Below are 144,179 nucleotides of genomic sequence, written 5' to 3'. Positions count from 1 at the left end.
GTTAAAAAGTTAAAGTATAAACCAGTTTATGGGCCAGCCCTGGTCTCACCACAATTACAGCAAAATAAAGAAAGTGTGTTTCCTTCGGAGGGGAGATGGCTAAAGCCCCATGAGGGATCTTTATTCCTACCATCATGTTTGCTGGTATGTTGCCATGGAAACTGTTCATGGTGATGGCCACTGCTGAGTGGGAGTTTAATGAAGGAGGGGGGTGCAATGGTTTCTCCCATACATTACAATGCAAGCATCATAACAACATCACAACGTTGAGATTCTCTACCAAGAGCTTGTGTGTGGTTGTATTCATGGTGGTAGTTCACGTTTAGGTGTGTTTGTTCATTGTGTGAATCATGTGACTGGTTCTTGTATGTGTGTGTGTGTGTGTGTGTGTGTGTGTGTGTGTGTGTGTGTGTGTGTGTGTGTGTGTGTGTGTGTGTGTGTGTGTGTGTGTGTGTGTGTGTGTGTGTGTGTGTGGACAGATCTTATCATTCAAAGCTGGACCCTTTGTTGATGAGAAGACGTCAGAAGGAGTGATTGATGGAGCTGTGAGTGATTCAGTAAGATGAAAGGATGGAGAGTCCTCGCTCGCCACACGCAAAAACATGCACACACACATGGCAGAGAGCGCACACACACGTGCACGATGACTGATATGGTTCAGACCTGTGACCAAATGCAGGTTGCGGTACCGATAATCCTGTCGTAAAAATAGCTTTTTCATTCTGATGTTATGAATTGAAAAGATAATTCACATAAAATTTCCTTAAATTTACATGGTTTTAAAACTTTCGGTTTTGTAACACAAAATTAATGTTTATATCTAGCAGAAAGTGAATAGCTAGATATGTGAATAGTAACCACAGCTGTCTCCTGTCCCCATCCACTTATATTGTATTGAAACATCAGCATGACAAACATTTTGTCCATTATCGTTATATTAGGCTCATTTTCCAGCTCCCCTAGAGTTAAACATTTAATTTTTACAGTTTTGGAATCCATTCAGCCGATCTCCGGGTCTGGCTGTACCACTTTTAGCTTAGCTAAGCATAATCCATTGAATCTGATTAGACCATTAGCATCGCACTCAAAAATAACCAAATAGTTTCGATATTTTTCCTATTTAAAATTTGAAAAGGAGGCGCAATGATATTACACAATGCCCAAAAATAGTCCCCTGCTATTGAAAGTTATTTATAATATCTTTGCACCTGCTGCAGCCATGGTACGGCAGCAAATTCCTTGATTATTACGCTAAAATGAAAGTATAGTTCCTAGCCATATCAGAACTTTTCATGTTCTGTCGGTCTTTGTACATGATGTAACTACAGAGGAGTCAAGTGTTAAATAGGGAAAATATATCGAAACTCTTTGGTCATTTTTGGGCGCGATGCTAACGGTCTAATCAAAATCAATGGATTGTGCTAAGCTATGCTAAAAGTGGTACCACCAGAGCTGGAAATCAGCTGAATGGATTTCAAAATGGTAAAAATCAAATGTTTAACTCTAGGGGAGCTGGAAAATGAGCATATTTTAAAAAAAAGTGTCCCTTTAAGAAGTTATCATTTTCTAACCCTCATTTTTTTCAAAACCTTTATGTTTTGTCACACAAAATTAGTTATGTAACAGCACGGTTTTGTCATAAATGAATGTGAATAGTAAACATTGCTGTTACCAGTCCACATCTACTTATACTTTCCACCAGCATAGGCATTTTGCTAAGCATTTCTTTTAATATTCTATGCAAGGTTTTGAATGAGGGGGAGTAAATGAAAACAGATTTGTAAATAATTTCTGGATTATGTTTTCAAGGTCAGTAATCTTGTCACAATGCACACACACAAATATATATATAAACACAACACACAAAGAGCAACCATACCATGCTCACCTGTCATACTGATACTGATTGATTATACAGCCCGAAAGTGAGTCTACCAACACCAAAGAGCGAGAATGCATTTGAATGGCTGAGGGCTTTACACGGTCTGTACTGACTCAGCATGCAGACAGAAACACACACACACACACACATAGCCCACCCTTGTCAGCTGAGAGCAGAGGGAACCGCAGACGACTGGAGGGTTTCTACACTGATGCTACTGCCACATTCTTTATTAGCTCAGTGTCAGCTGCATACAAGCAAACAAATGCAAACAATACACCCTATTCTCTGTCTCTCACTAGCTACTTGTGTGCACTGTAGGTACAATAAGCTGTATTTACATTTATGTATTTGGCAGAGGCTTTTATCCAAAGTGCATTACAAGGTATACATTTTATCAGCATGTGTGTTCCCTAGGGTCAAACCCAGGGACATTAGACATAAAGTTGTACTGGGGAACGTGCCTTCATTAACTAACTTCATCTATCACTTTTTCTTAAAAGCCTGCTGCGTGCAGAAGTGTTGTGCAGCACAACTGCTTAACCCACTCTTCCTACACTGCAACAAATACTAAAATTTTTTACATGTATGCATTTAAAATACTGAAGTTCTCGGCCATATCTAGTTACTGCCAACTGTTAAGTTATAGTGTCCTTTACTAGTGAATTAAACATTTCTTATCTGAAAGATAAGAAAGATTGCGTGTCTCAATCCATCACCTGGACTTCTGTGCGCTCGGCTGTGTGGGTTGCCAGATCCGCGTAACAAAACCAACTCAATGGTCTTTAAAAACGAGCCCAAATGCCCATTCACAGCCCAGATCCCAACTTTAATCCACTGAAAAAAATCAACTCACGAAAACAATTTAAAATAAGTCTTAATTCTTAACTATGCCTAAAGGCTGCAGACCTGGCAACACAGTTGCGCGCGGACACTGGGTCTCATTCACTATGCATGTGTATGTTTTCATCCATTGATCTGCTTGTCTGTCTATTTGTTGTCTGTCTCTCTATCGTCTATACCTTTTTTCTCCTAGTTTGTTAGCGTCTACCTGTTTACCGTCTGTATATGTGACCAGTCACGGAAAGTAGGGACACAAGTCGGATCTGGGCATTTTGAGTTATTCACAGATTCTGAAAGTGCAGTTTCTAAGCTTTCCAACTATGTGTAACACATGGAAATCTGATAAGATTTGGAGAAGTTGTGGCCATTTGAATATAGGAACTCAGAAATACTCAAACCGAGAAAATCGAGACGAAAGGGACTCTTCTTTTCAGCTGGGGGAGACAATAGGGCTCATTTACATCTCATTTAGCTAAGCCATGCCCCCTGTAAAACCCTTTTTGAGATGTTCTAGCATCATATGTAGTATTTTATGACCAAATGACAACCCGCAAAAATAAACATGACTCTTTTACCTTTGTGGGGATCACAAGTCGAATCCAGTCTGTTTCAGATTATCCAATGTCCATATTTGTCCACAAATGCGTATAATCCGTGAAATATAGATTGTTTACATCAGATTTCGCATGAATGTCTGGTAATACAATATAATATATAATCTGAAGACTATTTAAATCGTAACATGTAAGGGTATATGAGCTTACATTCCGTTAAACACATGAACCCATAGATATGTATATAAAGGCTAGATGGCTCAAGGCGGACTCAGCTGTGTCGTCACTTGGCGGCCATCTTAGGTCAGTGCTGCCATAGTGCTGCTCCCTGCTGCTGTGGACGGAAGGTGAGTGACATACGCCAACTAAAATGCTCGTAACTTGCTGAATTCTTGACGGATTTACAAACGGTTTGGTTTTTTACAAACGTTATTAACGTGGCTATAATTCTGGATGCTTTAACATGTTTCATGAATTTTTTTATTTATTTTTAGTATACGTATTCAGTGTCATAGGTACATCTTTGACGTTTATAACAAACCAATCCGTTTGAAAATCGGTAAAAAATTAAGCAAGTTATGGTCATTTAAAAGTACCTGCATCATTAAAACTCAATGCTACGAGTGAGCGAGCGCCCTGTCCTAAGATGGCCGCCAAAATGCGGACGTTCCACTCAATTGGCCATCAGCGCGGACGAGCCATCTAGCCTTTATATACATATCTATGCATGAACCCGCCTTCAAAGTTTGTATTTAAAATAGGGAAGTAGTATAATAGATCATCCAAACAGCGCCGTCGAAAACGTGACATCCTTTAGAGAGGTTACCAATGGCTCGCTCGTTCCTCCATCAGCCAATGACTTCATGGAAAATATTGATAGACAAAACATGTAGCCAATTATATGAAGAATACAACTATATCTGTGTAACTTCTGTGTGTTTGGACTCATGCTGCGCTGCAAGAAGATGACGTCAAAGTACCGCGAGAGAGAGTCGAAATTAAACTACTCCGTAAGATTTCTTGAAGAGCTCTCGCGGTACTTTGACGTCATCCGACTGCGGCGCCGCATAAAGTCAGTGACGCGGCTGACGTACGATGCGGCTGACTGTTATTTGTTCCGCCCCAGCTTCTTTTATTTTTCTTTTGTTTTGTGCGCCCGAGCTTTACAGTCTGGGGAGACGCAGGCTATAAGTTTGAAAAAAAAAAAAAACTTAGCAAACATGTCTGAGGAACAGGGCAGCGCGTCACTACAGTCACGTGACTTCACGCTCGAGCCGGAAGAGAAGACAATGCTGAATAAAGTCGTAATTCTGCTATTTTTGGACCAAACTGTATTTTCGATGCATCAACACAATCTTACTGACCCACTGATGTCACATGGACTACTTTGATGATGTTTTATTAACTTTCTGGACATGGAAACCATACATAGATTTTCAATGAAGGGGAAAGCTCTCGGACTAAATCTAACGATAAAACATCTTAAACTGTGTTCCGAAGATGAACGGAGGTCTTCCGAGTTTAGAACGACATAAGGGTGAGTCATTATTACATTATTTTCATTTTTGGGCGAACTATCCTTATTTAGTAGTCACGCTGTTCCCTTTGTGGGCGGAGGCGAAAACACAAGCTTATACAGTATGTAAATATACATGGGTTTCAGCTGGCGTCACTCTCTTGTCTTCCGCCATTTTGAGGACCTGAAGTGGTCGCAAAAGAACTAGAAGCTATGCCTTCAATATGTTGTGAGCATCAAAATCGCTATTTTTACAACACTAAGAAGGCTCGACAAAACATGATATTTTGCTCGAAGTATCGCCTGTGTCTCTACACGTGAACTCGAGCATTGAGAACATTGTTTGTGAACAAAGAGTTTACTAAAAAGAAGGTTTTGAACAACTGACTTTGGTTGATTTGGCTTCCGCTCGCCGCCATCTTACCAGTCAAGATGTATCGATCTGCGAATGGAACGTAAGGAGGGAGGAGAGTAAAGATGGATAGCTCCTAAAGCATAGTTCCATATAAATTCACAGATAATTCGTTGTTTTGTCGCAAGTGAAAAACAATATTGACCTTCTAGTTGAAAAAGGAGCCTCATATGAGATTCATTCATTCGCATTCAGAAATCGATTATTTCCGTCTGGCAGGGATGACGAGCAGACACCATAACAGCCAAAATCAGTTGTACAAAACTTTCTTTTTATTAAACTCTGTGTACACAAACAATGTTCTCAATGTTCGCGTTCATGAGTAGAGATCCAGGTGATACTTCGAGCAAAGTTTCATGTTGTGACGCGCCGCCTTAGTGTTGTAAAGTAGTGGTAGTTCGGTAGCAGCGAACAGCGGCTGGAAGAACGTATCGGGGATTGAGTAGGCATCACACCCAAACCAAGGTATATTTTTTTAAAGTCGCGTTTCTTTTCATGACAGTCGAGGTGCGACATGTTGTCTTTCGTAGCCATTTCCCGTATCCATGAGAATCATAGACAGTAAAAGATAAGAAATCCGTAAATCGTAGCAAGCCAGCCAATGCTTGTCAGTAGCCTACTGGTACTCGGTAGGTCCTCAAGATGGCGGCATAACGTAAAAAGTCACATGACTGAAACCCATGTATACACACAGACAATGACGCCCCCCGCTGCACGCTAGAATCTCCGGAAAAACAAGCCTATTTTAACCGCAAAATGTACGCTTTTAAATATACAAAAACTGCTATCTCAAACATGGAGAGGCTTCTTCGTGATCTCAACTAACAGATTCTGCAATAAAACGAAAATCACAAATTTCGAAAAAAAAACTTTGTTTCTCATTTTCTCGAAACTTGTGCTGCCGACTTGAGTCCCTGGTTTCCGTGACGGGTCACATATGTCTGTCTATCCGCCTCTCTGTCTACATCCATCTATATTTAGTTTAATTTTGGACAATTTGCCATCAGTTATTATACAAACTTTTGTCTTTTTTCCTTTCTTTTTATTATTATTACTATATATTTATATATATATATATATATATATATATATATATATATATATATATATATATATATATATATATATATATATATATATATATATATATATATATATATATATATATATATATATATATATATATATATTTATATATATATTACTATTATATAAATCATATTAAACATTATTGTAGCCTACTTATTTTTTCTACACATATACACATATAAATAAGATGACAAATCTTCACGCTTTCCTTTCCTTCGTCACTTTTTTAAATCTCTATATGAAAGCGTCTGCCTAATGTAATGTAAACGTCATGTAAATGTAATGAGAAGTCCACATGTCAATCACTTGATCTCCTGTCTGTTTTAATTTAGATAGATGTGCATTTCTGTCATATTAATTAAATGTCATATTTGTTAACGCATCCAATACTTATCTAATAAATAAAAAATAAAAAAAATAAATAAAAAAATTAACGCACACAATTCTTAGTGAATGAGATTCATTGATTTATCTGGCAGTTTTTGTGATCTTGGTTAAAGTATTTTGTTAAGTGAATTGGGTTACTAGTACGTTGCAATCCATACAGATTCAATTTTTTTGTGTGCCTCGCATCACAGTTTGGTATCAGCTTGGGTCGCTTGGAACCCCAACCGAGGCGATACTAAAAAAAGTATTGGGTACTACATACTGCACCTATGGAAAAGCCCCCAAAAGTAAGCTTACCCAACCCAAACCAAACCAAACCGTTGGGGTACGGTGCAATGAAGAAAGCGCCATATATGTGCTATATGAGCTACTATATATATTCTTACAGAACTGGTTTTGCCTTTCTTGGAATTATAACGAACATCTCAAGCCCCATTTATACCTGATACTCAGATCCGTCTAGGGTGACATCATCATCACATGTGGTCAGGTGAGACACATGGTGTCACCTGTAACTTCCTCTGATCATTTTACAAGGTTCTGACTATCTGATGTCATAATATGCAAAATAGTCAAAGTGAGCAATTTAAAGGGAAGATCACATCATTTGCGTAACTTTCTTTGAAGTTGTCCAGGATGACTCAAGACAGATTAGCATTTATACTACAAATGTGTTTTAAACTACATGAATATACTATATGGTTTAAAAAATTGGATCATAAAATGCTTTAGATCCTTGTATTCATCGCTGTCCTTGTAACAGATCCTAACCAAAGAATATTCATACATTGAAAACATTCGTAAGCTCAATTATATTAAACCATAAGGATCTTTTATAGAAAAAAATTATCTGTATATCACTTTTGAATCGCTTTGAGAAGATCCTTATTACTTTCAATCAACACTCTCTTAACACCTACTCATTAGTCCGGTCCAGATGTTCTACGTATTTGTTCTCTGTTTGCATACATTTTTTTCCTACACATGCATCACCAGCAGCCATCTGTCTCTCATAAGGGGACTCGTAGGTCCATCTCTCTTCTCCATCACACACACACAACACATGACACACACCCTGTCCCGAAGAATGCGGTAAGTGGAACAGGATAGCAACAGCTGGATACACGGGAGAGAGACAGTAAGACAGATAAACATGTGGAACGATAAACAGAGAATATACAAATCCTTTTAAGGCTTACAAACACAGAGAAGGTAAACAAAGCCAAGATGACCGGTTTATTAGCCTTTACTCCAATGTGGAAATTCACGCAAGCAGACTTTGATCAGTCTGGACACTTATTTACAAAAAAACTGATTGCTAGTCTGGTTTTGTTGTGACAAGTGTAAAAAAAACTTGCGATTCGTCCACACTCTGTCAGCTTAACGTAATTATGTTGTTTTGACACAACCAATCAATCCATCCAAATTTTCCAATTGTAACTTTTAAGCTACCTCCACCGAACTTGGCATAGTCCTTCATCCCATTCTGACTCAAGTTGCTTTGACTTTTCTATCAGATTGCGTTTATGGTTTACTTTAGCAAATATCTAGTTGAACTTTTATTGAAAAGTTCTGATCGAAACAATACTACAGCCTTCAGGCCACGTCAAATTCAGTAAAGTGCTTCGGCCTGTTTTGACTAACTGAGCTGTATTTTTATGTTGTATAACAGCACTTAGACATTTTAGTTTGTATCACTCCACTTGACCGTATTCACATCCCAGAAAGCCCAGCAAGCAATGTTGCATTTTAAAGACGTCTAATAGCCATCCAAACACAGCCCAGACGTCTAGGCTGTCAGAGAAAATTTAACAGACGTCTAACCATAGTCCAAAAATAAATGAATTTAAATAAATAAATAAATGAAACCCCTTGTAGTCACTGTTGAATTTGCTTACATGATCAAACATCTCGCAAAGTTATTTTTGCAAAAACGACATATAATCAAATTCAAGTTTATTTTGGCTAGAAGTGGGTTACTCATACGTTGCCAGACTATATGTGACCCTGGACAACAGAACCAGTCATAAGGGTCAATTTTTTTTTTCAGAAAAATGAATAAGCTTTCCATTGAAGTTTGGTTTGTTAGGATAGGATAATATTTGGCCGAGATACTATTTGAAAATCTGGAGTCTGAAGATGCAAAAAAAAATACTGACAAAATCACCTGGTCCAAATAAAGTCATTAGCAACTGAGAAAAAGTTTTGATATATTTAAAGTAGGAAATTTACAAAATATCTTCATCGAACATGATCTTTAAATAATATCCTAATGATTTTTGTCATAAAATAAAAATGGATAATTGTTGGCTATTGCTTCAAATAAAAAGTTTGGTTCCAAAACGCATTCAAAACAATCTATTTTGACTAATTTCGGTAAAAATATGTTTTCTATACCAAGAAAGTGACAAGACATAAAAAAAAAAAACATTAATGGTATTAATCAAAACATTTACTTTGTCATATAAGAACACAGCCATTGCTGCTGACATCCTTGGGAAGTCGTCGCTGAACTTTTAGACAGCAAACAAGCTGTAAAATGTGTTGGTCCTGCTCGATTTTGTTGACTTTGAGTAAAATAATGGAAAGTTTTTCATAAAATCCCCTGGGATTAATGTGTTAGCATGACAGAAGCTTGATGCTGTCGGGAGCGTTTTGGAAAAAAGGGAGAAAAGATGACAGAATCACACAGCGGATATAGGATTTGGGTAAAATTAAGAATTTAATGAAAAAAAAAATTAAAATACTGACCTGATACAATACTGATTTTGGTGGTAACTATTTTTTTTTTATGGTGTTTATCGGGTTTTGGAACCATATATACCCAAGCGACTTAGTTCAGGGTCACATATCAGGTCTATAGTTCACCTTGAGGATGAAATGACAGCTTTGATTGCTGTGTACAGTAGTATATGAGTGGTATGGACTATAAGCCCAAGTTTTCCTGACAGTTGGTGAATCTGTATTTTTCCTGCCCTGTCTGTCCATCTATCTATTTAACCCTTAACATTGTATATCCTAAAATATTAAATGCACAAAAAGTATAAAACCATCACAATTCAAGGATTCTTAAGTGTTTTTAGATTTCATCAACAAATCTTTGCATTTTCTAGTTTAATTCTAAAGGGTCTGCATTTCGTTAAACATATAAATCAAGATACGCGCTTCGCCAATGTGAAGTGTGGCACCAGCGGCAATGTGCTGTGCATAGACAGACGTCTGGGAAAGCTTATCTGGTCCAGTTTAAGAGATACTGTGTTTACAAGATGCTTTTGCCCCCACTGAGCATCGCATGGCCCTGCTGGGGTAGCATCTAGGCATAAACTAGACTGTACCAACATGTGTAAGTGGTTACAAAGATCAGCTACCACCAGATGAGCTTTACACGGGTAGTACTGATGCCAGAGGCAGACGCTTATGTACACACACACACAGACAGATGCCCCGTCACGAATGTTGACAGATTTGCACCCATTTTGTCTATATATTTTCTCGAGTAAACAAACTCCCTTTCCCTTGTCTGAGCAAACAATATGATATACTTGTTAGTGTATCAACACAGATAAGATAAAATATACAGCAGTGTAAACAAATACAAACAAACACAGTACTGTTTTTCACTTGATCCTTTTTGACATTAAACTGCTGTGGGACGTTGTGTCCGTAGAAAATGTAAAGACTAGAAGATCAGATTAGATTCATTTCTATACTGTATATTATCTTTTGCAGAGTACAGAGCCAATGAAATGCAGTTACTCGATTGATATCTGTGTCATGGTACAGAATACACTGTGTTTTACTGTAAAATGAATGTAATCTATAAGCAAAATGAGTTTGACCTTCTTACACACAGCTGAAAATATAGGGCTAAACATCACATGGACTACATTTATGATACCCTCATGATATTGTTACAGAATTTAACACTTGCATGTAAAATCATTGAAAGTATAAACCTCCTTAAAACATCTTCCTTTGTGTTCACGGAAGACAGAAAGTCATACATGCTCGTAACAATGTAAATAAACAATGTAACTAACGCCAAAGTTAGAAATTTTGGCTAAACTCTGTCTTTAACTGAAAAGAAACAAGGTATTTAAAAATAGTCACCTTTGTGATGTCATGTGCATTGTTTGCTGCTTCCTGTAGGGAGTGGATTTCCAGTCTAAGTTTACGATAAATTTATTTTTAGTTTCAGAGATAAGCGAAGAGGGAGGGGACAGAAGCAGAGGGCCAAGGTGTGTTGATGGAGCTGCAATTCTGACCATCCCCTGGGTACCATGTGGAGTTACAGTTACATGGACGCGGAGTGTGAGCGAGATCAAATATTCACTTGTGAAAAGTCCGCAGAGGCTCCAGCCTCCTCCCGTTAATATCGGCTTCCGTCTGGATTCTGTCAGCCAAACCAAGTGGGAGGAAATCGTCTGTCATCAGGCACGTACACATGTGTGCTCTCATATACAATCACGAGCACACACATACACACAAACTGTACGCGATGAAAGGAGAGGCATGTGGCGCGCAACGTCAATTTGAGAAATTCGCACTGTCAGAATTTTATATGCATGATATCATTCAGCTGTCAAATTTAGGTGGTGTGTCAATGCAGACAAGCCCCGCCCCTAACTGTCACTACAATATCATGAGGGTCATGATTTGGCTGGTTACTATTGCCAGTTAGCACCTAATGGTAGATGTCAAAACTGCAACAAAATTTTAGTAAAAATATGGCAACAGTGGCCATGTTTTCTGAAGAAATACATAAATAATTTGAATCAGAGGGCACTTAAAAACATGCAATAAACGTATTAACGCTCTAAAAGTTTTTTTTAACTCAGTGCTGAGCCAAAAAGCGACTAACCCAACCTGTTGGGCTGTAATTTTTTATGCTGGTTATTTAAACTTGGCACGATTTCCACCGTTCGCTCCCTTTGTTGGCCACCAGAGGCTTTGCTCTTTGTACTAAAAGAGATTACTGCCACACCTGTTTCCTATTACGTGGACTATGTCTTATTTCCTAGACTTAGTCAAAATGGCTGCTCCAGAGCCTCCTGGACTCTGCCTTGGCCAAGATGGTCATACCTTGGTCCTTTGCTTCGCTGACTCCTCCCTATTTTCTTGCTTCCCCCACGCCGGGTCCTCCGTGGTTCCTTGATCCGCCCTGATCCTTGGTCTGCTGGCTCCTCCCTCTGCCCTTGCTCCACCCTGGCACCTTGCTCCGCCAACATGGCCCTGGCTCCCTGCCCTACTGGCACCGCCCTGGCCCTCCACACTGCAAGTTCTACCCTGGCACCCTGCCCTGCTGGCGTCACCCTGGTCCCCCGCCCTGCCAGCTCCACCCTCGTCTCCAGGCTTTATCCTTTAACATGTGCCTGGCACTCCATTCCACCGCCCACCTGGACCTATACTTCCTACGAGTGTCTGGAAGCCGCTCTTAAGGTGTGGGGGGGTTTCCTTGTACTAAGACTGCCATACCTGTTTCCTATTACGTGGACTATGTCTTATTTCCTAGACTTAGCCAAGATGGCTGCTCCTCCTGGACTCTGCCTTGGCCAAGATGGACATACCCTGGTCCCTTGCTTCGCTGACTCCTCCCTATTTTCTTGCTCCCCCCACCTCCTCCCTGGTCCCTTGATACGCTGGGTCCTCCGTGGTTTCTTGATCCGCCCTGATCCTTGGCCTACTGGCTCCTCCCTCGGCCCTTGCTCCACCCTGGCACCTGGCTCCGCCAACATTGCCCTGGCTCCCTGCCCTACTGGCACCGACCTGGCCCTACGAGTGTCTGGAAGCCACTCTTAAAGGGCGGGTGGGACTCCTTGTACTAAGAGGCTGTAAGATGGCTATACCCTGGTCCCTTGCTCTGCCGGCTCCTCCCTGTTTTCTTGCTCCGCCGGCTCCTCCCTGGCCCCCGTGCTACGCCGGGTCCTTCCTGGTCCCTTGTTCCACCCTGATCCTTGGCCTGCTGGCTCCTACTTGGTCCCTTGCTTGACCCCAAGCACCTGGCTCCACCAACACCTCTAAATACCCGCCCTGCTGGCACCACCCTGGCTCTCCACCCTGCAAGTTCCGCCCTGGTCCCCCTCCTTGCCGGCTCAACCCTGGTCCCCCGCCCTGTCGGCTCCGCCCTGGTCTCTTGGCTATTTAATTTAACATGTGCCTGGCCCTCCGTTCCTTCACCTGGTCTGCCTTCGCTCCACCGCCCACATGAACCATCTACTTCCTAGGAGTGTCTGGAAGCTGCTTTTAAGCGGTGGGGGGCCTTGTACTAAGACTGCCACACCTGTTTCTTGTTACCTGGACTTTTAAACCATGTTCACACTCTCACTGCAAAGTATTGTTAGCTCATGCTACTCTGCCAAGAGCTTCCATGTTTTTTGTCTCATGTTCGTGTTTAGACCTTAGCCTTGATTATGTTTGTTGTCTGCCCTGATTTTAGCCTGGACTGGTGACTCTGATTTTTGGATTACCTTTGATGCATTGTTTGTCTGGATATTTAACCCATGCTTTTTTAAGTTATATTCTGTCAATAAACTGCATTAAGATCTAACCTTTCCTCAGCCGTCTTTTTTGGGGGTAAAAAATTAACATTTTCAGGGTTAATATAACCCAAAGGGTTAGGTTTGTCCCTTTTTGACCCATCACTGGCTCGAAATTTTTTATTACAATGAATGTGTTTCTATTTGGCAAAACAACATTACATTTTAGGGTTCATTTAGGCTGAAGAAAGTGCATGTTTTTGATGCCTTCAGCCAATCAGTGTTATTATGACATCTTTCTGTATTTATGACTGAGGTGCTTGGGGAAATTGAAGTGCTCATGAAGGTCACAAACTCCAGCTGACCAACTGCCATACAGATGGACGTGAATTCTAATGGATACTTTTTTTATTATATAGTCCTGCTTTTCACTTTAGGATGGAGAGTGCAGGATAAAAGGACACGTGTAGAGAAGAACTGTAACGGTAGGTTTGTAATGTTTTATATTCCTCTCTCATCCTTCCTTTTATCCATAACTCTCTTGCTTTTACCCACTACATACAAACATATATACACACATACAATGAGTATGTATGTGTTTGACAATAAATCAGATAAATCAATGCATTGGGGCTTTACCTGTCTGATAAATAGTCTCTTCACTTATGTCAGAAAAAATATGATGGATGACATAAGCCACCCCAAAGCATTGTCTACAAGACACATACCTGCCAAACTCACACAAAGCATGCTACTTACTACAGAAACTGCTCACGTTGCACATGTAATGCCATAAATGCACACTAAGGGTGCCAATCGAAATATTTTTGTATTAAAAACATTTCACTCAGTTATTTAGATTATTCTTATATATCATAATCTTCTAACAAACTAATGAATGATAAATTGTGTTTCTTTATAATATTACTTAATAAACAGGTTCATTTAACGGTCCTAATAAACACAAAACATCCAGTGGACATCACATGCATTACAACACACCTGATATGCCGCCTGCCCGCAGGAAACAGACTGCTGTGCTTTTATACGTCTCCACAACCTGAGAACACACACAAAGAATAAAGAGAAATAGTTAGAAATTTATCGCTTTGTTTTTGCATCTCTTAAAACGTAGAGCGGTGAGCAAAGCTGAGTGAGGTTTCCGTGGTCACACTCATATTGTCACAGAGACAAAACACAGTCAGCGCATGCTGGTCCGTCTGACGCCCACAGTTACTGGTTGAGCGAGCAAACACATCAGCGGAGAGACGGAAAGATGAGACGAGATGAAGAGATTATGCTGGACTGCCGTTGGCCTCTTGTTCATAATTTCAAGAAAACAAATCCTGAAGCGCACACTGAAGGCAGCCTGAATTGTCAATTGTAAAAATACATTTCTGCCATTTACTATTCTTGCCCTCATGACATTTAAAACTTTTGATTTTCCATCGTCTTTGGAATACAAAAGAGATATTATGAAGAATGTTTACGGCACACCACTCTTTCAATACAAATAAATTGGGACACACAGCCAAGCTTCAAAGATGGCTAGGCTAATAAGATAAGGTTTTAGTCTGTCCTCTGTTGTGGACTTTTTTGTCCTACTGGCTATTAAATTCATTCATCATATGAAAAGTGCACAGCATTTCTTAAAAACATCTTTTTGTACCCCACAGAGAAAATTTTAACAGCTTCATGTGTAATATGCATATTTGTATTTTAGCAAATAAATTAACTTATCTTTGCCCTCCAGTCATCTGCCCCACACTGTAAAAAAAGGATGGCCCAAAAACGGTCCCAAGCTGTCACTTAAGGCAGTACACTTTAAAAAGGTAATTACAAAAATGTGTATACATTCGGTACCAATATGCACCTTTGAGCTACTAAGTGTTGAAGTTCTCGAGACTGGTCTCGGTCTCAAGACCACTTTTTAAAGGTCTTGGTCTCGTCTTGGAATTGACCGCATTTTTACTCGGTCTCGTCTCGGTCTCAGACAAAGAGGACTGGGAATTTTATTTCAAGACCGGTAAAGACCACAACTGAAGGCACACTGCAAAAAAAATATTTTCAAGAAAAAAATTCTTAGTATTTCTGTCTTGTTTTCACTAAAAATTTCTAAAACTTTTTAAATTGAGATGCTTTTTCTTGATGAACAAAACGACACAAGAAAATAAGTCTAGTTTTTAGAACAAAAATATCAAATTAAATGATTTAGTGCATAAAACAAGCAAAAAATCTGCCAATGGGGTAAGCAAATTTTTCTTGAATTTTTTTGCTTGTCTTATTCACAAAATCACTTAAATTTGATATTTTTGGTCTAAAAACTAGACTTATTTTCTTGGGTAGTTTTGCTCATAAAGAAAAAGCATCTTAATTTAAGAAATTTTTAATATTTTTACTGAAAACAAGACAAAAATGCTAAGAATTTTTTTTCTTGAAAATCATTTTTTGCAGTGCACATCACAACTTTATTTTTTATCATTAATTTTATGCAGTTTATTCAGGTATGGCATATGATTTTGGCATTGTTAAAGCATTGTTTAAGTTTCTCTCAATGACAATTTTTCTCATTTTATTACTAAAAACACCTGCATTGTGTTATGTGGATGGCAAGCCATAAAAAAAGACAATTCAGATTAAATGGTTAAATTGATTTCAGCTCGTGCCTAATCATATGCATATTCCACATTTTATTATAAGTGTTTTAATGCAGTGACCTGCACTGGTCTTGGTCTTGACTTGGCCTTGGCCTGTATTGGTCTTGACTTGGTCTCAACCCTTTAAAGTCTTGGTCTTGTCTCGGTCTCGGCCTGTCTTGGTCTTGGTCATGACTTGGTCTCGGTTTAGGTGGTCTTGACTACAACAATAGGTACTAATATGCATTTTTTGGTACCAATATGACCTATTTGCGTGCACTGGTATACTTTTTGAAAGGGCAGCTTTAAATATCCAATTGTTTTGACAGTGCAGTTCCCATAGAAAGACCCCTTCTCACCAACTCTGCACCCTTTGCTGTCTCAGCGGGACTTGAACCTCCTGGCCGAGAGACATGGGAAAATCTGCAAAGCTGGTTTGTTTGACAGACAGAGATGTGTGTTGTTTGGTCAAAAGAGGCATGTGCAAAAGTGGGCGCTCTGTGCCATAGCTGCGCTATTGCTGCCCGACTGTGCCAGCTCCCTCATTTCTGCGTGACGCCCGCCTGATTTACAGCCCCCTGCAGGGGTTCCCAGCTGCCTGACGCCCACCCTGATACCAGTGTGCCTGCCCAGGCTCCTTATATAGGAACAAACACCTGCTTATATTGAATGGTTGTTAAAGTGAAGTAGGAATGATGTTTACAGCAGGGGGTAGATATGCACATATTTATATAGGTCTTTTATTATGGGAGTTGTTGGCAGACGTAAAGAGTTATGGTGGAAGGGATACTAAGGATGGGGGGAGAGAGTCTCAGATTCCTGATGGATTATATGTGCAGGTGAAATCCCAGCATGGTTCTTGGATTTACACATATACTGATAACTAAGATCATTTGTGTGGGGTCGGAGAAGTGGTCTTTCCAGAAGTGCTACTCTGCCTTGGAGACAGCATGTAAATGTGTATTTATAAATGCAGATTGTAAAAACGGTCTGCCACAGATGGATGCATACACGTATACTTCAGCTACAACCTGGGATGTGGATTTAAATACACCCTAATCAAAAGGACACGGTAAAATGATTCACAGGATGCACCGGACAAGTGTCCATCAGATTTCCTAAGTCTAGTTATCACATTTTACATGCCTTATAATTTTTTTCTTTACATAACTAGCAAATTAGTTATTTAAACAAGTGGTAAAATCCAAATACAGTTGACAGGTCTCTTCTGATTAAGTTGAAGAGAGTAAAGCAGAAAAACAACGCCATAGTATAGTAAATGCTCCGCACTAGTAATGGGGACGAGACCGCCTATGCAGAGTCCGAGTCAAGACCGAGTCTTTGAAGGGTCAAGACTGAGTCGAGACCGAGTCCGTTGATTTTCAAATACAGTCGAGTTCGAGTCAAGACCGAGTCTTTGAGGAAGGAAGTGTGAGTCGAGACCGAGTCCTTTAGGAGTCGAGACCGAGTCGAGGCCAAGAAAAACATGTCAGTTTTCATATTCATTATTTAATATCACCCCAGTTAATAATCAACAGTTAGGCCTGCAGACTAAGCCAGATTGGGAACTGTTTAGAGTAGCAGTCTTAACGTCTTAATATGGACTATGCGTTTAATATCATAAAAAAAAATCCCTACCACATGCATCATCTTCTACGTATTTTTCTAGAGATAAATAAACGGCTCTGATGGCAGTATCTTTGTATTGCACCATGGGATGTCATTTTCAAATAATGCCCGTCAACATTGCACTTTATTATTATTATGTGTTTTTTATATGAACATAAAAAATGCGTTGGTCTCGAGGACTCTGTGGTCAGAGAACGAGTCAAGACAGAGTCTTTGAAGGAACAAGTCCGAGACGAGTCCCAGAAAGCAGAAATCGGACTCGAGTACTACATCACTACCCCGCACCCTGTAATCGTAGTTAGTTAAGATAACATTTTACATCAACTTTCCAAATCAGATTATTACAACTATTAAGCATTTTGTTAGATCAAAGTTCATGGTTATACTAAAGAAAAAGTACATTTCTTTTACATTTGTACAGTAAACATATTGGTACTGATTTGGATTGACATGATGTCCCACTGCATAGATTTGTGAAAACATAAAAAAAAAAAAAAACATAAGAGCGCCGGATCACCTGTTCACTTTAAATCAAGTATTACTCCCTTGAAAACATGCGACAGCTGAGGGATGGCAGCCACGGATAAAAAATAAAAACAGGAAAAAAGAAAGGGGGGCAGAAACATCACCAAATGCAGTTTTGTGCAATGGCAGCATGCAATATAATCGCTGGCACATCGTTCAGCGCACTGACCTAAATGTGCACCTTGAATGTGCTGTGGATGGATATGTTGTGTGTACAGGGGCCAGAGGGGCCCCGGTTGTATGAGGGATGGATGGGGTGAGCTGGATGGGTTCCATGCCCTTAATCCCTCCCTCAACCCTCAGCAGTGTTGGTCTGGATCAGCGTGTCCAGCATTATCATGCATGCAGCTGACAGCCATTTATTTACACATGTGGCTTTAAGAGATGACACACAAAGTTTTGCAAGCTGAGAGAGAGTGAGAGAGAGAGAGAGAGAGAGAGAGAGAGAGAGAGAGAGAGAGAGAGAAGAAGAAATGTGATTTTGGCCTGTCCCATCACTGCAAAAAAATATGATTCCTTACTTAGTATTTTTGTATATATGTATACAAATATCTTAAAATTCTTAAATCAAGATGCATTTTCTTGATGAGCAAAATAAGTTTAAAAAAAAGTCTAGTTTATAGACAAAAAAAAAATCGAATTAAAATGAATTTGTGCATAAAACAAGCAAAAAATCTGCCAATTGGGTATGCAATTTTTTCTTACATTTTTTCTTTAAATGTTTAAGAAAAAAGGGTTTCATCTACCCTACTGGCAGATTTTTTTGCTTGTTTTATGCACAAATTCACTTCAATTTGATATTTATTATCTAAAAGCTAGAATAAGAAAGAAAGTCATTTTTTTGCAATGATCCTGAAACATTGTCATACTTACATACAAAAATATTCCGCTGCATTCCTAGAAGTGTGAAATTCAGGCTAAAGTCTCATCTAATTATTAGATAAGGATCATTAAATCATAAAAAACTACTTTAGCTAGGTTTTTACAGACAGGGTCACTTATATACTTACTGTAGTAAAATCAACATTAAAAACTTGAATATTATTATAAGGTCTGTATCCCAAATGTTCCCAATGCAGCATGATTTCCCCAAATTACAAAAAAAATGCACTGTATTAAAAAACTAGTACATGAAACAAAATGTTCGCAAATCCACAAAAAACTAAAATATTATCAAATGACTCTGATGTGAATATTACACTCTAACAATGTCTATTCAAGCATTAAAGAAGATCTAGCCAGCATATCTGCTCAGGAAACAGCCTAATCCCATGTAATTCCAGGTTAAAGGCATTCAAAAATCCGGAGCATCAGAAATTCAGTAAATGTCAGAAGTGATAAGTGGCAGGTGGATAGTGGATTTAGGGAGTTAGCAGTTTAGTGAGAAACAGTGTGGCTTGCATGAAGCACTATGGGATCCCTCAAAGGCATGGAAAAGCACTATTTCAAAATATTATAAATCTACAGAGAGTGCTGACAGATGATGTAAGGCTTGGGGATTTTTTCTAATTTGGCCGGCCAACATATGCACTCATGGTTTTATGCCTGTGTGTGCATTTACTTTATTTAACGTTTACATTCAAAATATTGGACATATACTGATTACAGAAGCATAATTTGTGCATAAATCGAATTTACAGTGTCTGTACTGCTTTCTGTTTGGTATGAGAGTATCCAACACTAAATACTTTCAGGAAGCTGATATGTCTTGTGGTGTGACATGCTATAGTCCAACCAGTTGAGCTATGAGCTTTCCTGTCGCCCAACTGGTGGAGCTGCTAACAATGCCAAGGTCATGGATTTGATCCCAGGCACACGCTTTTAAAATGTGAAGCCTGAACTGCAAGCCGCTTTTGTATACGAGCTAAATGCAAAAATGGAAACATTATTTATTATTTTAGATATGCATACAGGTTTAAAGGTGCCAATGAATGCATTCAAATAATATGTTAAAGGGGACATATTATGAAAATCTGACTTTTTCCATGTTTAACTGCTATACTTGTGTCCCCAGTGCTTCTATCAACCTAGAAAATGTGAAAAAGATCAACCCAGTAACTTAGTTTTGGTAAACCATTCTCTGCAAGCATGTGAAAAAATAGGTCATTGTAATTTGGCTCTTATTGTGATGTCAGAATAAGGTAATACCGCCCCCTTTTTCTGCACTATCCAACCACAGCACTGCCATTTAGTTCAGAGAGAAAGAGAGAGAAAAGAAGGACTTGACAGCACAATTGAGTTTCAATTACAACAAACCACCATCATTGTGATCAGTGTTTGCACTTCAGCCGCTCATTTGCATTTTAAATGACACACCCAAAACGGCACACTTTTGCTCGGACCTAGATTAAGACTTAGTTTACATCTTAAAAAAATCTCATAATATGTCCCCTTTAAATTGTACTTTGATATTACATAGAAGGTATGTATCTGTGTTAAGCACAAAAATATTCAGAAATGTTTCTACATGTCCATTTACAAGCCTAGGGTTTGTCCTTTAAATGAATGGTCTATTTTTACTCTATTTAAAAGAGTAATGAATAATAATATTGAGCTCTGCTCTGATTGGCTCTGCTCTGCTCTGCGGCTCATGCCAGTAGCTCACATTAGTAAACAGACCTTATATGTTTGAGCCTTTATCAGACAAAAATACAGATTTTGAGGAACAAATAATTGTTTGGAGATTGTTAATGGACATTTCAGAGTGGTAAGTTTGTGTGTTTTTTTGTATGGACCTGCAAAACGAACTTTAACTGTAACTAGCATATAGCATTAATTAGCATGTTCTTTGTTTTTTAGCATTTTTACAACTTTGTAATTAATTAATGTGCAATTTAATGTTTGAGGGTACATCTCGACTGTGACATCACAGTCGGTGTCATGTTGAGATTGGCCTGTTTTCCAGCAGTCTTTTGCATGCACGAGGTTTACATAAGAATGAGAAACGCGTTTGAGGCTCACGATTTGTCATTACCATGTACAGAGCTCTTATTATTCATCTATGCCTAGGTAAATACAGTTTTACATTCTATGGTGCCTTTAATGACTTTATATGAATTGAGAGACCTAAAATACAAAATAAAAGTCTTGTCACTCTGCAGGAAATGGTGATGACCGGTTACAGATCTTCAGATGCCCAACTTAAAATTGTGATGCTTATGGACACATTTTGCATCATCTGACCATTTGCACTTATTTGAATTGCTGAGACAAACATACAGAAAAGGCTTTTCTGGTTCACCAAATTTCACTTGCTCTGTTCAGGTCACATGACATTTGTATTAGTCCAGAAAAGAAGGATGTGAGCAGCCGTATCTGCTTCCATTGAAAGCATTGAAAGAAAGCGACAAAAAGAAAGCATTGCTGTGTGCCGTGATGTGATTCCTCTTTTGCCCTTGGTGCATCTCTCTCTCTCTCTTCCAATGCTTCAACGTGTTTTACCGGCATGACAAATTATGCTGTATTTGTATTGCGAAGCACAAGCAGGTTAGACTCTCTCTATCTTCCCCCGTCACATTCACACACACTCTTCCTCCCGTCCATGTGTAGGTCTCTGAGCTTTCACACACAGACTGGTTTGGGACCCTTTAGCAGCAGGACACCGTATGATGGATGAGCTCTTGGACCTTCAAACCAACCCCACCATAGGAGGGGTCTGCGAGGGCTCTCCTTCTCAGCACCAGCACCTCATTCAGAATGCCAAACCCCCCACCCGTTCCCTGCTCCACATACCCGATTCTCGTCCTCCTGAGAGCCACTCAGCAGGCGGGCCAGAGGAGGTCATGCCGAGGGCAAGACATTTATGAGGTGTAGATATTTACCTTCTCCCACAAAAAACACCTTAGCGCTGACACGGCCCGGCCTCTGCACCGATACCAAGAAAGTGGTTTCGGGTTCAGGATGTTATTAGGCTTTGTCTCCTACACAACTACACGAAAGCACAACATTTGTATATTTGTATCTGTATTCATGTCAGAGAATCCAATCTAATTTTGAACATAATATGTATCGTCCAAAATGTTTCAGCAGGCGACCGCTTTCTTTATAGCCATAGTCATTGGCAACTGATTTTGTATGATTTTCATTTTAGTGGCTCATGAATATTCTGCCTTATAGAGATCTGGAGTAACACAACCTTATTCATTCATCTTTCTATTAAAGTGCACCTATTTCATTGCTAAAAAAATAACAACGTTTATTTTGTTTATTTGGTGTAAAACACATTATTTTCCACAAACCGTACATTTTTGTAACTCCAGATTTCAATCTCTTTCTAAAACGCATGGATTTGAAAAGCTGTGTGTCCCTGATTGGCTAACAAATCTATACGTTGTAATTTGCCTGAATACCTCTAACGTCAGCCGGAAATGTGACGCTCCTTACTATGTTTAAAAGATTCGTACACAATGCAATGCTAACAGGAGTTAACTTACAGGCTCAGAATCGGGAGGAATTATGATAATGTCGGTCTTGTCTACGTCACCTATCCCAGGAAGTAAACTGTTGCCTACAATCCGTGCGTTTGTTGTAGTCCAAGACAAGAGATAGACGTTGGAGACGATAACTCGCGTCACTGTTTACTTTGGTGTTTGCACCTTTTGCATATGGTTAACATGAACTAATACACACTTACACACCAAAGGAAATCTAAAATCGTGAATCGGACAATAGGTGCTCTTTAAGAAAACAATTACAATATTATTTATTTTATAATAATAATAATAATATAATATTATTGCTATATTATTTTTACTACACTTATATTGTTAGCATCACTAATATACATTTTACAAACCTACAAATAATTGTACCGCTAGTATTTATATTATAAAATGTATGAAAAAGTAGCAAGTTGTTTTTTCCTTACATCTCTACAATCTTTACCAATATTTATTTATTTATTCACTGTAAAGCTGCTTTGCAGGAATGCAAAATTGTGAGAAATGCTATAGAATAAACTGAAATCGAAGAATGTCTTTTAAACTTTAAGCATTTTTTACTAAGGTAAAAATGTCATGAGTGAGGGTCACACTCCACTACTTTACTGTACTGTACTGTACTGTAGGCCTACTGTATAGTATGCAATATATTGTAAATAACAACATACATTCTTTCATTCCTAAAACAGCTACTAGCCCAGTAACTCCATTTTATTTACTTGTCAATGACATTTTTCATTCGCATTACCTGAAAACACACAAACTAATAAAAAGTCCTTGCTCAGTGGTCTCATACCTGTGATGCATGGACGGCCCTGCGGCTCTGCGCATGACAGATGAATTGTTGCGGTCAGCCAGTCTCGTGCTCCAGTACCAAAATAGTAGTGATAGTGAAAAGAGTACATCATCTTTTTCCCCCTACTGTAGCTGACATGTGTCTCTGTGCTATTCTCTCAAGTCCACCTGGGAAAGGTTAAAGCTCACGTAACACACGCTGTTTCTGCATTTCTGATATTAATCTGGAGTACCTATGGAGTAGTATGACATCCTTTATATCTCTGAAGAGTCTTTAGTTTAATCAGATTTATAAAAGAAAGATAAGCTTTACCGAATCTTTCCGATAACGTACGAAAAAATGAAGAAGGAGGAGTTATAACACGGGAGGAGCGAGTACGAGTCATGCAACACTATACAACACTGTTTTAACTTATGATTCACTACATGTTCGTGTCATTTATATAATATACACGCGCCTATTTCCAACATAATACAGAAGTCTTACTTACCGCGTGTAACTCGTCATGAAAATCCACCGCATCAAACACACACACGCAAAACTCCGCTGCTAATCCGGATAATAAACTATATCCATTGTTTTCATAAGGCTGGATGTCTTCTCCTTACATCCAAAAACACACTTCTTGTTGTGCCATTGTTGACTTTTGAAATTAAACAAAGCTGAGTGGCGTGATAAGCTGTTAGCAAGCTCTAGCGTCTCCCGCTGACTGACGGCTGGGCGGGGTTTTCCAGGGGAAGTTTTCCGGCGGAAGCCCATATAAAGAAGTGATACGTATCGAAAACCCCTGAAACGTCAGTTAGAACCGTAATCGAAAAAAATTAGCCGAAACTTGTACGAACCCTGGCGAAGTGCATTCGGCACAGAAATACTCTGAAACACGCCCAACTGCATTTTTGACACTTTGCCTACATTTAGCATGAGGAAACAACTCTATAACTGTGTTAATAAGTCAGAATGCTTGAAATACCATTAAACCCCCCCTTTAAATGACAGTAAATGGGGAAAAATAAACAAAAAACAAGTCTTATTGACTGAAAGTGTCACACCCAAAATGAACGTAACCGAGGTTATCTTGATCCAGGTTTCACAGCGTTTACACGTAAGTAATTAATCGTTGGTAATCAGGCTGTTTTTTTAAGATGAACGCATGTAAATGATTGTTTTTGGTTTAATTTGCATATTTATAAAGTTAACGTACAACGAACAAACGACCTGTCACCAGATTAACCGCTTGTCCAGCTGCCACTTGAATCATGAATCTTCTGAAGTGAACAACACAAATAATATTTCTCCTCACGTCTTTTGTTGTTCGACATTTTAACCTTTCGCCTCAGATGCTAAAACTCAACACACAGCGCGTCACTGAAAGCTTATGAATATTCGATGAGGCAAGGACTAGAGCGTTTATGATTGGTCGCTAACCTTTTAAATAGCGTGAATTTTTTTTTACCCAGGATTGAAAGTAATGCTCTTTTTCTTATTAATATACGTTTATTTATAAGTTAAAAATTTATATATTATGGTCAGAATCATAATTTTTTATTTTATGTTCACCTTGGGGTTTACTGTAACAAAAGCATATCATTAAAATTACATTTGTAAATTATATTATATATAATGGTGATTGTAACAAAAATTTGAAAACCATTTGAAGACAAAAATCTACTAATAATACTTTAATAATACTCACCTCACCTATGAGCAAGATATATTTATTTTTAGAAATGTTTTCAATATATGCATCAGTCAAACTTGAGAAAAAAATACAACGAGGCATGTTAATTTAGATTTTTTTTAATTAAATGCAACATGAATGCAATAAAATTAAGATAAATAACGTTTTAAGAGTGGAAATATCTCAGAGTTATATTTCCCACAAGGTCAAAAAAGATCATCCACCATAAAAATCAGTTCCAAGTGGGTCTCAAATTCAGGTTACACAATGATTCAGTTTCCTTTGAGGCTGAGCCAACTTCCTGGCACGCTGGTGGTGCCAGCGTCACCATATGAAGAGTTTGCGTCAATCCAGTGTTTGTTACAAAAATACCATTTTTAATTTTTTTTCTTATTTTTTTATAGACCCAGAAAGTGACGTAACATTTATTTTCACATCATATTACTTAAAGCTTTAGCTTCTGCAGTGTAACAGCAACAATGTCATAAAAAAGTAAGTCATCCTTTAGGATTGAAGGCATATCCTTTCACAATTCCAACAAGGAACAATCTGTACAGGCTTGCATATCGAACAAATAAAAGTACAACATTGACAATGGAAAAAGAAACGATTTTTGGCAAAGCAGGAAGAAAAGTGACGTATTTAGATTTGATCTGTTTTAAACTGCCCTCACTAACAGGTAATGATTGTCCTTCATGATCACGTGACATAGGACAGCAATAGGAAGTGCTGAAAATTCGCATACCCACTCCTCTAAAACATAAAACCCTTGCTGAAACCTTGCTACAACATTTCTGAAACATACTGACAACGTTTCAGGCAAACATGAAAGCTATCTGCAAAATTAGCTGTTAAAAACATTGCAAGTGCCCCTAATTTATGATTCAGTCTACATATTTATTGCAATTGGGTTTATAGTAATTCCACAGACATACTTTGGTTTGACACTTTGGAGGCCTGATTTCTTCAGTAAGGTTGTTTAAATGTCATTTCAGGATGGTCATGCCACCTCTAATGTGCATGCTGTATAGACCGGGGTACTACTGACTTCAGAAAGTCTTTAGCACATCCGAGAGCTTTTCGTTTGATTGGTTAATGATTATATCACAAAAAATAACGCAATGGAATATGAAATCATTCAAAATAAAATTAAACAGCACAAGAAAGAAACAATGAAGTGGACACAGACAGCCTGTTTCCTCTTTATCACCTCATTGCTAACTACTAGACTGCATGGTGTCGATTCCCCTCCTAATCCTCCTCATGCACAACAGCGAAGAGGATATTTGGAAACAAAGGTGTCCGAAATCATGCCTGTCTCTAAAGCAAACTTCCTAAACAATTTTTAAAAAAATAACACGATCAAGAGCAATAAAGAGGAATAGAGTTCTCTCTTCATTTATATTATATTTACAGTTTGTGGTTTTTATATATATTTATATATTTATATATGTACACACATCAAATAAATCAATTGTACAACTATACACCTGAATGAGAAGATAAGCAAGAGGTACAGAAGTGTATGGCTTGACTGGAAAAATCATTCCTTTTGTGTTTGTTTGTTTTCGCACAAAACTCAGTTCATAAGCTGACGTTTTAATACACTGACTTTTCGTTATCTCTTCTTCAAAAGAGTGAAAATAAACCAATAAAAAAATCCCTGGAATTGTCAAAAGAGGTCATCAGACTGTACACGTGTGAGAGCATCGTTCAGTTTAGAAGAACTCAACTCTTCTAATCTTCAGGTCAACACCCGTTCCTGTTTGTTTTTCGTTTTGTGGCTGATCTCTGCATTCGCACATGGTTTTTCACATATTTGCATACTGCAAAAAGTACCATCTCATTCACATCTCTCACGCAAACACACAAACAAACAGATCATACCACAGCTCATAGTAACAGTGTATTTGGTCCTGCTGGGATAGAAGTCCTGGAGACATCAGTTTGATGTGAAGATCTTTCCTAAAGATCTTTCGGCAATACAGTCAGTGTTTCACACCTCCCCACGATCCATGTTTGTAAGTCTAAATATCCTTTCCCAACAAGTCCAGTGCTTAACCATTTCTCAGTAAAAGATTTCAAATGTATTCCATGACTGTGAAGCCTTCATTGATCACCACGAGTTGTTCTCTCCATATGCTTACTCCATAGAGATAAAAAGTTGCTGTGGGATCATTACTTTCCACATCGTGCTAGAGTTGTATATCTTCTATAAGACTGGCCTGATTGTCAGCCATTTCTTATATCCCCCATAGAGAAACTGTGATTTCAGTAGTGCATCCAGCCATTTTCAAACCCTAGCAGACGATGGACTCCCCCTCAGCGGTCACCAGCTGGCCAGTGGTGGGGTCGTAAGTGCCAGCCAGGTAATAGAGATCTTGACCATTACTGTTAGGCTTCCTGATCCGGCTCAGGCGCTCGTATTCTGCTCGACTCACCACCTGGCACTTATGGGAGATGGTTTGGACGTCATTCTCATCCTCATGGGAACTTTGGTATAGTGCATGCTGTAAAAGAGAAGAAAATTTGAGTGTATCTACATTTTAAGAAAACCCACAGCTCTAGGCCAAAGCAAATATGAAATATGGTAATTACCTTCCCATCCCGGTGCCTTTTTCCAAGTTTGGTCTCCTCAGGGTGGTAGAACCACTTCACCTTGACTACCATGTTGCTAGACCAGGATTCCCAGAGACTCTCAATGCGGCCAACAAAAGGAAGGTGGGGTCGACCGGCAGAAAGAAACACGGCACAGTCACCGACTCGGACTGTGTCTTTGCCACGAACAATGGCCTTGTAGAAGAGCTTCCTAGCTTTACCTTTCAATCCCCGTCTCTGATGACATCAAAGAGAAAATAGCACAGCGTAAAGGACTAGAGGAAGATGCATACAACCGTTAATGTATCACACTCAATGACAAAACGTACCTGAGTAGGGTTACCCGACCATCTCCACAGCTGCCGTCCCGGCATCAATGAGGATGTGTTCAGTGGACTATCTGAAGATGGTATCTTCTGTTTTTTAGGAAAGTCTTTGGAAGATTTGGATTGGACCACAGAGGCAGAGTTGTTGGCAATGTCTTTTCGTCTCGGAGGTTTGCCTGTACTACTATTGACGGAGACCTTTGAATTTGAGATGCCGAAAGCATGACGTGGAGGGGCAGTAGGAGGTTCAGGATGCTGCTGTTGCTGAATCAGTGAATGATGAGAGGACAGACAACCCTGAAGCAGAAGCCGTGATGCCTCTTCTTCATCTGAACTGTAGGAAGAGTCATTATCAGATGAGCAAATACTTGAGCTGGACAGTGATCCCGAGCTTGATGCGCTGGAGGACCCCGAGGACGATGATGAAACAGAAAGACGAGACAGAAAGCGCCCGGTGGTGCGCATCGCTGCTCTTCTCGCATCTTCTTCCTCGTCTTCATCTTCGTCCATATCCGAGTAGGAGCTTAGGCAGTCGCTGTGGCAGTTAGGTCCATAATCTGCATATTCACTAAGCCCAAGACCTTGAGGATGCTTACGGATGTCTGACGAACCTTTGAGAAGATTTCCGCTGTTTCTTTTGGCATCTTTAACTAGGAGAACAGACTGGGAGTAGCCCATACTTGAGGTCAGTTCTCCTATTCCTTTGGCTCCAAAGCCTTTCTCCATCCGTCCGCCTCTAGAATTATGTACCTCTGGATTTCCAAGCAGCAACAATGCTTTTCCATTCTTAGTCTTAGGGGATGTTACCCCTTCGTGGTCCAGTTTGACCAGAAATTCCTTCCTGTCTGCTATCTTTCTTCCCCGTAAACTAGAGGTTCCCTTGTGACCGAGTGATAGGCCTGTCGTCAACTGCTGATTCCCAAAGGAAGTGCAACCATTTGCGATGCTACTGAAAGAATCAACCTCAAAGGAAGTGCTAAAGATGCCTTTGGCTGGGGTGGCCATGGTGGAGCTAAGTAATGGGAACATGTCGGACTCCTTCCCCCTAAGAGCTTTCTTGGTTAACCCGTTGAACTGGAACAGATCCATGGAGGGCTTCCTTCTGGACGTGGTGGCAACCGGCCAGCCCAGAAGCGGAGATGCAGTTTCCATCACATTCTCAGCCACACAGCTCTTTGATGAAGAATTGGCGGATTTTGGCCTTCCTGGAGAGCGAGACAAACAAATATATTACGATGACGACACACCCTCCAAGTAGTCATGACAAAGTATTGGCATACTGCATCTACCTTTAACCCCTCAGAGAAAGCAGATACAAACAGATAAGCCTAACAGCTTATACAACAACTGATGGATTTATGTCATTGTACAGATAACATCTGCTGAGTTGGAGCTGTTGGACTGGTAGCTGCAAAGTTTTGAGTCATATCTGCATCAGTTAGACTCTATAGTTAAGAAGCGTTCAACCTTGACGCCTGTTACCCTCATCAAGCTAACACATTCGTTTAAACACATCTCATTCAACTGAACATTGATCTCATCAACACTAATGTGGGCAATCATTTGATGTAAACATTTCTTATATTAATCTCACTAAATTTCACCTTTTCCCCCCTTTATGAGATAAGATTTCTTGAGAAACATTAAAAACATCACTGTTTTGTTTGTTCCAGGAACCAGAAGCAGAAAGCTAATGATGCATGTCCTTTTGAAACACGTTAAGAAACACCTACCCAACAAGGCCAACCTCGTGATTTAGCAGCTAAAAATGAGTTTGGAATCTTGTTTGATTGATATGTCCTAATGTGTCTGTTTAAAACAACATGTTTACAACCTTCAATGCAAGTTAACTGATACCTTAAGCCCCAAGTCTGTTTTTACGTGTATGAACATACATGCACGGACAAACGCACAGGCTTGCAAACTATAGTTTATTTGCGTCATGCGCACTTGTACGCGGACCCACGTGTATGTATAAAAAGTGGACCATGTTTTGGCCTTTACCCGATTCATAAGACTGACGAGACTAATTTTAATCTTGGATAATGCCGAAAAATCTCAGTTTAAGACGTGCAACCTTATTTTTTTGTAAAATTTAAATGAGGCTTTGTTAGGGATTTGGGAAACTGAGAATGTGGAAGATGCAGCTGTTGTCTCGCACCTGGCTTGTTTTTAATAACATTCTTCTTGGATTCTGTGTTAGCAACATCAGCCTGCTGAGTTATCTTGTCTTGAGTGGAGCTCTTCCTTTTGCGGCAGGTAGGCGAGACCAGATGGGCTGGTGAAGGCTCTGCACCTGTAGTACAAAAACAAGTGAAGAGCAAGGCTTACAGGTAGGCAAGCATGAAAACTGCAATGTCTGGCATTGTCAGCATGAGACGCTTTCTTTATGTTGCTGGTTTCACGTACAGTGAATTTGGTAGCCTGGTGGTAGCAATCGGATGTTTTGGAGAGAAATCCATCCACGATCTCCGTCATCAAATTCAACCATGACGCTGCCCTCCCTCTGTTCCTCTCCTGGTCCACCTGTAAAAGGCACAAACATTAAAATGTAATGTAACCAACTTATTTTTCTTATTTTTTTGGCTTTGGATGGGCATTTTCTGTGCGTGTATATGTGCGAGGTCTCACCTCTACGGACATATCCAGGATAAAGGCACCGTGAGCGTTCACTCCAGTAGGCACACACTCTTGTGCCGGCCGTCAGTGTTTCCACTGTTTCCGACTGCACATCCAAAACCTAAAACATATGGATAACTTTAAAAAAACAACCTGTATGGACAGGAAGCTTATGCATGTTCAGATACATGTCAGATAATGTTGGAAAAGTGCCACTACAAGCAGATGTTGGAGACCATAAGTATTTAGTTTCCATATATAGCCTCTCATACCGAAGCAGATTAAAAAGATAGGAAATCAGGATCAGTGAACAGAGCGTCTGCTTTGGAACAATGAAATAAAAGAACATGGGGAAAGCCTAAATCGACGACTTCATTGTAAGGTTGCCAGATCTCCTCCCACTACACAGGGCACAGAGGACTCTTTAGGACCCAGTTCAAACTGCCTATTTTTGACAGCAAATGGGGAGTGTTTTTTGGTCTGGATGCTATTATTATTGGAAGCTAACTAAGTAATTTGAAAGGTGGCACAGGATCACTGTATTTGTCATTTTGGCGGTTTGATCAACACTTTTTCTGTGTTAAAATAGTGTCATCTTAATGTGCACTGGGAATTGCATTTAATGCATTGGCCAAAAACTGTAAACAATGTGGCTTTTTGGCCAGAATAAAACATTGCTTCGATATGTTTGTTTGAGCCAACGCAAGCAACCGATGTCTGTACACCCAGGGAAAGACATTTTGTTGGGCGAAACAATGAAAGTAAAAGAAAAATCTGTATTTCTTTCGGATGGTGACATGAGTGGTGCAGAAATTAAATACATTATGAAAACCATCACATATTATCATATATACAGTATTATTTCAAAGTAAGTAATTCAAAACGGCAAAGTGGGTGTGGAATCAGATAAGAGAAATTACACCGACATCTGTCTGTGCATTAAAATGTGCGTGTGGGAGTGTATTATTAAGTTTATGTATGTAAACCATATTCCCTTTTCTACTTCCAATAATGCTGCTATACAAAAACTCACATCACGGGGATCAGACAACAGCTGCATCAACAGTGCGATGGGTTCATGAAGCAAATGTTACACACAATGCCATCTCTTCTCTCTCTCCCAAAACTACACACACTCAGTGCTGGGTCTCCTTATGAGCAGGATTGTATCAAGAAGAGATATCTTTAAAAAGATTGGGAAAGCTGGGATGGAGCGGGGCATGCGATAGGCGGCCCTAGGCAGCGAGGCACTTTTTCATCCCCGAAACAGAGATGCTTCATGTAATGTATTCAAATGAATGCATGTCGACAAGGAGCTGTTGGTTTACAGTGTGTAATCAGCTTCTACTTTACCCGTCGGCTTCGATAAACTATGCGTGTAAGTGTAACCAGCGATTCAGGCTCGAAGATGTTCCTAAATAAGAAGATAAACTACTATAAAGGGATAAAACATGTTTTTCTTTACGTCTTACCGGAAGGGGTGGGGGGGCAAAGGAATAACATGAAACAGTCAAATTCAGTCATATCCTAAAACTCTGTATGGAAGAATGAACCGATGGACTGCATTAGGCATAGCTAACAGCAATTTTTACCGAAAACCTAGCCACACTTTATCAGCAACATTCCTCTTGACAATTTTTTTTATATTATTATTTTTATAATAAAAACCCAGATTAAGTCATTAATGGTTTTCTACATAACATCATCCTACATTATGTAAAGAGCATTCTGTGAAAATATAACCTTGATATGGTTAATATTGACTGAGTAAGGGCATGGCAAATATTGAAATCAAACTTTGAAGCTTTAAGTCTTATAATTAGATCATAATGCTGGGTTCAGACCAGCCGCGGTAGAGGCGTAAAGTGCGAGTGATTTCAATATTAATGCAATGTAAAGACGCGTTAACTCGCACCTGGAGGTCTCTTCTAGTTCGCGTGAATGGCGCGAATTGAGTGTTGCCGCAGGAGACACGCTAATTGAAAAATTCGAACTTCGGCAGAAAAACACGCCGCGTTAAACAATCAGGAGCTTGCTCTAGTAGTGACGTGAGTACAGAAAGGGAGCGGAGTCACAGAAGCCCCTCCCATGACGCGAATTTCCGCATGAATGTCTCCATAACTAGAATTTCACGCGCGTCTTTCAAGCGTGATGAAGCGAGTAAACTCAAAATGTTCAAGCGGCAAACTAGATGTGGTAGACACCAATTTGATGCCTCAAACGCGGCTGATGTGAACCCACGGTTAGAATGCATATACATGGCTTAAACACGGATGTAGTCTGTTTTTATGTTTACATGAACGTACAGCCTTGCATTTGTACACTAGTGATGTGCAAGTTTATCATGACCAACAAAGGACCCGCGAGTAACCCGCAGGGCGGGTTGGGGCGGGGAAAGAAATTGTCACTTTATTGCTACCGAAGTCATTGCCTCATGAGGCAGCGAGGCAACCAGGCAGCTTCCTTGGGTTTCGTACATACGCAAACAGTGCGCGCATTATTATTATGATGAAAAAAATTTGCTTCACGCACACTGTACACGGACTCTCGAGCATGCTTAAAAATGGGACTATACAGTACTTCTTGTGTTTAGAGTACACTGTGTGTATATAGGCTCAAATCTTTCCTATTACTTTTTGCACAGCTCCTATATACAAATTTGCAAATGTAAAGAACATCTACAATTTATTCTTTAAAGCTTAACTGAAACACGACCCCTTTCGAACACTAGTAGTTTACGTGTGTCATGGCTAAGCAACTTTGGCAAGCAAGTCTATTGGAGCACACTAGCGCACACGCACAAAACCCAGATGATATATTGTGAATTGTTCTGGCAGTGAAAGTCAAAGAGCTGGGTTGAGTCCAGCCTTGAGCTGACGGGAGTCTCGAGGGGGAAACATGGGGTCTGTGAGGGTGGGCTAGAGGGCTTGTTTGGCTCATAGCGGGAGGGATTCACAGTGCGAAGTCTCCAAAGAAGCTTTAAAAAGGTTCTCACCGCTTCTTTCAGCAGCTGCTCTAGAGAGTAGATCCTTGGTCTGTTTCCCCGCTCCCCCTCGACGACAACACTGTATCTGAGGAGAGAGAAATATCCCTTAAAATGTTGGCAACACAAAGCTTTTCAAAAGTATGGTACTGTATAAAAATAAGGAGCAATGAAAAAATACGGTAGTGACTTACATATCAGGCAGGTCCAGTGTATGTACATAGGCAGCATACAGTAACTCGTCCTCCTTTGAGATTAACACTTTCAGTCCATCCCTCAGGATTTCTTTGGTGAGAGTACATTTGGGCAGGGCTGGTAGTGACAAAGACAGATTAAAGTGAGAGGTCATCCTCTTTTTTACCACATGCACATCTTGCCCCAACATGCAATACAACATTGTGCGTGTGTTTCTCACCTGGCGGTGCATTACCCAACAGCTCCAGTTCATCATCTTCCTCCTCCTCCTCCTCTCCTTCCGAAAAGCTGCTGTCATCATCCATACGGAAACCCTCATCGGCGGCAAAGCTCTCCAGCAAACGACTGACTGCTCGTCCCTTAGCCTGCAAACAGCCAGGATAGGTGTATGAGTTTCGGCACGCATGCACATACACTCTCGCACATCTCTAACAGCCCCAGAGAGAGCCATTCGGGACTCCAAGATTCATTCAAACTCCCATACAAATATATCATAACCTCTCACACCCTTAACAGGTCACACAGCCTTTGGTACTGAACATTGCTCAACAGAAGCCGTCATACATTAATGCGATGGAGGGTTTGGATGGTGCTGCTGCGTTTTTATTTTACTTGCGTGTCTGACAGGTGAGCCGCGGGTGAAGAGTGATGTGCGTTTTAATATCATTCTTTAACAAAGTGGGAAATTTCCCCACCTTCTTAATAGGCAGCCAAAGTCCCTTTTGCATGCCTCGGCAATGACCTCACAAGGGCCGATGGTGACAGCCTTGACACCTATGGTGTAAATCTTTTCAAAACTATCGACTGTTTTATTTAGACGATGCATGATTCAGCCTGTGAATTAGCAGGCGGAACCCGTCTTATCTTTTATTGCGAGCAGATTTACGAGAGGTCTTGGCAGAACAAACCACACGAGATTGCATAATCCCTCTTAGTGAGTTTTTATAGGTGCCAAGAGGGCAAACCAGATAGATCTGGACCACTACGGTCTAATTCCCTATGTGGCCTCGATAGTTCAGACTATTGTTCAAAAATAATGCTAGAAATGACAGCAAGGTGAACCATTCTGTACCTGCTTGTTTCTGATTCGCCTGGTCCAAGTGATGTCATCATACTGAGACGACAGCGTTTCCAACCAGCAGCTTCTGACCCTCCTCTGCAACAACATGTGAGAACATGTTAAACAAAATACACCTTCAAGGAGCAATCAGAATTGTTAACAAATAGACCCATGCGGTACCCTTAAAAAGGTCCTAATATAAACAATTTAGATACAGATTTGGTACCGATATGAACCCTTGAGGAACTAGTATGAACTATTTGGTACCAGTATGTACAGTGTACACCTTCTTGATTTTTTTATGTTTTTGCATATTTGTCACATTTTAATGTTTCAGATCATCAAACAAATATTAATCAAAGATAAGACAAATAAACCCAACATGCTGTTTTTAAATGAAGGTTTTATCATAAAGGGAAAACAAAATCCAATAACACATGGCCCTGTGTGAAAAACTTTTTCCCCCTTAACCTAATAACTGGTTGAGCCACCCTTAACAGCAACAACTCCAATCAAGTGTTTGCGATAAAGTCTGTTACAGAGCTGAGAAAGAATTTTGGCCCACTCATCTTTGCAGAATTTTTGTAATTCAGCCACATTGTAGGGTTTTCAAGCATGAACCACCTTTTTAAGGTCAAATGACTGAGGTCAGGCCACTCCAAAGTTTTAATTTTGTTTTTTTCAGCCATTCAGAGGTGGACTTGCTGGTGTGTTTTGGATCGTTGTCCTGCTGCAGAACCCAAGGTCACAAACATGATGGCCAGACATTCTCCTTCAGAATGTTTTGGTAGACAGCTGACTTCATGTTTCCATTTATCACAGCAAGTCTTCCAAGTCCTGAAGCAGCAAAACAGCCCCAGACCATCACACTACCACCACCATATTTTACTGTTGGTATGACGTTCTTTTTCTGAAATGCGGTGTTACTTTTACACCAGACGAAATGGGACACACCTTCCAAAACTTTAAACTTTTTTCTCGTCAGTCCACAGAGTATTTTCCCAAAAGTCTTGGGGATCATCAAGATATTTTCTGGCAAAACTAAGAAGCCTTTATGTTCTTTTGCTCAGAAGCGGTTTTATCTTTGAACTCTGCCATGCAGTCCATTTTTGCCCAGTCTCTTTCTTATGGATGAGTCATGGACACTGACCTTAACTGAGGCAAGTGAGGCCTGAAGTTCTTTGGATGTTGTTGTGGGGTCTTATGTGACCTATCGTTTGAGTTGGCGCTGCGCTCTTGTGGTAATTTTGGTCGGCCTGCCACTCCTGGGAAGGTTCACTGTTACATGCTTTCGCCGTTTCTGGATAATGCCTCTCACTGTGGTTCGATGAAGTCCCATTTGTAGTCATAATAGATCATAGATCATAACATGATGTGTATCTTGTGAGGATCTTTTGGGGTGCTTCACTTTGTTTGGGGGGGGGTGCTAACCAATATGACTTGATAAAGAAAATGCTTGTGTTGGTTTAGAGCTTGTGTGGCTGGTGCACTATTGCCATGCTGTTTACTTGTAAAACATATCTAGTAAAGCTGATAAAGCTCTTTTGATGATACTAGTTACCCAAGGGCAATTTCTAAATGTAAGTAGTTATTACGAAACCCGATAGACATAGACATTCTCTAGGTTAATTTAAACCAACTCTTGGGTTGTCCACAAAAACACAACCCAGAATGTTTTCAAATGTACTGTAGATATACCTTTCCAAAAAGCATTGCACTTTTCCTGGTGGTTCTTTCTCGTGGAGTAGCTGAGCTCTTGAGGACCCTAATGTGGTCAAAGGTGTTCTCCCTTGACCCCTCTCTCCACCTGGGTAACGTCAGTCTCCTATCTTCCTCCATTTCTGAGTGGCTATTGTCAGCACTGACCAGGGTTTGCCTACACGGGGCTTTCCTTCTCATCTTCATGTCTTTAGTGCTGGATTCTGAAGGCAAAAAATTTAAGACTATGAGTGACAGGAAGACCGTGTTAGTAGTTTACAACAACAGTTCTCAGTTAAATGTACGCATCTCAGCATTCCAAAGTGACTTACAGTCAATTCATCCTACTTTGATTATTATTTTTGATGGCATTGGTGTGGAAAGCAAAGTAAATATTTCATTTTACAGTAGAGGGAACTGTGCATATAACAACAAAGGCTTTGAATCTATTATAAAATTTCCCTGGCATTGAACCTTTATACTGCTATAATGCAATGCTCTACCAATTGAGATACAGGAAAATGACACCTTCCAAGTCATCTGAAGTCAGCTTCTAAACATATTCAGTATATAAATGCTATTTTGCACACTGTTCCCAAAAAAATACCAATATTAGGCTGACTACACACACAATTTTCATTTTTTGGTGAACATTTCCCTTTAAACCCTCTCATTCCCAACCGCCTAATTAAATAAGGATGTAACATTTACCGAATCCTTGTCTTTCTGTCTTGTTCTTGGCTTTCTGATTGGCCTCAAGCTTCACAATGGAGCACTGTGAAGGACGGCTGGCTCCAGACAGCTGCTCTTTAGATGATAGATTCTTGATGCCCTCTGCCCCTTCCTCACTGTCATACATGCAGTCATCATCCTCCTCTGTGAAAATGATGGATCGATTGAATACATTGACTTCTCGACTGGACCACAGTTCACTGCGGACATCTGAATCGGTCTGACGGTTTCTCACTGTATGATCTGTTTGATATTAAGCAAAGTTCATGCGTTCGGTGCCAAATGGCTGTGACTGTCAACGTTCGCAGGAACTGCAGTGATCAGAGTTCCAGTCACTCACAGGTTTGGCCATCAAAGTTTTGCTACAACTATCAGCCGTGACTTCTGCGCATACGGACAAACGCTTCCGCATTACGGATCTGTATCGGCAGATGCCGTCTGTGGGCTGCGTGTCTCGCATAGAGCGGAGATGGCGCGGTGGCAACAGTGTCGGATGTCAGCATAATGCTGACACACTTGTCACTTACAGGGTGCTCGTCAACACTCTCGCAAGCTCGCGAAATGTGAAAAGGATAACTTTCAGGGCAATTACCAGAGCGGCAACAACACCGACTAGCTTAACCGCAGGCTTAGCTTACATTAGGCTGTTGTGACAAACTCTACATTTGTTCACTTACAGTAATGCGTCTGGGTTTAAAACAAATAGCGAAACAAGGGAGATGGAAAGAGTGTATGCTTTCGGTCACAGAGGTGGGACATTCCAAACGTGGCTGGAATCAGGCTAACATTTCATCTCGGATTTTGGCCAGTGCGTGTCTGAGGAGGTGTCAGTAATTTTTTATTAGCACGAAAGCCGAGCAGGGAAATGAGAGGGTCCCTCGCTCTCTGGATGGCCCATAACTCACCCGTGTCACTGTCGGACGGAGAGATGCCCTTCTCGGGAGCTTCTAGCTTGCTGTCGGTCATGGCCTTATTGCGGTGAAGCTGCTGAGTTTGAGTTGGAAGGGGTGAGGAGGTGCAGCTTAGGAAAGCCTTTGACCTCGGACCTCTCCTCACTGTTGTCTGCTTCCCGTCTGATCCTTGGTGGACTGCTGCCCCACTACCTGCTGGGAAACAACAGGGAAAACATGTTTTCCAAAGCCTTAGTATTTCAACACGATGGAAATGTTCATTTCATGTTGACTTTAAAATGTAGATTTCTACATAAACATTTAAACAATTCAAGTCCCCCTGTAGTCGATAATGTTATCCCTCAAAACTCAGCATATGAGAAGCTCAAATGCAAAAGCTGCTAAGCGCCACCATCAAAGTGATTAACTGAATGCTCTCTCAGAATCCATTAACTCTTTCCCCGCCATTGACGAGTAAGAGAATACGCCCTTCCGCAACTTTTTAAACCCGGAAGGATTGCCCTATGGCAAGCTGCTGCATGTCCGTGTCTGTTTTAAAGATCGCTCTGAATGGGATCTCTATGAAAAGTCCGTCACAAAAATGGAATTATCTCTGCTTTTTGCTCAAAAGGTGGTGTTTTTGCAGAAACCTACCCTTATTCAAAAGCTGATTACAAAAGAACTACTGAAGGTAGGATGAAACGTTTTTTTTTTTTTGAAAGCAGAGGGTCTGTTTATTCATTTGATATATTGTATGTTTATATATTTAAAGAAGAACATTTTCTGGAAGGCATTAAACTTTAATAAAAATCATGAAAAACGCTGGCGCTGGCTGGCAACTTTTTTTAAAACGCTGGTGGTGAAAGAGTTAAGAGTCTGATAAAAATTTAAAGAAAACATCTCAGACGCACTTAGAGGGTTTTGCATCTGTATTAAAATAAACGGTTTTTTTTCTGTATTAAAACAGCTACTTAAATGTAACTATACCCTTACCTCATGTAGTTTACACAGATCTATAAATATACCGCCTCTACACACTTTCACTAGCTTTGACCATAGACATATATGTACAAAGATGCTGCACACACCAGACATGTAGCTGACGATACATACCGAGCCTATGCAGCATCATACATACAGTATCTATGGCTCGAACTACTGATCCACTCATTTAACTGTGTTGACATAATCGGTTGCATGTTTGTGACTAGGGGTTGGCGATAAACCGGTAGATATGATAAACCGGTAGAAATTTGTCAACCGGTAGAGATTTTGAACTATGGTCTCTATCGACGTCACGTTCCTGTGCGTGTGGTCACGAAAACATGTCAAAATACATTTGTACATGTATTTAAGCACAGCAGTTTTAAAACAAGTGATTTTAAGCCATTGAAACACAAACAACAGATCTATATGCACGCGCTGTTTCTGTGTGAGAGGAGCGCGCAAGTCGCGCATCTCCTGCTCATTAAGCTTGTGAGCATTTTTTGGCTTTAAATACAATGAAACTATTTTCATGAACACGACCATTAAGGCCTTAAAAGAAAGTTAACAGCTACAAGAAAAAACGCATGTGTAACAGTATCTTGGATCCGGACTTTGGTCTTACTGTGCGTTCACACCTGACGCGGTAGAGGCGGCAAAAACGCACTATTCGCGCGTAGTTGGACGCTTGAACATTTTGAGTTTACGCGATTCATTCACGCATGAAATTCTAGTCATTCGAGACATTCACACAGAAATTTGCGTCATGGGGGGCTTCTGTGACTCTGCTTGCTACCTGTAATCACGTCACTATTAGAGTAAGTTCCTGAATGGTTAACATGTCGCATTTTTCCGCTAAAGTTCTGATTTTTCAACTCACGCGTTTCACAGTGCAACGCTCAATTCGCTTCATTCACACGCTAACCTCCTCATAGAAATCATTCACGCCAGATGTCTATTCACATTTGGTGTGAACGCAGCATTAAAAGGGAAGTTACCTAATTTTGCTCCTGTCTGTCACTCATGTTTGTCATACAATACATTTAATAATATGAAACATATTGTCATCATGATATAAAATGAATCCTTTCATGATAGAAGATTTTAGTCATATAGCCCACCCCTATTTGTGACAGGAAACCAAACCGATTTCAAATCAGACCGTCTTTGTCTACTTAGCAATGGTGTTGAATGGTTTTAAAGCATATTAAAAACACCACATAGATATATGAACAAAACTAAAAACTTGATTTTCACCAGAGGAAGACTTTAAATGCCATATATGACAATGTAAAAATAATACAAATATGACATTTTTTCCTAAAATCTGGAAACCAACTGGCGTTGATTTACTGTAATATTCTGCAAATATAATATGCACAGTACCTACACGAATGGTATGTATGTACTGTATTATCTTTACCCATGTCACTATATTCTCCAGTTTTATTACGAAGCGCATGTTCTTCTTTTCCACCGTCAGCTCTTGACAGATGTTTTGTTGCGTTACTCTCTCGGTGACATAACAGCTTCACCAGTCTCGATCCACGCTTGGCTTTGGCTTTCTGTTTCAGCTGTGAGCAAGCCTTCTGCTTAAACTTAGTGCTCAGCAGTCTCGGTCTTCCTCTTGGCCGGCAGTGAGCCTTCAGAAAAAGAAAGGAAGAGAATTAAGTCTATGAAAACATTTAGTTTTCTTTATTATAATAATACTTTCAGGGCAGCTCTGACTTGACATGGTGTTTAATTTACAAAGAACCAAAGTCTATCTAAGCGCCCATATTTCCTTTAGGAAACGTATGCTCCCTAATGCCCATGCGTATGCATTACCCTTAAAAAAAACACATAAACAACTATTGTCAGCAGTGAGAAAGGATTAGCTACGAACCTGTGCGCTGCCGTGATGATGGTAAGGGCTATTAGACATCCTCTTCCTCTTCCTGTCTCCGCCTCCAGCCAACTCCTCAGCCGTAAGAAGGCCTGGCCCCGCCCCCATCCCAGCCGACCTGTCCGTCACAACAGAGAGGTATTCATGAGGGAAGAGAGGAACGAAGGATGAAAAGGAGAGATCAGAGGCGAGCAGAGGGCTTGCCTTCCCTCTCCGTGGCTCTCTAATAACCTTCTTTTCAAGCTTTGATGAATGGAGAGGCAGGGGCCTGGTTCCCCGCTGCACGCTTGAAAAATTGGGATCTGACGCCAAAGCGAGAAATATCTGAGAGAAGTGCTGGTAAAGCAACCTCCCACTCATAATTTTGTTTGTTCTTTTTTCTTCCCTCGCGCTCTCGTTTCAGTCTCTCCGTCTTTGCTTACTCTTTCTCCATTCTGTGCCAATGGTTTCAGGGCTGTGAATTCCAGCATTACATTAATAAAAAACCTTCCCTGACTTATTACCATATCAATGCATCTGTTCCTGCACAAAGCAGTACAATGCATTGGCCTTCAGGGGGGCGACTGAGAGTGTGCGAGCGAGGGAGTGCGTGTAAATGTGTGCGCATGTGGACGACCATCCAGCAGGCCTATTAAACTGAAATAAGGCACATGCATTCGCTCTGTGACTACCGGTCTCGAGTTTTGCCTCCGTGTTTTTACTCCCGAGCAACAGACAGTGACTTCAAACCCACCACGGGGTGCCTTAGTCAGTGCCTGGGGCGAGGGGCGGAGCTACAGACATCAGCCGACGCGTCAGTCACTTTGATGACTGACAGGTGAGTGTCTGAAGCATTGACAGTGTGTGGCTTTTGAATTAAAGCCACTTTTTTCTCTAGGAGAGGAATCCTGCGAAACTGATTCTAACTTCAATTATTATTCAACTTATTTCTGATTCCTTAGCACTTTTGAAGAAGGGGGTGTGTAGAACAAAGCATTTAAATATGGCTTACAAAAGGCAGTCGGACGCCAACTGTGGGTGCTTGCCAGAGTTTCTGTGGTTGCTATGATACTTCTGTTTTGTTTATCAATCGTTGTACGATGCACCGGTTGGTTGTTGGTGTATTTGTCCCGCCCCTCATCCACTGCGACTGGACGGCTGAGTGAAAAGTGACATTGGCGATGTGAGCGTTTCACCCAAAATTGAAAATTTTTCAACTATAGGCTCTCAGCTTCCATTGAAAACAAGTGAAAACAGACATCGGATGCAGGAAAAACGGCTTGGTGCGCACGCCCCCTGAGTCATTTCATCATTCTCATATATTTGGTATCATATTTTGTTTAAATACTATTTGTTACGGCAAATCTGTTGCTACATCCCCCCATCACTGGCACGATTATTAGATTATGAGACTTTTGCCTGGATTTCACAGACAAGGTCACAAATAGTTACGAATTGTCTAGAGATTGTACTATATGGCAGAATTAATGACTTGAGTTTCAGTAAGTGAGATGTTAATAGCCGACTAATTCATTGAGCGAGCCAAACATTTGGGACCATTAACAAAACAAAATGTTCTGAAATCATTCTTCTACTTCTAAGCTAATTCTTGATATTAGTCACAGAGACGGTGCGTTCTTAAAATAAATCTTTTTTGGCTGTATGGTTTTACACAGAGCCTTTAACATCCTCCTGTAAGAACCTTTTAAATTCACAAAGGCAAATTTTTGGTAGTAAATCCCCTAAATGGTCGTTCCATGTGTAGACGGAACAAGACTTACTCCCGAAACCACAATGATTGACACGGAGGTAACCATAGCAATGTTCTGCTGTCTCGTGTGGTTATCCAAAATATTATTACAGCGTTATGTTTTGCAATAAACCACTGTCTTGGCTTTGTGTGTTGTGCGCATTTGTGAGGCTGCTTCTGTAAGTGTTGTCTTGCAGTGTTGCCAGGTCCTTGTCTTTTCTGCACTTATATACTGTTGTGGCCCTTAACCGTTTATGGCTGTTGGCTGATGAAGCGATCAAGATTTTTGTGTTATTAAAGTGAAAAGCTGCCTGTCCCAATATTTTGATCTTTGAGGTTAAGCATTTGAATTTATTTAGATTTATTACTGGATTTTTCTTGTTCGCTGTATTTTTCATGAAAGATCTGGCAACAGTAGTCAGCAAACGCTTGTGCCCTGTCATTTTCTATACCGTAAATACAGAAAACTTTTCCCCCTTCTAGGCATTTCTTTTTTACTATAATACTTTATAATACTTTTACTTAATAATACTTTATTAACAACTAGTTGTTTAGTTCCATTATGTACACACTATGCAGAGTTTCTGTAAATGCACTTGAATTTTGTGAGAGTTAATTTGGTTGATGAATGCGGTTATCAGTCCCATAAATTACTGAAGTGTGTGTACTGTACAAAACAGGATTAAGCACTAAAGGTGAAGTGACAACCGAATTTAAATGCATTGTGTACAAGGCCAAAATGGTCCCGTACACACTGCATATTAATTTGGTTGTCAGTTCACCTTTTAATGCTTAATCCTGTTCTGTACACACACACTTCAGTAATTTATGGGAATGACAACCGCATTCTACAACCGAATTAACTCCTGCAAAATGCAGGTAGTGACAACCGCATTTACAGAAACTTTGCATAGTGTGTACATAACCGAACTTAACAACTAGTAGTTAATAAAGTGTTCAATTGTGCATCATGTACATGACTTTCTTCTGTAAAAAATAAATGCCTAGAAGGGGATAAGGTATTCTGTATGCGTGGTGCAGAAAATGACATAGGCACGAGCGTTTGCTGACTAGTGTTGCCAGATCTTGCACAGCAATAATAAACCGAAATGAATCCAAATGCTTTAAGATCAAAATATTGGGACTGGCACCTTCACACTTTAATAACACCAAAATCGTGATCGCTTCATCTGCCAAAAGCCTTAACGGTTAAGCGCCAAAGCGGTATTTAAGTACAAAAAAAGGCGAGGACCTGGCAACACTGTAAAAATGCATACAATGCACAACGCCAACACGGAGGTTTATTGCAAAACATAACGCTGTTAAATTATTTTGGTCAAAGCTGAGTGAGAAGCACGCAAGATGCCAGAACGTTGCTATGGTTATCTCTGTGTCAATCATCACATTTTCGGAAGTGAGTCTTGTTCCGTACAGACATGAAACAAACATTTAGGGGATTCACTCTCGCATTTAAATGCAACGTTTCACTTAAAGGTTTTTGGGAACTACATTTTTTATATATTGCAGCGCAGTGAAGAACTTTTCGTAGAGCAATCATTTTTAAGAGTGTGCCTGTTTTTAAGTTTCCTATAAAAGTGCTTTTACATTGCATGGATATGAAAGGTACAAAGAGAAGTTAAAAAAGCAGTTATATAAAAGGACCTGTACCAAATTCATAGCGCGTGTATAAAGATCATTCATATACACATTAACCGCAAAGATCCTGTAAAGCAGGCTGAACTAGCCGTGTTGTGTTCCCCTCTTCCTTTCAGCTGTCTGAACACTGGCTGTTTGCCCTTTACTCTGGCCAACGCTGTCAGAAAGAATCAGTGTCCTCAACACACAGACCCCATCCCTCCTATTCAACACAAAGAGCCCCTGCTTCAGTTAGAGATGGTGGGGTGCCCAGAGAGAGAGAGAGAGAGAGAGAGAGATGGGTGGAGGGGAGGGAAAAACCTGGACCATGCTCCAAAACCTCAGTAATAAAGCTCCTGTTCTGTTTAGAAAAGTTCACTTTCAGAAAGTAGTTTGTTGAAGAGGATTAAACTTTATGATGTTCAACAAAGTGTTTGGACACGTCTTAACCCACAACTTAAGTATAACATTTTCGAAATTTAAAATTTGCTTCCAAAATCGTGCCTGCTCAATTACAATATGTATGAAACTTCTGAGTGATTATTATAGAAAAACACCCCTCTATTTCTCTATCATGAACACATCCAAAAATGTTACACCACAAATTAGAGATCAGGATTCAGTAGATCCAAATAATACCATAGAGAAAAATAAATAGCACACAATAGAGCAAGTAGAGCGAGCGAGAGAGAGAGAGAGAGAGAGAGAGAGAGCGAGAGAGCTTTCCAGTGTGAGCCAGACGCCTGACCATAGCTTCAGGGCTTGATCGATGGACACTAACCTCTATCGACTCAAGACCACATGTGACACGGACAGACCCGTCTACAACCCTTTCTGCACATCTGCATCCAATGAATTCATCCAAAAATTACCATATTCCCCGCAATGCACATTCCTCTCTTAAAACACAACTGGAGATAAATAATTGCTTTCTGGGAGAAGATGCTTCAAGCATACATGGATTTCTCAGACATAACAGACCTGAGGGGAAGTGAAGGAAAATCTTGAAGAACAAAGCATTACTGAGAGTAAACCGCTCAGCTGAACGCAGTAAGAGTTTTGAGTGCACTTCGGTTTCTCCTCCTTGTGACACAAGTATATCTATCTACAGTTCCTCAACCACAGACCAATGAACTCATTAAGGACCTTAATAGAGGCCCTGTTTTGGTCAAAACAAAGAATAAAGCCTCGGCCTGTAGCGGGAAGGTATTTTCTTCCTGACTGTGTGCATCTGCAATTCACTTCTTCTGCTTTCAAATGCCACATAGTCTTTTAAAGCCCCCGAGGCCTGGGGAACAGGTAACCGTGGAAACCTGATTAGCAACCTGACACCGGGTTCGGTGCGCAGTTGCCTCGGCTTGATGAGGACCGTTGCACGGGCGAGCTGAAGTTCCCCCCGCCCTTCACTCAGCTCTGCCTGTCGCCACCCAAAGATGACCCTTTCACCTCCCGACCCTAAAAGGCCGCTCTAGTCCTTGTGTCAACTCCATGTCACATTCCTGCTGTTAAGAGAGAGTGTGTGTGTGTGTAGACTGGTAAGAGAATTCACAGTCCTCTAATTACGACCCCCTTCCCCTCGGAGGGGTCAGGATTACACAGTAATGCTATTCAGAGAAGGGCATTGATTAGCAAGACACAATCATCAAGCAGAGAGACACAGGGAGAGAGAGAGAGAGAGAGAGAGAGAGAGAGAGAGAGAGAGAGAGAGAGAGAGAGAGAGAGAGAGCAAAAGGAAGACTACATATAAGAGTTCCTTTAGCTCAATTGGTAGAGCATTAAAGGAATACTCCACTTTCATAAAAAAATCCAGATAATTTACTCACCACATGTCATCCAAGATGTTGATGTCTTTCTTTGTTCAGTCAAGAAGAAATTAAGTTTTGAGGAAAACATTCCAGGATTTTTCTCAATTTATTAGACTTTATTGGACCTCAACAGTTTACAGTTTCAATGAAGTTTAAAATAGCAGTTTTAACGCAGGTTCAAATGGCTCTAAACAATCCCAACGAGGCAAAATCTAGCGAAATGATAGTCATTTTCGGCAAGAAAAATAAAAAAATATGTATTTTTAAAACACAAGTTGTAGACGTATGATGTGCCACCGTGACCTTATGTATTACGTAATCATGTCGAAAGGTCATGCATGACTTTTGCGAAACTACCACTTCAGTGTTTACAAGTTCCGGTGTTGTTGTATGTGAAATGATACTAATTAATGTCTTTGTGTCAGTTTATTTTTTTAAATGGTCCGCAAGTGTGCGTTCAACGCGTATGGCGTGTCACACGGCTAATGTAAGACAAGAAGTTTTTATTTTTCTTGCCAAAAATGACGATTGTTTTACTAAAAAGACAATTTTGCCACGGTTGGGATCATTTAGAGCCCTTTAAAGCTGCGTTGAAACTGCAATTTTAAATTATGATTTTAATAATGATTAGTCACGATTATTAGTTTGCAGAATAAAAGTTTTTGTTTACATAATTATTATACACAGTACATCAACAAATATTATGTATATATAAATATATATAAATTTTATATAAGTATATATACATTTTTTTTAATGAAAAATATATTGATATAATAAATATTTATATATGATATAAATTATATGTAAATATACAAATGTTTATACACATGCAAAATTTCATAAATATATACATGCATGTGTGTGCATTTATGTACATAATTATTATACACATTACAAAAACTCTTATTCTGCAAACGATTAGTCGCGACTAATCGTAAGGCAGCTCTATGTTGGGTTCCATTAAATTCAGAAAAATCTTGGAATTTTCTTGGAATTTTCCTCAAATAACTTAATTTCTTTTTGACTGAACAAAGAAAGACATAAACATCTAATGTAGGATAACATAGGGGTGAGTCAATTATCTAGATTTTTTTTATAAAAGTGGAATCCTTTTAAGTTCCACGAAATGTCCTGAGTTTGATTCCCAGGGAACACAAATGCTGATAAAAATGTATAGTTTAAGATAAAAGTGTAGGCCAAATGCACAAATGTAAATGTAAAAAAGCTGAAAATATTTGTGTGTATTTCTGTAGAAAGAAGTAATATTTTAGCATGTTGCTATTATTTATCAGCAAGTGAACACAAGCACGTCAAGGTGACTTTAGGAGGTTTAGGAGCTTCCCTCATGTTTTCATGCTGTCATGGATACCTTATAGTCTACTTTTTGGGCTCCTCATGCCACATCAAACCGTCAACACCCTTAACCTTGTTTAAAGACCCCTGACCTCTCAGATTCAGCCTAATGCCAAAATCTGCTACACAAACACATATGGAGAGTGAAGAATTTATAATGACAAGCTAACAAACAAAAAAGCCTCTCCAACACCAAACCTCAATTCCAATAATGCTTACAGACATACTAGTAAAAGCATAACAATTTATGGTGTCAACCATCCAGCTGATGTAAACCATGATGGAAAAGTCAAACCCCGGCATTGCTCCGACATTCCCTATAGGCCCTCTTTTTACGACTCGGATAAATTCAAGTGGCGGAAAGTTGTCATTTGTTTTATTTGGCAGGGGGGGCTTTATTCACGACAAGGATAAATGCGCACTGGGTAAAGCGTGTGTAATTAAGCTAAGGCCTCTGCTTTTCATTAGCACGCTGCTAATCAAACAGGTTAGTAATAAAACGGGAGTTTTGTTAATCAGGTAGGGTAAACTTGATTTGACTGAGTTTATCAAAATGACTAAGGCCCGGCGTAAACAGAGATGCATCTCAGGGGGGTTAAGCACTCATCCGTCAGGATGATAACTTAAAGCTCTGACTTTGTGCAGGCAATTGGTCTCCGTGTTTTATCAAATTAATATCGCCGTGGCGGGTTCGAAGGGAATCGCAACACTTGTAGATAATCAATGGAAGTTGTAAATATGATTAATGACGGCTCTTTGCACTGATTAAGCACTTAGTCTGCCTTGTTTGAACTGATACGAGCCATCTACACTTATTTAAGCACACATACAGAGTCAGATCGTACATACGTAAGTTCCCAAACATAATATTTCAGAATACTGACGCACCCCCTATCTACACCGCATTGTTTCAATCTATAGCTGGAAAAAAATTTGTTCTGCTGAACATAAAGGAAGATATTTGTAATTAAGCAAGAACACCATTGACTACCATACTAGGAAAGAAACATACTATGGAAGTTAATGGTGCCCAAAAGCGACTTTGTTACAAACATTGCTTAAATATTTTCCTGTGTGTTGAGCAGAACAAAAAAAATTATACAGGTTTGAAACAACATGATGGTGAGTAAATGATCACAGAATTTTTGGTTGAACTATCCCTTTAACTTCAGCCGTCTATGTTTGTCTAATTTAGGATAAAGATAACTTCCTAAAATAAAACAAGCAAAATGTGTGTAAGGCTTAAAAATCATTCATTGCCACACTCTTAGTGTTACCAAGTATCAAAATGTACCCACCCACAAGTACAAGGACAAACACTCACTTGATTTTTTTAGGGGCGTCTGTGGTAACAGGGGGCGCCGACGTGGACTTGCGTTTCCGTGGCCTTCCGGGTCCTCGGCGAGCTGGACTGCGAGAGGTTTCGTCTTTCCTATAAACACACACACACACAGAGCCGTCAATCACGCTAATTCACACTAATGATGTTGAACGGTACGAAACGCTAAGCCACACTAATTGTGAGAGTGGACTGGTGGGAAGACTTAAGCCCGGCTCAAGCTTCTGCTAAGAGGTCTCAGCACACACTGGGTGGTCTCAGGAGCGCGATATACGGGGGACAGAAAAAGCGCTGGAGAGAGAGTATGTGTGTGTGCGTGAGTGAGTTAGAGATCGAAGAGCTTTCGATTTCAGCGCACGTGTGTGTAATGGGTTTTAAAAGGTGCGCAGAGGTGTGGGCGAGTCTGTGAAAGCGGTCTGTGGTTCACTCACTGGTGGTCATGTTTTCTCTGTAGCTTCGCCAGCTCCCTCTGTTTTTCCTTGTAGAGCCGCTGCAGTTCTGCCAGTCGCACGCGCATTGCTAGCTCCTCGCGGTCCAGTGTTTCCATGGTACCCTTAACAGGACACACCTACACCGACAAACTCCAATCAGTTCACAGTGTGTGCTTTTACTTTGATATGTAGAAAATAATATTGACAATGGTTATTTCTACAAAACAAAAGCATATGTGAATTTGAGAATGGACTTGGGATATACAGTACTATGCAAAAGTCTTGCACACTATTACATTTGTTTTTGCAATGGTATAATAGCATTTTTCTCAGTTTATTAGATTACAACCAGAAATACAAAAATATTTTATGCTTGTGCATAAGCAGGAACCTGGAGGCTCTCTTGAACCTAAATTAAAATGAAATCCTAATTTCTGATCTAATGACTTCAGTCTCCTCAAAAGAGTTTAAGACAGGGGTCTCTAACGTGGTGCCCGCGGGCACCTGGTAGCCCGCACAGAGTCTGTGAGGTGCCTGCCAAAGCACATTCTATTAAAAGTCTCAATTGTAATATTTATTTATTACATATTTTTATATTAGCTTGACTTGGTTTACGTATGTTAACATTTTAAACAATACTAAAACATATCAACAAGTAAAACAAAACAGTTTTGAGTAAACTATATCAAAAAGTAGCCCTCCAGATTGTTTTATCCATTTTGGTAGCCCTTGCTCACAAAAAGGTTGGAGAACCCTGGTTTAAGATGTGCTTAGTGCCAAAGGAGGTCACACTAAATACATTTTTTATTTTGTATACATATATTCAAAAAAATAAGGCTACTAACCAACAGCAATATGTTTTTTAATTCATATTTTTTAAGTCATACATTTTCTTTGGGGCGGGCGCAAAGGTATGTCCCATATCTAAGGGGGGCCACATGCCAAAAAATTTGATCATTTATATTATATATGTATAAAAATTATACATGTATAAATGTATAAACAACCAAACTTATAAAATAAACGTAAGCTTCTTGTACCGGTTCAGGTCGGGGCGTCCACTTGCATTTCCTGCGCAAATTGAGGATTTTGCGGAGAGGTGGGGTGGAGTCTGTCGTTGTGTGCGGGGTCAGCTCCAGAGCGCGAGCGGCAGCTAGGGTTGCCAAACTTTGAAGATCAAAGGTCAGCATGTCTTCTGTGCACAATAAAGAAAAAAAGGCTTGCATCAAATATTAAATTATTAATTGACTGATACATCTTCTGCACACTACACATATTATCAGGGTTCCCACACCTTAGTTAACTTCAAATTCAAGGACCTTTCAAGGACTTTCCAGGTCCAATACCCTCAAATTCAAGTACTAAATGTGGGGACACATTTCAAGTGAAAGCAAGGTTACATTGTGCTACCTTTTTAAGATACACTGTTAAAGTTCCCTTTGGAGGGAACTCGCGCTGCATCACTGCGGTGACACTTTGGGGACGCCTTCAGGGGTAAGTGCGTCTGAATGTGTATATCAATTTAACCAATAGTGAGGCTTAACTAAAAAGACATGGTGACGCGGGAGCCACAATGTATATCGCTATCTGAAATATTGCCAAAGATGCCGTTACATGGACGCAGGAAGTATGGCAAGGGAGATGCAGCGTCTCGTTCCCTTCTCAGGGAACAACAGTTACATACGTAACCCGAGACATTGTCATGTGTCAAACACAACTTTGCAAAAAGCATTTTGGTATGAATCAACATTCGCATACAGAAGATATAAGCATTTAAAGCGAACAGTTTTTTTCCAGAAAACTTCTTGCATGAAATAGATTCAAGCACTTTCAAAGACCTGTATTTATGCATGTATATTTTCAAATTCACAATCTTTCAAGGATTTCAAGGACCCGTAAGAACCCTGTATTATAGATTTACATCATATTTTACACTATGCATGTTTCAGACCACCTCCAAAGGTGATGAGATCCCAAAATGTTTATATTACCATTGTCTAAATTTAATCACATTACTTGTGAGACATGTCAATATTGGGTGTAAACGTAACCTTTTTCTATGTACATTTAAAGCAATTCAGACATCTAGTCTGTCCCTACAGATGCAAGCAGAGAGGCCTTTAAAAAAAAAGAAAAAAATCGAGAGAAAGCCTAAAACGATACAAGGCCGCTAAGCACTCCGCTGTTTCCTGACAGCACTTTGTGCTTTCAGAGCCCGAATGAGCAATGATGATAGCTATTAACCAGAGAGCTTATCTCTGTACATGAGGCTTAGATGCCAGGAGCCATGTTACAGAGCGAGCGAGAGAGAGAGCGAGCAAGAGAGAGACAGAGAGATGAAGAAGGGGAATTTCTAAACATTTATCACTGTCATTAGGGCAGGCCACATGCTCCGACTCCACACAGCCAATGAGGCTTGAATATTCATGACAGCCAAGACTAGCCTGGGGACACTGAGAAGACTATATGAGCAAGTGTGTGTGAGAGAGAAAGAGAGAGAGAGAGCGCTTGTGTCCGTGTTAGCGAGCGAACGCGGCTCACTATTCAGTGGCGTCACAGGGGGCACAGAATGGGTTCGTCAGGGAGAGACCGCAAGGGGGAGGGAGGACAATAAGAAGTAAAGTGCTTATTGAGTGTTTATCTATTTATTCGCAAACATCTCCTCATTACCAACATGGAAAGAATCCAATTTTCTCATCCGAGGAGAAATGCACAGCGCACGAGGAAACCCGCACGTGGAGGTCAGGGGAGAACGAGACTACAAGAGAGGACTGGAATGAAGAACATTTGAGGGAAAACGTGTGGAAGCTGTCAAGAACAAATCCATGTTTAACAAAAAAAAATTGCATTATGAAAATGAAGCCAACTTTAGTGCCATTAACATTTACATTGTGAATTATGGCAATTAAGCACCCACCCCCGATTTCTCATTATCAAAATGCGTCTGGACATTTTACTGTTGAGTTGTTTTGGAATTGCCTTTGTTATTCTCAATGTTTTTTTATTTAATTTGCATAATCTAGTCAGCAACACAAATACTTTTAAAATTGCATATTACTTTGAAACAATGACATACTTCTAGTATTTATTTTTTTCCACTAATGTAAGTAGAATGAGATTTTCTACCACAACTGTCCAGATATTGTGTATCACTACTGTAATAGAATGAGCCTTTTACCACTACTGTAATAAGAATAAAACATTTTACCACCACTGTACAGACATTGAGTTTTTTCTAAGTACTTTAATAAGAATGAGACTGTTTCTATCACTACTTTAATAAAAATAAAAAATTTTACCACTACTGTACAGACAATAAGTTTTTATCACTACTGTAATAAGAATAAGATTTTTATCATTATTGTAATAAAAATCTGATTTTTACCACTACTGTAATGAGAATATGATTTTTTATCCCTACTGTAAGAATTAGACTTTCTTTTAACATAAAATTAGAATTTTTTAGCACTACTGTACAGACAATGGTTGTTTTATCACAACTGTAATAAGAACGAGACATTTTAACCCTTACTTTAAAAAGAATGAGATATTTTTTACCACTACTGTACAGAATTTTTTGATCACAACTGTAATACGAATGACACTTTCTAACCCTTACTTTAATAAGAATGAGATATTTTTTACCACTACTGTGCAGAAAATGTTTTTTATCACAACTGTAATAAGAATGAGATATTTTTACCACACTGTAAAAAGTTTCTGTATAAATTACAGTTTTACTGGGTATTACTGGCAACTAGCTGCCAATTACTTACTGTACATTTTACATTTTTGTTATTTACTGGCAACAGTTTGTTCAAAGTTAAATGAACATGAAACATTTTCAGTCTTTATCTTCTACAGTAAGTTACTGGCATCCAGCTGCATACAGCAAATTTTTACAGTGCACTACTGTACAGAAAATGGTTTTTTTATCACTACTGTAATAAGAATGAGACTTTTTTACCCTTACTTTAATAAGAATGAGATAATTTAACCACTACTGTACAGAAAATTTGGTTTTATTACTACTGTAATAAGAATGAGCCTTTTAAACCCTTACTTTAATAAGAATGACATATTTTACCACTACTGTACAGAGAATGGGGTTTTAATCACTACTGTAATACGAATGAGCCTTTTAAACCCTTACTTTAATAAGAATGAGATATTTTACCACTACTGTACAGAGAATGGGGTTTTAATCACTACTGTAATACGAATGAGATATTTTTACCACTATGGAACAGAACATGGGGTTTTACTATGAGACTTTTTTACCCTTACTTCAATAAGAATGAGATAATTTAACCACTTCTGTACAGAAAATGAGTTTTGTACCACTACTGTAATAAGAATGAGATTTTTTTACCACTGCTGTACAGAAAATGTTTTTTATCACAACTGTAATAAGAATGAGACTTTTAAACCCCTACTTTAATACGAATGAGATATTTTTTACCACTACTCTACAGAAAATTTGGTCTTTATTACTACTGTAATAGGAATGAGATATTTTTACCACTACTGTACAGAGAATGGGGTTTTAATCACTACTGTAATAAGAATGAGACTTTTTAACCCTTACTTTAATAAGAATGAGATTTTTTTTACCACTACTGTACAAAAATTTGGGTTTTATTACTACTGTAATAAGAATGAGATATTTTTACCACTACTGTACAGAGAATAGGGTTTTAATCACTACTGTAATAAGAATGAGACTTTTTATCACTACTGTACAGAAAATGGGTTTTTATCACAACTGTAATAAGAATGAGATATTTTTACCACCACTGTACAGAAAATTTGGTTTTTATTACTACTGTAATAAGAATGAGATTTTTTACCACTACGGTACAGAAAATGGGTTTTTTATCAATGCTGTAATAAGAAAGTGACTTTTTACCCCAACTGTAATAAGAATGAGATATTTTTACCACTACTGTACAGAAAATGGGTTTTTATCACAACTGTATATAACAATGAGATTTTTTACCACTACAGTACAGAAAATTACATTTTTATTAATACTGTAATAAGAATGAGATTTTTCACCACTACTGTACAGAAAATGGGGGTTTTATCACTACCGTAATAAGAATGCGACTTTTTACCCCAACTGTAATAAGAATGAGATATTTTTACCACTACTGTAATGAGAATGTGAGTTATTACCACTACTGTCAGAAAATAGTTTTTTATCATTACTGTAACAAGAATGAGATTACAACTACTGTACAGAAAGTGAGTTTTTATCAATACTGTAATGAGAACTATTTTTTTACCACTACTGTACATAAAATGTTTTTATCACTACTGTAATAAAATTGCAAAATCATTCGACTATACAGAGAATACTATACCATATATATTTTACCACTTCTGTACAGAAAATAAGTATTTATAAAATAAAGCCTGTTCTTGATTACTTTTAAGAGTGAAATTTGACCCAGACATGTCCTTGACAACTTTCAAGAGATTCATTCAAAAGGAAAGGAGATGAGAGAGAAATACGAACAAGTATAGGCTTTAAAAAATTATAGCAGCATGACGAAAACCTCTCAGCCGAAACGGACAGAGATGTGAATAAAACGAGAGCAAGAAAGACAAGATGAGGAAAACTGGATTATGCTGGCCTGGGAGGGTCTTTGGTTTCCCACCTGGCTGAAATCATCGTGCCACTTTTAGCCTAGTGGTGGTCTTTGTGAAATCGATGCCCATGCCCTACTGTAACAAGACCAGTGCGGACAGGAGCCATGCAATGATATAGCGATAGAAAAAATACTGGATGAAAGCAAGAAGCATGAGACAGATGGAGAATAGAGGCCCAATAAAAGAAAAAAAACGATAGAGGAAGGAAGGAAGAAAGAAAGGGTTGAAGACAAATTATGCTCTCCGAGTGATAGCTGAGAACATTTAGTCCAGATAGCCAGGAAAGACTGAGTGGTAATATTGTATGCTGTGGTATCACTGACCAATCAATAACAACTACCAACAATACTTCAAAGGACCTCTCAAAATCCATATAATTTTATCACACGTTATTTGTCCGCACTTCACGGCGTCCGTAACACCGCGAGGAACGTTAGCAGAGCGCTTGAGATGTCTGCAATAGATAAGGCCCTTGCAATCAAATCTGTAAATCACTGAAGACTAAACCCAATCGCATATGAAATCTTTAGTCGGCGAGGGACCTGGTCCTGACAGCCAACGGGGGCTGTCTCACCTCCAGTTCTTTAATAATTCAACGCCGGGCGTGTTTATTGATGGCTTCTTTCCTGCTGCAAAGAGCTTCATCATATTCTCTTATTAGTCCCTTTAGTGGAGCTTGCATGGGCAAGAATTACACAGCAGATTGCATCCCTGTTTTAATAGGGGTGGACAAGACAGCATAACACAAGCTAATGCACGTCTGGAAAATCCAGCTTAAGCCGGTGGAAGGTGTTTTGGAGCATTATTACTGGTTTCTAGATGGTCTAAGTATGTTTCCAGACCACATGAAAAGCACCGTTTTCTTTCCAATCATCATTTATCTATTTTCTTTAAAAACAGAGACCATACATTTTACCCTAAATGCATTCATCTGCTAAATAGTAGCATGATAGCTCATACATATAACCTGCCAAATTTACATTTTATTGTCTTTAAAAGAAGGTTCTTACCTCAACTTAGACGAATGAATACATACCTACCTTTATTCAATGCATGCACTTAATCTTTGTACAGCGTCTCGTGAATGTGTTAGCATTTAGCCTAGCCCCATTCAATCCTATGGCTCCAAACTGGAATGAATTTAGAAGCCAACAACACTTCCATGTTTTCTCTATTTAAAGACTGTACATGAGTAGTTACACGAGTAAGTATGGTGGCACAAAATAAAACTTTTGTTTGGAGCCATAGGAATGAATGGGGCTAGGCTAAATGCTAACACATTCACGAAGCGCTGTACAAAGATTAAGTGCATGCATTGAATAAAGGTAGGTATGTATTAATTCGTCTAAGTTGAGGTAAGAACATAGTAAAATATTGAAAAATGGTGGTGTTTTCCTTTAAGCTGGACTTTTAAACACGGCACAACAACAAAGTGCCAAATGCATTTAACATTTTTTTCAACAAGCGTTTGAAATTCCTCAGCTGCTGGCTTAAATAAAAACATCCTTTGGCAGGGAGACCCTAACTGCTCCCTGGAAAAGCAACAAGCGGTGCTCACAACAATGGAGCCTAATTAGTCGACAAAACCCGCTGTCGTCCTGAGAGGAAAAAGATCAGCTGCTTTTACTGTACTATTTCATCAACTTTTTACCATGGGACGTCGGTGAGCTGCGGGAAAGCGTGGGGCCTTTTTTCCATCTAAAATGAGGCTTATAAAAGTGATCAAACACAGGTTGAGGAGCAGGGGCAGGGGAGGCATCCCTTAAGATGACTGAGTGGACACAGTCCAATCCGGCAGACCCGGGGGGAGCCAGCGATCATTAGAGCTGCCTTTTAAGACAGGCTAAAGCCCTTTAAAAACACTGCCCCCTCCTTCCAGCTGTCTTAGTCTCTCCCTTAGGAAGAGCTGAACCCCGAAAGGCTGAGGAGCATTTGATCTTTAGGCAGGAAAAGAAGCCAAGACTCAGTCAAGTGAGTGAGTAAGTGTGTGTGTATAAGCTATAGGAAAAATGTGTATGTGTGTGTTCCTATGAAAGTGTTAAGGATGACAGCCAGGTGAATGTATATGTATATACTGTATGTGTGAGTGTCTGGGGGTTTATTGTTGGAATGGGAGGGGTCTGTGTTATCTTTATTTCACACAAAGCCTGGAGATGTGGCTTGTCTGAAAGCCCTATTTTTGCATCTCTTTAAGTGGAGGAGAGAAAATATGAAATGAAAGGCTCTTCCGTGGCCTTCCGATGCTCCCTGTCTTACAACGCTATAACATGGTTCAGGCAAATCACTGATGAGAAGTAACATCATGTGTGCGATTGGCTGTGCTTTCTATCATGATAAGAAAGAGCAGAACGGCTTTTACCTTGCTTCTGTAAACCTGAAATGTTACAATATGAAGAGCCATCAAAACATTACAACATCATGTAATGTTGCTGTATGTTAGCAAGAAAGCATCTTAAAGGGATAGTTCACCCAAAAATGAAAATTCTAGCATCATTTCCTCATGTTGTTACAAACCTGTATACATTTCTTTGTTCTGATGAACACAAAGGAAGATAATTTGAGTAAAGTTTGTAAAGCAAATTTGGCTACTAAATTTTTAAGTTACCAGCTATTCAGAACGTCTACTAGTCAAAAAAGCAAAGAAAATAACCAGATGAACTATGTCACATCTTTAGTTATAAATATTTATTAAACATTTAATTATTATTTATTATAAAATCTGAACTGCATTTTATTCATTCTGTCATCCTGCCATCTCCCTTCCTCTTTCATCCTTGTCCTTTTAACCAAAACTGTTTTTAGGTAAGCGAGTCAATACAGTACAATGAACACAATAATACATTTAATTACTTACATATTAATTTACTAAATATATTTTCTATTTAATCTTATGCATTTGGTGGACCCTTACTGTATATCCAAAGCGACTTACAGTGCATCCAATCTATACATTTTTATCAGTATGTGTTTCCTTGGATTGAATATATAGCACAAAATAGTGACTGCACACTCACTTGCAAAATAATAATAATAATAAGTCACTATTTTGTGCTATATATTTGGATGTATTCTTTTTGACTTGCACCTCGGACGGAGTGCGTTTGTTTCATTTTTTGATTCCTTGGATTGAAACCATGATCTTTGCATTGCTAACACATTGCTCTACCAACTGAGCTACCGCACTGTGTACGTGTTTGTGTTTAATATATTACCTTCATTCTCCACCATGTCATTTCTTTGTTGTTGGGTTCGCTCCAGCTCAGCCATTTCACTCAGTAATGCTATGCCGTAATTAGGGGCCACCACATTAGCAGACACAGACGCAGGGGCCGCCATGCGGGCATCTCTCGTGGCACACAAAGCTGCTGCGATGAGCAGCTCCAGACTCCAAATGCAGCTGCCTGGGTACTGATTTCCCAGGGCTGAGGGCACGGGGCAGGGGGACAGGGGTGGCGATGTGTCGGCAGTCCCTAGGTCACTGGTTGATCTGCACTCATCTTCAGCCTTCCTCTCTGGGTCATTCTCAGTAGATCCCACCGCCAGCTCCTGGATGGTGGTCATAGTAACCTTGACTGGGTCTTGTAGTTCCTCATCATTCTCGTTCTTATCTGGTTCTGAAATCTCTATTTTACTAACTTGGCTGTTGGGTATTACAGTCGCTGTAACTGAATGAGGGATCGAAGGAGAATCGATACCGGGGCAAAGGTGACCACAGGTGACCCCCGACTCTCCTTCATCAACCTCACCTCCTTCTATTACTCCAACATCTTCATCGACACGCTCGACTTCCTGGGGCAAATTGGAAGGAGAGCCCACTCCAGTGTGACTAACAGGCTCCTCCCCTTTTGGAGTAAGGGGGTGGGGCTCAGGCGCAGGTTCAGCAGGTTCCGCTTGTTCCGCCTCCAAGTCTGCATGCTCAGCCAACTGGACCTCTTGAGGGGAGGGGCCACCTTTGTAACCCATGGCGATGGCTGGGTAAGTGTAGCCGGGAGGGAGATCTGAAAGAAAAATAGAAATAAAACTGATTGAGTGTTTCCATAAACACCGATGTTGGTTTAGATTTCGCAGCCTTGTTTGAAATCACCCTATAACAAGCATAAAGATTTAACTGCTTCTGAAACGCACTTCACTGCACACTAGCAGCAAGCCATTACCATTCATTTGTTGTACACATCACAATATGACCTTGTCAGTTAAGGGGCACAGACCCCTGCCGCTGAAGTGCGGAGACGGGGTGAAATATACTGTGTATGGAGAAGCATTAGCCACAGCGAGTACCGTTCACTGCGTTTATCTAGAATAGCACACACATAATGGAGCCGGCGCCATAAAGACTATAACGCAGGCATGAGCGAATTTTCCATGAATATTGAATTATGTTTGAGTTGTTATAGATGCTGTATGCGAGTTAGCGAGAGAGAAAGATTGCACGTAGGAATGTTTGTGTATAAATTAGTCTTAAAGTGAGAGTGTGAATTCAGATCACAGCCGTGCGAGAAAAAAAAAAATTTTGTGTGTGTGTGTCTATATGAGATTCGGGGTATATTGATGACAGCGTGGTGTCTGAGTGTGATTGCAGAGCTGGCCCTGCCCCCTTCGCACCACATTATTGATGGTGTCCGTCCGCCAGATGAATGCATATCCCTCCGCCAGCAAGCATTCAAGGACCCCTGAAGGATAAGAGAGGCCCTGTCTGCCGTCTCACTGACCTCTCTACCGTTCCCTGTCTGCGTCTCTCACGGCTCACCATGGCCCCTTTAGCTTTTTTGCACATACAAATAGATAAAAAATTGATACAATTGTGCAAGAATGCAAACGCAAAGCCAAAATCATGAGCTTGCACTTTCGTTCACATGAATAAATGGATTGTCTTTGGTGATCAAAGGGACAACAAGTCCTTCAAAGGCCCACTGTACCTCACTGTATCTGTGGTCTACTATCTCTCTCTCCATGACCATGGGCTTTTTTCTGCCCCTCTATCTCTTCTTCCCTTTACCGCCTCTCCCCCAGGGGTTTTTGGAGCCAGGCGCAGTGGCAGGACCTTAACCTTGAGAATGAAATGTTACAGCGGCGCTGTTTTCTGACTAAAATGCTAGGGCGTAGGAAGGGTAGAGATTAAGAGAAAGCACTGCTCTGTTTTGTTGTTGTTTTTCTGGCTTGTGCAAAAAATAATTATCCTTATTGGTATTTTGCCTTATTTTAATGCTGCGTTCACACCAGCCGCGGTAAAAGCGTCAAGCGCAAGTGATTTTAATGTTAAGTCAATGTAAAGATGCGTTGACATGTGTCTGGAGGTCTCGCGGCGGGAATGAGGTGTTTAGCGCGGTGCGTTAGACGCGATTCTGCCTCATTTGCGCGTTTAGTTCGCGCGATTTAAGCGTTGCTGTGGGAAACTAACAAGTTGAAAATTTTTTATTTTGGCGGAAAACGCACCGCATAAACCAATCAGGAACTGCCTCTAGTAGTGACGTGATTACAGGAAGTGAGAAGAGTCGCAGAAGCCCCTCCCATGACGTGAAAATGAAGCGAGTACACTCAAAATGTTCAAGCGTCCAACTACGCGCGGTAGACGCAAATTTGACCCCTCACACGTGTCTGTTGTGAACCCAACATTAAGATGTTTAAATATTTTTTAAAAATAAAAGAAAAAATTTACCAAAGCAAAGTAAAGTGTATGATAAAAAGATTTAAAGCAACACAAAAGAGTTTTTGCTCTTTGCTCCCCCTACAGGTTGGAAGCGGAATTGTCCATTACCACTGTCGTAAATAATTTAGCCTACTGCAGCAAAGCTGTCTCTGATTGGCCGTAAAGCAAGTTTTTGTAGTTTTCATTAGAAGAAGTATGTCAGCAAATTAATATTTATGAGCCAATCCAACAGGTTTGGTCATGTGCCCGTCCCTTCATTTTTCAGATTGTATTCTCCTCTGTCAAATACAATTTCCCACACACATATCTGAACTTTAACCCCATTTCTGTATACGTTACACTCCATACATCTTCGTTTCTGAATGTACACTATCCACCATATCATCCTCTGAATCCTCTGTGTAAACACCATTACACACAGAAAAGCCAAACACTAGTGACAAGACACAAATGTTGTTGTTTCCCTTACCAGGCTCCAGAGACTGGGGGTAGTCCTGCGGGGGCTGCCCCTCGCCTCTCTTGTCCTGGGATTCGGCAGGCTTAGGAAGGTGGTGTGGGGTGGCGTGGGGGCTGAGCGCCGGTGAGCGGGGAGCAGCCACGGCCGGGCTGGGCTCGGGACAGGGCGTGCTTTTGAGGTGGGAACGTGGGGCTGGTGAGCGACAGCAGGGTGAAAGACGAGAGGCGCAGCCCCCCGGGGACGAAGAGGAGGGAGGCGGTTTGCTGGAGGGGCAAACGGAGAAGGGCTTGGTATGCTTGGGCATGCGAAGCTCAGACGATCCCTCAACCAAATCGATGGGGGGATCCTCGGGTTTCCTCTGCAGAAAGACAGGAAAAACAACAAACTGTGTTACTTTATAATTCAGACAAGACGGGCAGTCAAACACTACATATGCTACAGTAATACTGTTTACTAGATTAATTACGTAAAAAACCTAAAGGAGTATTTACTTTAATGAGAAGAACTTGAAGACTACATGGATTGCTTTAATTTAACTTGTTTATATATTATATAGATATATAGGTAGGTAGATCACAAAACTACTAATATTCACAACTATTGTTTCCTCTATTCTATCTGTAACAAAATAATTTTATTAAAAACTTTGTAAGCTATATAGCTAGTTGTAATTTAGTCGTCTCAGGTTTCCCAGTACTGTTGCATAATGACAAGCACCTGACATGTAACACAATGGGTGCTAATGATCCTCAGTTTACTTGCATTTTGCTCTGTGACTCTGTATAAAGCATTGGGATAAAAAATCTTTAAATCTTGGCATGTTTCTACAAAAAACCTGCTCTTTCAAATTTTCAATGTGCTTTAAAAGTGAAAGTTGCTATAAAATTCTGAAAAGCAGGAACAACGGGCCTTTCACAACACTGGGCGCTCCGGGTAGGCCTGTTGAAAGACACATGTGCTTCGGTAGAGCAACACCCATTGAGAAATCAGCCTGTGGGGTATGAGGAAATGCATCTAAACTGTATTAACAATCATGTGTTCTAACATCTAAACATTTGTGTGTGTCACCTGTGAATGGCTGTGTCTGTGCGCTAGCTCCAAAGCCTGCGCCACACGATGCTGCTGGTGCTGATGCTGCTGCTGCAGCGCATAGAGCTCCTGTTGCCGTAGAAACTGGGAGCGGGAATAGACGGCGTGATGCTGCATGTGTGAGGCGGGCCCTCGGGCTCCATAAACAGGGGGCCACAAACCCTGCTGCTCCATTACATCTACAGAGAGAAAGAGTTTGGAGAAAGAGTAGGAGAGTGAGAGAAAGGAATGAGAAAAGTACGAACAAAGGTTTTTTTTTTCTCTCGCCCTAAGGCAGGTCTCACTTATCGCTCTGAAGGCCTATTGATTTACGGCTATAAGATTCTTTCACGTCTCTCTTTTCTTCCACTCTTTTCTTCAGAAAAGTCATCCGCCGTCCCCAGGGCAAAAACTCCCATGCTCACATTTCCACATCCCTTTCCTCGTCTCTCCACGGAGGCCGAAACGCAGCTCACCCAACCCACGGGCGGACCGAGAATGCAGACCGCTTCCTCTGTCACTTGCATTCACCGTTTGCTCATTCATACCTCAGCGGATTAACGCAAAACGATGGTCACCGGCGAGCTAACCAGTCATACTCGCCTGATCTGTGGCTCGCGCGCGCCGCAGTTGCAGTCAAAACGATTCAGCACCGCTGTCTCGAAATGTCACATGAATGTGGCTTTTCTGACAATCCCTGCCAGACAGCCTGCTGAGAGTGGGCAAAGTGAGTCTATTCCCAAATGGCTCAGTCAGTCAGCAGAGTTTGGGTTGGGTTATTATGGCTCTAATAAGGGTTAGGTGATGGGTGCGCAGATGTTGTATCGAGAGACAAATTCTTAAGGAGGGAAGATACTGTCAGCATCAGATGCAAAATGCACATTGCTTAAATACTTTTTTAATGAAAAACTAATCCAAAGCTTGCATGGTCCTTGGCAAAATAAAGTATAATTAAAGATAAAGTCCAGTTTTGTACATACAATCATCCGACATAATATAAAGAACATTCTGTAAAAGGTTTGTTTAGGGAACTTAGTATCAAGTTACCCAGATGCCCACTAAGAAACGCAGTGCACTTTCCATTCTGATTTATCTTTTAGGTAAATCCTAAATTGTGATGACAAACGCTGCATGCATTTTTTTTGTCATTTTATCTGTGTTTGCTGCACAACTATTTGCGGAGGCTGAAGGAAAAGCGAGAGAAAGAGAGAGAGAGTGTGTGGAGGGATAAAGCACAGCTGTGTAAAGCACTTAGTCTCAGCCTTGAGCCTCAGCCCACAGAAATTTCAACACAATATGTTTTTCTTTCAGCCATTGGGTTTTGCATGCTGCCGATTCCCCGCCCCTCCTTCCCTGATGTATGGCAAGGACCTTTGTTTGGGAAAGATTACTGGGACAGGGTTATGTTTCCCTAGGGAGGGATCCAGTGGATGCACTTCCCCTCTTTGTTGCGGAAAGGTAGTGTGACGCTAAGGAGCAGAGAGCTAATTAAATTTCACAGCCAGCGTGGGGAGGAGGAATGCCAAACAGAGGCGCACAGCACAGGACAGCACAATACTGCAAAAAGCCATGCAACGATGCGCGGCACAGCACGGTTAAATATAACACGGTGAAATGGCATACGGAGATGCACAACAAATCAAAGCACAATGGCAAACTGTGCAGATACGATGTCACAGCAGAGCGCAGTAAGGCACAGTTTGAAACATAAAAAGCATTTTACGGCAGATTCTGTTATATGGCAAAGAATAATGCTTTAAATAAAAACATGGATAAGAACACTGCTAACACGAGCCTTGAGTCCTATATTCCTTGTAGATCAACCGGTATAGCTTTGCAACGAATTAAAGTAGTGATAAAATGTTTATCTTTTATTGTACTGTAATTGCTTTGGATAAAAGCGTCCACCAAATGCATTAAAATGCAAACTTGTGTACTGTGAACGAATCAACACGTTTATCTAAGTAAATAATATTTGCCTTTGTGATCTTTCATCAAAATGTGACAACTTGCTTCGTCTCTAAAACGAATATTAAGGCCGTGCAAGCAGTCAGATGTGTTAACATTCCCTTAGACCTCTTTTAAGCAAATTCGCATTCACGTCTGGCTTTACTTCTCACAACCTAAACAATTCCCAGCAAGTCTTATCCTCCATGTATTTTTCTCATTGAATATCCAGAAATCTTTGTTACGTAAATAAAGTAGGTCGAAACGGACGTATCGTGTTGACTCTAAGCAACCGACTAAGAAAAAAGCAAACAAAAGAAAACAAAACAACAAATTGTGCCCCTAAATTGTTACCCTTCCCCGTGGCTCTCACCTCCTCAGGCTCCACGTATTGACACAATGGAGACAAACGCCTTAGGCCCACCTGGAATAATTTTACTGCTGTGCAAACAGTAACATATTCATACGAATTTAATCTAAACCAACAGACCCTGAAAGCACACCCACACAGTGCCTTTACATCACCATTTCTACCGCTCGTGCACGCTTATCTATCCCCCTCCCCACACACACACACACACACACACACTCAAAGTCAAATACGCGAGCTATCTACTTGAAATGATAATTTGTTTAAACAGTTTGAATAATTCCACTTTGCGCATTCAGAGTGTGCATTAGGGTCGCTTGTGAAACTGCTCCCATTAAGTCTATACTACAATGTGCTGTAAATGCCTGCTTGGCTTAGTGAAGCGTTTCACAATAATGATTACAGAATGATACAGGGCAGAAAGGGGATGAGATGGAACCGTGTATGGGGGAAGGGACACGAGACCCAGGGGGACGAAATTCAGAGTAGAATTCCAGAAAGGAACAACGGGATGGACCGACCGGAGCTGCTGTGGCCGACAGTTAAAGTCTGGGTCCATTGTGACTAAACCACACAAAAGTGTGAGGTTTTTGTAAACAATTTTTGCACCAAAACTTTTTGGATAGCTGAATGAATTTTTCAGCCTCCAAAATAAGTATTATTTAAAATTATTATTATTACTGGCGCTCTGGGGCGATCCGAGTTTAAGTACCGGCTCCTGTTCCCCTCTCTTTCCTCCCATATCACTTATACAATCACATCACGCTACACTCTACTAATAAAATAAAGCTGTAATGGCCAAAAATATATATTTTTTATTATAATAATTAAATCGGCAACCTGTTACTTTTTTGGACAAACGAACAAAAAACATTGCGCAATTACTTAATAAGGATTAGTACATTTTCTCACCACCATGTCATCTAAAATGTTGATGTCTTTCTTTGTTCAGTCAAGAAGAAATTATGTTTTTTGAGGAAAACATTCCAAGATTTTTCTCATTTTAATGGACTTTAATGGACCCCAACACTTAACAGTTTTAATGCAGTTTAAAATGGCAGTTTTAAAGGACTCTAAACGATCTCAAACAAGGCATAAGGGTCTTATTTAGCGATACGATTGTCATTTTTGGCAAGAAAAATACTTCTCATCTTTCTCCGGTCCTGTGACGCGCCACCTCATGTAATACGTCATCACGTCGAGAGATCACGGTTGACTTATGCGAAACTATGCCCCAGTGTTTGCAAGTGTGGAGAAAGAGGACCGTTTCGAAGTTGTTGTATGTCGAATGATACTAATTAATGTCTTTGTGTCAGTTTATTGTTTAAAATGGTCCGCAAATGTGCGTTTCATTTCTGTTACACGTGACCTTTCGACGTCATTACGCAATTACGTGAGGTCGCAATGGCGCGTCACAGGACCGGAGGAAGACGAGAAGTTGTGGTTTAAAAGTGCATATTTTTTAATTTTCTTGCCAAAGATGACAATCGTTTCGCTAGATAAGACCCTTATGCCTCGTTTGAGATCGTTTAGAGTCCTTTGAAACTGCAATTTTAAACTGCATTAAAATGTTACGTGTTCGGGTCCATTAAAGTCCATAAAAATGAGAAGTTTTCCCCAAAAACATAATTTCTTCTCGATTGAAAGAAAGACATCAACATTTTGGATGACATGGTGGTGAGTAAATTATCCAGATTTTTTTTAAGAAAATGACTAATCCTTTAAAACATCAGTGGTAAAAACGGTCTCAGATTTTACCCCGGTCTTACCCTGATTTACAATGGTAAGTTTATAGTATGAGAAATAATTCATTTGTGGAATTTGTCATTTTTACATAATTTCACTTTAACCAAGTAAATCTGGTATTCTGCAATTTTATGTTTCAGACAGAGATGACGATAGAGAGGCAAAAGTTACAAATTGCAGCTTTAAAAATAATCAACATATTTGTTTAAAAATATATATATTTTGCACATTGGCGTGAACAAGTTTATAAAAAGTGCACAGTTTCGTTTTAAAATTTGCTATTCGTTCCAAAAGCTGGTGTAAATATTTCTGCAGGGATGCTTAAATAAATCTAAGCCTATATGACAAAACATATTATATATTTACAAATGACGGATAACGTACCAAGGTGGTGGGTGGCAGGGTGGGCAGCTGGCTCGGTAGGTAGGACCACTAGGGCAGCAGAAGGGTCCTGAGGCAGAGGCAGGACTGGTTGCAAGGGGCTGGGCATGGATGCAGAAAAGCCCGGGGTCAAATTCTGATGTAATGCTGCATGACTGAGACCTAAACAGAAAAAAGAAAATGCTCTTTAATGATCAAATATGTAAGTTTAAGTTTGAACCCTAAGGGGCATTTCATTTATAATTTAATAGTGTAAACTGAATTAAACAACTCAGACAGTATTTTATGCTTATATAATGAGACCCTATAATGAGACACTGTAAATACAGATGGTGATCGACTTACCATAGGAGTGTCCCATCCAAAGGGAGGGACTTCCTGTCCGAGGCATCCAGTGATGATGGGAAGGGTGGGCATGAGCAGATGGCTCAGTGCCTAATTGGCTGCTGCCTGGCACAATAAGGTGTGAGGTCAAATCTCCATGGCAACTACTGGAGGGGTGGATCCTGGCAAACTCAACTCTGTCTTTGTTTTCCCTGAGGGGATGCAATAAAAACGGAAAATTTGAGTCTCTAAGGTATTAGACCAACATGTCGAATCAGCTCTGTTGACTTGGTAAAGGATTGGTTTTGTTTAGTTACAACATGGAAAATATGGCATTTTTACATTAAACGCAATGGAAAAAAAACATAATGAAATGTAAAGTGTGAGAGTTAATGTGGTTATATCATACGGTCTTGGAAGATGCAAAAGATTGTAAATATTGTATCCAAGATTGAAATATAATTCATGATTTTTCTATCCTATGAGAAAGCATCTGTAAAAGGGATTAATATAGCACAATGAGGCATAATGAGTTGAGTACCTGAGGAGGAGATCTCTCTCTCTGTCGAATGGAGGCATTCCAAGATGTTCCTCACAGATTCTTTTTCTTTCCTCATCCACCTCCCGATCCATCTGGTACATGGGGCGTCCAATACCTACAGGTAACACAAGTTAGTACCACAAACTAACAAAGTACCTAAAAGTCTGATGATCTAAAAATAATTCAACAGAGCTTAAATAAATATTTATTGATTCAATGTCCAAAACCAGCAGCAAAGATACATACTGCTTTTAAAAATACAATATTAACAGACAGGATGTAATGCAAATATTGAATTGAGGCGCTGAATTGCCTTGATGTCTTCCCTCTTCCAAATCTTGCCTGATAAAGCAACGTTTAGGATGATTTAGGTTTTGGAGCCAAGGTGAGAGCAAAGCAGTGTTTTAAACAGGTGGCTGTTAATTGTCCTCCTACATTCATGCAATTTTGGCATGTGCTCAGCTGAACAGATATTGTCTATTATGGCCTACTGAAGATATAAGAGCAATTTGGCAGTCACTGTAACACCTAAAACACCGAATCTGGCAATGCTATGCCTACAAAATCTCAAAATAGATCTCCATGTTGATAATTATGTGATTTGGATTAATAACCAAGAATATTTTATTGGAGACTATTTCTATAATCTTTTTTCAACAAGTTTTTAAAAGTTCTCAAGAATCTTCAGTAAACTACAAACTATATATAGCTTGCTAGAACACACAATTATGTACACACACATACACACACACACATCAGACCTCCTGCTGGCCGCCGCTTACCCTTCATGCTGGGCATCACTCTGCTGTGGTGGTTATGGGTGGGATGCCCGTCTGGCAGGCGGCATGGGGGCTCTCTCTGCCTGGCAACGGCCACTGCTATCCCCACAGGGGGTTGCCGCACCTCTCCCTCCCCCTGAGCCTCCCCTGAGTCTTTACCCATCCGCTCCGAGCGCTCGCTCTCACCAGATGATGAGGATCTCCTGGGGGGCAGGGTCTGCTTTGCCTCCTGTAAAGCACAGCTCGAACTGCTTCCACTTTTGTCATTTCTCTCGTTCCTCTCGGTTCTCTCCCTAGTTACCCCCTGCTTGAGGCAGCCCAGGCCACCAAATGGAGTCTTCTGAGAGAACAGCAAGGGTTGCTGGGTGCTGTACTTCATCAGACTTCTCATGGCATTGCTTTCAGGTCCTTGAGGGCCCAATGTGTCCTCTTTATGGGCCGTTTGAGGATCCCCTTGGGAACTACGGGACCCAGCAGCGAGAGAGTTGCACGCCTTGTGCTGTTCTTCATCCGACCGAGCCTGGTGTCCCCAGGGGGGATGAGTGCCAGTCTGATGCCCGCTGATGTATCCCTGTGATGCTGTCTCCATTTCCACCTTCCTCTTCTCTTGTGCAGTGTTGCTAGTCTCCAGCTCTGGACCCTGTCCCCCAGAGCTAGCCCTGTTTCCATGTTGCTGATGACGAATCCGAGCAACTCTCTGACTGTTCCTCTGAAGAGTACAGTCACTCTCAGCTCCATTTTTACCTTCAGATGAAGCCCTGTTTGATGGACCTGAGTGGGAACAGTCCCGGAAAGGTGGAGTGCTGGCATAAATGTTACTTTTACCTTGGTGGCCACCTTTTGTGCCTTGTGGCAGAGAGGGGCGAAAGGCATCAGATTCGTCACTGCTGTCCAAGCTACATGAACGAGCCGAGTGGGAATGCTGAGTATGACTGTGCTGAACCTCGTGCATGCCAGAATGTGGGCCTGAGGGCCAATCCGGGCCTTTGTCTGCTTTGCCATATACGTGTTGCTGTTGGGAAGATTTTCTTTGGCAGCTACCAGGAGGAGGCTGTAGGGGAGGTGCAGGAGGAGGTGCTCTACTTCCACTGCTGCTCCTCTCAGGAGTTTTGGTTTCTTTCCCTGTACCTCCTCCAACAGCCACCATCCCACCTCCCACACCTCGACAATGAGAGTTTCCCAGTTGAAACGGTCCACTGGTTTTGTCCCCCAGTGGCCCCACAGAGGGAACAAAGGTGGGTCCCGTCACTTCGGAGTCCCTGCCTGCTCCAGAAGCCAGGCTCTTTTCCTGAGCAGTGGGCATGGTTAGTGGAGCAGGGGGTGGTGGGCAGAAGAGATCTGGATGGGGATGATGAGTATGGTGATGGTGTGGATGACTTGGATGTAACCAGGACCCAGAGGTTAGGGCCAAGGGAGGGGGCATGGAGTAAGTTACTGGGTGGGCATGGCCCAGCATGGCACTGTGGCGAAGACAGTCTGAGGGTGGCTCGCTAATTCGCATCTCTCCACTTACTCCCTCCTTACAACAGTGACCGTCCCCACTTTGCCGGCCATTTCCCAGACCTGAGGCCCCTGGTCCCACACAACTAGGCAGTGAGCCCCTGGCTGTGGCCCCTGGGTCAGAACCATTTTGGGTCTTCGTACTAAGCAGGCAGGAGCTAAGGTGCTTGGGGTCGTCTTTGTGTCGGAGGTCATCTTCTAGGCTTGGATGATGGTGTTGTGGATGGTGATGGTGGTGAAGGGTGGGTGGTGGTGGTCCATGGTGCTGGCGATCCAGCTTGGACTCCTGTTTAGTCTTTTCTTTTTCTTTTCCTCCGGGTGTTACTCTTCTCTCTGCTACACCCGTCTCTTTGGAGCTCTTCTGGGATGCTGTGCTCCCAGACTCCCTCTCACGGCTGCAAGAGTCTAGTGGGTGGGTACGGGCAGTTCGAGATAGAGATGGGAGACTGTGATTGGTGGAGAGAAGGTGGGGCTGTGACGGAAGGCTTCGTAGATAGAAATCTTAAAGAAACAAATACATGAAAGACATTTTGGTTACTGTGCCTGATGATGACGTTAAAGCTATACAAATACTTTTGTATGTTTACTGGATTATATGTTGACTGTTTGCTGTAGCCTGAGAGGAATTTAACCTAACACACCTTTCTGAGTGTCATAGAAGCGATGTTGTCCATAGAGTACGCTGCTGTTGCCATGGTGATCCAGGGGACTCATGGGTAGGAAGGTGGGGGCTAGACTCCCTGAAAAGCGGGGATACCCTGGGGCTGAGAGAAAGAGAATGGAAAGGAGAGAGAACAATGTCAGGATAAACAAATGTAACAAAAGAAAGTGACAGTTTTGGCCTTTCCCTGTACTATTGCTGGACGTAGGTTCATGAAGCCCTACAGCATGGCACAACCTTTTCCAAAGAGCCCTGCAACTAAATTCAGTTATTTACTCTGCATTTATGAGTACATTAACTAAACAAGAGCTTTATAATTCCTGTTTACAAAATGATAGCAGTGCTGTCTATAGTTCGCCATTACTATTGGTCATACATATCAAAACCCAAAGTACTACACTTTAATGGACAAATCATACACATAAGATATGTTAAAATGAGATAATCCAATCTTGGAAGAATTTAGTCAATTTCAAAGATTTAAAATAGCCACACAAACAGTTATACAAGATTTTTTTTTTTTTAAACTGCCCACATCTTAAAGTCGCCATGAAACGGAAGTAGCGATTGCCTTATTTTCCCCGTGGTGACGTATATCCGAATGAAACGGCTTTTGAGATTAAATAAGGCAGGGCTGGATTTGAATTTGTCCATCGAGATCTGATTGGATCGTTTGAAGTTGGGTCGTGTTGCTAATTGCTAATAGCTGCGATCTTCTCCCTGACCCCGCCCACCTGCCATACTTTTGACCGGAAGTGAGAAGAGATCGTTTTGAGGAGGGGAGGAGATTTGCATTTTTGATTAAAGATTATGAGGACACACAAATTTTTAAAAAATAATGAAGCTCACAAATAAGTCATTTGTTAATAATACCACAATATTAAAAATATATATATAGTTTTTCATTTCAATTTCATTGCGACTTTAAGGGTTCAGAGAAAGGATAAATGTCTGCTCTGCTTGACTCTGCATCCTCAAGGACATTCAACTGTGTCCTGGGATATGGAAGGCTGCATTGAGGGCAGCAGTGGGGTGTATTTATGTGTAAACTAAGCACACGGCTGAAACCCAACCACAGAGAAGCAGAGGTCAATGGCTAGGCAGACAAGGGTCATGCTCTTAAGCCGCCCACAACACACAGCTATTACAGCCATCTGTGGTGTGTGTATGTGAGTATGTGTATATCTTTTGTGAACTGGTAGCCTAAGTGAGGGTTTCTATTCTGCCTGAATATTCTAGTATTTTCCCAGTGTGTGTTAGTGGACATGTACTTGTTTGAGACACCCTGTAGTGTATCCTTGCTCAAAGTTTAATTGGTTGCAGTTAAAAGTTTAACGGTCTGGGGCCAAAGTAAACAGCAGTCCATAATGCTCATCCTCAGCACTCCACAGAGCCATTGTCCACTAGCCTACAAAACACACACACTGTCATGACCTCTGTTAGTCCTAATACAATGGAAAACCCTGGATGACGACAAAAGAACATGCTCCTCCACATGTAAAAATGCTCCTTTGTAACAAGACACAACAAAAGAAAGACCAGGAAAACTGAGGCCAGTATTTGTTGTGTTTTGAATATTGGTGAACTAGCAATATATCAATATAAGGCGGCAGTGGTTCATGTAGGTTGTCTACAAATCTGAAGGTTGGTGGTTCAATTTCCGGTTCCACCTGATCAAGTGTCAAGGTGTCCTTGAGCAAGACACCTAACCCCAGGTGCTCCCAATCAGCTGGATGGCGCCTTGCATGGCTGACACCGCCGTCGGTGTATGAATTTGTGAGTGAATGGGTGAATGTGGTGGCCATGGGTGGCCATTGGTCTATGAAAGCGCTATGTAAATGCAGTCCATATGTCATCAAGCTTACCAGTTAAACTCTGCTAATAAACTGGTATGTAGTACTGTCACTTTTGCATGAGCATAAATGAGCCAACAATAATCGTAGTCTACACATCTTAAACCACACGTGTCTAAAAAATGTTTGGCAATACTTCTGTACAACTGGCATCATGCTGTTTAGTCAAAGGTCTGGCTTAACCAGACTAACTACATTACATATATTGAACTTGAAAAGCTAAAACAACTATTTATTTCCTTACGACTGGTGGAAATATGTGAACGCACTCTCTCTGAACTTTTAAGAATTACATTAACAGACATTCAATGGCATGAATTAAACCTTTACGTGACACGTACATCAATAACATGCGAGAGGGTGAAAGTGAGAAATACACGAACGATGTGCGATAGTGACGGAGCGTATCATTTTGAAAGGTGAGACAGACAGTCAATGTCTGCGTAGGTACATGTGTGAGTTTGTCTAAAAAAGAAAGAAAGAGAGGGAGGGCGAAAGAAAGAGAGACAAAGGGAAGGAGATCTCCCCCACTCTCTGCCTCTCCTACTAATTGACACCAGCGGAGCGCCCCGCTGACAGTGACATCACAAGGGAGTCCAGATGTGTAATATCAGGCCTTCTGGCTGCACCTGTTTTCTACTGCCACAGAATTTTAATTTCATCAACGCACACATGTGAGGTGCTCATATGATCTTACAGCAAATGCAGATGCACACGATTACCATTAAAAGACACACGCTAATGCAAGGGGCTAAGATAGATTCAAATGTGTAAACTTGTTTTGTGCACACGTGTACATATGTACATATGTACATACACAAATGAAACAAGGTAAGGTGTAAGACAAGGAGATGAAAAAATCATATTCATTATCTTCAGACACCATAATGATATTTAGATGTTATAGTTTCATTTGCTATAGGTGTACTTTGCACAAGTAATCTAAAAGACAAAATGAGACAGGAGGCGGTGAAAGGAGACAAGGATGAGAGAAGGCAAACAATCACCACAATTAATTTAAAGGAACAGTATGTAAGAAATTTATATCAATTAATCATAAAATGGCCCTATATGTCACAAGACATTAAGAAATCATTTTCATTTCAAATACTTATATCACTCACAACAGTGGTCTGGCAAGGATATTGTCACTTAAAAAGTGGAGTTGCAGCCCTCAACTGATGTTTATGTTGTCATTTTGTGTATTGGCCACCAGTTGTGTGATTGCAGTACCAGTTTTAGCCACTAGTTTTGTGATTGCAATACCAGTTTTGGCCACAATCCTACATACTGTTCCTTTAAATGCCAACAATTAAGAGCAAAGCAGAATGGCAGTCTGAAAGTCATCACGCTGAAATGATGAGCCATAAACACAGTCCAGCAGATCCTATTGCAGGTCAGATAGTCAAGACAAAAGGACTTTGTCCATGGACACACAACACACACACACATACAAAAACAGTCAAACACATAAACCATCAAAAGAAAAGGCACTCTACGTTCACAGTCAGAATGAAAATTGTATTCGTCTAAATGACGAATGATAGAGCAACAGGTCAAGAAACAGTGCCAGATCAAACTGAGATGGCGGTAAGAAGCCAAGACATTGTTTTTGTTCAGTAAGATTGAGAAGCACTGATGGGGAGTGTGGGACTGTGTCCAAACAAAGTTAAAACGGAGCTGTGGTTTCCAGAGAGAGAAAGACCAAATGGAGCCACATAGGACAACCTATTCAAATCACACAAACATTTACGTTTGGGATATGCAGGAACATTTCTCTTCGGTCACTTCATTGCTCTCTCTTTCACTCTTATTCAAGTACTTCATTGTTATACACAGTGTTGGGGGTAAGGCAATACAATTAACGTGCATTACGTAATAATATTACTTTTCTGAAGTAACGAGTAAAGTAACGCATTACTTTATAAATGTACACATTAATATTTGAGTTACTTTTAAAAAAGTAATGCAAGTTACTTTTCAGTTTAATTTATTAGAACATTTTTTTACTGAATTAAACTAAATGAAGTCACGTTTGAGGAACAGTTTGAGTCAGAAAACAAAGATGGCAGGCCAGAGCTTGACATTTTTGCAATGGAAATATGCAATAGGGACTTTAAGCAACAGCCTCTGGTGGAACGGCAACGGCATTATGGCGTTGTATTGCGCATGCGCGAATTTAACTGCTACTTTGCGACGTTCTACTGTAACGGTCTACTACGGGAGAACAGCTGATTTGCCGTAGTCGCTACAACGTGAGAGATTATGTAAATAAATGTTATGTTTTATGGCATATGACATTGTAATTGCATCAGTTTATGATTGTACCACAAGTCTTTTATATAATATGTGTTCAAATGTTTTAAATTTAAGCTAATTTTAAAGATTTTTAAGTATTCAACATTTTCAGTATTAGGTTTTTAGACTCATTTACATCATACAATAGTAAAAACTCTTCTTCTGACAAAAGATTGTCATTTAATGCCAAAAGCAATCCTTCTCTTGCTTTTTTACATGATATATTTTTGTATCTTATTAAATGAATTAATACTGCGTTGCGCTTACGGTTGCTTAGTGATTTTTACATTCTTGGCTACGGCGGTCTGACAGCTTACTTTCGGTCGCCGTAGCCGTTCCATTGCCAGCTGTTGCTTAAAGTCCCTAATATCTGAATGCAGTACCTCTTAAAACTGAAAGAGATCAAGCCTCAGCCAAGTAAGAAAAGTAACGCAAAAGTAACGTAAAAGTAATGCATGTATTACTTCCCATGAAAAGTAACTATGTAACGCATTTAGTTACTTTTTTGAGAAGTAGCTTAATATTGTAATGCATTACTTTTAAAAGTAACTTTCCCCAACACTGGTTATACACACTATAATTCCAAAGAATCAATAAAAATAACAAAAACGGTGAAAGGAAAATTTGCCCAAAATTCAAACTTCACAAAGCAAGCATCTTTCTCTCATTCCCCTCAATGTCATTTTCTTACCCAAACATGTAATTGTGCACTACCTCCAATGTGCATGCATCTGTCCTGTTTGATTTGTGTTGAATGGTAATAACGGCTCAAATCTTTTAAGCGGAGTTTGTGGTGTAACCCTATATCCGCTCCCCCAGCACCCCAGGCACAATCATATAGCTTTACATTCAAGGTAAAATACACCCTACCAGATTACAACCCAGTGTGTGCAAGACAAACACACTCACATGCATGTATAGCACAAACCCCACCGCACGCCCGGCTTCTTACTGGAAGACAATGGACTTCATGATAAAAAAAGAAGGGGGGGTTACAGTTGCTTAACATATGTTAATTACAATTATTTGCATATTTACATTATACATTTTTATAACGTACTGTTTAATTTATAATGCTACCACCTAGTTTATTATTTTGTAAACTGTTAATTTTTATATTATTTACTTGCTACTTGTTTTAAATTATATAATATATGATGCGACCATGTTTTTGACATCCAAGGTAAAATCTCAAGTTTGATTTCAATATTTGACAAGGCAAAGATATATGTTTTATACATTATGTAAGAAGATTTTATGTAAAAAACTAAAAATGACTTTAGCTGAGTTTTCACCAACTTGATTACATGTTCAGGGTTCCCACACCTTAGTTAACTTCAAATTCAAGGACCTTTCAAGGACTTTCCAGGTCCAATACCCTCAAATTCAAGGACTAAATATGGCGACACATTTCAAGTGAGAACAAGGTTACATTGTGTGACCTTTTAAGATACATTGTTACAGTTCCCTTCCGAGGGAACTCGCGCTGCGTCACTGCGTGACACTTTGGAGACACCTCCAGGGGTAAGTGCGTCTGAATGTGTATATCAAATTTAACCAATGGTGAGGCTTAACAACAAAGACAGGGTTACGTGGGAGACAGAGGTATATCGCTATCTAAAATATTGCCAAAGACGGCGTAACAGGGACGCAATATGGCAAGGGAGATGCAGCGTCTCGTTCCCTTCTCAGGGAACAACGGTTACATACGTAACCCGAGACGTTTTCATGTGTGAAACCCAACTATACAAAAATGCATTTTGGTATGAATCAAGATTCGCATACAGAAGATATAAGCATTTAAAGCGAACAGTTTAGCACGTGTGCTTAAAAAGTCTTATAATATCCTACACTACACAGGAAATATGTTTTTTTTTTAATTCAAGCACTTTCAATGGCCTGTATCTATGTATGTATATTTTCAAAAACTTCCCAGGGCCTTGAATTTTTTTTCCCAGATTCAAGGATTTCAGGACCCGTGGGAACCCTTCACATTATATTGTATATTTTATTTGTAGAAACAGTTGCACTATTGACATTTTTATTACATATCTATTATGCACTGCTTTGGCAACATCAATGTACATTCATGCCAATAAAGAACAACAAGCCATAGTAATTCATATAGGGAGGCTACAATATAAAAAAGAAAACAATGCAGAATAAAACGTGCTCATATAACACTGTAATTGAAGCGAAGCGCCGGAATGAAGCAGGCAGACGGAGGGAGGAGAGAACAGAACAGAGAGGCTGAAGAGAGGGAGGAGATCTTGTCAGCTCTGTTAATTGCGAGATGTGCTGAATCAACGGCTGCAGAACGCGGCCACCGTGACGGCAACAAAGAACAAAGCAATAAGCCACGAGAGGACGCTTCGCTAGGCGCAGAAGAACGCCCCATTATCTGCCTTAAAAATCACTGTGTGCATGGCCTCAAGTGTCTTTGCTTTTATAAAACAGCAGCGACTGGAATATAAGACACTCATTTTTAATATAAGGAGGAATATTTGTTATATAAAAAAATTCAGTTCATCAGCTGTAGAAATGTAGTAACTTGGCGCAACAATGTGAAAATGCGGTCAGTCCCAGTAACACGGCCATAGGCTATATTATAAGGAATAAAAGGTAAAAGAGATGAAAAAGAGATAATGAGGGATAATGGGTTATCGGTAATCAATAGTAAAAGAAAGTGATAGATCATCAAAGGGACAAATGAGGTAAAAGAGGCCGGATGAAGTTGAAGAGCACAGAGGGTGAACAAAAAAAGAGCAATATAGAGTAAGAGTGGACTGGAACATCAAGGAGAGAGTAGTTGGGTATGGAAGAAGTGAGAGATAAAAGAAAAGGACAATGAGACAGTGAGAGAGTGTGTTTGCGTATAGAGAGAGAGAGAAAAAGAGAGATTCGGGTGGCAGATCTGTGTGTTGGCTGGGCTCCAAACGCTGGAGTTTGGCCAACTGGCAGCACGCCGATTGGGGCTTCCTGGATTCAATCCCTAAAAACAATCATTTGGACAGAGTGTGTATGTGTGCGTGCGTGTGTGTGTGTGTGGGAGACCATGAACATATATTTGAGCGGGTGTACACAAGCTACTGTAACCAATTATTTTCCTCTTCCACTCTCATTTATTATGAAATATACAAACTGTCTCCTTGTCTTTCCCAGGCTAAACACCCTCTCCACACACACACTAATAGTCACTTCATGCAACGTGCCAAGCCGAGCCTGGCTTCCTCCACCAGCTGGGACTTCAAAGGTGATCCCCTCTCTGTAGCTCTGAGCCAACTCTCTCTCTTTATGTCTCTCTCTCCCTTAAACCAAGTGCGCAGACCTACCTACACTTACACACGTTTGGAGTATAAACTCTTAGTGTTTTTGCAGTCTGACTTCTGTTCTACCTGCTCCAGGCGTTTTACATTAACACCCAGTGAAACATTCAGCTGTGTGGTTAATGTCTCACACAACACTTGTTTAGAAAATTTAAAGAGAGCAAATGTGAGAGAGAGAGAGAGAGAGAGAGAGAGAGAGAGAGAGAGAGAGAGAGAGAGAGAGAGAGAGAGAGAGAGAGAGAATAAACATGAGCATCCTCTGGTCAGGCACAATCAGAACCTGATGTTCCTTGGAGAGCTCACACAGATGGGAAAACAGGTGTCCAGTTTGCTTTCAACTTGTACACATGCATAAACAAACAGCATAACGGTAGTTTTACACAAGATCATTTACAGATAGAGAAACAATATTTATTTGCTAAACAATCTTAAAGGAGACATATCATGAAAATATGACTTTTTCCATGTTTATGTGCTATAATTGGGTCTCCAGTGCTTCTATCAACCTAGAAAATGTGAAAAAGAACAACCTAGTAACTTTTAGTAAACTTTTCTCCGCAAGCATGTGAAAAAATAGGTCATTGAAATCTGGCTCCCCTTGTGATGTCAGAAGGGGATAATACCGCCCTTAATCTGCACCTTAATCCAACCACGGAGCTAGGGCTGCAACGATTAATCGCGTGTCCCATTAAAAATGCCTCTGAAATCGATTCTGTGTTTCATGCACAGCTTGTGTATGTACTACGGCATTTGGTCAGTAGGAAGTCCTTATCAATCTAAAATCATTATGAGTCGGAGTCGTTTATAACGTGCATTTAAAAAAGCAACACTCGTTTAACAAAATCAAAATATTCTTTATCATCATGAAAAAAACAGAAACAATTTGAAATAAATATTCCTATAGTTATGTAACGTTCCCGTTTGTAATGCTACTTCTTCTGTGAGACAAAGGGAGTTTCTGCACGAAAGCGCCCCCTGGCTTTGGGATGTGCAGGAATTTCACCGTAATTCATTAAAATTAATTCATTGAGAAAACGCACATTTGCACGATTTATCGATACAGCCCTACACGGCGCTGCCATTTAGTGAAAACATCAGCTCATTTGCATTTTGAAGGACACACCCAAAATCGCACATTATTGCCCACACCTACAAAGTGTCAATTTTAACATGTTACAATAAATTATCTATATGATATTTTGAGCTAAAACGTCAGATACGTACTTTGGGGACACCAAAGATTTATTTATATTGTGGAATGTCCCCTTTAGAATCAAATAGTTAGCTTCTCCGCAAATGAAAATTTTGTCACCAAAGAACATGTAAGACGCTCCAAAACTGAAGCTGTTTCATATCTTGTGTCTGCCTTCCCTCTCTCACAAATGCATCTCTATTGTCTTTCATAGGGCGGTTAGATGCAGTTATCTGGTCATCAGTCAGGCTTGGCCAGTGTGCGGCTCATCGTTGCCCTATTTCTATGAGAAGACTACAAACATCTATTTATACACACACACATGCTAACACAAAGACACACACCTGACTGAGGGAGATAAAGCAGGCACCGAAAAGCGGGGCCTGACCACAAACTGTTCATAGCCAAAAGAGGAGCCGAGGGGCCAACAGACAGGGAGGACACACACAAACACGCTCGGCAGGTTCCGGAAGCTAGCACCTCCCTGTGGTGATGCCTCTAACCCTCGGCATCTCTCAGTTAAAACCGCACGCACGTACCCACAGAAATACACACACAGATGCACACCATGTGTGTGTGTGTCTCTCAGTTGTCTGGGGAGGAAGTAGACCGTTGCAGATGGGTTTAACCGTAAGGGTCACAGGACCCCTAGCTCTGGCTTAGGAAACCCCACATCATCCACTGAAAAACATCATAGCATTCCTGATGTTGAGCGTGTATGTCACTGAGGTATCGCAAACGTTTCTTGCGGTGACCACATTCCCTGTGAAATCCCTTCATGTGCATGTCTCCTTTTATTTAGCTTTTAAATGCAATTTACTAAATTGCCAACAGACATTACCATGCCACCCATATAAACTTAATAAATATTAATTAACAATTTCCCGGACCACACAAGAAATCCTGCCGCATCAAATCAACTGAAGCTTTTCTCTCGTGTCCTCCCCATTTAACCCCCCTGGCCTAATGGGTCAGGTGGGGCGTCACTTCATCGGGTAGCTGGACTGTCTCCCGGGGAACGGGGCTTGGGTAATTGCTAGGCTCGTTTTGATGACACGCTTTTTATGCAAATGAAGCGAAGAGCACAGAGACGCGGCTGGGGGAAATCGTTGCCGTCCAATCAGCTGCTTCGAGGGGCTAAGCACAATTAAAGACTGATTTCGATAATGAGCTCTTATCATCACGATGGGGCCATTTGCATCATTATAGACACATTCTATTATTAATATTATTGTTATTATTAGTATTTTTATAGTGACAATCAGGACCATCATCATTACAGCTATGATTATTGTTATTGTTTCACATTCATGTAAAGCTGGGAGTTATCCGCTAAGTCAACTACGGCTCGGTATTTCTCTCTCGCTGCGTCTCGCGCGCAGATTTGTTCAGTCATTCAGTTACAGTAGCGCTCAGTGCCAGCAGTAACACCACTGTGTCTGCTGCCAACCACAATTACTGTTCCATTCTGCCAGCTGCCAAGAGCTTCGCAGATACAGAGCACTTAACCCGCACTGATACACACACACACACGCAGACACATACACATACTTGTGAAAATACCGATAGCAAGTGCTCAGCTATTTAGAAAGAATAAACTTGGACACACACACACACAAACTTAAGACATTAACGTTTATATAAAGATCTATAAACCTTCTGTGAACCCTTTAGTCATTTATGTGCAGCCTATAGATTAAAATATAAGCACACAGGGTGAAAAACACAAACTCGCTCGTATATAAAAGCCAGAAATGTAGGAAATGTAAACAGAGTGACTGATGTGAATTAGAGTAACAGATATGAATAAAACAGCACAGCAATATAGCACAGCATAATGCAGTCTGTGTGCGTTTGTGTATGTTAGCTTATAACAACAGTAGAATGCATTGTGATATAGAAAAGAAAATAACATTATATAGACACAATCTAGGACACTTAAAAAGATGAATACATGTGACCCTTTGTACATGTGGAAATACAAGAAGGATAGTATAAATACAAGTGTTTCCATTGTGTAAAACTTTAGCGTTAATTTTTCGACAAAAGACTTTTGCGAAATTATTTCCATTAACCAATGATATGCGACTAAAACGTAGTTTTTCCTCTCGCGATAAGTCTTTCCAAACATCACATTGACTGATGTTTGCAGGTTTACTAATATCACATCCATCGCACTAGGCATTATTTTTAACCGAAGGAGATAGTATCCAAACATTGGTAAGGAAAACCTTATACAGGCATACTTGGGAGGTTTTAGCACCTAACTTGGTAACACTTCAGTGGGTGTTCATAAGACTGACATGACACCTTCATAATGATGTCATGACACGTTTCATGAACATGGAGATTTTATGCACGTTTATGACAACCGTCATTAAGTGTCATTTGTTCAATTATGTTGTTTTTAATGCAAAGATAACATTGTTTGAGATGTCTTTGTTATGACAACTTGACATAAACCAATACATCAAAACTGACCACTTTTAACCAGTGATACAAATTTAATTTGTCATTAAAATGTCATTAAGTGTTAATACTCTATCAAATAATTTTATAACAGCGTCATGAATATTTTTCTTGACCTCAACTACAGTCATACAAATATAATTGGTAATTAAAATGTCATTAAGTGTTAATACTCTGTCAAATTGTTTTATAACAACTTTATGAATATTCTTCAGTTCATAATGTTTTTTTTTGTTTACTCCAAGGGTTTAATAAATATAATCCAATATTCCAATGATAATAATTAAAATTATATTTTATTGCATTTGGAAACCGATTCACCTAAAATTAAATGAAAACAGTACAGTAATGGGTTAAGCCATACAGCGTTGGGTCCATATCGCTGCAAAAACAGTTCATTACATGAAATTAATTAAATGCTTTGTTCGTTTTTTCTTCTATGTCAGAAAATTTCAGAACTCTCTGTGTGAGGAAAAACAAGCTTTTTTTGGTTATTAGTCAGTTTTTTATGTATTGTGCACATACGCAAAGTTAAGTATAATCTTTTGGCGTGTCTGTTGCATTTTTGTTAAGGTATTTCAAATAATTTGACATAGTATTAACACTTATTGAAATTTTTACGCATAGTTCAATTTGTACCACAGAGGCTGAGGTCAAGAAAAATATTTATGATGCTGTTATAAAACTATTTGACAGAGTATTAACACTTAATGACATTTATTGATTTAATGATAAGTTTTCTGCTTATTGATACAATTATATTTTATTGCATTTGGAGACCGATTCACCTAAAATTAAATGAAAACAATACAGTAATGGGTAAAGCCATGCAGATTTAGGTACATGTCACTGGAAAAGAGTTCATTACATTCAATTAATTAAATGTTTTGTTAGTTTTTTCTTCTATGTCAGAAAAGTTCAGAAATCTCTGTGTGAGGAAAAACAAGTTCGGTTAGTTTGTTAAGGTATTTAAAATTATTTGACATTGTATTAACACTTATTGACATTTTAACGCAAATGTCAATTTGTACAACTGTTATTGAGGTCAAGAAAAATATTTATGATGCTGTTATAAAACTATTTGACAGAGTATTAACACTTAATGACATTTGAATGAAGCTATAAAGCTAGGTATTTTCTTAAGTTTGATCATTTTTCTATGTAAGACATCTCAAACAATGTCATCTTTGCATTAAAAATGACATAATTGAACAAATGACACTTAATGACAGTTGTCATAAATGTGCATAAAATCTCCTTCATGTTCATGACACGTGTCATGTCATGATTATGAAGGTGTCATGTCAGTGTTACTGTATGCACACCTCTTCAAGTAAAGTGTTACCCCTAACTTCAAATAATAATTATGTGACACGACCTGAAAATGTGAATAAAAGCAGTTTAGCGAAATACAACTTTTCTGATTTGCCTACAAAACCACCTCTAAACATAATGCCTGAAAACTTTTTAGCTCTATTTGGTAGTTTTTGCACAATTGATGTGTTTGTTTCCATTGGCCGTATTTTCAATTCGCAATGTCAATTTGTGCAATTTAAAGTGTAATGGAAACACAGCTAGAGAGAGGAGACGCCGTAGGAGATAAGAAAGCACTCACCTTCATGCGAGTGGGAAAACCAGATCTGTGACGGGGCCGTGGAGTGGGGTCCGGTGCGATAGGGTGGAGAAGAGGGGGATGATGGGGGTCCGGAGGGGTGCGAGGAAGGCGACCCCAAACTGCTAGCCAAAAATGTACCCATGAAGGAGGCCGAAGAGTTCCCTATCAATCCACTCCCTAAGAGGAATAAAACAGGAATTTAAGAAAGAACAGACAAATCGTCACCATTACCAAATTATTAAATTATTAAAAAATATTACTGCCATAGAAACAGTTTTCCATTATAAAGAGGCAATAAATGAGGGTTTGATAAACGTCTGTGATTTGTACCGACAGACATCACTCAAAAATTACGACTGCAAATGTGTAGAGAAGACTAAATGAATTGGAAAATTGAAAGAAAAAAGGAAAGAAAGAGGAAGAAAAAGAGAGAAAGTCAGGGAATAAGTAATGGAAGAGGATAAAAGAAAAAAGATTTTGAACATCTAAGTGTGCAGCCTGTTATAAGACACGGTTACAATAATTAAGTCTCTGTGATCTTTCTGCAGTAGTCTCTCTCTCGCTCTCTCTCTCTCTCCACACACACACACACACACACACACACAAACGCGCGCACATATATACACACACACACACACACACACACACACACACACATGCACCACACATACAGTCATTCGCACAGGACACCTACATCACCCCACACTGCTAAAATCACAGAGAAAATAAAGAACACAAATTTGACAAGATGGTGTGTTAGATATGGAGGAGAAGACACCCTTCCAAAAACCTTAGCAGACTTGCCTTACGCAATACACCCGATACACTGAACAAGGGTTAAATCCAATTCATTACATTCATTACGCATTACATACATACAAACATATGGCCAGTCATTGGATTTCTGCACACATCATCTATCAATTGTTTTCTCCCCAACAAAAGAAACAAAACAAATTTGCAACGCTCCAATAAATTTGATTAACCTGAATGCAGCAGAGGAATGGCTTTAATAAACTTCAGTCAATATAATTTAAATATGAAGCATTCACCAAAGACTATTTGCACATGGTGCGACACGGCATATAGAATAATCAAATCAGTCCATTAAACAAGAGTTTAATAGAGCGATTTGTGCTTAAGATGTCGAGGTACCATCTGAATAAAATTTACAAGATTAACAACACACTGTGAATTCGTTGCAGATGAAAAAAAATACCACGCGCGCGGTGTGTTTTTCGTTTCGCCGCATGCCGCTGCGGTTTCCTGTGCGTCTCGCCTGACAAAGACCCTGCCCTTGTGTCCCTGAAACAACAACAACCACCACCAATTAAACATCGAGGTGAGGGCAAATGCGGTTTCATTTCCTAAACTGATAAAAGTTAATTAACGTGGGTGAGAGGGATGAGGTTAAGGAAGACGTTTATGGGTGTGAAATTACTAAATGACTGCTCTTACAAGATAAACAGAGCACAAGGCCACAGCTCGAGCCCCGGGCTGAAACCCCAGTGACTGACGAGGGCGGAAAAAACGTGGAGAAACGGCAGAATTACAGGTTTGAGAAGACGTTACGCCGCCGCTGCCGGGGCGGATTCTGGCTTTTTTGGGATCACAACTGACAAGACACTTCATCTTTCACCCACTCGCTCATTCTCCTTGAAGTGATGGATGAAAGTAGCCTTTTGCGCTAGGAACAGTTTCCTCCATCATGGAACGGTATAATCCAAGCCACGATATTATTCCCACAGTATAATTCCCAGCACACATTACTGCTATCCTTTCCTCCCAAGTGTCCCTACCACCTTCCCACGGGATCCAATACTGAAATAAAAAGCCTGTGTTCTCCAACGCACTGCAGCAAGCATGCAGTGATGTATTGTGGGTGTGGTCTACTCAATTTTGGTAACACACACCCATAAATTTTACATTTTTTCCAGAAAGCAGAAAAGATGGGTGCCGGTTAGTTGTATACAATGTGCAACTGCGATATTAAGCATTGTTTAAAATATAAAAAATATAACTTTAAAATAATAAAATTTACAAAAATCGACTTTAATTCAAGCCTGCTTTTGAATGTTTTACATCAGTCTATTATTGCGCAATCCTCTAATACAGCACCAAAAAACAAAGTAAACCATGCTTGGTCACTTTATGTGTCAATCATGTGCTTTTCATACAGATGAGAGTGCTTCATTCAGTGATTTTTGGATAAAAGCATCTGCTAAATGCTTAAATGTAAATGTTTCGTCCTGTCTAAGCGGGCGGTTCTTGGCCGGAATGAACTGCGAAGTGAACCAGACTATGCCGCAAGTCAAACGTCTGGCTATGATCCCCAGCCGTACACAGCCTTCTTCTCAAGAGCACATAAAAGCCCTCTCTCCTCCTCTACGCCCTCCGCCAACTTCCCTTTAATGAAACGTTTCCTCTTGTTTGCTTTTCTTTATTGACTTTTTTCTTTCTTTCTTCCTCCGTCTCGAGTATGCCGGTGGGCCGAGCATCAGCTGCAAAGGGTGAAATTATTGCCTGCGCCCACCTTACCACACTCCCCTCCGTCTACAATCTCTAATAAACCAAACTGGAGAAATGAAATGTCGTTGATCCTGGAAGGAAGGGATGAGGTTAGGAAAGAATGGCGGGAGGTCTATAGACTATCCCCACGAAAAGACACCCGTGTGCCAAGGAAAGCTAACAGTGTGGGGCGGCACGCTGAACCTGGGGAAGCCCAGTCGAAGAAGCGGCGGTTGAGTCATTACGCACGGAATGCTGTGAGACATAAAGGATGATGCAGTCTCATCAGACGGATCCCCAAAGGGAGCGTGTTTATTTACGTCCGCTGCGCGAACTCGCCTGGAGGGAGAGACCGACTCCTGCGCGAGCGCTTAAGGAAATCGGGTCATGTGCATACTAATCGCCCGATTCCAGGCTCGGAGCGACATTAATCCAATTAAGGAATTAAAAGGAAGAATCCAGAAGAGTAGAAGTCCCGAGTGTGTTTGCCACACACACTTACGAAACTGCCAATTGCACAAGTGCATGTTCAGCCTTGTCATCAGATGAGAGTCCCCGAGCGCTGCACTTCAGCTGAACGTGTGCAACATAGAGAGAGGGAGAGAGAGAGAGAGACAGACAGAGGGGTTTATGAGGGAAGTCAGAGGTTTGGATTATGTGTTACTTGTTTAAGTTCAGTCTTACAGAGGTCCAAATGAAGTGCAATCCATCAGCACGTAGAACAGCTCTGGGTTCTAATGGGACTGTGTGTGTACATTACAACAGATGTCTCTCGCTCTCTCTCTCTTTCTCTTCACAGGAGGATGTTTATGTCTGCCAGCGCTGAGTACTCAGTTCCACAGACAGAGATAACACAAGTGCCGCTTTAGCCATGGCGGAGAAAGAAGAAACAGTGAGAGTAACACAAACAGATCGAGAGAAACGCGGTGCGTGTTTGATTTGGCCAGTTGGTAAGAGGGTTGCGTATATGCGACCTATGAAGAAAAACATTGTTGGTACTTACAAATAATTTACTATATTGTGTCATTTAGCAGATGCTTTTATGCAGAGCTGTGGGTCCATTTAGCTCAATTGGTAGCGCAAAAGGTCATGGGTTCAATCCAAGGTAACACAGATAGGCTGCGTCCGAAATCGCATACTGTGACAGTACTGAATTAGATGAAGTATCTACACATCATAAAATTTAACCATAAGGGACAGCTGTTTAATCAATGCATTTGCATTTGAATAGAGCAGCATTACCACTTCTGGACATTTTTGAATAAAACAACGCATCTCCTTCTTCTTCTTCTTCATTGGATAACTCCTCTACCAGGGGCTCACAGCCAGGATAGTAAAGGGTCCATCTAATGAACACTTCGGGATCTTGCCGGAAGCAATAGGTTAGGGCTCAACCGGTCATCGTTGTCTTGATTTAAAATTAGCAGTTACTTTTGCCTTTCCACTGTACATGACAATTGATGGCCGAAAAATAAGTTTGTGCGACTACAATGCATGAGACAAGCAGACCAGAAGTGATGTATTTCAGTGTGTTCCAATCAAAACGCTGTGTGCAAGGTGAAAATTATTCATCATTTTTTGTTTAACTTTATTTTGTTTAAGATTTGAATCCTTTAAAAACAATTGATTACTGATAAGAAAATTATTAACTATAAATTATTTCTAGCCTAAAGGCTCCTGCACTGGAATGAGCTTCTGTCCCAAGTTTGACAAGGATTTACGATTAAACTGAAATTTCATTACAACTGCCACTAGGGGGCAAATTCCGACAGTCGCATCTGAATGTATTGTACAATGGAAAGGCGGTTTAGCCTATATATAAATCCAATTCAGTCATTAGGAGAAGACTGGCTATATGTTGTGAATACTTGAAATGTAACAATTTATAAAAGTCAAACAGTTATAAACAAAAGAAGTTTAAGCATAACAGTTAGTGCTATACAAAAAAACATGTGTTAATTATTTACACCTTTTTTGTGCAATGTTCATAGTTGAACTATTAACATTGGGCTCTTGCAATGTTAAACTGCCATTGTTTTTAAAATATTAAAAAAGAAAATACGCTTTTTTTAGTAATTAAAAGGCAAAATACTGGATGCATCTTTTTTGAAAATGCATGTTTTTGATGTATGACTTTTTACACAAAGTAACAAAAACAACAAACTTTTTAACAAATTTAATAATAATAATATTTATAATAGGTAAAAATAAAAAATATACAAAAGATAAAAATATGCGTAAAAGTTTGGCCCGCATCATATTTACATTTTTAAAATCTGGCCCTTGAAGAAGAGTAGTTAAAGGGATAGTTCAGCCAAAAATGATATTAAACCCATGATTTACTCACCCCCAAGCTGTCCGAGTTGCATATGTCCAACGTTTTTCGGATATTTTAGAAAACGTTTTAGATCTTTCAGTTGATTAAATGTAATGTTACGGGGTCCATGACCTTCAAGTCCAAAAAAAGTGCGTCCATCCTTCACAAATTAAATCCAAACGGCTCCAGGATGATAAACAAAGGTCTTCTGAGGGTAATCCGCGCAGTTGTAGAAATATCCATATTTAAAACTTTATTAACAAAAATAACTACCTTCCGGTAGCGCCGCCATCTTAGTCGCGTCCGCATTCAGGATGAGATCTTACGCAGCCTACGGAGGCTACTCTGCTGCTGCTCTGTGCCCCTCCCTCCAAATTTGTCATACGTCACTAAGAAAAGTGCGTACACTACGCTAATACTCTCTCCTGAATACAGAGGAGTCTAAGATGGCATCGCTACCGGAAGGTATTTATTTTCGTTAATAAAGTTTTAAATATGGATATTTCTACAACAACACCGCGCGGATTACCCTCAGAAGACCTTTGTTTATCATCCTGGAGCCGTTTGGATTTAATTTGTAAAGGATGGACGCACTTTTTTTGGACTTGAAGGTCGTGGATTATGGGTGGACCCCGTAACATTACATTTAATCAACTGAAAGATCTAAAACATTTTCTAAAATATCCGAAAATGTGTTTGTCTGAAAAACGATGGACATATGCAACTCGGACAGCTTGGGGGTGAGTAAATAATGGGTTTAATATCATTTTTGGCCGAACTATCCCTTTAAAGCAACACCAAAGAGTTTTGGTTCTTTGCTCCCCCTACAGGTTAGAAGCGTAATTGTCCATTACCCACTGTCATAAATACTGAGGCATAGCTGGCTCTGATTGGATTGTAGGTCTGCCGTAAAGCAAGTTTTTGTAGTATTCACTCGGACTACAGGACCACTACCCGACGGTTGGAAACTTCTTTAGTGCGGTTTTGGCCGATAGAGGGCTGCAAAGCGAATGTGAAAGTGCCATTCACCCTGTTTAGAGTGGATGAACCACTAAAACTTTTTTGGAAGCGTTATTTTAAGGTAAAAAAAACTCTTTGGTGTTGCTTTAAAGGGACAGTATGTAGGATTGTGGCCAAAACTGGTATTGCAATCACAAAACTGGTGGCCAATACACAAAATGACACCATAAACATCAGTTGAGGGATGAAACTCCACTTTTTAAATGACAATATCCTGGCCAGACCACTGTTGTCAGTGATATATTGAAATAAAAATGATTTCTTAATGTCTAGTAACATATCAGGGCCATTTTATGATTAATTGATATAAATTTCTTACATACTGTTCCTTTAAAGACCCCTGCAATATGTTATCAGGCTACTTTTCACATACTGTTTTTGGAATATTATAAATTACTACTCGCCTCGCCTACTGCTTTTTACCTACTATATAGTATAGAAGTAGGTGGTTTCGGACGCAGCCATACTGATACAATGTATAGCTTGAATGCACTTTGGATAAAAGTGTTGCCAAATGCATTAAATGTAACATTTTGAGGATCCAACAAAAGCATCGTCTGGTCTACAAAGCTAATGAGTCACATTGTGGCAATCTAAGGTCAAAAATTTGAGCATTTTCAAGCAATATTTCACGTCTGCAGATGTACAACCAGTCGATCATCATTGCAAAACAAACCCCGTCAGGATAAGGAGTGTGCATTATCTCTTACCAAATGTTAATGGACAGTTCCCATTTACACAGTTAGACAAACGTGTGTGTGTGTGTGTGTGGAATATGAACGAACTTTACAATGCGTCGAAAAGACAAATTCAAAAGTCCATCTTTTATCACTACAATTATCACTCACATGCGTTCCCACACACACACGAATGTTACAGCTGCATCAGCAAATGTCATAGATCACGGTGCGAGTGGAGGATGGGCGTGAGAGACTTCATATTAAGGCTTTCGTCAGGGGAGTGGTTACCGCATATGTGTGTGCGACCGGGTGTGTACAGAGGGGGAGTCTGAGACTGTTTACACAGCTGGGTTCAACACTCTCACACAACCCCACGTCTCGTTGTCCCCCAAAAACATGTGCCACTCCAAAAGCAGAAAACCCCAATATTTTCTCTCTTCACAGTCATAATAAATAGGCTTTTGGAGGGAAAAGGGGGGCTGGAGAAACAGCGCACTTTTCTCACTGCGTGTTTGTTTTGTGAGTCAGAGAAAAAAAACGCCCTTTTGGGTTTCTGCCGTACGAGAGGATATTTTTGAAGCCTCTTGGTTTTGGCCCGATCGCCTGTGTCAGTGAGTCTAAACCAACATGGGACTATTTAGGGTAATCCACATGTAAAAGTAGCATTAGTCATTAATCATTTCTGTTTCTAAACACAGAGAAACGGCAGAGACAGGAAGGATTTAAATGAACGTGGCATTGAACATATAACGCTGGAGGTCTATCCCCCGGTTGCGCTCTAAAATTACATCCGTCAGCGTGCCGCTGGAAGGGTTTTTGGCCAGGTGTTACATGTGCTGCGTGTATAATGAGCCCTCGGATTTCTGAAGAATTTAGCACATCCCAAATTGTTTTTCTGTTCCAGACTGAGTCTTAAAGGGATAAGACATCTAAACTTGAACATTGGGTCATCATGTACTTCCCGTGACAGTCTCTGTCAGCATTCCCTTTTATTGTATATTCTTATTTTACTTAATAAATGTTTCTTAAATTTTTTCAGAGTGAGAATTGACAATTTTAAATAGTTAATTTCCAATATCCCTTTGAGAACTAAATAGAGAAGATCTGTTTCCGATTTATTAAAAGGATTAGTTCATCCAAAAATGTCTCATTTTTTTTATTATTTACCCACCCACCAAAGCCCATATGGCTTTCTTTGTTCATCAGAAAAACTGTAAAAACTGTTGTTTTTGGTTTAATGGTTTCAATGGGATTGGATTGGGACAAGGGGTGTAAAGTACTCAGGTATTTTAAAGGATAGTTCACCCAAAGATCTTTCATGTTGTTGCAAACCTGAATAAATGTCTTTGTTCTGATAAACACAAAGGAAAATATTTTGAGGAGTGTTTACAACCAAACCATTCATGAGCCCCATTCACTTCCATAGTATACTCTTTTCCTACTATGGAAGTGAATGGGGCTCATGATCAGTTTGCATACAAACATTCCTCAAATCTTCCTTTGTGTTCATCAGAACAAAGAAATTTATACAGGTTTGTAACAACATGAAAGTGAGTAAATGATGACAGAATTTTTATTTTTGGGTGAACTATCCCTTTAACTTTACTCAAGTAAATGTTTTTAGTATCTGTACAGATTTTTTTGCCTTTAATACTTAAATAAATAAATTAAAATCTAGTATTATCTATACAATTTTACTTTTATGTAAACTTTTACTTAAGTACTAGATTTATGTATTATGTATTTAATGTAAAATGTAGTGGAATAAAAATTATGATATTATGTTATAAAATTTATTGAAGTAAAAGAAAAACACCCTGATAAAGTACAGACACTTGAAAAAATTTACTTTATTAAAATATGTCCTGAATGCATTCAGATCTGTTTGGTTTATATAAAATAAAATAAAATCCATTATTTCACAAAAGTCTTGAACTGTTCTTTCTCTTGTTCATTTTTCTATCCATTTAAAATAGTGTAACTTCAGAAAATGAAAAGGACAACTCAACAACCACATCTTAAACGAGTGATGCCAGTTTTGCAATATTAAAATTTTTATCAAGACAAATCCAGTTATCGTAATTGTGTTACTTTCACTACTTGTGTGTGTATAGATGTGGCATTCTTGGTATTCCTTCATCATGAATTAAATTATAACCCTTCCCCTGGGAACCCAAAACAGCCAGCGTATGGATCTGCAAATGTGCAACACTGCATCTGTGCATGAGGTCAAACTGGAAGTGAGTTAATTCCCGGAGGACTGGAATAAGACACACCCAAGAACTGCCAAAGATTTTTGGCAAAGTGAAGAGGACGTTTGCGATGTTCCATACATGCAAATTTATGTCACGTGTGACTCATCACAGGTTCATTAAACGGCTATGCAGCATCTCTGATGAGACACATCAAACCGCACTAATAACTCACAGAGAAATATGAAATATAATGTTTTCGAGGACGAAAAGAGAAATAGTAGGAGGTAGAATTTCAAACCAGCCCAAAGCACAAAACTGAAAGCCCAAAGATCTGTGGGTCGGGGTGTTTGTGTAGGCACGGACACCACAGCTGGCGGGAACAACGGAGCACCGTTTGCTGGACAGTAAAATTGCATCGTGCATGTAAAGAAACGGAGGACTGCAAACCACCCAAAGAGAAAAGGAAAACAATGACGGATAGTCTGAGAGCAGCACCATGAAGTGAAGTGAGAAATGCAAATTTGTAAAAATAGAAATAGTACGATGGCCAATTTTTAATGCAATGCAAGTACAAGTTGCATCATTCAACATTGAAGCAATGGCTACACTGGGCATTACCGTATACGGTATGCTTTTACCGTCAGCCCTTTTCTTTTACCGCAACAGCTTGAAAGAATCTTACAAGCAACTACTTAACGTTAGGTAAAATGTTTAAAGCTAGCAAAACAGAATTTTTCCAGTTTAATGGCACATGCATTGGTAGGTAACTCTATCGTCCTCTCGAGTCCTGAGGTTTGTTAACGCCATGGCAGTGCCGCCAGAAAGCATGTACGACAAGACTGGATTTGTGCCTGCGTACTTTCACCGAGCACATTTCTGTAGACCACAAGCTAAATGCATTAGTTAGCTGGCATGGCCACAATACACTGGTGAAATTAAAAGGTTGTCTGACTGTTTTTAAAAATTAGCGGGTGCTTTTCATCACCTCCAGATGATTCAGACTACATATAATTTTGGTTTGGAAAGCAGGAGGACTTGTCCCACCGCATTTTCAAATGTGACAAATAGCTGTTCTGTCTCGACTCCGGATCAATTAAAAGCATTTCTACCGGTCGGCGCTCACTTTAAATCACAGACGTTTTCAAGGGGCTTATTAAAACCCCTAATGAATTCAAACGGGTGCCGTCAATCAAATAAGGAAGCTAATGCAAATGCAAAAATCTGTGTAGGTATCAAGTGCGTATATGCAAGGATAAAGTGCGATGAGAGTCAATCATTGCAGGCTAAACAATAGCGGTGATGAGCAGACATACACACTTCATGACACAACACACACAATGCTCCCCGCTGGCATTGCCGCCCCTCCGTTTCCACATATAAATGTTTGAATCAACCCCCCGTGTGTCAAAACAACCCTCTATGATCAGCAGGTCTTTAAAATCACACAGAGAGAGGAATAAACACAGTAGTGAGAGATCACAAAACTATACACACATGCAACACAGAGAGACACACAATGCTTTACAATGCAAAGGCAGTCTGGGTCAACTCAGGGTTCACAGATAAGACACTGGTTTCACACATACATACACACTTAAACACAGACAGAGACTTGTTCGGAAATGCGTTTGCACAGACGTAATACACTTTTTAACTGCTAACCACAATATGCAGAGAGAATACTAGGTTAGGAGAGGCAAAATCATCTTTTCTCTTTAAAGTTTAATGTTATACAAAACACGCAATGACCAAAAATTAAAGGTTTTTTATTTTGTGAGATTTGCGTCATGGGAGGGGCTTCTGCGACTCCGCTCGCTTCCTGTAATCACGTCACTACTAAAGCAAGCTCCTGATTGGTTAAAGCGGCGCGTATTCAAAGTTCACATTTTTCAACTCGCGCGTTTGCCGCGGCAACGCTCAATTCGCGTGAACTAGATGTGCAAATTAGGCGGAATTGCGGATACCGCACCGGGCTAAATGCCTTATTCGCGCAAATATCTACTAACACTCCGAAGACAAAAAACACATGAAATCGCATCATATGACCCCTTTAAAATATGTCAATGTTTGGTTATGCCCTTGCTAATCAACATAAACATAAACTCCCTTACTTCACTTATTTGTCCCTTTCTTTTTACTACTATGTGTTATTTTTGGTCTCTTCAAATATTTTGTTCCTCTTTTTTCCTGACACATTTACATATTTTGCAGACGCTGCATTAAAGGTATTTTCAGTTGTATGTGAGTGAGAATCGAACCTACAACATTTGCGCACTTATAACATCATGTTGTGTTGTTTACATTAATGCATTGGGCAGACTTATCCGAAGCGACAAACAATTTAATCTGTACATTTTTTTAATATATTTCATCCTGGAACCGACGCCATGGCCTTTGTGCTGCAAACACAATGCTCTAAGTGAGCTATAGGAACATCATATATGACACATATTCAGATCATACAGTAGGTCTACTTGGCCATCACCCTCCCTTCACACCATCCAAGACCTTAATGAGGAAACTGTGCCCTCGTCCTCTAGTTATGCATCTTGTCCCCATCACTTCATTGTGCTACCTCACCAAACAGAAGTGATGTTGTCATTTTTGCTCTCCCTACCTCATTAAATCTCCCTTCCTTCCCGCGGCTCCTCTCCTGCTAAAAATGCTGCGCTGGTGGCTAGCGCTCTCCGCTCCAGCGCTTACGGTAAACTCGCACACGCTCTCGCGCCCTCGCAGACATATGGATGCTGTCAGCCTGCCTCGGCTAGGCTAATTACATGCAACAAGCAAAGCCACCATTTGTTCCAAACAGGGAACGATTCAATTGTCTGCTACGAGCATTTGTTTTCATGCTAATCGGCCTGTTGTCACGAGAGCACTTTGGCTCAGGGGCCGAATATCATTCCACGTCCCCCTCCAACCACCCTTTCTCTCGTTCACCCTCTGTTTTATCCTGAGTGTCGGCATGGGAGAAAGTGAAGGATGTATATCAGATGGGGCTCCACGGAGCTCTCGGTATTAACTAATGACAGGCTGCTGTCCAAAACCCAGGGCTCAGCGAGAGCCACTTCCAAACCCAAGGGGCCGGGAGCAGAGAAGCTGGGCGGATTTCACATGGAGACGAGCCCTCTGGATTGCCCCGGCATTCAATGACTCCAGAGCTCGGGGCAGCGAGCGCAGCCTAATAGATCTCAGTGGGCTGCCGGACAGGCCAAACAGGTTCTGGACGGGTGATCGAAAGACGTTTCTAATCGGAAAAGACCTGCTAGCAGCGCTATGTCATTCCCAGCACAGGATTCCTGGAATCCCAGTCAGGGATTCGTAATGTAAAGACCAGCAAGTGCCGTCTTCCCAGCATTCTCTCTCCGCTCCAAGCTGCTTGTTTTGATTCCAGTTCTTATTTTTCCGTTGGCGCTGTACAGAGAAAATCATATTCCCTTTCCCACTGGGCTCATGCAGTTGCACTGATATGGAAAATTATTTCAGATGCAGCCTGAACCGTAAACGCTATTTTTTCCCCTTTCTTTTTTCCCCTCTCACACCCCCTTTCTCTTACTCTTTCTCCATTACTTTCATTCTCGGTAGGGAGGATATACTCCAAGGCCTTGAGAGCGCACTCAGCAAGGGCGATTTGGCGGCTCTGTCCGTTTCACAAAGAATGAGAGGTGAGAAATCCATTTAGCATGTACAATACCCTTCCAGGGTTCCTACAGGTTTCTTCAAGTTAAATTCAAGTCTTTTTAAGACCTTTTTAAGACCATTTGTATAAAAAATTAATACCCATTTCACGTCCCTACCAGCAAAGAAAAACTAAAATACTTAAACTTGTGTTCATTTATTTTTCCGATGTGAAATGGGTAAAAAGATGATAAGCCAAGCAAGTTTGAAAAAAATTTTTCAGTAGGCCACAAGAAAGTTTGCCAAACAATGTTAAGTTGTTAAGGAATTTCTGAGATTTTCTTTGATTTTTCCCGCTTCTCCTTTGCCTGTTGCTGTGTTGTGTTGCAGTCTATGGTTGTGGTGATCTTCATTTACTGAAGGTATCACGTGTTCGCAGTATTTTGTACTGTGACCCGGGACTGTGTTGCGTTCTCAATTATTGGATCCGCCACTCTTTATTTATACTACGTTATTAAACAAACAGAGATGCAAACACATGTATGTTCAAAAAAGAGAAAGGTAATCTAAGCCCTCACACCCAGGCAAATATCCAGATACTTAGGCTACATTGCCACAGACCCCTGCCATCCCTAACAACCTAGGTAGGCTATATAGAGAAAAATGAAATTCGAAAATCAAAAGACGCCGACATTAATTTGGAATATTCAATTTCATTTTTTATGTTAAACCAAAACTCTTATTGAACTATCTAGCACTTCTTCTTGCTTTACTCCTTCTTCCTTTTCTTCCTGGCCACCTCCTGCAACGTATCCAGGGCCTTCCATCTGGCTGCATTCATTTATATTAATTTCACATTATATTTCATAAATCCAACCATAAATGAACAAAGCTGACAATGTTTGTCAAAGCATCACAAAACACTTTACTGTTTTTGCACTGACATATGAAGCAATACTTGTGTAGATGACCCCTTTTATCAAACTCTTTTGAATACAATAATATGTATAGTATATTAATGATAGAAAGTGCAGGTCTAGAGATTATAAATGTAATTGGTGTGTTATGGTTTATGTAGTTTTCTTTCCTTTTTTAGATAAGAGCAGAAGCAGTAAAAGTGCCTCTTTTAATTCCTCTCTTGCAGATTAAAAGAGCTTAATCCACTTATTATTTTAGATTCAAAAGTCTACTTGCTGTCCCAGTGACTGGTGACTTTATATTAGAGCTTTGCGTTTTTTATATCTAGAGTCAGCTTGAGCTTTGCTCGTGCAATGGGCTTAATTAACATTCACATTGCTTTTTTGCTAACATCTTTGTGATCTTTGAGCAAACTTTTTAGATATAAAAAGATGGTTCATTAATAATAACATTATTAAACAAAGGGACGGAGAAAGAAAGTGCAGCGCGTGGTCGTGACTTTCAAACCAAGCCAGTTGTTATCGCAATAGAAACGGAGGCACGCAGCTTGAAACTGCACGTGAACATTAGCGCTGACTGACTCTGATCACGGCCGTTTTCCTATCGACTCGGGTTTTACACATAATGTTAATCGGACCCGGTCCTCCGTGAAAACCTCTATGCATACAACTCTGCTCAAGTTCAGAAACATGTGACGCTGAACTCGCTTCATGTCGCACCCAATTCATCGAGAAACAGAGAGCATGTGAACGTACAGCAGACTCATCGGGAGAGACACGATGTGCTCGCAACCAAAATGCCATTAATAATAAAAAGGCGCAGGCGCCGAAAAGCGATGTGTTTGCATCCCTGATTTAATCAAAATGTGGTTGACAAAGAAACTTTTAAGGAAAAATACAATATGGAGAAGTTACATACAGCACAATTTTTAAGACCCAGACATCAAAATTTAAGACTTTTTAAAGTCTTTTTAAGGTATTATTTCCAAATTCATAAATTCAATGCTTTTAAGGCTTTTTAAGACCCCGCGGGAACCCTGCCTTCAGATACACCTGAATCACACCAGGTGCGTGCTTTTAAATCGACCGGCTCTGCTGACGCTTCTCCATTCAGCGCATTCATAAGGCGAGAGTCGGTCTCGCCGTGCCTTTCTTGGCTGGATTATGTTTTATATCATCCACACCACTGGTGGAGAGTTTGACCCACCGTAAGCAGAGAGTCTATGGCAGGTCAGAGCCGCCACCCGTGGGCAGTCAGACTCCGAGACGGGAAAAAGAAAGCCGCTCTATTTCATGGGTGGAAATTCACACGGCATCCAGCGAGACTGGAAAACAGGCCCAGTATGAGACTTATTCCTGTAATAGATGACTAATGCATTTGCTTATCCTCACGCCACTGTGTGTTTGTACATGTTGGCAGGTCTCTCTTTGGTTTTAGCTCAATTGCATGCGTGCATTAAATTCCTCCCTCTGGTTTTATGAGCATCTTTGCGCATCGATTTATCTCTGCTGTAACCATTAAAAGGACGCCATGTGAAGCCCCTCCAATAGGAAAATCACATATGAGATTTTTTTAATATCTCAATTTTTCCATTTAGACTGTGACATGATTCATTTCAGAGCAAAATTTTTTGTTTGTCAGATTATTCAACTTAGATTTTCAAATTAGTGGCGGCCAGTGACTTCTTTTTTCGAGGTCACTCAATGCGAAGTTCTTCACAACATGTATGTAGTCCGTCATGTGTGTGGTTTCTTTTTTCAATATATGTGTCCTGTGCTTTGAGAGATCCTGTGTGCATCACGTGTCTTGTTAAAATAGGTGCCTGCTGCAGATGCGTCTAAAGGGTTTATGATAAAAGAGACACTCGCGTTTGCCAGATACTTGCATAATCTCATGCATAATCAGAGTTTACTGTTAAGGAAGTGTCTTGCGTGTATTTTGTGAACATGAGCGTCTCTTTTATCATAAACGGTTTTGACGAGTGTGCAGCAGGCACCTATTTTGACAATACACGTGATGCACATGGTTCACATGACGCAACAAACACATATTGTGAAAACGCAAGCAACACACATGAAACTCAAAACACTTATTTTGAATTAGCGCCCCTCGGATGGGCAGTCACGAGCCGCCACTGGAAGAGATCTTATTTCAAAATTGTGCTTGAATTTGCCAAAGTCTGCAAAGAAAATGGAGAAATGTAGTCTGCAATAAAAATTTACAAAGACCAAATTATGTCAGAGTCGTGGCAATAGCGCTTTGTGCAACCTGAGACTGATTCTCGGCTCGTGGTCCTTTCCCAGACTTCAACTTTCCCTCCTAGCCTATCGATTCCTGACGTATCAACTGTCCCCTCACAATAAAGGCAAAATCTAAAAATAAAAAAATACAAATCTAAGCTACACAATTCATATTCATTTTAGATTCATTAATTATGTACATCCAGGTAGAATGTTGAGAAATCAATTATTCAGAAAGTCTCCTGAATTTTCTTCTGAAGATGCACACAACAGAGACATCCCAAATGTATACCCACATTAGCCCACTTTGCCTGTCATATCTAAAGAGTCTTGGGATCAGGTGGCTGGGTGGTCTGGCTGGGGAAGCTGGGACTTTGAGATGGGCTAGACTGTCAGCTGGGTGGGCTCCCAGCATGAAGCCTCAGGGGCCAATCAGACAGTACACACACACACACACACAGTATGTCCAGAGCACAGGACTTAATTCTCCCTAAGGAACAACATGTTTCAACAGCAAGGACAAACTCGGTCTCAACAAAGAGAGAGAGAGTGAGAGAGAGAGAGAGAGAGAGAGAGAGAGAGAGAGAGAGAGAAAACAAGTCCGATTGGAGGCAAGAAATGAGAGTTTGAGTAAAGTATGCAAAGAAAAGTGTTGGCACGTAACGTTACAGTCAGAGAGCGGCACTGATCAATTTATCTTTAACTTCCTTGCTGTCTGTTTCATTATCATTTCAATCTTTCATTTCATTTCTTTTTTCCCAGCAGCCCTTGCCCTTGCCATCAGGCTGATTCTCACACACGCCATATCTTCATTGTTTTTAATCAATGTCCGTCCTGATTATTATCAATGTCTCTGTTTGTTTCCTTTACCAGTCCTACCAAGAGCTTTGGGTGCATATGCCCACTTCCTTAGTACCCGTATGTCAGGTGGAAAATATTAAATACATATAAAAGTTCAAATCTTTTTTTATGAAAAGCATCATAAATTTACATTTAGCGATTTATGCAGTCCTGCTCTAAAGACGTCGCAAAACAAATGTATAACTAAATTTACACAAATGATCCCATTCAGGAGTTCATTACTGTATCTTAAAATAAGTTGCCCTCTTAAGTACCTGAAGCTGTTTGTAGTCATTTATAAACGTTGCGTAAGACTCCCTGGTTTGGCATTAACCTCCTAAGACCCGAGCTTTGGTTTGTCTTTTTTTAGATATCCAGCTATTTTGGGGTTAAGAAGAACCAATAAATATAATAACCAAATATTTTTCATTGAACATAATGCAGTGTAATTTTCCACGTTTGTGTTCAACAGGTTCAAGTTGCACAATGAAGTTACACACAATGAAGTAACAAAAAAATGTGATGTCCACATATGTCTTAGAGGTTAAAGCTGCTCACTGTGCCTGACAAGATTACATTTATGCATTTTGCAGACGCTTTTATCCAAAGTGACGAACAGGTATACATTTTTTATTCAGTATGTGTGTTCCCTGGGTTCGAACTCATGACTTTTGCGATGCTGATGCACTGCTCTACCACTAAGCTATACAGGAGCATAGCTTGACTTGCGCACAACTATCACAAAGATTTAAAACATTAAAGACAACACATAATATAAAGAACCAAGTGCATATGAATAATTTGTTTTATAAATTCAATAATTTTGTCTTTGCAAGAATCTGTTACATAGCTTCTTCTTGGCAGTACTGCATTACAAACAATTAAACTATTTTTATAATCTTATTTTTTATATTAAACAATACCATACTACTATAGATTCTGCAAATAGTATATAAACATATAAAAAGTGATCTGTACATACAGAATAAACCATGTAAGCATGCCAATATGGAGACAGGGAATGATTTATAGAGCAAATAACAAAAATCATTTTAATCAAAGCAAGGGTCTACAAAGGAACATTTTATCATAGTTTCCCAGACCTCTTTTCTCTGACCTTGGGCCACGTCATCACTCCAGAGGCCTTTCTGCAAGTCTGCAACCTCACAGAGGAACCAAAGATCCCACACTGCATTGACAACTCAGTGAGAAGTCATTCCTACCCTTGACTCACAAGACCTTCCAGAACTTTCCATAAAGCTGTAAAGACTGATACAGGTCAAAGGAATCTTGAGGGAGTCGGTACGCCTGTGGTTTAAACCCTTGACAAATCACCATCGGCCAATATTTACCCGAGCAACAAAAATCCATGAGCAGATGTAAAATCGCACAGGCACTTCCAAAGACCAAAACTTTAAGTTAATGAAAACCCATCGTATCGAGAAGTAAACAGGACATGAGACGACTCTAAAGTTTTGTCACAGTAATGGCCAATTCCCACCATTAACATAACATTTACGCAACTTTGAAGAGCAAGCCAAATCAGTTTTGGACCGACAGCTAACATTTACATGCCCTGTGCTGGTATCAAGACCCGAGCGTTCTCAGGGCTGCTCTCCCACTTCTGTGAGTGAGAAGATCCAGAGCAGGCCCGCAGACAGAAGACAGAGCTGACCACGACTGCGTCTGCTCAAAGCCCAGCCTTCTCCCCGGGGGCGAGCTCGGATTGAAAGCAGAACTGAGAAGATAAGTCCTCGGGCTGCACTGGCCAAGGACTTTCCGCCCCGTGGTGCAAGGCCTTGTGTTGGCGTTTACTCTGGGGGAGGTGAGGGAAGATTCTTGGAGAAAGAAATATAGACAGGAAACGGGACAGAGGAAGAGAGAGGGAGGGTAAGAACAAAGAGAGAGGAAGGGAGTAAAGGTGACCCCTTGGGCAGGAAGATGACCAGGTGCAGGAGCTGCAATCGCTTGTGGCGTAAATGTGAGTGTATGCTTAAGCTTGAATTGGAAAGTTATTATAGCTTATATTTGTATGCATGTGCTTGTTTTGCATGTATTTGTATATGCCCTTGGTAAGAATATACAAAAAATTCAAAGAGAGATCCCTTCAGTATCTCAGATGTTTCTTTTAGGTGGCAATGGGAAGAAATGCAGACTTTACAAGTCTCACGCTTCAAATTTATCAAATGTATCTTCTCTAGAGTTTCAGAGATGTTTTCAATGTCACAGACTGTGCTGGACAATGTCTCAGCAGATTCAAATGCTATCCACGTTTCAAGTTCTTGCTGTATGTCAGCAACTGTCTCATTGTCGGCTAGCCTACTCAATTTTGGATACATCTGAGATAACGCTGCCGCCATCTAATCTACTTATCCGTGTATATATACATATATATTATATTTTAATACCCATAAAATTGGTAAAAATCATACTTATTATAAAATATATCCTCTATAGAATCAGCTATGTCTGGCTCTCTCCCAAGGGTTTTTTCCCTCCTAGGACTTTTCGCCCACAGGGTTTTCTCCTAGGAGTTTTTTTCACCTGAGAAGTCTGCTGACATTGGCTAAACTTAGCACCCTCTTACATAGGTTAAATTTTTACTACGCGCACTAGTATGGTTAATCTTAAAGGGGCCATGGCATGAAAATCTGACTTTTTCCATGTTTAAGTGTATCAACCTAGAAAATGTCAAAAAGATCAACCCAGTAACTTCGTTTTGGTAACCCATTCTCTACAAGCACATGAAAAAATAGGTAATTGAAATTTGGCTCTCCTTATGATGTCATAAGGAGCTCTTATTATAATAATACCACCCCTTAATCTGCACTATCCAACCACAGCACTGCCATTTAGTGCAGAAAAAAGCACAATTGAGTTTTAATTGCAACAAACCACCACCATTGTGATCAGTGTTTGAATTTCATCAGCTCATTTGCATTTTAAAGGACACACCCAAAGCGGCACATTTTTGCTCACACCTACAAAGGTGCTATAACATGCTATAATAAATTATTTATATGGTATTTTGACCTTAAACTTCACATATGTGCTCTGGGGATGCCAAAGATTTATTTAACATCTTAAAAACGTCTTGTGCCATGCATGGCCCCTTTAACCGCTGTATTCTGCAGTTTATGTTTTCATGTTTTTTCTGTGTTTTTCCTACAATTAAACAATTGTGAAAAGCACTATATAAATAAAATTGAATTTAATTGAATGTTGATAAAATTGCATATTAATAAAATTTGTACCTTGAATGCATTGTTCATAACTTTGAATAAAGCTTCTGCCGAATGTATCGTGTCGGCGTGCGAGAGGCAGGTATGTGTGGAAAGAAGCCACACAGGTTAAACACATGCAGATGAAAAGGTTAATGTATTGCTTCAGGTTGATAGAGATCAGTCGTCTTATCTTTCTCTCATCACCCCTCTGCTGAGGCCTAAAGATCACCCCCATAATCCTTACAGTGAAGCAGTCCTCTTTCATGTTATTCCAGCCACTGGACTCTACCACTCACGTGCCGAAATGGGATGGGGGGATTGGATGCTGGTAAAGCATTACCAGAGACACATATGAATCTACCTCACACTAAAGTTGAATTACGCCCTCCATCACACAACCGCATTCATCCGTGGCGTTCTGATGTCTGCTGGACATCTGGTGAAATAAAGCAGCAAGCCTTCCCAGCTGGGGAGGGGGTAAAATTAGGGAGCACTTCCTGTAATCTGTACGCTCACAGCAAAGGTCATCTTCACAGGAGAGCGCGCACAGACAGAGGCGTCATTTGACCCCGTGATGTCAGTGTCGGAGAGATGTCAGCCAATGGCTGCACAGCTGACTGGGTCTAAAGTTGGCAGCTGATCAGGTCAGAATAAAAGCTCTAGGTGATAAAGAATGAAGATAGGACAACATTACGGCTCAGAGATGGCTCTTTTATAACATAATAGAGACATAATAGAGTTCTCAGTTGTAATTTAATTATCAACCTATTAATTAACTTTTTCATCTGTACGTGTTTAACCTGTGTGGTTTCCACACATATCTGCAATCACCCAAAGACAAGCGAAGGAAATTGCATGTCTCCGAGGTTGCGCTTTCATTACTTATGAAACATTTTACACTAATTTTGGATTGTTTCAACCAATGATTGGGTAAAATATGGACAAACCCAGGAAAGTTCAAAGAACTCAACATAAGTTAGTTTAAACCCCTGATCTATATAAATGACTGGATTGCGCATAGAACGCTTGACGTAACTGCGTGAGGTGAAGCCAGCGCAGAGTTCGAGCCGCCATCTTGGTATACCCAACCGGCAGAGAGCGTCATTGACTTGCATTCAAAATCATGATCAAAATTTACCACCTTCACAGCGTATCAGTTACACAAGGTTAATTTTTAGGATATGTGTACGCTAATTATTTGTTAATTCTGGTGTTATTTGCAATGTTTATGTTTTAATCGGGCAGGATAATGGATTTATAAAAAACCGTTAAGGTAAGTGTGTCTGTTGCATTTGTTAATGACACGGGTGTAAATAAAGTTTTGTTTGACATTCAGCTACACTGTGACGGTCAGCGTTATTTCTCTAAATAAGTTTAGTTAACTTGTACGTTTAGATAACATAATTACAAAACTAGCAAATTATTGCATGCACATACGGTACAAAGCATGATTATTTATTTAGATTTCAGAATGAGCACGTTTATTGTCATTAAAACTAAATATGCTGCGGTCTGTGTGCTGATCTGATTCTGTAATATATATAATAACTGATTAAAACGCAAAATGTACAACTTTCAGTAAATAACGATTTACATGCTTTGGACGTTTGTGTTGTAAAAATGTACAGGGTAACTTCACATATAAAAACGAAGACGAGTAAAGTGATTTTTTATCATTAAAATCTGATAACGTCCATTGATTTAATAGAACGTTTGGGTATACCAACATGGCGGCGCGGTGGCTTCACAAGTGTGACGTCATGCGCAATCCATTCATTTATATAGATCAGTGGTTTAAACCAACAGTTGGGTTTGTCCAAAATTATGTTGAAACACCAACGCATTTTAGTATTAAATTGTCAGTGATGTTCTCCTAAATGTCCTTACAATTTAAAAAGAAACAAATAAGACAACTGTTGACATATTGTAATGCACGTTCTAGCCTTACATCCCGGTTTGAATGTCCCATCTTTGACCTTATAGCATTCCAGTTTAAAGAACACTGAAACAATAATTATTAATGAATACAACTGAACTAACAAGGGAGACATAGTTTCATATCATTTTGTGTTGTGAAAATACTTTGAGGTTAGTTTTCATTAGAGATATACAGTGTTGGCGGTAACACATTACAAGTAACGTGCATTATGTAATAATATTACTTTTCTGAAGTAACAAGTAAGGTAACAAATAACTTTTTAAATGTAAACAAATATTTGAGTTACTTTTTTTAAAAAATGCAGTTACTTTTTAAGTTTAATTCATTTGATTTAAAAAATTATGCACTGAATAAAACTGAACGCGGTCACATTATGCACTCTATGCGTGCACGTTTGTGTGGGAACAGTTTGAGTCAGAAACTGAGATGGCAGGCCAGAGCTCAGCATTTTTGTGATAAAATATGCAATTTCTGAATGCGAACTTTTCAGTCATAATAAACACCAGCAAGGCCTGAAAGAGATCAAGCCTCAGCCAAGAAAAAGTAACGCGAATGTAACTTAAAAGTAACGTAAGCATTCACTCTAAAAAAACAAACGGTGCTATATAGCACCAAAACTGTTGCTTTGGATCGTAACCATAGAAGAACCATTTTTAGTGCCATATAGCACCGGTGAAGCACCTGTGTAGCACCTGTGTAGAACCATATAGGGGCCATATAGCACCACTATAGCACCACATATGGTTCTACAAAGCACTATATGGTTCTACACAGGTGCTACACAGGTGCTTCACCGGTGCTATATGCATGGCACTAAAAATGGTTCTTCTATGGTTACGATCCAAAGCAACAGTTTTGGTGCTATATAGCACCGTTTGTTTTTTTAGAGTGTACTTTCCATGAAAAGTAACTAAGTAACACAATTAGTTACTTTTTTGGGGAATAACTTAATATTGTAATGCATTACTTTTAAAAGTAACTTTTCTCAACACTGCCGATATATCCATCGGTAAATGAACGATATATTGAAGGCAATATATCCTGTCAATCAAAAGAGAACAAGAAAATGCAATGAATTTGAGCTTGGTGTATAAAAAATGTAAAGAAACATTAAACAAACTTATTGTTCAATATTAATGGTCACTATATGAATGAATAACATTCCAAATATGTAATCTTCAGAATTTAGTTATTCCGAATCAAAATTTCCACCAATCTATTGGTATCGGTAGATATCAGTCTGAATAATCAGTATCGGTGAAAAATGTAATATCAGTGCATCTTAAGTTTTCACGTTTTCACCATAGACTGTAAAAAATATGGATGTAGTGTACGTGACGTCACACATAGGTTTGGGAAAAGCTTTTTCAAAGGCAATAGTTGGCAGGGCTTGGCGTCAACATCTTGGAATTGCGTCACCACGCATCACTCATGGATAACCGAAAATAGGTAAAGAGCTGGGATGTGGGTGAAGCTGAAGTAGCTGGTTGCTGAAACCACAACCACCTATCTTAACGATAATGACAGCAGTGGCTGTTCACCCGTCACTCAAGTGGCCACGCCCCCTTAATTATGCAGAACTTTAAGGCTTAATATAATTTAAATGGATGAGATACAAAAAAGTCACCCCCCTCATAGTTGTCATGAAGTGCAAAATTAGCTATATAGAATGAAGGGTTGCCCCCTTGGTGTTTGCATAAGGTCGCTTTGCGCTAATTTCACTGGAAGCATCTTAAACATGACGTCAAATGACGCGTTTTGCCTAGGTCAGGGTTAATCAAGTTCAGACGTCGAATATTGGACTTGGACATTTGAGGTGGGGTATATTCTAAATTTATGCATGAGAATAAAGAGCCATAAAATATTTGTAAATAGCAAAGCAAAAATTTTTTAAAAAAGATTTTTTTAATCTTACAAACTATGCTTACATTTTTTTTTTTTTTTTTTTTTTTTAAAGATATTTTTTGGGCCATTTTTGCCTTTATTGGATAGTAATTAAGGAGACGACAGGAAAGTATAGGGTGAAGAGAGGGGTATGGGATTGGCAAAGGACCTCGAGCCGGGATTCGAACTCGGGTCGCCAGAAGTGCGTCTGCACCATGTGTCGGAGCACCGTCCACTACACCATCGGCTCCGACATGCTTACATTTTTTAAGATCTCATCTAACATGATGATAAAGCCTTTAATTCTCAAGAGAAAAATCTGAGATTTAGTATGCTACTTGAAATATCTCAATTTGTTCTCCATTTAATCTTACTGCTGTCTAGAAGAATCAGTTGAGATTTTAAGCCAATCTCATTTATCATTTTCCTTCCTACAACAGGACTGACTGATCAGACTTCAGTCATTTAAAATCCACAAAGTGGGAGTTTTGAGAAAAGACTGGAATTGTGAAATTCGAATGGATTCGCTTGCATCACACTGTTCAAAAGCTCAGCTGTGTCATCTTCCAACTGAAGCTGTCTGAACTTTTAGACAAATCCTCTCTCATTTGTAAGTCACTTTGGATAAAAGCATCTGCTAAATGAATAAATGTAAACCTAAACTGACTGAAACCAAACAAAGTACATTCACAGGCAGTGCATGCGTGCACACACACACACACACACACAAACACAATCTCACTGTGTGCTTAGACGTGATGGCGAACGATACTCTGCATATTCGATCCCCAGCCGATCTGGAATCAATATCTGCCAGCGTACTATTGTCACAAATGCCAATGAACAGGGTCTCTACAAATGCTGACTTGTTCATACAACCCTCGCTCTCTGTTCTCACACACAGACATGCAGCACACACACATATACTACCTGTGCCGAGTTACCGCATGCTTCCAGGCTTGCGAGGAAAAATAAATCAGATGAAATAAAGTGGGAGGACTCGAGCTGGTTGAGGTAATGAAGAGAAAGCACTGCCATATTTCACCGGAAGAAAATCTCTGAATCTCCTTTACAACGTATAAAAAGTCAATTGAAAACACAATAAAAATTGGCGTGTTGTGCCTTTAGAAGCTTTTCCGTACCTGACCGAAGCCGTGTGTGTGTGTGTTACAGACTGACAGCCGAGTACGGTGCACTCGAACCAGCAGCTTCCCCAACCTTTTAACAGGCTGAGCTCCGCAGCCACCCAGAGACTTGGCAGCGTGCTGCGTACCGACAGTGCGTGTGTTAAGAGTCAGAGCGCGGTCCCTGCGTTGAGATGTTTTGACATAGAGCAACAACACAAGTGACGGGTACTTACACACACAGACACACAGAGGAAGCCTGATCTCATACGCTCATACACACACACTTAACGCAATAGACTTGTCAACACCGGACTGAATTCCTATTAACACCATCGAACACATTTGCTGGAATCGAAACAAAGACGTTAAGACAATACGTGATACAAAAACTGTGTCCAAATATTGTCACAACAACATCAAAAAACTCACGCGGGCCTTTACGCCAGATAAAAGAGCTGGATCCAGCACCGTTCAGATTTGTTATGTGAAGCTTTTTAAAAGGATGAGCTGTGCTATCAGCATGTTGCAGGTTTTGAGCGTGTTGATCTGGCTGGGTTGGTTCTGGCCCGTAGCCCTGAACGCTTAGCTAGATCATTAACTAATATCAGCATGGGTCGCACGCTGTATTCACTATATGGACAACTTTTTTTCTCACACGCATACTCGTGCACACAAAGGATTCCTGTGTTAGCGATGTTTATTCAGGGCTGACCGTGCGCTGTGCTCTCTGATAAGGGAGCAGTTAAGTCAACAGTGGACAGCGGGTCTGCCGTGAGCATGCTAGCCGCTGTTTGTTCAACAATCTGCTTACAGTAAACACTTTGACCGCAAGTCTGACCTTCTCACACCTTGAAACCTACAGCGCCCTCTGGCAAAGTGTCGCCCCCTATTGATAACAGCCTGGATTTGCACGTAGGAAGGAGGGAATGTTTCATTTCCAAATTTCCAAGAAAAATACCATAAAGTACCATGATGACTTTTGATCAAACTGCTTATGTGTAAATGGACCAGGGTGTGAAAGAAAAGTGATCGGCGAATGTAAAAACGGAACTCAAAATTTCAGATTTGTTAAGTCACTGCATAATTTAATTCATAATAATCATAGTTATTTCACAGTTTATTATATTTACATTAATTTACGTACATCATTCAAGACATCTCTGTTCAAAGCAACTGACAAATGTCATCACAATGAGCCTTGACATCTTTGAGTCTAAACTGCCTAAAAATGATTTATAACTTGTATAAACAAGTGCATCAATGTTTGTAAATGGTACATTTAATTGTAGCTGAAGATAGAAATTATTTATGAAAACAGCAATACGAATTCTGTCTAGTCATGTCAAGTCAAACCAAAATACTGACATACACAGAAATAGATTTGATGGCTTTTGCCCTTTGGTAAACAATTCAAGAAATTGACTGGGGGACACGACATTGCACCTGTTTGTTATGACATGACATGTTTATATTACTCACATTTTGGAGGCTTTCTAACATTCAACTTCACAAAAACAGCTACTATAAGTAGTTTTAAGACGAAACAAGCAAAAAAAAGGTCACCCCAATTCTGGATGCTGCAAGCAGATGCGCATGCATACAACAAGGCGGTGATGCAAAAGCATTGGGCTGCCCGAATACACTGTATGTCTTGGGTAAAGAGAAATCAAAGAAAAGGGGATGAGAGAGACAGAAAGAGAGAAGCACTACTGTTTTAAAAATGTAGACGAAATGAGAGTCGCTAACAGGACAGTGTCGACCAAATAAACACACTGGTTCACGTCAAAATTGTGTTCTCATCAGCCCATTTTTCCCATCAAGCCTTTTTTATCCTTTCCAGTCTTAAATTCTCATAGTCACTGAGAAAATAAAACACTGAGAAAGGAAATAGGAGGCAGAGAGTAGCAAAAAGGCTAAAAAACAGAAGAGAAACTGAGAATGAAGAAGGAAACCGAATAAACCATTGCAAATTACAGATTTCCTATGAATCTAGAAACACACACAATCAGCCGTGAAGCTCCTTGGAATTTGATTTTGACAACACAAACATAAACACACAGGCGGTTCCTGTGAGGGAGGGCATCCCAATGGGAACACATTTTCCCCAGCAATGGGACGAGGGCTCATAAAAATCACTCTTTCTTAGAAACAGCATAAAGTTTAAAATCAGTCATCTGGGGCCTCCATAAACAGGGGTCTGGCTCCCATGTTAAACTAACACAGATACACTTAACTCAGGGGATGTTTACACAAAACCGGTTTTCAAATAAAACTAAAAACATTTTAGCATTTTGGCCATTCATTTGCACAAAAGCAGCGTTTTGAAGACCTAAAAAAAGCAAAGTTTTCAGGTTTCAAAATGCAAAGTGATACCATCTCTGTGTAAAGCACAGAAACATACATTTCTGAAAATGGTGCCATCACACGCATGCATATTATGTGTTCAGGTATGTTGTGACATTGCCAACTTTCATGCATAATACAGCATTTTAGACGTTTTTGCAGATCCGTGTAAACGAGAATAGTTTTGACAGCATTGTCATTTGGATGCGCAACTGAAAACAATTTTAATTTAATTTTAGTACACTGTTGTTGTGTAAACGTTCCCCTTTCAAAACCAGAAAGAAGTTTCCTAACGCCCAGTTTTTTTCATATTAGGAGGAAGTATTTTAACATTGAAACAATGGTGCACATCACCTTTAAAGTGCATATAGTACTCCAAAAATCTGATTTCATATCAAACAGAAGTTTGAATTTCATCATGCTCACATTTATAATAATAGATGCGATTGAACGTGATTATTTATGTGCATCTAATATTCACTTTTTACCACTGCAACACTTAAACAGTTCTTTTTTCCCAATCCCCATTAATTCTTGCGATAGAAATGTGTATAGGTTCAACAGCTGTCAATCAAATCTTCCTGGCATCAGATTGGAGGTTGAGAGAGTTCACTGCAGGTATCCGCCCCTACACTCTCACAGACTGCTACTGAATCCATTCAGTCCTTCAAGCGTTCATCTGTCTGCCTGTCAACAGACTGAAGACACCCCAGACTATAGAGCTCAGAATTCTCCAGAGAGAAAGAATGACAGAAGAGACAGAGAGAGAGAGAGAGAGAGAGAGAGAGAGAGAGAGAACCAAAGAAGGGAGGAGTCAAGGGTGGATGAGTGTGTCTGGGGAACGCTCTCACATCATCAAGGGCAGAAGTGCATGCTGCATCTCTCTAACACACACACACCTTAAAGTGTATGTGTGCCTAGATGTGCACACACACACACACACACACACACACAGGGTAGCGACTCAATTTACACTATACAGAAATGCAAAGTTATGCACTTACAAACACATCAACATGCAGGCAAATGGGCACACAATGCATAAGAACCAACATATTCACCATTCAAAAAGAATAAACATGATTCATGCAGTAAACCCTACGCACACACACACAAGTACTCCCAGTGGCCATAAAGAGATGGTGATTGGCTGACGAGCCAGCTGGGTTTATGTTCTTCCTGTGATGGCGGAAGAGGGGAACCAATCAGAGGCAGCTGCGGGGGGCCAGGCACCAGGCTGATTAGATTCGGCAAAATGACAGTTAACACATGAAGGTAATCATAACTAGTCCATTTCCTATCAACATGACAAAATTCACTGCACATCAACACGACCGTGATGCAGGCACGCACCATACGTTCACAGGAACATTGCAACAATTCCGCATGTTTTTAAAGTTTATGACTTTTATTGAAAGGGCGGATGGAGATGGGAAGCGGGGGGAACCGCGCCGGAATGCTTTCCGAGACAGAATAGATGCGTATCAGCATTACATGTATGACACATCTCTGACAATGACTGCACTTTATTTTTTTCTATTGCTGTAATCCACACAGACTTAATTTGTAATCAAGGGTCATACAAATTTATACCGTCCCATTGATTTTTCGCTCGAGTTGAATATTTTCAACTTGGGCGAAGAAGCGTTTGAGGTGAATTTCGCGTGTTTTCGCAGCAAACGCGCCGCCCATATCGTGTCATTCGCATCGGGCCACTTGAGGACGGGTCTGATCGCGTCTTTGCATTGACTTTGTATGTAATCAACTCGCGCAAATCGTTGAACTCGCGTCTGGTGTGAACCCACAGTTATACAGTCCCTAAAGTGCAACAGAAAGGTACACCAATTGTCAGCCCTGGACTTGAAGCAGAAACCTACAAATCTTGTTGTTTATATACATTTAAATCACATGACTAATGACAATGCCAAATCTTGCCCCAAAATGCATCAAAGAAATAAACAAAAAACAACAAATGATATTTAAAGGAATAGTTCACCACAAAAATGCCTGATTCCTTCCCATATATAAGATTTTCTTTTGTCAGATGAACACAAACAAATTTATATTAAAGGGATAGTTTGGCCAAAAATGATATTAAACCCATGATTTACTCACCCCCAAGCTGTCCGAGTTGCATATGTCCATCGTTTTTCAGACAAACACATTTTCGGATATTTTAGAAAATGTTTTAGATCTTTCAGTTGATTAAATGTAATGTTACGGGGTCCACCCATAGTCCACGACCTTCAAGTCCAAAAAAAAGTGCGTCCATCCTTCACAAATTAAATCCAAACGGCTCCAGGATGATAAACAAAGGTCTTCTGAGGGTAATCCGCGGGGTGTTGTTGTAGAAATATCCATATTTAAAACTTTATTAACGAAAATAAATACCTTCCGGTAGCGCCGCCGTCTTAGACACCTCTGTATTCAGGAGAGAGTATTTATTCCGGAAGGTATTTATTTTCGTTAATAAAGTTTTAAATATGGATATTTCTACAACACCGCGCGGATTACCCTCAGAAGACCTTTGTTTATCATCCTGGAGCCGTTTTGATTTAATTTGTGAAGGATGGACGCACTTTTTTTGGACTTGAAGGTCATGGACTATGGGTGGACCCCGTAACATTACATTTAATCAACTGAAAGATTTAAAACATTTTCTAAAATATCCGAAAATGTGTTTGTCTGAAAAACGATGGACATATGCAACTCGGACAGCTTGGGGGTGAGTAAATCAGGAGTTTTTATATCATTTTTGGCTGAACTATCCCTTTAAAATGCTATGCATTAAGCATACATTGTGCGCCAAAAGCACATACATCCATCACAAAAGTAATCTTAAACGACTAAAAAATGTCTGGAATAAAGAAAAAAAATGTCCAAAACTGTCACGGGGGCAGTACCCTTTAAAGAGACCCTAATATGTACCATTTAGGTACAGATATGATTACATTTTGTACCAATATGTAATTCTGAGGTACAAATATGAACTCTATTGGGCGGTTTCCCAGACAGGGATTAGATTAGTCCTAGACTAAAATAAATAAAAGACCTGTCCAAACTAAAAACAACCTGCACTGACATATCTTAAAATACATCAGTGCCATTTGTTTTGCCTCAAAATGCACACAAGTAACGTTTTTAGTAAGGCATGTTTGTTAAAACTATTTATATTTCCTAATTAAACTAAAGCCTATTCCTGGATTAAGCTAATCCCTGTCCGGAAAGCACCCCTATAGGTTCAAATGTGCACCACTTCAGTGACAGCTAGGGATCTTTTTTCCCCATTTTTTTTTGACTATGTAAAGTGAAACGAGATATGTACGTATAAAAAAGTTATTAATATTTTGGTTTATATTTAGGTAAACTAGTCCTGTCAGAACCACCAACAACCTGCCAAAAAGAACAACTACATATTCTTACTTTCATCAGAGACGCTGGATCAGTCCAACCCATCTCTTTCTGGTACAATCCAGCCGGCTAATTTCACGACTCGTCTAAACATGCCACAAGAATCAGCTATCAAAATTTACACCGGCAGACATTGCCATCTATCACAGCGTTGGCAAAAACGACCAATGAGGCAAGACAAACATCTGACTTCGTTTCATACGTTTGAGTCATACTAGTAGAATGTAAACCCTGCGGAGATGCACCTACAAACCATTGGAGAGAAACGGCAAAAACAAAAGGAACTGTGGGAGAAGTCGTGTGTGTGCATGCGTGTGTGTGCATGCATGTGTGTTATGATAAGACTCTGATGGTGCTGAAGGCGACCAGGGGTCAGACACCTCATTAAACCAAGAGAAGGGGGAGGAGAAAGGGCAATTAGCCTTGATGGGGGAGAGGAGAGCAAACACACTTCATTCACTCATACTCGCACACAAATATGCACATACACACACATAAAAAAAACCCAAACAAAACAGGAGTGGCTGGATGGGCGCTGATCATTAATGAGTAATCACAGAGACAAATGACTTTTTCCGCTGCCCTAGGTATGTGTCCACTTACACACGCACACATCCAGCGCTTGTACAAACAGGCATGCGGAGACCTGCAGATGAATTACTCAGAGCTTGTCTCATTCAGTCGCACTGGTTAATTCCTTCAGGTTGTGCTTTTACTGCTTTCTTCTTTGCTTTTTTACACCAAAATAATATTTCATTTATCATCTTGATGTATTTGCGCTTGCACCAAATTTGTTTCTACTGTATGTGCTTAGGTTTCTCAAAGAGGAACTTGCATAAATCTCAAAAAATCTCAAAATGTACTCAATGGAATATTTATATTCAATTCAATTTTATTTATATAGTGCTTTTCACAATTGTTTAATTGTTTCAAAGCAGCTTTACATTAGTAAAAGCAGCAGAAAACACAGAAAATCGATAGACAACATAAGTACAACAGATAAGATTAAATCGTACTAGCGAGCATAGCAATAAAATGTTACGTATAGAAGATGGTGCTAAGTTAGGCCAATGTCAGCTGACTCTCTATATAATTATAATGAGCAATGGTTTCAAATAAAAACTATTTAGGTACTTAAGTATATTTAAATTCATGCAATTGTCAATCTATACACAAGGGAAGGATCATTTGGCACCTCCAATTCACCTAACCAGCATGTTTTTGTACTATGGGAGGAAACCTGTGTACCCGGGGTAAACCCATGCCGATTCAAGAAGAACATGCCAACTTTACACAAAAAGACCTCACGATACCAGTTAAAAAAAGTCAAAAACAGACTTCTATAGTAATATTAAATATTATTTTATATAAAAGTAGATGCTGTGACTTTCCTCACTATTATGATGAAAAGGTGCCAAAGAATGCATTGAAATAATATGCTAAATTGTTCTTTGACATTTACATGTCAAATCTTACTAGGTGCAAAAATTATCCAGAAATGTTTTTACATGTCCATTTACGACCCTAGGATTTGTCCTATGAATGAAATGGTCTATTTTGCCCTATTTGGAAGGGTCATGAATAATAATAATGAGCTCTGCTCTGATTGGCTCTGCTCTGCTCTGAGGCTCATGCCAGTAGCTCACATTAGTAAACAGACCTTATATGTTTGAGCCTGTATCAGACGAAAATACATATTTTTGAGGAAAAACTAATTGTTTGGAGATTTCTGAGTGGTATGTTTGTGTTATTTTTCCATATGGAACTGCAAAACGTAACTGTTATGCTAGCCTAAATATGCTAGCACATAGCATTAATTAGCTAACTAATAAGGGTGTCACAATATTAAACCGAAATCGATCGAAATTAAGTAACAAACTTGAACTTTGAATAAAAAAATGGAATCGTCGATGCTGCCACGCCCCCATGTCACATAAAACATGACTTATGGGGGTATAGTCTCACAATCTCGTCTGACGGTAATAAAAGCGCGTTTTTAAAATGCAAAGTACTGACAAATGTTCATCTGACAGGAAGTTTCGTTTTATCAGGTATGTGCGTGTACCATATTTTTCCACTGGCAGCACGACTAACATGGCAGGGCATCTCTGGGTTCAAGGTCAGATATTATATTTCATAAAAGTCTAGTCTAAAAATGTCAAAGCAACCTGTTCTTTAAAAAAAAAGTAAAAACAGAGAATCGAATCGAACCGTGACCTTAGAAGCGAAAATGTAATCGAACCGTGGATTTGGAGAGTCGTGACACCTCTACTAACTAAGCAGTCACAACTTTGTTTTTAGCATTTTAACAACTTTGTACTTAATTTAATGTGTAATTTAATGTACATTTCGACTGTGATGTCACATTCAGTGTTATGTTGAGATTTGCCTGTTTTCCAGCGGTCTTTCGTGTGCACGAGGTTTACAGAAAAGTAGGAAACAAACACATTTGAGGCTCACGATATGTCATTGCCATATACAAAGCTCTTATCATTTATCTATGCCTAGGTAAATACAGTTTTTTATTCTATGGCATCTTTAATATACACAATACACTTTCCCTCCGATTTGTACAGGAGTGGTTCTCACACGCATAAATCGGCCAAATCTTATTATGGTATATATTACTATCTAATAAATATTATTATCTTAGTATAAATAGAATTTATTCTATAAGAAGCACTTACTGTTATAACACTGTGTGTGGGGGGGGAGTGTAAAGGAAAGATATCAGAACACCCCAAAAGCCGAACATGATATTAAATTGCACATCTTCTAACCATAAGCGAAACCAAACAATGGTCGTTTTTGCAGCTCTGTAAACAACTGGGAGAGAACAACAATGTAGAGAGGAAAGAAGGAATGAGAGACCACAGAGAAACAAAATATGGAGAAAACAACAGCTTCTTGCTCTTTGACTCCTGTTAGTACTGCTCACTACATCAGATATGCACACACACATCCTTTCCTACACAGAATTACAACATTATCGCACACACCAGAAAATTCCATAAAAAATATTTTTTATTTACTTTAATTCATCTGCAAGGACATCTCAAATATTCAAAGGATATCAAAATAATACAATTTTTTATACACTAACCCTACCTCAACTTAACTCTTACACAAACTGATTGACAATCAGCAGTTACACTATATCTGTGTAGGCATTTACAAAAATGTACTGTAGCCAAACCTGTACACACACCCACCGCACAAACTCGAAACCCCTTGCTAAGCTAAAGCCGCATGGCTGGTTTCCTGTTGGAAAGTGAAAATAGCAGCACTTGTTTCAATGGGGTCTAGTCTGGTCTGGTCTGGCTCCGTTGTGCAGCCGCACTAGAACAAACCTCTATATTTGGCTTTTGCAAGCGAGCGTGAAGCACGCTTAAAACCCCAAAGCTGAGGTACGGCAAAGCCCTCGCCCTCCCACGTTCAAAAAGATGATAGGGAGGGAGAAAAGAGGAGCAATTTTTGGGGGGAGTTTTGACAGACGGGTAACCCAAAACCACATCTGTTTGGCGCATTGAATACGCATGTACGCTGAAATCAAATGGAAAGCTGCTGTTTTGAGTGGGGGGGCACATTTGAATTGTTTTAGGGTGGTTTAGGGTCAGAGAATGAAGGAAAGAATGGAGAAGTTAGAGAAAAAAAGTTACACAGCAAGCCAAAGTGCCTGATTCTGATTTCATTTTTTTTTAACATGATCTTTTAAATGTCACTCATATAAGACGCACCTGAACAGGTGATGCTCCTAAGCTGATGTGCACCTGCCATGTTCATGAAAAGTAAAAAACACCACTTTTTTGCATTATTGCATGAGGAGTTTTTGTTATTTAAAAAATGGTCAAAATGGTCCCTAGCTGTCACTGAGGGGGCACCCTTTCAAAAAGTACAGCTTTATACAACAGTTTATAATAGTACCTCAGAGGTACATACTGGTACCAAATAGTGCATAATATTAGTACATCAAAGCTAACAAAGGTAACAAAATTTGGTATATGTACCTAAATGGTTCATATTAGGAGCTTTTTTTAAAAACTTTTAAAAGTGTGTTTAAGTTAGACATACTTCACTTAGACTTAAAAGAGGCATCGCTCTATATATTAATAATGTCTGACACCTCGTTTTTTTACTTTTTCACGCTACAAGAAGATCAAGCAATTACAATGAATGTCAAAATTTACACTGACGTAAAAATTTATTCAGACTTGTTCACACTGAAGTCACTTGGAAAAAACAGAAATGTATCTGAATTATATTTTAACATTTGTCAGATTTAAACATGATCATGTGGGCTGTGTCAGATCTGTGCAATATGTGGGGGGGAATCCATGATTTGGGACACATTCAACGGTAGCATGTGAATGCGGCGAGAAAGAGAGAGAGAGAGAGAGAGAGAGAGAGAGAGAGAGAGAGAGAGAGAGAGAGAGCAGTCAGCAATCTGTGGTGTGAATCACTCCTGATAATTCTGTCTCTGCTTTTTGAGACTGTGTGTGTGTGTGTGTGTGTGTGTGTGTGTGTACATAGTATGTGTGCGCGTGTGTGTGTGTGTGTGTGTGTGTGTGTGTGTGTGTGTGTGTGTGTGTGTGTGTGTGTGTGTGTGTGTGTGTGTGTGTGTGTGTGTGTGTGTGTGTGTGTGCGCGTGTGCATGCATGTGTGTGTGTGCGTGTACAGTGGTTAATAAGGGTCAGGCTAGAGTTGAGTGGTGACGGTGAAAAGGTGAAAGTTTCCACTTTAGACCACTGCTGCCTCTGACAGCCCAACACCATCCTACCATAATCACACACACACCACACACACAAACATACACAAACACACACAAACACACATAGGCCAATGTCTTACGCCACTTCTCGAGCAACCTCTTTCTCCCTCTCTCTCTCACTTTCACTGAAACAGTTCTGTAAACTATCCTAATAAAATACACAACAATGCACTACAACCAATCTTTTATGCATGTATTTATGTTGCCTATGAGTATACACACATCATTCACCACACTACAAATGACTACTAAAGGTACAATGGCATTGTGTCATCATAGTACTTGGAAGTCACATTTTAAAACATTAACTAAAGATGAATTTATATTATTTTAATACAAATTCCAGAAGCAACCATGCGCAAAAGTGGCTGATTTTAATTTTGTAATTTGTTATGGCATTTTAGGTCAGATTGGTTAGAGAGGAGATGACAACTTGTGTCAGCAGGTCAGGGGCTTGTTGACCCAAGTTGTCAGGGTCAGCAGCAGTGCTCCACGCACTCTGTAGAAGACTGTACACATAGGATGTGTACTTTATTTAAAAAGTACACAAAACACGACTGAGTCGAACAGAACAACGTTTATGAAGGTGAAATATTTCACCTTCATTTAACCTATACGTTTTTTTTTCTAAAGACAAAAAACGCACATGCCACAAAACACAAATTCAAGTTTGTTAAAAGATTATTGACCAATGAATGATCATAATTAATTAGTTTTTAATTTGCTTACAACATATGCTTAAAAACGATTTAATTTACTGTAATGTAAGAAAAGATCACTAAATCACTATTCCTTAAAAACAAAAGCCCAATACGTAAGGAATAATTGACGGCGGGCAGTTTAATTATTTGAAAATAATGCACACCAAAGTTGGTAATGCGGCACGAGTGGAGTGTACATTATTTTCAAATAATGGACCAGAGTTCATTATTATGCTTATACAACGGTTAACACAAACATTGCTAAGACTCTGGTGGTTATTTTAAGACTTTATATTAAGTGTGCTTTATTGAAAAATAATGCATACACATGGAACATTTCTCAACCAATCAGAATAAAGCATTCAACAGCTCCGTTGTATAACTTCATATATCCTGTTGCTGATATTCATTTCAGTGTCCAGAATAATTTAGCATAGTAAAAGCATAGTGTGACTGCACCTAATACAGATACATAAGAAATCTGTAGAGAAATAAGGAATCTGCTCTTTCCTCCAGCATGTCCCAATTTTCTCAACATTTCCTCCTTTATTCTCCTACGTTCATTCCTCTCTCCATCCGTCCACTTCCATCTATCTGCCTTCTAAATCAATGTGTCTAATAAAGCCATCAGCTGCACTGAAATATTGGGCAAACATGCACTCAATCAATGCATGCAAATGCCAGCCATCCATTCAGGACCCTTCTGAATATCGACATCGCTGCATGGGCGCGGCGTGCCGGAGGTTTGTGTATGCGTGTCTTCGACAAATAAAAGCAGAAGGAAGGACATATGAAGGGTTGAGAAAGAAGGGAAACTCAAGATAGATAGGTTTCTTTGCTCCAAAATGGAGAGCGTGTACAGCAGGAAAACGGACTTCCTCACAATTCAACCTGCAGGCCACAGACACTGCCCTATTTGAACTACTGTTAAAGCAAAAAAACTAGCGTTTCCTGTACAGCTATGCACATCTTTTCTGTTGAATGAGGACAGACAAGGCCAATCCCAGATCTGTAGTGAAAAACTTTGCCAATTGCAGTTTTCTCTCCTGTGTTGACGTATTTCCTATTGAAACTGGAAGTTTAGACAGGATGTGTTGTAGTGCATGATGAGTCATCACTACATTTTGGTACATTTTCCAGGAGTATGTTTTAAATGTGTACATCTGCCGAAAGTTCATTTTATCATCTTTCAGAAGTGCATTAGGGTAATGGGCATAGACTAAAAAGCACTTTTGTGGGTTTATTTACGTGCATCTGAAAATTTTAAAATTGGAGGGTTATGCCACTATTCTAACATTGAGCAAACCCAACCACAAATCGCTTCATGTAGGTAGGAAATATGAGGCTGTGTGTGATCGGTTAAACACTAATGAGGTCATTTCTTCCCTCATTCAAACATAAACCTCCTCTGCGATTGTAAGTAGCGAAGTAAGATTCATTAAAAGCAAGGGGAGCTCAAATTGCGAAAATCCACAAGAATATTCCACCTGAATACTCCAAGGCCTAACAGCATTTGCCCTGCCATCAAACACCACCAAATATCATGTTCAATGTACATTAACCCATTCTAATCTTTGCATTTCACCATTAAACATTACAGCCAGTAGTAAGAACTCTATGGAACCCTATGGAAACCCATAAAAGTAAAAGCCAATGTAAGAACTCTTACTGAAACCCTGACCCAGAGTCAACAGCTGAGAGCTTTCCACAGTAAAATCCAGCAGTGCAATTCATAACAACAAACTAGTTTGCTCTTCTGCAAAACTGTACTACAAAGCAAAAAAGGCCGGTTACCGTGGGTTCACACCAGCCGCGTTTTAAGGCGTCAAATTCGCGTCTACTGCGTCTAGTTTGCCGCTTTAACATTTTGAGTTTACTTGCTTCATTCACGCGTGAAAGACGCGGGTGAAATTCTAGTTTTCGAGACATTCTCATGGAAATTCGCGTCATGGGAGGGGCTTCTGCAACTCCGCTTGCTTTCTGTAATCACGTCACTACTAGAGCAAGCTCCTGATTGGTTAACGCGGTGCGTTTATCCGGCCAAAGTTCAAATTTTTGAACTCGCTCTTTTCGTGCGAACTAGACGCAAGAATTAGGCAGAATCACCTCTACCACGCTGCGTTAAACGCCTCATTCACGCCGGGAGACCTCCAAACGCACATCAACGCATCTTTACATTGACTAAACATTGAAATCACTCGCTTGACGCCTCTACCGCGGCTGAACGCAGCATAAGGCTAAACTTCAGTCGAAGTAAAGTAATAAGAAACTCTTCTGGGTATTTTTGAGCAGCATAAAAGGTCTGAATGAAACATTCTTAAAACCTTTTACGCAAATTTAAGTGAATGCACAACTTCCAGGTGAATTAGTTGGAAAGGAGCTTACACAGAAATCCATTCTGCATGCGTTTCGCTTAAAGAGAAAGAAATGCTTAAAGGTGCTGTTGAATGTAAAACTGTATTTACTTAGGCATAGATTAAAAATAAAAGTTCTGTAGATGGTAATGACACATACTGAGCCTCAAACTGGATTTTTTCCTCCTTCTAATGTAAACATTGTGCATGCAAAGACGCTGGAAAACAGGCCAATCTCAATGTTACAGTCGACATATACGCACCAAACATTAAAGCAACACTATGTAGTTTCCATGTAAAAATGACTTTCAGCTCCCCCATGTGGTTGAAAAGCACAACAGTGCCTGTATTAGACACTCTTCTGCAGGCAGGGGGAGGGGCGGAGCTGTGTGCTCTACCCTCCACCGCCACTTTCAGACTGTGCTTGTAGCAGCTAGGAGGCTGCTCAGGTTGTAGCAACAGTACAATTTGTCCAGTTAAAAGTTGTTCTATCACTGAAATAATTTTAGAGACATTATTTAAAGGTAAAAAACTACATAGTGTTGCTTTAAATTACACATTAAATTAAATACAATGTTGTTACAATGCTAAAAACAAAGTTGTGAGTGCTGAGTTAGTGCTGTATGCTAGTTAATGTTAACGTTTAGGCTGAAGCGCTACTATTGACGTTACAGTTACGTTTTTTGCAGGTCCATACTGACAAAACACTAACTCACCACTCATAAACATCCATTAACAATCTCCAAACAATTGATTATTTCTCAAATTTTGTATCTTCATCCTATACAGACTCAAACATAAAGTCTGTTTACACACACAGAGAGCTACTGAAGGAGTTGCTCTGTGAAACAGCCAATCAGAGCAGAGCTGAAAAAATTATCATCAAATACGGTAATAATAGACTATTTCATTCTAAAGGCAAATCTTATGGTTGTAAATGGACATGTAAAACAGTCTCTAGATCATTACTGAACTTAATAAAGTCACAAACCTTCTATGTAGATATCACAGAACAATTTAACATATTATTTCAATGCATTCTTTGGCACCTTTAAAGATGTAAAGAGTGCGCTCTTCTCTGTCACATCACTTATTCAATTCAATTTTATTTTTTATTTATATAATGCTTATAGCGCACTTTCAAATAGGCATGTGCTAACCAGACATCACTTTAACTAAAGCCAGAATCATACTTTAAGTCTGAAATGCAGACACATCTTGCTATGCAAGCTGAATTTCACGTATCATTATGTTTTATAATGTGTCAGTGCATCCATAAACCAAAGCAAGTTCGTGTTGCATTGTGCGTTGACACGTGCCGGCATTCACGTACTTGCGTAAGATACGTTTCAATCCCACACATGCTAATACTTTGTGATGTGGATGCCTAAAACTAACAATACTGAAATCTAGAAATAAAGATGGTTTTGAAGCGTACAGCTTATGGTAATTACCAATACTCCATTAAGAACGTAAAGAGAAACTCAGAGAAACATACTGAAAAAGTCAACTAAAATAACCTGAAAGGTATAAGCAGGAATTATGGTAGCAATATTTAGAGGGAAGTGCATTTACGACCATGAAGGAAATTGAACACTTTTGTAAATTGTAGGTTAAGGATCAAGGCTGTAAAATAAAGGTGTGTTTGTGTCAGCACACGTATTAGAATATGAAAGTGAGAGCGATAGAGAATGAAAGTTGACGTAAGCTTTTAATTTATTTTAAATACCCACACACAATGCCCAGATATCACTGAAACTGGTGTCAAACCCATCTTTACAACAGCTCTAAAAGGTGTGGCACATTTTAGCCAATCAGAAACAGTCAGTGCTCGTCCATTATTTTCCATGTTTGTCTTTGAACCCCTGGGATTTTTATCTGAGAGTGCACATACTGTAGCAGAAATCAGCGAAATGTAATTATTAGACTAACAGTTGGAAGTGAATAGAATAAAGGTAACATTAGGCAACATTAATACAGCAGAGAGCGAGAGAGAGAGAGAGAGAGAGAGAGAGAGAAAGTGAGAGAGAGAGAATGAATGTATAAAGTGTTTCCCTTACTGGAGACACAAGGAGAGTTGACTCGGAGCCAAAGGGAAGTGTGTGTATCAGCCAAAGTGTAATCATAGGCCGGTCTCTCGGCTATTAGGAGAATTAAAGGCTGATTGAACGATTTTTACAGTGGAAACATAACATTGGGCTGCCTCACCGTGTTTGTCTACTTGCTGCAACAGCTGGCCGAAACACTCCTCTGCCCCACCGAGAGCAAAAGAGAGGAGAGGAGCCAAGCTGGGAAGAGAGTTTAAATCATTAAAAAGACATGAATCACTAACTTTCCCCGGACTTGTACCAACCAACATTCGTTCTGTATCCTGCTGCACATTTGGACCGTCATTCCTTAGACATCTATCAAGGAAAAAGAGAAAACGCTTTTGGCATCCAAGTTGAAGAATCACTATAGCCTCGATTCAAGCCTCACATCTTAGTCTCTTTTTTCACCCTGGACCGGTTCCACGTCCGTACCGTTCTGAGCGCATTTGTGTGTGCGTGTGTGAGAGGGGAAAATGATAGTGGAGGACTGTGAGACTCTGACTGCTTCTGTGTTGTGTCCACAGCTGTGTGAAAGGCTCCTGACCTCCAAACAAAGCCTAGCACTGAGGAGCCACTATCTGGCAGGCATGATAGAGGACAGGCCAGCCAAGCCAGACGTGCCGAGGGCCCGACCGTAAAGCCGGAGAGACAACACAGCACCCGCAAGGCCTTTGATAACCACTACTGACTGAAGCCAGCACGACAGGAATACACTGACTGAGATTCACCGCCGTTTTACAGACAGGCAGACACAATAAACGCCTCTGAAACAAACGCATTCATACAGACGCTGACTTTAGTTTTTACAAGTTTGTGTCATGTTTACTGATCTATTTGGAGAACAAATGGAGACTTTGTCCTGAAATCATCAGAGAAGCAGACTTCAACAAACTTATCTGAGTGATGCATTAAAGGCAGGGTATCTGATTTGATCCAGAAACAAGTTATGCTAGTTAAAAGTCTCCTCACATCCTGATAGCAATCACTATGTTAAAGTGTCAAATGTATTTGTATAAATATATGTCATCTGTAAAAGGCGAAGGACCAAATAATGTTCAACAAATCATTGAACTCGGACCGAATGCAATAATTCACTTCTGTGAACGAGTTTTGCATGCTACTGCGCACCCTGTTTACGCAGACATCATACGTCATTAGCTCGTTCACTTGCGCTCTGTAAACTGAGGCAAACAAACTTTCCTACGGAATCCAAAACCTGCACAGAAGCCACAAAACGAAAGACATCTTTTAAAACAACAACAAAAACTGTCTGGATCAGCAAAGAGCAAAAACAGAATTAACATCGATAACTTTAGTGCTTTTCCACAAGATGCAAAGGAAAAGGAGCAAAGTGTCTGAAAGGGTCATTGCCATGTTTCTTTTGGATTTCAGCGCTTTGAGGCATCAAATTCGCATGTACCGCATGTAGTTGGACACTTGAACATTTTGAGTATACTCGCTTCATTTGCGCGTGAAAATTTAGTCATCGAGACATTCACGCGGAAATTCACGTCTTCTGCGACTCCGCTTGCTTCCTGTAATCACGTCACTACTTGAGCGAGCTTTTGTTTGAGCAAGTTCAGATTTTTTAAATCACACGTTTTCCACGGCAAACCATCAATTCACAGCACTCACATGAATGAGACGGAATCGCATCTACCGCGCTGAGCTAAATGCCTCATGCTACGTAAACACCAAAACGCGGGGCATCGCGTAATCTGCTCTAGATTACTCGCGGGACTTAACTTTGTGTCATGCTAATTTTTCACTCGAGTTGAATATTTTCAACTTGGGCGAAGACGAGTTTGAGGCAAATATCGCGTGTTTTCACGTCATTCGCATCGCCCCACGAGAGGCGCATCTGATCGCATCTTTGCATTTGTATGTAATCTTTGGCGCAAATCGTTAAACTCGGGTCTGGTGTGAACCCACAGTCATTCGTGCCGCGAGACCTCCAAGACGCGTCAACACGTCTTTACATTGATTTAACATTGAAATCACTCGCGTTTGACGCCTCTACCACGGATGTTGCGAACGCAGCATAAAGCTCAAGGACAAAACTATAGGAAAATCAAGGTATGCAGCTGGGTATTGTCCCTGTACACTGTAAAAACAAAATGGGACAACTAAAAATGTAAGTTACTTAGTTTTGAGTATTAGTTGACAATTTTACATAATTTTTTTTTAGTTAACAAATATTTTAAATCAAATCAACTCAATGTTAAGACAACCAAGTAACTTAATTTTTTTAGTTGAACCAACAAATTTTTTTTTACAGTGTAGTGGTGATTGGCAGGATTTTACAAGCGTATATTTCTTGTCCTAAACATTTTATTTCAAGACACAAACCCTACCGCACACAATAATTCACTAAAACTACTTATGCGCTTATTGTATTTCATTTGTACCTGTTTTTCATCAGCTCCCTGAGAACCACCTATTTCCTCCATAATCATACACAGGATGTTTATTTGAATGAAGAGAAACAGGAATACAAGAATTAGAAAATCCTAATTCGCCTGATGAATGCCATAAAATGCAGAATGCAGAGGGTTTTCATCACAGTAAATGTGGCATTATATAAAGTGACAGAATGTTAAAAGCATCTCACGTAAAAGCATCTCATAATTACATTAACATTTTAGTAAAAAATGAACACCGTGAGAATAATGGCGAAAGATGAAAAAGGGGTAAACCCGTGAACAGGACGCCTCGCATTATTAAGCATGCACTGCTGCTTATGTCATCTGTGCCAGAGATTAGAGACTCATTATTATTTCTACCGTTTTGCCATTCTGCTTGCATCTCCAGCTCTCTCTCTTGCTATCATTCATTCTCGTTATGTCTGTACCTCATCTTTTCCAGTTTCTATTTCATTGTCTTTTTGACCATATAGTCTTTCCTACTTTCATTTACATGTTTCTCAGTACCCCATCCCTCTCTCTCTCTCTCTCTCTCCCTCTCTCTCTCTGCAGTGTTTAATGTGCCGGCAGCGTTTACACCCCAGACAGCGGGTGCAGCACTTTAATCTTGGTAGTGTCTACATGACATCAGCACTCTCGCTGGAGCATAAACTATAGTCAAGGGAACACACACATATTCACTTACATATACAATATACTCACACATATCTTATCTGCTTGCTTTCTTGCTTTTTTCATTCCTTCCATCAAATTTCTTTCATTCTTGCCTCTTTCTTCTACTCATTGTTTCTCTCTTGCCTTCTTCCCTTCTTCATTTTCACATCACTCGCTTTTTCTTCTTCCTTTCTTCCCTTTAATTTTATTCAGCAGTTCTCCATTCCTCTCTTTTATTCTTCATTCATTCTTTCCTCCCATTTCCTTCTTTTTTCTCTCACCCACATCCCTGATTTTATTCTGGGGTCCACTAAATGTTAAATTCCTCTAATCCCCACTAACCAGCCAGTATCAGTGCGATACCCAGAGCCCAGAGAGGAATTACCAGCAGCCCTGAGTCTAACTCTTCTTCCCTGTGAAATCAGACTCGCAATTCAGACATACCTTTCATGTGTGGCAACCCCATAAGCTATACCGTCTTCTTAAAATATTAAGCAAAGCATCTGTGTATAATTAGTTATCTGTCATTGAAAAGACGCTCCTCATTCATAGCAATTCACACAGCACATTAATTACAGGTACGGTCCTGTTAGAGCAACCCGGATGAACTGCCCCGCAGTAATTCTGCACCCCTATCTACCATCACACCTGTTTGCATTACCAGCCCACAGCTATAATCTCCAGGCTACAAACGCCCACATAGGCGTATGAGTGTGGAGCTTAAATTCGCATATATAATATTAAAAACAAGTCAAATGACGTTAGTTTATTCACTTTTCATCCTAGATGTCTGTTTATAAGTAAATAGTGGTTATAAGGGCAGGCTCATATAGCCTCATTACAGCCCTCCTGTATGTATGCATGCATTCTTCTTTAATTCAAATCATCCTCATTATGTTGCCATGCTGATGCGCAGCATGTTTGTATCCTAATTGGGATGACTGTGACCACAGAGGTCTCCAGACCTGCCCGCATCTATAGCGCACTTGTCTATGCAGTTTAGTGTTAAATCTGTGAGTTTGGGGGCAAATTGAGGATTCAGATTACTGGTATGAGACCCGCATGTTTTGACATGTCGCTCACTCCGCAGACTCTTGGGAGGAGCAAGGCTAAGAATTTGTGTGGTCAAATAAGGCTTAATTTTTCTGGGCATTCCGGGTAAAAAACGGCAAGGTCGGGGTCCAGAAATAGAACAGAGGTTATTACGGGATGCATGGAAGGATGGCTCTGTGTTCAGGCATGACTGTGTGGTCACGGCGGTCACGGCAACTGTCTTTCCCCACAGCTAACCAACCTCCCGGCGAGTCTGAGAAACACTAATCAGAACCAGAGAGACAGAGATTCGGTGAGAAAGAGAGGGAGAGAGGAAAACAAGCAAGTTCCTGCCCAAAAAAAAAGAAAAAAAATCAGGAAGACGATTAGGGATGGATGAAAGTGAGCAAGGAAATCTCAACGAGCAATCAAAGCACGGGCCAAAGACAAAGACGACACGTCAACCGTAGTTTTGTTTTAATCAGGGAACATGAAAATATTCAGACATGTGGCTCGTAAGCAACAAGTCCCACTCGAATTAAACCCGCAGCTAGAGAGAGACGAGAAGAGAGGCAAGAAAAGAGATAGCGTGTGTCCCTTGAGACTGATTAATATTGAATTCCTGATGCTAATCTTTGTTTTGTGCCTTTTCTCTTTACTGGTGTGGAAGCCGAAGCGTCTTTAAAAAGCATGCTGTATGTATATTTAATGAAGGCTCGGCATACATTCGGAGCGCTAGTCTTGCTGTGTGGCATCCCACCCTGGTAACATGCTTCAAACATCGCACTATACGACACGACACGCCTTTTGTAATAGTCGTATGTAGTGTGAACCAAATTTATTTTTACAATGCAAATTTGTGACAGGCGTAAAACATGTACTGATAAGTGCGTCAATGACATAAAGTCATTATCGGGTTGCATGGATCTTTGGCACGGAGATGGGTGCGCACCTGGTACATACAGGTGTAAAATGTAAATGCAGCAAGATACTTGATAATAAGATGTGATATAATCTGTACTTGATGTTGTTGATGAGCAACATTGTGTCCTAACTACAAGCCGCGTGATGATTCCAGCAATAGACAATTTGTCTGTACATACTGAAGGCAAAACAGCAACATGCCACAAAGCATTCAATCACAAAACAATTATTTGATCATGACTCCAACTCTAATTAACATGAAAAAAAAAACTATTTAAACTTTTAGGACAGGGTGTAATGGCTTAAGGTTGCCAAGTAGAGACAATCGGACCTCACGGAGGACTTGCAGATATTGAATAATTATTTATCACTGGACGCACATACAACATACACACGCATGCAAAACATAAACAATGCTACAATATCGTTGATGTAAAAATTATGCATCTCCCATGATTCAGAACACACATTTTAATAAAAGAAAGTCCATTTGATAGGTTCTTCTAAAGATCCTGCAGTGTACGGACCGAGTGGTTCTGTTTTGCAACCCATTTAAAATGACATTTCTCTCTCGCTATCAGACATCAAAGCCCATGCGGAGGGCTTTTATTTTCTTAGCCAAATCCCAAAATTGTTTCTGATTTACAAAAGCTGGCTGCAGGCCGAGTCAAAGTTTGAACTTAATAATGACGGCGATGCAAGAGACACTGTGAGCCAAGGAAAAGAGAGAGAGAGAGAGAGATTCTCCACATGGTTCAAATATGCTGTGTTGGTTGAGTCCATCAGTTGGGGTGTCACAATAAAAACATCTCACAGGATATAGCAAGCGGCGTGCAAGCGCACACATACAAGAGAGTACATTTATGCATAACTGTATATTGTGTATAAAACCAGTGAATTTGGATCAATCGCGTTCATACAGTAGCTCATCGCACCAAATTCAAAATCTTACTAATAAACACCTTTCCGGTCAAAATGAATAAGACAAAAGCAAGAATAAGACATAAACAAAACAATTAAAAAATAGAAGAGATAAAAATCCTTAGGTGTTAAACTGATGAAATCCAGTAATGTTGACAAGTCAGGAGGGCTGTTTGCTTGTGAACATGTGAGCCAGCAGGAAACGGAGAAGAAAGAAGAGGAGGAGATTAAGAAAGGGAGGGAGAGAGAAAGAGAGAGAGAGAGAAGGGGGGGTCTGACAGCTGTATAAATGAGCTCTGTAGCTCATGGCGCCCCAGAGTACTGCCTCATTGTTGTGCTGATCCAATGCACAGCAGATGAACTCAGGGTTTAAAAGTTGAACTGCGGTGTATGTGTGCAAGCGTCTGTGTCTGACCGCTGCTCTTTTGCATCCTTTATTGAGAAGGTTTGCTTCAATGTGTTTGTGTGTAAATGTGCGTCTGTGTACTACGAAATACAAACGGTCTTCAACAGTAAGCGAAATCTTAAAACTAAAAAAAATGAATAAACAAAAAAACTTAAAAAATCTGTATCATAAGAAAGCATTTATTCTAATTATCATGCATTATAAAACATTTTGATGCAGGGTTTTATGTTATATGTAGAGTAGTGGCCAAAAAGAAAAAGTCTAAATTTGAACAATTGTGCACAATTTTTGAACAGTCTTTGCTCTTTATTTAAATATATTATTAAAGATGCATTTTAAAAAATGTTCTGTATTTGCATTACAAACTGAAGCTCAGCTTTGAAAAGAATTAAGGGAGGCTTGGCAAAAAATGACACACAACACGTGCAACGTTTATAAAGATGTATTACACTGGACAATAACAAAATATTAACACAAATTTGGATCAACAAATATTAATAATAAGAGATAAAATTGTAGTCAATGTATGCTTTATTACCTGTAAGGTTTTTGTTTTTCTAGGCATTTTTTGCGCATTCAAATAAAACTCAAATTTGCCTTTTTGCCAAATTATTCATTATAAAATTATTTTCAAATTATTATTTTTATTTTATAAATACCTTAAGGGAAAGTTTCCAGGACTAGGCCATACTTATATAAGAACATTTAAATAAACTGTAAAAAATTATGCAGCTGGTTGCCAGTAACTTACTGTAGAAGATGAAGACTGAAAATGTTTCATTAAATGTTCATTTAACTTTGAACAAACTGTTGCCAGTAAATAACATAAATGTAAATGTGGCAGCTAGTTGCCAGTAATACCCAGTAATACTGTAATTTCTATAGATTTTTTTACAGTGTAGTTTTTACAGACAAACCTTACAACAACAAGAAAAAAATAATAATACTGGTGTGCATCTTGAGACAAAACAATGGCACTGATATATGTTAAGATATGTCAGTACAAGGTGTTTTATAATTAAAGCAGCTCAAACTAGGATAAGCCCTGCCCATTAAGGTTTAGTAAATTTGTCAATTTTGTACACCTCATATTTTGATATCTATTTGGTCTAATCTAATCTGAGGGTCTAATCTAATACTGTACAAATTTTCCCACCAGACATCAATTTTAGTCCCTGTACTGTATATCTATGTGCCAATGCAGTGAATATCTGTGTTCGCGTGTCGAGGAAGTGTGTCTGTACCCTCGCTTCCTCATTCGAACCCTCCTGTTCTGCATTAAAACTTTAGTAAACTGTTTTTGTTTGTAAATGTCTCGTACGCTTGTCAGCACAAAACAAGCACATTAATTAAACCGTATAAACAACACCAAAGACAGACTTAAAACAACACATCCCAAGCTTTAAGAAGACCGCAGGTGAGCATATGCGGCTAAACGACTCCAGCGCATTTGGAAAGCACCACGCCGCCCCTCATGAGGGATCTTATGGCACTGTGCCTTTGGGAAACGCAAGCCTGATCAATAGTCACAGCATAGAAAGTGATGATATTCTGGGAGCCACTGCGGGTGATACATATTTTATAGAAGCACATAAGAAGGTGTACGTATCAAATATTAATAAATGATTTTCTGCCGGCATTAATGACGTGTAGATGTGTTGTTTGAGGGACGGCCGTGATGGGTGCAGCCGGGCCGCTTGGACTTTCTCGGCCTACTGAGGCACATCAAACGGTGAAAGAAGAGACTGTGGGGTGTAGGGAGGGGGGAATTATACCACTACTGCCAACAAGGCTGTGCTAAATCACACACACACACACACACACAGAGCGTCGTACAATCGCACACAGCACTCAGCTGGCAGGCATAGTGAGTGGCGAAGGAACACGCCAGGCTCTGTGCTACCAAGCAGAGGTAATTGGGCCAGATTACCAACCAGGTGGAAACATTCAGCGGCTCTTTTTGCTCTTCATTCCTCTTCCCTCTCTCTTTTAGTGCCTTTTTGTACATATTTTCCCCTATTTCGGAGCAGCGGACCGATGGCGTGCTATTTAGGATGTCTGACGACAGGTCTGAAATCAGCAGCTTACTGAACAGCGATGGAATCAAACAAAAACAGTAAATTCAATAAGAACTAGAGGACTTAATCAATTTTCCGTTTATAAAGACAAGTGATACGTTAGATGTCTGCGATGATACAGAGACAGCTAACGGTGAGAGAAGGTGAAGGAGAAAGACAGAGAGATACTAACTAGACTCAAGCAAGTGTACCGTACTAATTTAAACTACAAGCCCTATCAAAGGCAAATGGCCCGAGGGCAGCAGCACCTCTGTGCGGAGCAGAGCTACACCACAGGAACAAGACGACGACTGGACGGGGAGAGTGAGACAGGTTTGGATCAACAGCAGCGCAAACACAGCATTGTTAAATCAGGGCTCAAGGCACGTAGAGGAGCGAGAAGAAAAAGTGATATGAAAGAAAGCCGACCAAGTCCTGACAGGGCATACCACTGCTTTCTCAGAAACATGACTGCTACGGCACAAAGATTGTGCAGGCAACAAATAACTCTCTGTAACGCTGAAGTTGAGGCCAAACGGCCATATGGATGTCTATGACAGACAGGCCAGGGTCCCACCTAACGCACTGCTGTTTGTTGTATTTGCTGTATCTGAAAGCATCCTGTTATTAATAGCATTTTTTCTGTTTACCAATCTATACAAATTTTTCTGATTCAAACAGCGGCACTGGCTTCAAGAGTAGCACAATGCATTTCTTATTGATTTTCACAAACATTCAAGGCCTTTTAAACATTCCTCCTCCATCCACGTCTCCACTATAGGGATATCTGTCTGTATGTGTGTGTGTGTGTGTGTGTGAGTGAGTCTCTGCGTGCTTGTGTGGGTTTGTGTTTGGGGTGATGGGGTTGTGGCCAATGATAAAGACAAAAGTGAGAAAGCAGACGCAATTGAGGAAAGTGTGTGTGAATGATAACTATAAATGTATGACTGGCATGTTTAAACCTGATTTGTTTTTAAAGAAAGGCAAAAAAGAAACAATCTCTAGTACGTTTGTACGCTCTAAAAATGCTGTATTGTTTCAGCCCATGCTTGGGTTGTTATACAAACCCAAACAAATTTTCTCGGTTAATTTAACCCAACGGTTGGATTTGTCTATTTTTTTGATGGGTTGAAACGGCCAACATATTTTAAGAATTCATTTTAGATTATAGTCATCTAATTTGTTTATTTTTCCATTAATTAAATTATTTAGTTCAGTTTACGTTCTGTGTAAAAATATTTGGTTTTACATATTTCTCAATTTAATTTTTGGTTCATGCTATTTTTATATGCTTATTTCTCTAAATAAATGCCTGGTTGTTTCAACCCATTGTACTTAATTTAACCCAAGGGTTTAGATTGTCTATATTTTACCCATTGTACTTAATTTAACCCAAGGGTTTAGATTGTCTATATTTTACGTAATCATGGGTTAAAACAAGCATTTTTAGATTGTATGCTTATTAAAAAATTTCAAGATCTTAAACATATATATTTATATATATATATATATATATATATATATATACATTTATTCTAGTATATGGTGCAAAATAATACACATAGTATCAGCTCATACTACCTGGTCTGTATGAGCAGAAAAGACACCTGTGTTGATATAAAAAAAAAAACCACAGCGGAAGAACAAGAAATTGATACGCGCGCACACACAAATACACACACACACACACACACACAGAAGCAATGATGCACCTGTATGGCATGAGCTGGCGTCCGCCTTCAGGCATACGTTACAGACATCTGCTGAGGATATGGAAGAAAGAAAAGAAAGAAAGAGAGGAAAGAAGAAAAGAAAGGGAGAACCTACTGTACACACTATCACCGCGCGCTGCCGGAGCAGCATTTGATGTGCACGCGAGACCGAAGCAACACAACACAATCCATCAATCTCCGGCGAGAGCGCCTGTATTGAGCTCTACGACGAAACATACGCGATTCAGTACATTCAAGTTGATAAAATAGGCTACAATAAAGACTATGTGTATTTGTTCGAAAGCATATGTAGTGAAACAAATCGTTTATCGACTATAGTTTCATTTTTTTAGTCTTTATGGCTCTGTGTGAGGTAATTTTACGTAGTTACTCGATAAATAAACCACATTAAGAAGGTTGTCTGTAAGGGTACAGCAGAGAGAGGCCAATGAGAAAGACAGCCGCCAGCAGACCCTATGGTACAGACGCATTCAACGGGAGCCGCGCGTGCAACCATCGGGGTTATGCGCTCTGAAAGAACTCGCTTTTAAAAAAATACTTCAGTCTAAAAGTGGCCTACTAAAAAACAGCGACCGTTTACTTTTTATTCCAAATCATCTGTAATTTGAATTCAGCTAAAATGTATCTTAAGGAGAATGTCAATTTATTGATATGAATATTTATATGTAACAACAAAATTATTGGAATGGACCAAAAAAAATTTTGTCGCGTAAAGTCATAATGGCTTTACTCTTTAAAAATGTTTTGTCTAAAGACATTGTCTAAATATTGTGTTTGTCCATATTTTACATGGGTTACAACCACCCAGCATTTAAGAGTGTAACATAAAATCAGCAATGACTTAAATCTAACAAAACATTTTTCATATTTTACAGGAACATTTTTAAACAACACCAAGGGGAACATTTATCTGGTCATTTATTGTTCAGTACTACTGAAATGTTGAAATTGCTGAGCACATGCTTTAAAACCTCACGTCAGCCAAAAAGTGTCTCTCTCAACTTTGTGAAACGTTGACAGCATAATAATATTAAAACTCACTCATATCTTAACGTGGACGTCTTCATGCAAGACTATATTTAATGCATAAAAAGACATTAACATTTATGAATGAATTTAGGATGCATGTTTAGAATTCTTTGCATTCAGGTAATTGTTTTATCATGTGCACATATATACGGACTTGTATTCCATTAAGACATAAAATGCGAAGTGTACCTTTTACCCCAAAGGTACTTTGAATGCTGGCGACACTTGTTAAATCTAATGCATGCACTGTCAACTAATTCGCACCCCGACACATCACCGCTCAATATAGAAACCGGATTTTCTGGTATTACAGACGCCTCTTTTAGCACACACACATACGCATAGAGCTACTGACCCTAATCTTGGACATTTCTCAGAGAACACGGCCCAGACACACACGCCAAAGCTTGCGTTATTAACTAAAAGTAGGCTACCTGCGGCAGCAAAACGCTCAAATATGTCCAATCATAATTAACAGAAAATCGTGTGGCATTACACTGAAATAGACACTACAAAACAAGTTTTCTAAGCAAAGCAACACATATGAATGAGTACGAAACAAAGAGGTTCACCCATCCATAAACGCACAGACATCCGCGCCTAAATAGTTTATAAATACCAAGCTGTGTACGTTAATCATCATAGACAAATCAATACAAAGATCTTAATTAACATTTTCTTTAAAAAAAAACACTGCTCAAAGTTTTAAGATTTTTTTCTCCGCATTCATAAGAAATACATTGCTCTTAACAAGACGACAAACCTTGCTGCAGCTCATGTTATAAATTGCACAGTTAAATAAATGTTAATTCCATCAGGTTTTATCATATGGAGTCCATATTAATTGCGTATTTCCAGAATGCCTACATTAAAAATATAGAGATGCTTCAATTCGCTGATGTGAAGTTATAGTGAGACTTGAAAGCAAAAATTTCTGCTCAAAGTATGTTTTAACGCACAACTTGTCGACAGAACAACACAAACATTACACTTACCTGAATGTGAGGGCATCGGTATGTGCGATGTATAATATTTTCCAGGCTGGAAGTGACCGGGATGCTGCACTGTCGTATGCCCGGTTGGAGTGATCCTCGAGGCGGCTCTGTGAACCAGAGCGCCTCGGTCTGCCAGAAGGTGCGGCGGAGGTGCGAAATCCCGGCCTTCCATCCCGATAAAAAATGATAAATCCGAAATCCAGAGCGGGAAACCAAGAGAACGAAACCGAACGCCGTACAGATGTTATAATCCCGTTAAGAGTTTCTCCTACGTCTTGCATTCAGCACAGTTTTGGCTTTGACGGCCAAAAAAGTATGCCCGAGTCATTTTTTCTGCAACACACAAAAAAATTATAAGTTTCAATTACAAACCAGTTACTCGAGAGTGATGCAAATCCAAGAGATCGTATCATATTAGTATCCTTTAAATGTGCAATGATAATCCTTCATTGAAAACACCGATACAGTGTTATAGTCCATTGCTGCGCCTGCAAGTGCTGCCTAAACATATTCTGCGCTCTTTTCTCCCATCTCACCACAATTGAGCGAGCTTGCAGCACACCTCCACATTTACACAGAAGACTCACTGCAGGCTATGTATAGACCAATTCACAGAGACATGTCGGGATCAATACAATTTTAATATATACTTACGCCTATATGGAAAATTAAGGATGTTTTCAACAAAAAGACAATAGACAAAGCCAAATTAGTCTTTATGTATTTCATTTGCAGGGATGCAAAACATTAAGCAGCCTAACCTATATGATTATTAGTAATCGTTATGACTGCATTTATCACAAACTGTAACATATTTAAAAACGTTAGTTTTTATGTTAATTTTTGGTGCATTTTGGTGCAATTGAACACTTAAACTGCTACGCTCATCTGAATTCTGCTAGCATTTGAATTTTGGAATGATGGAGTGTGTGTGTGTATATATATATATATATATAACATTTCGCCTCGAGTCCTTAAAATCCCCAAATCACGACAAAGCTATAAAATATGATCTTATTCTGGTGCAAATAGAAACATTTGTCATAGTAAAATGATGTGTGTGTGTGTGTAACTAATGCATACTTTTGTTTAAAAACACTCTAATAAACAGGCTTGCATTGAGCCTCCCCCAATATTGGAAAGTCTGCCCCCCCCAAAAAAAATTAAAAGCGCTCGTGCGAATTGTGGGAAGTAAATTCCTTATCACACTGGATCACAGATAAGACAAAAATGGAAGTTTAAATCTCTGGCTGTGCTTTGTATTTATTTTTAATTTCAAACTAAATGAAAGACATCCAAGTCGTATCTTCTGATATTTGACGTTTAGGGCTGTTGACGTCTCGACGTTATGTATTGGTGAGCGAGGCCTTAAAACATTGAAAGTTCCCTATTTGGAGTGTGAGATAAAATGTTGTCGTCCTACAGCTTTACTCAAAACTGAAAAAGAGAGAACATTTGCAGAAAAGTGAGCTAAATTACGTCACCTGAATTAGTTATAATACCAAAAATACTTGCTAAAATATAAAGGATAAGCACTGCGAAGCACACAATTAAATGTAGTGCACCATTTTGCGCGGACAAAGGACATTTCTAGCAAACATGACAAAAATTTTAAAGCAAGTCGTATATGAATGGAATAACCTCCCATTATTTACCATAACCGAACGTTTAACATTTATTGGAATCTGAAACCTATTAAATTTGGCATGAAGGACGGATGGGAGGTGAGGTGGCGCGGAGGACAAAACAGGTTCCCTTAAGATTCATTTTAAATAAAAGAAAATGTCCATTCAAGCTCTGATTAAGGCCAGATAATTTTATTACTTACATTTGTATTATTATTAATCATTTTGCATGTCTATATAATATAAATACAAGACAAACTACAATATTTGCCTAACAATCCAGTAGGCAGTTAAAATTTCATAAATTACCCATAAAATCACCCATTGCAATTCTACATGTAAACTGTTCAAATGTAGAACGTATAAACCTTTGTCATCACGTAGTATAGCATGCCGTTTACAAATGCATGCCGAATATAGTACTTTGTTATCACATATGTTTTTTCATCCTTTATTAATCAATAAGTCAATAAGGTATTAGAAAAAAACTACTCAGTCATAATTTAGTGAATAATAAATTAGTTTTCTAGTAACTCAGCTTTACATAAATCTCTTATGAATATTATTTTAATGATCTTACAAATAAATATAAATTACAAAATAAGGCGGATGCAAATTAATGGGTATTGCTTTCACTCAGTCTCCATAATTTTGTATAACGCCAGATGTTCTCAAAAAGGTAAGAACAGCTCGTGAAGGCAAATGTTTATTATTGCACGCAAATAAATGTATACAATATAAGCGAATTACTTACTGGTAAGTTATTCCTTGCAAAACAATAAACGGGTTTTTAAAAAAAACATTATATAAAAAGAGGTAAAAGAGATCAGAAGCAAAATAAAAACATGTGGAAATGGTTACATCCTAGAGTCTGCTGATTGCAGTGCGTGTGCAGTGCAGAAGTTCGAAGATGCACCGTAGTAGTGTGAGCTTCTGCTGAATCGAGCCCCGTACAGGCAGTCACAGCTCTTTCCTGAATCTGCTAGTGCCACTCAAGGAGAAGAGGGGGAGGTGACTGGGGGAGCAGTCGCACCCATTGGTCTAATAGCTACATGTCAATAAGCTCGTGCAGCGCGCCCCAGGATAAACAGTGGCTCCGATTGGATAGCGCTCTGAGCCAATGGCGTATCAGCTGGATCAACTAAACAAAACGGCGGGCGCTTTATTCGAGTTTTCCTGTCTCGACGAGTTGTGCGCGAGGCACGACCACATGGTTGCTTATGCAGCTTGGAGTACCATTATTTTGATGACATGTGACAAATAAGGACACGCATTTTACAACATTTAAGTTTTCGAACCGGCTTCAGGACAGACTGATGGCTAAACCTAAATGCTGATGTTTCTTCTCGAATCCTATATAAATCATTTTTAATGACAGCTACAATACGTCTTCTGGAATAAAAGATCTTTAAGTGAACAAAAAGAAAAGAAGGCAATGAACCAGCTAAATGTCAACTAACTCTAAACCAATGAGAGATCCCTGAAGTTTATAATAGTGTTCATTATTAATCAATGTAGATTTTATTTAGATTGCACGTAAGGTTTAACGAGTTAGGAATCAAAGAACGTTTTAACCATGACCACATTAAAATAGCAAAGGACACAGTCACATTAAGCACAAACGTAAAACCCAAACTATAGTTTATTGGCAAATAAAGGGTTAAAAGCTTGGGCCTCGTTTTGAAAATGGTTTGATTGGTTGGCGTGTTGCCAGAGCCCTGTCAATCATAGAATGTAAACAAGGCTCTGATTGGCTGCTGTCCAGTCCGCACTGGGCTGCCTGAAAAAAGCAATTACTGGCCTTGCGGTTTCAAGGCGGCCCAGAGCTGGATGATGAAAGGAGATAAGGAAGGGCGGTTTCAAGGCCTCCCCTAGGCGAACCTCGTTGGCCCTAAAGCTAAAGGAGAGTCAAGAGTGACTTAATCAAAGGGAATGCGTTAAAAAGGGGGAAATTACATGTTGTATTAAATTTAAAGTATAGATTCTCGGATTAATATCGCCTAATTCAACAGTAACATGATAATTCGAATACATGGAATCTAATACACTCACGCGGAAGGCTAGAATCGAAGACAAAACCTACAAAAGAGTACGTATTGAGAATTATCTACGGTTGTTTTAAAACGATCACCGTAACTGCGACTTAAATACTTTATTTTTTTGGAATTGCTATTTAATGAAGGTAAGCCGATGCGCACACAACTAGGTAGCTATATTCATTTCCTCGGTTTAAATTCATGAAAGCCTTGGTGAGTTAAAAACTGAACAGATTTTATAAATTCAAACTTACATTAGTATTGGTATATATTGTTGTTTTTGCTGTGTTTGTCATTTCAAAATATAGTATTTTATTTAAAATAATATATGAAATATTCTATAACAAATAAATACGAAGTTCACAACTATTTATACGAAGTTTTTTCTATTTGTTGTCTTTAACTTCACCCCAAAATCCAACCGGCAAAACGTTCCGCACCATCAAAACACAACCTTGATGGCAAATTTAATTAGGCCATTGGCAGACTGGAATTTTATAAACGTGTTATATGTGGTGTATTGTTACAATCGTTCCCTACAGGTTTTCTTATATATAATCATTAACACTAACTAACATCACTATTTATAATATAAATATTTTTAATTGATATATATATATATATATATATATATATATATATATATATATATATATATATATATATATATATATATATATATATATATAGACCTAGGGTAAAAGACAACTTACCTGGATTATATATGTAGCCAATACCTCAGCAGGCTTATCCTAGTTTAAATAATAAATAAATAATAAAATGTTCTACAAAATAACAATCAATTATTAACAATTCTAAAATTCCTATAATTTGTGATTATGATCATGTGTGGGGCTTGTCCTGACACAAAACACACAAAGATAAAAAGAGAAGGCCAGTCTGTCAAAAATGTACCAATGTAGAAATTCAACAGAAAAAAATCTCAGCCTTAGAAGTATGAAATTTGCCAACGACCCTTAATCAAAAGCCCATAATATGACAAAGTATCCAGTTGTTGTTTCAACCAACGCTGCAGTACAGAGGGTGTGATATGCCCTGCCACCGACCCTCTTGTCCAAAAAAATGCTGCCTGGAAGAAAGCAATAACATTGAGGTAATAAAGAATCCTGTTCTGCAATATACAAAGAGGTGCAGCGCTTTAAGCAGATATCGGCACTTAATTTATTTAGTGACAAGAAAGACTCTTTTATTGTTGGGTTTTTATTGGTTCCTTTTCGCAATTTGAAAGGTGGGGGTGGGGTACATTTTTAGTGGCGTACAGATAACACACACACACACACACACACGCACATACAGACAAGCGGCTAACGCAAACACACGTTTACACACGACTGCATGTAAGCAGTTTCTTGGCACTCTTTTGTGCATACATCTCGCAAACATACATACACGTATACTTGAACACAAACTCAGAGTTTCTATCTATCTGTCTCTCTTTCTTACACACACACACGCACACAAACACACACATCTCCGCTCCCCACGCGCACACTTACATTCTTTTTTTCTTTCTCTCTCTCTCTCTCTCTCTCTCTCTCTCTCTCTCACACACACACACACACACACACACACACACACAAACAGACACACACTGTCCATGTGCCAGCGCGAGCTGCCCCACTGTGGGACGCAGGGATAATTAATGCGGAGTGACTGATTGCTCTCGAAACAGACCAGTCCCGCGAACGGCATTGTCCGTGATCAATGAAGCGTCTCTGATTGACACTTTCCCTCCATCTTCCAGCCACATTCAAACTACCGGAACGGGGCGTTTGTCACCAGCGTATAGGCCAAGGGTGCGCCGAGACCCAGTTATTGTCAGGCCGAAGTTGCACACCAGTTTAAGACAGTGCGAGGTCCCTCCGGTCTGCCTTTGGCAAAGAATAACACATACAGTACGGCTGAATTCAAAGGCCACTCTGATGTATAAACGGTGCTTACTTGCCCCTACATGTCTAGCCTATGTAACTTAGGGTATTTATTTTATTTACGCGTCCGATGGATGAATCATTGCGACAATGCGCTCAGTTGCTGGTGACGAGGACGAAGCATGTTCAGTCAAGACGTGGACTTTTTTCACAGCTTAATAATACTATATATCCTACCCCACCAAAATATTAATGTATTATTATAAGTGTATGTTATAACTACAATGACAGTGCAAGATTGCATCAATTTACAACGACGTGCAAATGAGCACTAATAAAAATTCAAGCAAGTCATTGTGTGCAACACCTATGCAATTTTATTAAACTGAATATTTTTAAACTGAACAATTTTTAAAGTAGCCTATACAAATTACTATTTGTGTAAACTGTGTACATCCGTGTCTGCCCTGCGTATCAAACCCCACTGCGCCATCTAAATTAGGTTGATTGGTATTTGGGGACCTCTTTTCTTTTTATTTTGGGGACTAGACTTTTAAAACTTATTACACTGTTTTGTGAAATTATTTGGGCTTTGTTAACTGTTAGGCAAGTTGTATGTTAATTGTCTCACAGCGCGTCCAGTGGGTTACAGGCAAATGCGGGACATACACACACACACAGACACACACACACACACACACACTCACATTGCCTTAAACAGGCCTAACATGTGTAGTTGAAGACCATACCTCTTTAAATTAAGATATTGAATATTATTTGTATGCGTGAGTGTGTTCGTTATCATACTTAACTTGTATATATGCCCAAACTTTACAAGAAACATCAGTAATGTTTTATGAAATTGTGAATGATGAGAAATCAGTGTAACAAACTCTCGATATAAAATAAAGGTGCTTCACGATGCCACAGAAGAACCTTTTTTTGTCTAAATGGTTCTTTAAAAACATCCAAATAACCTTTCTGTTTCACAAAAGGTTGGTTGAAGTAAAAAAAACTTTATATAATAAAAATACGAAAATATGGTTCTTTGATTAACCAAAAATGGTTATTTTATGGAATCATGAATAACCCTTGAAGCATCCTTATTTTTAAGAGTGTAGGACAGTGGATTTTTAGTCCTCGTATGATAGAACCAGTTGTGGCTTTCCTTGTCACAAACGACAAAGTTGTCGACTTCTAACCAAAACTTTAACCTAAACTGCGAGGTTTTAGACAAGGATGCATTACATAAACGTAACTATAAAAAAGTGTCAATCAAACCTACAGTTTAAGGTGGTACAAGCCCAGGGATAAATTGTGACTGATAAAAACACAACTCCCAATACCGACCAGCTGCCTTTTATAAAGTCCAAGGAATGGCGTTATCGATAGAAAAAGCCCATCTGTGTCTAATTAAGGGAAGTACTGCTTCACCCCCATAAATGGCACAAACCTACCTCATTACGACCTGTTTTATTGTAAAAGCTAGAAGTCAAACTATAGAAAGGTAAATAAGTGTAACAAATGATAAAAACCTAAACTTTGTTAATTTGTAAGAAAAAAAAAAACTTTGTCATTACCTTGCAAACATTTAAGGATAACAGTGACACAAAACGGAAAAGATGGGGCAACTGAGATAATATTGAAACTAAGGGGGGAACCATGACAAATATTGTAAGTTAAATATACAGTAAAGGCGATTTAATTTATGTCGTTTTTGGTTTATTACACGCCAGTTCTTGACGGCGTATTATAAATGAATAAGAGTTTTATAGCCAACTCATAGTGCTTCATTAATGAGATTGTCTTATAAATACCTCCGTGAAAAATCTTTGATAATTCATAAAATTGTCATTAAATGTTTATAGCCAAAAATTAACGTGACTAAAGAAATTGAAATTTAATCGGATGAGTGAACTAATTACTCGTTATCAATATGCCACTATAAAATTTGTGACTAATACTGTTAATACCCATTGCATGAAATCTTCGCGTTGCACCGTTGTACTAGTCAGTGAGTAAACATCTGACAGAAAAATTTGCGAGGGTAAGTCACACAAACACTTCGTCTACACTGCATGCATTATCCTTATAGGTAATGAGGCTGTAGCATATATAACAATTCTAAGAAATCCTTGGGGGGATGCATCTAAATGCTTTGAAAGGATTGTCAGTAGCCCTCTCAGTTTTAATATGGGACAGGCAGATGTCTTGACCCGAGTGTAGTCCTGTATGTAGAGTATATGCTTTTATCACAACCTCGTGAGTGTCAGATCCTCTCACAGGTATGCATTAAATGTGTTGCACGTTGTTATTAATCAGCGACACAAGCAAATCTACGTTTCAGCGTCCATCCGTAAAAGCTGAGGCCCACGATACTTGTTATTTATTAAAAGCACAAAAAAACAAATGCATTTAATTTTATTTTATAAGTAAACATATTGTATTACATTTCTGAAATTGTTTAATCTAAATAGACTGAGAAAAGAAAATTAAATCAACTAGCAGCATCATTACATGTTTCGTAGGACAGCAATAATGTTTTGACCTTTCGACCTAGTAGACTTGCTGAGCAAAGCAATATAAAAAACAAAAATAAAATGAATTTATTGATAAATTAACGAACGACGATAATAGAAATACAATTGGAAATTCTGTATAGTGGTCATAAAAAATATCACATGGTGTCTTAAATGTTTTTAAAACTAGAAAGACTTACATGTACGGAAACTTTTCTTGTTCAATTACAGTGTTCACCAATAATATCAAAAGTTCAAACTATTTACATTTTACTTTACATACTTTCTGTAAATTAGAAAAGTTGGAATTGATGTAAAGAAAAAAAAGATCTGAAACTGTAACGCAAATAATGGGGAAAAGTAAGAACAATCAAATATCCGGTCAAAAGGCCTTGTAAACAGCTTTTTTATGTCGATACCCCAAAACCTTTGAGAAATAATCATGTCTATAACCAAATCCAGAATCAAACGTACATACAAATGTATAGTTCTAGTTTTGAAACATTAAGTTTAAAGCGAGTGCAATTAGCCGTTCTGCTTTTTTCTTTTTGTTGTGTTTTTGTGTTGTTTGTATTTTGCGTCATTGTTAAAAAATTTGCAATTAAAGTCACTGACCGCCTTGGTCGAACGACGTAAATTTGACAGACATAAGGGTGTATTTTGAAGTCAAGAACAACCCTGTATGAGGCCACTATTAATTTCTGACAAGCCATATATCTTCTGCATAAAGGACACAAACAAACGAGTAAACATGTCGAGTCTGTCCTTAATACTTCTGCAAAAGTATTGGTGGCTGCGATAAA

The 144,179-nt window shown here is 39.6% G+C and overlaps 1 protein-coding gene across 1 annotated transcript; it reads right to left on the bottom strand.

Annotated features, from left to right (window-relative positions):
* Window positions 1-24,982: 24,982 nt before the first annotated feature.
* bahcc1b (BAH domain and coiled-coil containing 1b) lies at window positions 24,983-135,634 on the bottom strand. The gene is made up of 28 exons (XM_065262916.2): window positions 135,308-135,634; window positions 82,957-83,133; window positions 70,184-70,306; window positions 68,046-70,043; window positions 67,264-67,378; window positions 66,744-66,934; window positions 66,402-66,560; window positions 61,955-62,154; window positions 60,899-61,244; window positions 57,995-58,780; window positions 50,168-50,322; window positions 49,128-49,264; window positions 48,682-48,789; window positions 40,833-40,950; window positions 40,371-40,590; window positions 37,979-38,179; window positions 37,053-37,217; window positions 36,342-36,565; window positions 34,656-34,739; window positions 33,804-33,948; window positions 33,583-33,700; window positions 33,401-33,476; window positions 30,418-30,526; window positions 30,196-30,312; window positions 29,948-30,082; window positions 27,790-28,991; window positions 27,461-27,697; window positions 24,983-27,372 (listed from the first exon to the last, which is right to left on the bottom strand). The coding sequence occupies exons 1-28, from the start codon at window positions 135,477-135,479 to the stop codon at window positions 27,163-27,165; spliced, it is 8,028 nt and encodes a 2,675-aa protein (XP_065118988.2). The 5' UTR covers window positions 135,480-135,634; the 3' UTR covers window positions 24,983-27,162.
* Between the last annotated feature and the right edge of the window lie 8,545 nt (window positions 135,635-144,179).

This window comes from Paramisgurnus dabryanus, chromosome 1, assembly GCF_030506205.2.
Source record: "Paramisgurnus dabryanus chromosome 1, PD_genome_1.1, whole genome shotgun sequence".
NCBI lineage: Eukaryota > Metazoa > Chordata > Actinopteri > Cypriniformes > Cobitidae > Paramisgurnus > Paramisgurnus dabryanus.
This window is presented reverse-complemented; position numbering and strand designations above follow the sequence as displayed.

What these genes read in the sequence shown, in the direction of transcription:
- bahcc1b (XM_065262916.2), bottom strand. Translation starts at nt 135,479, where the DNA reads ATGGAAGGCCGGGATTTCGCACCTCCGCCGCACCTTCTGGCAGACCGA. An exon ending in ATCATCACGGCAGCGCACAG is followed by an intron (nt 40,591 to 40,832) that starts GTTCGTAGCTAA and finishes CTTTTTCTGAAG; the next exon opens with GCTCACTGCCGGCCAAGAGG. An exon ending in TGTTATTAAAAACAAGCCAG is followed by an intron (nt 28,992 to 29,947) that starts GTGCGAGACAAC and finishes CTCGCTCTCCAG; the next exon opens with GAAGGCCAAAATCCGCCAAT.